Source organism: Natrix helvetica, assembly GCF_964273705.1.
Source record: "Natrix helvetica genome assembly, chromosome: 2".
NCBI lineage: Eukaryota > Metazoa > Chordata > Lepidosauria > Squamata > Natricidae > Natrix > Natrix helvetica.
In genome coordinates this window covers 66954964-67099142 of record NC_138552.1, presented here as the reverse complement: position 1 = coordinate 67099142, position 144179 = coordinate 66954964, and the positions used below count along the sequence as shown (strand labels likewise).

The window sequence follows — 144179 nt, the reverse complement described above, 5'->3', positions numbered from 1 at the left end:
GAAGGCTGGAGTTTAAAGGGACGTGGCAGGAGATCAACTGACCTCAAATGGGCAATATAAATACTTTATCATTTTATTTGGTTTCCTCTAGGGCCACCCATAGACAAAGCCCAACCATCTTGGGGAGATGGTCACCTTCGGGGAGAGGGGGCGGTCTATAAATCTAATAAATAAATAAATAAATCTTCTCAACTTTGTTGTTGTTGTTAGTTGCAAAGTCACCCATCGTGACCCCAGGATAATGTTCCTCCAGGCCTTTCTGTCCTCTGCCATCCTCTGGAGTCCATTTAAGCTCACACCTACTGCTTCACCTCATTCTCTGTCATCCCCTTCTTCTTTTGCTCTCAATCTTTCCTAGCATTAGGCTCTTCTCCGGTGTGTCCTTCCTTCTCATTAGATGGCCAAAGTATTAGAGTTTCATCTTCAGAATCTGGCCTTCTAAAGAGCAGTCAGGGTTGATCTCCTCTAGGACTGACCGGTTTGATCGCCTTGCAGTCCAAGGAACTCACGGCAGTCTTCTCCAGCACCATAGTTCAAAGGCCTCAATTCTCTGGCGCTCAGCCTTTCTTATGGTCCAACTTTCACAGCCATACATTGCAACTGGGAAAACCATAGTCTTGACTATACACACTTTTGTTGGCAGGGTGATGTCTCTGCTTTTTTGTATGCAGTCTAGATTTGCCATAGCTTTCCTCCCCAGAGCAATCATCTTTTAATTTCTTGGCTGCAGTCTCCATCTACAGTGATCTTGGAGCCCAGGAAAATAAAATCTGTCACTACCCCCATCTATTTGCCAGGAATTGACAGGGCCAGAGACCATGATCTTGATTTTCTTAATGTCTTCTCAACTAGCTTCCCTACAAAGTGAAGGTTGGAAACCGGATGAAAATGGTTAGGTCCAGTAAAGGCTTCTCGGGAGGAGATACACCATCATCCACTTTCCAACATGGAAGATAGCACATCAAGACCACAGATGGTCCTCACCATTTTCAGAGGGACATGGTTCTGATAAACATATAGGTGAGAAATCCCAAGGATCCTGTTACAGTTGTATACACCAGTCCTCTCCTCTAAAAAGAGAAGGAAAGAATTTCATGGGATTGTATCAGCTTTGCCCAACCTCATGTCTCCCCATTATGTTCCAAGTACCCATCTACCAGTGGAAAGTTTGGCCATGCTACTTATCAGTTCCAAAAGCCATGAGCACCTGCAAGACATCAGTTAGGAAAGGCTATCCTGTATTAACTAATAACTTTAGACAGACATTGTGCTTCTATAAATATTGTAGTATAACATACAATTAGTCCCTAGGATAATTAAAGAAGCTAAGAGCAGACCTTAGATCTGTCGCTCAGTTTTGAAACATATCCATAACCATATACTCATCCTTTCCATAAAAACAATTATGATTTATTACCATTTGTTTCTTGTCACATTAACCCAGATTTTTCATCTGTCCCTAATCATTCTTAGACAAGTGGATTTGATTTTTAAAGTCTTTTAATGTGATAATTTTGTAACCGTCTTTTTTTTTACATCTGTGTAAAGTTAAAATAGCCACAAAAGGAAGGAAGCAAGTTGTGAGGTAATGATATGGAAAATAAAACAAAAACAAAATGTACTGGCAAGGCCTGAATATAGTAATCAAATGCAAAAAAGGGAGAAGGAAAAGAGAAAAATTCAAGAAAAGTATGTAAAAGAAGCAAACCAACAAATTTAAAAAGGATAAGAAATAAAAAACATAATTATATTTTGATTATATTAAAATATGTTATGGTAACATAAGACGAAGGGCAGTATAAAATTGTTCCAATTAATGCTTTAATAATCCATTAACATGAAAGTTGTCTCCCCAAATTAAACCACACCCCAAACATTTTTTAAGTTTCAGAAAATTAATATTCCATATGAATGTGGAGTTCATCTTTGTATAGAGTATGACATATGCAGCAAAAAAAAATACATCTCATACATCTCTTGGGAGCCCAACACACACAGAAACTTTTAAATTAAAAATTCATAATTCAACTGGCTAGATTATCCAATCATATTTAGTATTTGTATAGGTATTTTTAGATGGGCTTAGATTTACTATGTATTTCTGGATTTGTGTGTGCGTGCTGATAAATCAAATTCACAAGAACCCTCCTGCATCTATATTAAGAAATCTGGTCTGATAACTTGTTTAAATATTATTCCAAGTAGGGAAGATTACCATATCAGTTATTTGCACCATGATGGGCTGTGACAGAGTTCTCATCTAATGAGGTTTTGTTTATGAAATCCTCTAATGAAGTTACATTGAGTATATTTTCATTCCCACTAAATTCCAGCTCTCTTTTAAAACAGTGCAAATTACCACGATTAGTATCACTCTATTTGGCATAATTCCTGCAGATTTCATCCCTTTGTTCTGTCATTTATCATCTGGAGTTTTTAGCATCGTACAGATTGATCTCAACACCCACCAATGTTCTTTAGTAAGGAGGATACTTTTTATGTAGATTGAAAATAGTAAATGAGTTCTGTGTTTTCACATTTCCTTCATTTTTTTTTGTAGCAAGATATGGGAATATTTTTTTCTGCTCCTAGCTTGATGTCATGCTTTAAAACAGGAATACTCATTCCCTCTTCCTGATTCATAATCCTCTTTTTCCAGCTTTGCAGGGTCATGTATTTTTGGTTCTGGGCTCATCCTTAAGCCACCAAAGTTTCTATCTGGGGCCCCACTTCTCTTCCCTTCTCTTTCCCTTGGAAAAGGCATCTGTACACACAAAGGGAGACATAGCCAAGGCTGTATTATGCATTAAAATGAAGAGAGTTACTCATCCAGAAACTCCATTTGGAGTTAATATCCCCATGCTTTCAGAAGAGTATTTATCAGACTTATCTTGTCCTGATGAGAACCACTGAAGATTTGCCCGTTTTGTCTTTCGTGTATTGGTGAGAATGCTTAATTTTTCATACTTGAGTGATTGGTGATTCTTGAACATCTACATGAAAGCATTGGAAAAGCTCACCTTCTGGCACATTATGCATATGTCATGAGTAGGAAAGCTACAATCCATGGGCTAGTTCCATATGGGACCAGACCAGAAATGCAGTAGAGATCTTGACCTGGTACCTGGAGTTGGCTAGATGGACATAATAGAATAATAACAGAATAACAGAGTTAGAAGGGACTTTGGAGATCTTCTAGTCCAACCTCCTGGTCAGGCAGGAAACCCTATACCATTTCAGACAAATAGTTGTCCAATCTCTTCTTTAAAACTTCCAGTCTTTGAACACCCACAACTTCTGGAGGCCAGCAATTCCAGTGCTTGATTGATCTAACTGTCAGGAAATTTCTCCTTAGTTCTATGTTGCTTCTCTCCTTGATTAGTTTCCACCCATTGCTTCCTCTCCTGCCTTCAGGTGCTTTGGAGAGTAGGTTAACCCCCTCTTCTTTGTGGCAGGCCCTTAGATATTGGACGACTGTTGTCATGTCCCTTCTAATCAGTGGTGGGATTCAAATAATTACTTAACAACCTGTTCTCCCGAAGTGGTGCGAACTGGCTGAATCTCATCACTGCTTCTAATCCTTCTTTTCGTTAAACTAGACATACCCAATTCCAGCAACAGTTTTTGTCTACTAATAATCTTTGTCTGCACTCTTTCTAGAGTCTCAACATCTTTTTTGCATTGTAGCAACCAAAACTGGATGCAGGATTCTACGTGTGGTCTTATAAAGGCATTATAAAGTGGTATTAATACTTAGATCTTGATTCTGTCCCTCTGTTAATGCAGTTTAGGACTGTGTTGGCTTTTTTGGCAGCTGCAGCACACTGCTGGCTCATATTTAAAAGGTAAAATGGAATCCCCCCAATGAAATGACTATGCAGAATCAAAATATGAGATGGTCCATTTGCAACTCTTAAAGGCATAGTGCTCCTTTAGATAGAGCTGGTTTACAACGTATTGCACCAGAATCGTTCATAGTCACTCAGCCCTTACCACCTTACACCTGGACCGTGGCAATGTGTTCTACATGGGGTTGTCCTTGAAAATCATCCAGAAACTTAAGCTGGTTCAGCATGCAATAGCCTAAACAGTTATAAATAAAGCCAAGGTTTATGGGCTGTATCAAGGCTCTGGATTGGGGGGAGGGGGTCTTAGGTGTCACAGGAGTGAACTGCCTAAATTCAATGTCTTTATCTCCTGCTGCTTAGCATTCCATATACATCTAATTAGCCATTGAGATAAGTAAATGGTTGTGTTAAGATGGCTCTTGATCTGCTCCAGCAGGGATATTTTTGTATTATTAAATAATGCAGTTCTGCCCATTTGTATGATACCAAGGCATGACATCAGCAATCTACCCAGCACCCTTTTATTGGATGCCCAAATTAACAGATGGGAAAAGTTTCCTACTTGTAGTCGCAGAAAATATTCACAGCCCCTGTTCGAGTCACAATATCTTCTGTTTTAAAAGAATCAAGCAGAAGTGATGGGAAAATGTCTAATTCAGTGTTTTATAAACTTGGCAATTTTAGCCTATATATGTGATGGTGAACCTATGGCACACATGCCAGAGGTGGCATGCAGAGCCCTCTCTGCTGAGACGTGTGCTGTCACCCCGGGTCAGATCTCCATGGCGTTTCTTTCGTGAGCTTCTGTTTCCCTGAAAACAACAAAACAGAAGCTCACAAAAGAAAAATATTTTCTCTCTTCCCGCGCTGCCGGTGTTGGGATGCCTTGCCTCCCGCCGGCCAGCTGGTCTTCAGGTCTTTGCTGCGCAAATGTGCAGCTCTGTGCACATGTCTCTGTGTTTGCACATGTCTGTGCATGTCCACGCATGCCTGCATTCATGTGCATTCATACACCTTTCAGTTTGGGAATGCACGCACACAGTTTGGGCACTTGGTGTCTAAAAGGCTCGCCCTCACTGTCTTATGAACTTCAACTCCCAGGATTCTTCAATTTTTCACATGTCTTCAACATTGGTTCTCACCCTTGGAAGGCTGTCACCAGTTAGAATTGGCCACATTGATGTGGATAAACAATCAGCTGCAGCAGCTTTTTATTAAATATTAAATATAGGTGTTCTTATTATTCTTTGCTCTTAAACATTGTATTATGTTGTGAAGCACCCTGAGTATGTGAAATGCTCATATAAATAAATAAGCATGTGACTGAGTGAAAATCTCACTTCCTCAGCCCCATCCTGCCCAAACAATAGTGGTTTTTTGTCAAAATGATGGCTGTTTCCACCCAAAACATGGCATTAGAAACACTAGAGGGCAGAAAAGAGGCAAATGTGAATTTTTTCTAAGCGCTCGGAGTTACCTAATTCCTTATCTTCAGTGTGTGCCAAAGGATAATCAACAACAAGAAAAAAAACCTTCTCCTTCCCTTTGAAGGAGGAAAAAAGTGCTTGAAGGAGTTTCCTGACCCTTAAAATATGCTGCATTCAATCTGTTTTTTCCCCCAACCAAATCCCCATGCAACTTTCTTAGAACATCTTGTTCAACATCAAAGAAGCCTCTGTAGTAAAACTCCACACACTGGCTGGGAACACAGAAACTAGAGACTTTTGGAATTCCATCATCTGCAATAGTTCCAGAGAAGAAATGCTATGACAACTAAGCAGTTATAAAACCTTGTTCCGAAAAGGCAGTGTGGGGTGGGGTGAAGAGGCATGGGCTGTTATGACGGGAATGCAAAACACAGTTCTATAAATTAGAAAGCTATGGGATAATGATCTTGTACTTTTGCTCAAGATAGGTTTGGTAAAAATTTAGGACTGCCTTTCTTTGCCATTTACAAATGAGAGGATCTGCAAAGCAAAGCCTGTTATTAACTCCCATCTGCTGGAGGAAAACTCCCACTGTTTGAGAGGCTTTCGTTACTACAAGCTATGCAAATCTGCTAACAATTCTAATGCTTATAGTATTTATCAACCACTTCATTAAAAAAGTTATTCAGGAAGTACCTCTGCAAATATGGTACAAACATTAATCCCCTCCTCTTTCTAGACTGAATGTCATGGATCCTCTGGAGACATTTTTATTTTCTTTCAAAGCACAGTATAACATTTTCTCATTTTATGTATTTCAGCAAATACATACTGGCTGCTACTCGCATTTCAGGTTAAGGATTTTAAATTCTTAGTCCATTAAACCCATATTTGATCCAATGTGCTAAAGAGTGAAAGAATGCAAATAAGAGAGAAAGTCTTGAGAAACAGTCAAATGTTGCTCTTAAATGAAATTTGCCATGAAAAGTAAAACTAAGTGGCTTGGCCCATCTTAAGAAACCAGAAGATCACGGGATGTAATAAATAATGTATTTTTGTCAGAGCATAACAAAGGAAAACTTAGAAACTAAATATTTACTTAATAATGTTTCATAAATTTTATTTGTTCCCCTCTTTTTTTCACCAGGTGATTTATCTTTAAATAATAAAATAGCAGGAAAATTGGCATTCATCTCAGAGATTTTAGACGATCTTTAAACTCCTTTGTATTTTTGTTAAAAATAACTCAGTGTAGTCTGCTTTTTATGGTGAATTCCTCACCAGCAATATACAATATTTTATCAATTATAAAACTTTTGCTAATTTCTCTATCCTCTGACTGATATTTACTTTGTATTAGTTCCTTTTTTTCTTTTCTTTTCTTTTTCTTATCTATTTTTGAAAATGATTAAAATCACTTTTTTAAAAACTTGGAATATTAGCTGACAGAATGGCCATTAAAACAAAAAGCCAGTGAAAACACAAAAACTGAACTCAGAACGAAGTACAAACACACTTTAAGTAGACTGATTTCAGTAGGCTTCCTTTGTGTTGGAATTCTGCCTGAAGTGTTAATCTTTTTTGTTGATACTGGAAATACTTAAACAATGTCCCATAACAAAAGGATGACCAACAATGGAAGAGTCAATTTCCCCATATTAATTTTTTAAAATTCAAATATTATTTCAGGATACTTATATTTTCCAGATCTATGTATGTACGTACGTACATACATACATACATACATACATACATACATACATACATACATACATACATATATATTGATGACTATGGAAGAGGTCAAAAATCATGGTTGCGCCCATGACTGTTTGATCACAGCCCTGCCTCTTTTGTGCATGTATTGTGCATACAATGCACATGAAAAGGAGGAAAAGATTTCAGCTCCACAGTTGCAATAGTCATCTTAAGGGTTTTTTTAACCTTCCCAATGCCCTTGTGGGAAACTGTTGTGTGTACACTCCCACAAGTTTCTGATGCATTCTTTTCAAATAATTTTTGACAGGCTCACAGCCCCCTCCTTTTAAAAAAAAATCAACATTCAAATCAGGTTCTGAAGTACCAGGAATAGAGAACATAATGCACTTCTCTATTGCTGTAGAGTACATGCTAAATATAGTGTGTAAATAAACATGAGAGAGAAGGGGAGAATGGAGCGTGCAACACATTTTGAAAAGCTATATCCAGTGAAAGTAGCAGAACTGTGAAAAGGTCCATGAGAATGAGCTAGTAAATCCAAAAAAGCAAGTGGTCAACGCTTTTATTGTTATGACCCAGGTCGTCTAGGCAGAGGCAAACTTCAACAGAGTCCTTTATTGCTCTGCTAATTCCACAACAAATGGCCCTGTAACAACCAATAAAGCTCCACCCCAAACTTCTCTGAAGGCAGCCACCCACAGTCCCAAAAGTAAAAGTCAGTAATTGCCAAGTCTGATTCGCAAAGGCAGAGAGGAAGTCCAAAAACCAGGTGCAAGTTCATAGGAAAAGGTCTGTTCAAGTCCTTGGGAGCTTCCTTCTTGTCTTTCAAATATCTTCATGAAAAATCTTTCCAAGTTCCCCCACCTATCTATAATCTGCCATAGACCTAAAATAATTTGACCTGCTCTGTTAATTTTATTAAAATTATTGGGCTGATGGCCAATAGCATAGTACTGAGCCTTTTTATATAATTATTTCCAACATTCCTTTGGGTTGCACAGAATCATAACTGAGGCTGCTGAGACTTGAAACCTCTGGGTTGAATTGTTCAACGATCCGTCCATTCATTTTCTTCTCTCTCCAAGTTGTTTTCCAAAGTCTTCTCCAACATAAAAGTTCCAAGGCATCAATGATCTTCCTATTCTGCTTCTTTGAAGTCCAACTTTCACTTCCTTACAGTGTCACAGAGAATACGATGGTTTACATGATTCTGATCTTTATAGACACATTATGGTCAGTGGTGGGTTCCGGATCCCGTCATAACTGGTACAATGCAATGGGGCTGGGCGTCCACCACAGGCTTGTGCACTGCACACACATACACACCCACCACCCTGCGACACTCCAGCTGCTTGGCGGAGGTTGAGCAGGCGCCATATGCTGCGCATTTGTGCGCAAATGGCCCAGTTAGCTCAAATAGAGGTAAGGAACGAGGGTGGGCAGGTGGGCCCTCCAAAGCACCATTCCGGTATGGTGGCCCCTGCTCCCAGCCGCCACCGGTACGCCCATACCGGTGCGTACTGCCCAGAACTCACCACTAATTATGGTATTTTAATATCTTTTCCAAGGCCTTCATAGCTATTCTCCCAGGATTAATCTGTGACATATTTCTTGACTGCTTGTTCCTTTACTCCTGATGGTTCATCCTAAAAGGCAGAAACTATCCAACAGTTCAGTGTGTTTATTATCAGTTCTGCGGCTGGTTTTTCCACCTGTTGTCATTAGTTTGGTCTTTATATTTCATTTTCACTTTGCTCTTTGACACTTAGTACTAAGACTTGAAGATCCATTCAGCTGTTGGGGTAGTATCAACAGTGTAGCTTAGGTTAGAAATATTTTATGAAAATGCAATGTAAATAAAAATGTAATGCCTACAATAACTGTACTATTGTCCATAGCCCCAATAACTTTAATAAAATTAACAGATCAGGTCAAATTATTTTAGATCTGTGGCAGATTATAGATAGGTAGAAAAAAGTTTTCATGAAGACATTTGGTAGACAAGAAGGAAACTCCCAAAGACTTGAACCTGCCTACATGCCAGAGTTGTCCATGTAGGTGGAACTGAGATTTGTTTTAATTAGGAATAATGCTAAAGGCAAACAAGCATTATTGACAGTCAGCCTTATAACATGGACTGGTGTAGCTAACATTTTATCCTGCACTTTAGAAAGTAGAGCAAGATGTGTAGTGCTTTCAGATGTCATATTAAGCCAGAAATCTGTATAAACTCTGGATAATGGTTTTCTATGTCCAGGTAAGCCATGATTTGTGATATTTAACAAATTTTAGATTAGGCTAGTTTTGATTTTGTTTGAAGCTGGCTTATTTGGACACACTTTAAAAATATTTCCAAGTATAGATTTAAACTAAAACTTCTCCATTACCTGCTTATATAAAGAGGGCCATGACATCACGAAGTAGTTGTTCATCTTGTGGTTTCCTGACTTAATATGAGATCTGAATAAAACCACACTCCTTCTGTTTTCCATCATAAGAAGTCTTGAGCTATTTAAAATTAGGCCTCATAAAGACTGGTTTCATTCAATAAGCTAAGCCATAATGTGGTTTGTTTAATTTTATCTTAGCACGTTATGAGAATCCAGATCCAATCAATCAGATTTAGACAAGCTACAGCTTACTAAGACGTGTGGAACAGATTTAAAGCTTTCCCCTGTTATTTCAGCCTTAACTCCATAAACCAATCTCCTATATGCTGGTCCTCCAAATGGTAGGTAATGTATCTTTTCCATGAGTGAAATGAAGAGGAGACAATCACTTGTCTGAAATGATATAGGGCAGGGGTGTCAAACTCAAGGCCCAGAGTGTGGATCCGGCCCACGGGGCAGTGTTGGGTTCCTACCGATTCAGACTGATTCGGCCGAACCAGTAGTAGCTTGGCAGAACACAGAATCCTGTGTTCATATATTAGCACGTTTCACCCTTTTCAGTGTTATATCAGCTTTATTATTGCCATACAAATATCAATAAATTAGCTATAAAGGTAGATATTTAAGAGAACACCATGTTTTAATTAGTTTCACGAATATTCTTTTGTTGGATCAGCTATCATTTCTACGTACTGCTCTTTTTCCAAGGAATCCTTCTTTGTTGTGGCCCACCAGTGGCCAGAAGAGCTGGCAGCAGATTCAGATAGTGAGGAGGTTGGGGAGGAACATGGGCCAGTCCTGGAGTTTGGGGAAGGCTCAGATGAGGACTCTGTGTCAGAATCAAAGAGGAGACCAGGGCCATCTGGTACTTATTTTCTGTCTCTGGAGCCTGACATCAGTGAGGCAGAAGAACAGTGGGAGCCTGTTCCCAGTGTGCGCATGCACAGAGCTGCCAGAAGGCAAGAACAATTAAGAAAACAGGGTCAACTTGGGAGTAAGGCTTGGAGATGATTGGCCCCTCCCATAAGACATAAAAGAGGAGCTTTTTCAGGAAGCAATTAGTTCATCTAATCGGTTCAAGCTTTGAAAAGTTCTGTTTGACTCTGTGCTAAGTTTGGCCTTACTCTGCATTTGGCAATTAGGTCTCTGGCAGCATTCCAAACAATATAAGGTGGGTATTTATCAAAATTTCCCTGAAAGACTATGGCAACTTGAGCAGACATTGTCGGAACCTTCACAGACTGTTTGTGAAGCCTTGTGGACTGTTAATGACCATAATTTACAGCCATATAAATAAAAGAGAGTTTTGGGGACTAAAATTGTGATTTATGCTTTCTCAGGAAGCCTAGGTCAGAACATTTGTGTAAGAATCTACTTCAAACCCCTGCCAGAAATACTCTTTTCTACACAGTAACCCTTTTACACATTGTTTTGATATAGTACAAAATTCTTATGGATATTCTATTCCTGGGAAGCATGTTCTTTTAAGCCGTTCATTATGTCCTTCTACCTGAAACACTTCAAAGAATCCTATTGTGTCATAAGAATTATTGGGAGTGCCCTTTTCTTACTGCATGTTAGTTTACTCCACAAGTTTCATACAATGTGATCCTCTTATCCCATCAATAACGGTATTTTGTAACGAACAACTAGACAGCTTTCAAAACATTAAGAAGATACGGAAAAAGCAGAAAATATTGTGCAATCCAAGAACTGAGAATCAAAAGTGACACAAAAGATTAGCTTAGGTAAGATGGTGAGTTTTGAGCTATGGTTCCACTACCCAGATACAGTTGCCAAGGGGGTCATAATCAGGAATAGCATTTGTCAGAAAACAGGTTTTTCAATAATATTGATAGTCCAAGTCCCTGTTGAATTTCAGTATACCATATTTTTCGGAGTATAAGACGCACTGGAATATAAGACGCAGCAAGGCTTTGAAGAGGAAAAATTTAAAATTAAGTTTTTGCACTCTGCAAATCTCCCAAAAATGGCCCGTTTTTTGTCAAACAAAAAGGGCATGAATAGCCCTTAGGAAGCTTATAGAGTGCTGCTGGGGGCTGAGGGGCAAAAAATGGCCCATTTTTCATTCATTTCTCCCCTCCCCAGCCCCCAGGAACTCTCTGAAAGCCTTCTAAAAGCTATGCATGGCCATTTTGGTGAAGGAGCGGAGTTTCTGGAGGCAAAAATGCGGCATTCAGTGTATAAGATGCACCCAGATTTTCAGCCTCTTTTTTTGAAGGAAAAAGGTGCGTCTTATACTCCCAAAAATACGGTAGTTTCCCATGATGGTTATTATTCAACTTACAACTTCTAGAAACATTCAACATCTCTTTCTTCCAGCTTCATTTTCACCTTATCCAGGAAGTCACAATGAAACAGATGGGAAAGCGACAGGTAAGTAGAAAGGAAACAGAAGTCAGAGAGCAAATATCTGAGAAGGGTACTGGGTCTTTCACTATTCAATCAATTTATTCGAGGTTAGACCTGCTCCACCTGCGAGAAGCCCCTCTCTCGCAGGTTTGGCCCCGGGCCCTTTCAAGGTCCAGCCTTGATGACGGGTTTGTGAACCCCGAGAGGTGGAAGAAAAGGAAGCTGAGGGGCTTTTTATCAAAATGTTTTATTGTGTTTTTAGGGGGTTCTAGGAAAGGGAGGGGGGATAACCAGGCCAGGAGGGAAGCCAACGCCAGACGAACAGGTGAGTCTACGAAGGAAGTGAGCGGGGTGAGGGGGGAGAGGGAACAAGTAATTCCAGTAGAGGGTTGTTTTATTACAACGGTCGCGGGGAGGGGGGGATGCGAGGACAAGAAAAGATCGCAAGGTCGGTTGGGAGACCGTGGCTGCTGGCTACGCCCGGTCGCTTGTACCAACCCCCGCAGCCTAGGTGGTCGGGAACTACAGAGCCAGGGCCTTAGGCTGATGCTCTGCAATGCAAGGTCTGTGACCAACAAGGCCCCCCTCATTAACGAGTTGATCTCGGAGGGGGAGCTAGACCTTGCAGGGATAACGGAAACCTGGTTGGGCCACGAGGGTGGTTTACCCCTCGTGGAAATGTGCCCACCGGGTTTCCGTGCATTCCATCAGCCTCGGGCCCTCGGTAAGGGTGGTGGGGTGGCGGTAGTTATACGGGACCGTCTAGAGCCGAGGGAGTTCACTGTTCCTCAGATACCCGGGTGTGAGTCGCTGGGTATGAAATGGGGCCCAGGGAGGCAGTGGGGTCTGCTGATTGTATACTTGGCTCCTCGCTATACGTCAGCGGCCCTGCCCGAGCTCCTCGAGCTGGTCTCGGAGACGGCGGTTGAGATTCCCAGACTCTTGGTTATGGGGGATTTCAACCTGCCGTCGACGGGAGCAGCGTCTGAGGTGGCTCGGGAGTTCATGGCTTCCATGACAGCCATGGGCCTGACCCAACTAATTCAGGGCCCCACACATGAAGGCGGCCACACACTGGACCTTATCTTTGTATCTGAACAGTGGACGAGTGATCTGGGAATAGGGGATTTAGAGATTATGCCCCTGTCATGGTCAGATCACTCATATCTCCGGCTCGACTTCCCTGGCGCTACCCTCCACCGCGAGGAGGCGGAACCAGTATGTTCAAGCTGGTACCGCCCCAAGCACTTGATGGAACCGGATAGGTTCCAGGCGGAGCTTGGGCCGTTACCTGTAGCCCTAACCCGCGCTCGGTCGGAGGACCTAGTCGACGCCTGGAATAGGGCGACGGCGGGGGCCTTAGACCGGGTCGCGCCTCTGCGACCTCTCCTGCGGCAGCGAGCCACCCGGGCCCCTTGGTATACCGAGGAGCTCAGGGTGATGAAGCGCCATAGGAGACGTCTAGAGAGCAGGTGGAGGTCCTCACGCTCCGAATCTGACCGGACACAGGTAAGAGCCTTTTTACGGACTTACCTTGTGGCATTGAAAGCGGCCAAACGTAGGCATTGTGCCGCTCTCATTGCGTCTGCGGATAACCGCCCTGCCGCCCTGTTTAGGGTGACCCGCTCTCTCCTGTTGCAGGAGACGCGGGAGGCGCCCTTGCAGGGAAGAGCAGAGGAGTTTGGAGAATATCTGCAAGACAAAGTCGCTCAGATCCGGAGCGGATGGGCCCCCCCCAGTGGTCCGGACGAGCCGACATCAGTGAGTCTTGTGAGTCCACTCTGGGAGGAGTTTGACTCTGTTGCCCCCGAGGATTTAGACGGGTTACGGGGACGGCTACGACCCACCACATGTTCAATGGACCCGTGCCCCTCCTGGTTGGTACTGGCATCCTGGGAGGTGACGCGAAGCTGGCTTCTGGGCCTGGTGAACGCCTCGTTGGGTGAGGGCTTCTTACCGGCTGCCTTGAAAGAGGCGGTGGTGAAGCCCCTGCTCAAGAGGCCTTCACTTGACCCAATGGAGCTAGCTAATTATCGTCCAGTCTCCAACCTTCCCTTTTTAGCGAAGGTTGTTGAGAATGCGGTGGCGCAGCAATTTCCACGGCACCTCGACGAATCCGTATATCTAGACCCACGCCAGTCCGGCTTCCGACCCGGGCACAGCACCGAGACAGCCTTGGTCGCGTTGGTGGATGATCTCTGGAGGGCCAGAGATAGAGGTTGTTCCTCTATCCTGGTCCTATTAGATCTCTCAGCGGCTTTTGATACCATCGACCATGGTATCCTATTGCGCCGGCTGGAGGGGATGGGAGTCGGAGGCACCGTTTTACGGTGGTTCGGCTCCTACCTCTCCGGCCGGATGCAATATGTGTTGACTGGGGGGCAGAGGTCGACCCCGAGGCCACTCTCTTGTGGGGTGCCGCAGGGGTCGGTCCTCTCGCCCCTTTTGTTCAACGCATATGTGAAGCCGCTGGGTGAGATCATCCGTGGCTTTGGGGTTGAGTACCATCTGTACGCTGATGATACGCAGCTGTACATTTCAACCCCAAGCCACCCCAACGAGGCTGTCGAAGTGATGTCCCGGTGTTTGGAAGCCGTCGGGGTCTGGATGGGGGACAACAGACTCAAACTCAACCCCTCCAAGACTGAGTGGCTGTGGCTACCAGCACCTCGGTTCAGCCAGTTAATTCCATCACTGGCCATAGGGGGCGAGCAATTGCCCCCTGTGGAACGGGCGCGCAATTTGGGCGTCCTCCTAGATGCCCGGCTGTCAATGGATGACCATGTGGCAGCCGTGGCAAGGGGGGCGTTCCACCAGGTTCGCCTGGTGCGCCAATTGCGCCCCCTTCTGGACCGCGATGCCCTACGCACAGTCACTCATGCGCTGGTGACGTCTCGCCTGGACTACTGTAACGCTCTCTACATGGGGCTTCCCTTGGGTCGCGCCCGAAGACTGCAGCTAGTCCAGAACGCAGCCGCGCGGGTAGTCATGGGGAGTACTAGGTACTCCCACGTAACACCTCTCCTGCGCGAGCTGCACTGGCTACCTGTGGTCTTTCGGGTGCGGTTCAAGGTTCTGATTACCATCTTTAAAGCGCTCCATGGCATAGGGCCTAGTTACCTGCGGGATCGCATCCTCCCGCACACATCCCTGCGGCCAATCCGCTCTCACAGGGAGGGCCTTCTCCTGGTGCCGTCCACGAGGCAATGCCAACGGGCGACACCGAGGAGTAGGGCCTTCTCTGTGATGGGCCCAACCCTCTGGAATGACCTCCCCCCCGACATTAGAACCACTACTGACCTCCGCTCCTTCCGACAGAAACTGAAGACACACCTGTTCCGACTGGCTGGTTTGGCATAATTTACAACGTCTGCCCCCCTGGCATATACTTTTTACGGGTTTTTAGAGGGATAGTGCATAAATTGTATGATATTTTAAATTCTTATATTGTTTATTTATTAGCTGTACAGTTTTGGCCTATTTTATCCTCCTCCTATGCATACATGTATTTTATTTGGTGTTTTTTAATATGGACTGTACACCGCCCCGAGTCCCTTTCGGGAGAGGGGGCGGTATATAAGTGCTAATAAATGAAATGAAATGAAATGAAATATTAGATGACTAGTTGTGTAATAATTAAAACCTCGGGCTAGAAGCCAAAAGACTGTGAATTCTAGCCTTGTCTTAGGCACAAGGCCAGCTGGTTGACCCTGTGCCAGTCTTTCTCTCTCAGCTCTAGAAAGAAGGCAATGGCAAATCTTGCCCCCCAAAAAGCTTGAAGGGATGTTGAGGCAGTTGCTAGGAATCAAGATGAACTCAATGGTGCATACACATACACAAGTGCATACACACACACATACACATGTAGACTGTTAGATGACAGAATAATTGGTGGTATGTATTTCCAGTCTTAACCAGTTCTAGAAAAAGCACTTTTCTCCCCAAGCAATGTTAGAATTAACTACAAAAGTTGTCACTTGTATGTGGTGTGCCATTTGGCCATTTTGAAAGAAGAGCACTGAACACTTGCCTTATAAATATCTTTTGTGGTTCCAACTATGCTCATTAAATTATATGGCCTATAAAGTACTTCTGCTTATTATAAGATATTATACATCCCCTCCCCCCTTACAGTCATGTAATCATGATCTGGGTATTTGACAACCTCTTCATACTTATAACCAATTGCCAAGCACCCTGCAATCATGTGATCACCATTTACTATCTTCTCTGCTGGTTTCCCCAGAGATTCAATAGGGAAGCTGGCAGGGAAGATTGCAAGGTGCTGCTGCCTGCCATGGGAACTCTCTCTCAACTCTAGGGGCTGGCTGAAAGTGTTACCTATTGACGGGAACTGATCACCTATAGCCAAGTGCAGAAATTGAGCTCTGTTCCTGCAGCCCACCGTGTTTATGAAAAATAAAACTGTTTTTGTCTACTTACTTTGTAAGAAGTAAGGACTTGCACTACTAAAGACTGGTTTTGCCCAGTTTTTAGAAGAAGAAGGAGAAGGAAGGAGGGGGGAGGGGGGAGGGAGGAAGCGAAAGAGAGAGAGAGAGAGAGAGAGAGAGAGAGAGAGAGAGACTTTTCTTGAATGGATTTTTCTTGAACATACTTTCAAGTTTAACAAATATGTATGCATGCATCCTAAGAGAGACTTAGGATGGATTAAGCCAAGTTCTTCACCATTGTGGTAAACTGATTATTCTCTACTACAATTATAGGTGGTAAAATCCACGTGAAGGTCTCCATAAACAAGCATTCTAAATGTCTCTGATTTTAGGAAAATACAGGCACTGAATTCCAGACATATTACACATTGTACTCTCACCCATCAGTAATGCCATTTTGCTGTAAAAAGTCAGATAGTCAAGATGACAATGAGAGCCTCTTAAAGATAAGGGCATGCTGGCTGGTGTTCTGTGCTGCTGCTTCAACATTTATCACCAGAACTACCTAAAGAAATGATATCCCCTGTGTCACGTACCTCATTCAGTGGTGGGCTCCTACCGGTTCAGCCCAGTTCAGCAGCCTGGGTCACCGGAACCAGCAGCAACCCAGGCCTGCCATGCCCCCAAACTGGATCCCAGGGGGGCTGCCCCATCTTGTTTTTTAGTTCTGTGCATGCACAGAACAATTTTAATTGCAATAAGCATGGGTGCAGAGCATGCATCAAGCACACGCCACATGGTTCACTCATATGTGCTGGTTTACACATATGAGTGAACCGGGCAGAAGTGCCTGCCAGAACCCATCCCTAACCTCATTCATGCCCTCAGCTTCTTATTTCTTGGTATTTCTGCATTAACCTTGGAATCTGGAGGATTTCAAAGAACGTTGAAAGCTTTGTTCCTTTGCAATGTTATTTTTTTCTGTCTTTTTTGTCCTTGGTTAGAAGCGGGACCAGGAAATATATGGCATTGCCAAACATTTATGTGGTGTCTGTCTCCATGAAGGAAACTTAAGGGTTGTTCTAAAAGTGGAATTGTGGCTTTTACTGGAAATTTTCTGACGCTATTAGTTAGAGTGTTAAAAAAATCTACTGTCATCATCATCTAGCAAATCCTATTGGAATTTCCAGAGCAGAAAAAAGTGTTTACTTCTGCAAAGCTCAACTTCTGCTAGACAGATGACAGCAGAAGTTTCAAAAATGCACCCAACAGAACACAAAATTGGGAAGGGCCACAAAATGTGTCTAAAGTCAGGAAGGGAACAGGGTAGGATTAAAAGGCTGCACGTTCTTTTCTTTTAGGGAAATCCAATCCAAGCATTAAAAACAGCACCCAATACTAGCAGCAGCACAGGAATACTTGCGGTAAGAATGGACAGCTTTTTAGTGGGCAATAGCTACCCTGAGTAATTTTAGGACGCTGAGGATGCAACACTGGTAGGCGGGGTGGGCTTCAAAATTTTCGGCAACAGGTTCTCTGCCCGGTTGCTGGGTGGGTGTGGCCATGGTGGGTGTGGCCTAAGCCTCCTGTACCATGGCGGGTGGGGGCATTTCCACCTTCTCCAGCCTCCAGAGGCTTTCTGAGCCTCTGGGAGAGTGAAAACTGCCTCCCTCAGGTGCCAGAGGCCCTCTGGAGGCTGTTTCCAGCCTTCTGGAACTTCCAGGGGGCCCATTTTCCCCTTTCCCGAGCCTCCACGCAGGCCCTGCACTTACCTTGCATCCAAAATGGGCCACGTGAAGACTCCTGGGAGGGCCAGGATGGGGTGGGCAGGGCCAGATATGGGTGGGATTTGGAGGTTCTCCAAATCAGCCATAACATTAGCTATGGTTTCTCCCGAATCCGGATGAACCTGTAGCAGCCCACCCCTGCTGGTAGGGTCACAAGCTAGGTTTGGGGAAAGAGTTTGGATATTGTTTTTTAACTGTAGGAGTTATGATATGGTTATGTATGGTTTTAATTTTATTCCCAACTCAACTAGTATGGTCTGTTTTCAGCTGTTTATGGTCAGGACTAAAAAGTGAATTGTTGGAGGTTGCAGTTCTAACTTAAGATGAGTATTGCTGTTCCAATCACATTATCATTCTCTGTAGGGAAGGTTCTGGTACTGGGAAAAGAGGAAAGAAAGAGAAGAGGATAACTGGCAGCCAGGTGGATGGACTCAGTTACAGGAGGATGGGTGCCTCGGTTGGAAGACCTGAAGCAGCAGGTTAGGAACAGACCATCATGAAAAGGTCTGTTTGTATACTTTCCAGAAGTTGACACTAATTTGATGGCAGACAATTAATTTAAAAAACCATATTATCCCAGTCTGTCTGTTTGTCATTTGCTAATTTGTGAATCCATGTTATATGTTGCTTCTGAAGAATGGGTCCTTACTATGGTACCAGTTTTAGCTGGTAATGTACTATGTTTGGTTGGTCCAAATATTCATTGGTTGTTCCTGTATTTGACTGCCAAATTCTCCAAGTGCCTCAATCTTACTTAGATTCTTAGAAACTGTGAGAATAGATTCCTGAGTAGAGCAAAGTTGCTCTGGTAAATCCCAACTTTTCCATTCTAGTGTTTATTGGGGGGGGGAAACTGCACTGGCCTTATCAATATTATCTCTGAAGCAAATCTCATCTCATTTGTCATGGGTTTCATCCCAGCCCCAATGTATATTGTGCATTTCACATTTATGCTGTGTTTTCAACATGGCTACAACTCAAAGCAACCTTCTCTTCATGGTTGTTTTATTGCATGAAGAACACAGGTTTCTACATGCATCAGACTTGCTGCATTCGTTCATATTCCTAAAAGGATAAGAAGTGGCAGCTGATTCATTTAAGGGGACTGTCAGTAAGATGCTGATGCTGAAACTACATATAGTTTCTAAAATGCACTATATAGCCTAAAAATGCAAAAAGATGGTAAATAAATTAATTAGTTCTGAAAATGATTTGGCTGTCTAGGGATGTGGTTGGAGAAACAGACTATGTGGGTGAATGTGGCAGAACGTGGGACTCTGAGTAACAGAAGTAGCGATCAGTGGTGGGATTTAATTTTTTTTTACTACTGGTTCAGTGGGCGTGGCTTGGTGGGTGTGGCAGGAGAAGGATACTGCAAAATCTCCATTCCTCATGATCAGCTGGGACTCGGGAGGCATAAAATAGATGGGGGGGCAGTCAGAGGTGGCATTTACTGGTTCTCCGAACTACTCAAATTTTCCGCTACTGGTTCTCCAGAACTGGTCAGAACCTGCTGAATACCATCTCTGGTAGTGATACAGGACTCATGACTTAGTTTACCTTTAAATATTAGATCTATAAAATCACTTCTTTTTAGACTATTTAACAATATATCATCTTCAAAACAAATCTCTATCAAGTCCAGTGCCTTCTTTCCTCTATTTCTTCTAAACTGTTGGAGATTTAAGATCTACTCAGGCTCCAGAGTATGCTTATTAAAATGTTTCTCCCAATTTCTCTGCCCACAAGTAAAGTGGAGAATGTTGAAACTAACCACTACTCAGTTTTCATAGGATTTTAATATTGATGAAAGAAATCATAAACTTGCCACTCTTTTCATTCATGACTTGTTTCCTCCTTCCCACAGTTAACAATATGATTTCATTAAGCTAAATAGATTCATTAACAACACTATCCAATGAGAGGTTTTTAACAAATTTTATTTTTCTCTCAATTATATACAATTACTGGTGTATAAGGCAAACATCTTTTTGAGGCCAAATTAAATTGTAGTATGGGGCTGGAAAAAGTCACTGCTAAAATATATGTCTCTATACAAATGATTCCAGGTTCAGTCTCTTAAGTTTTACATGAGTTCACTTCAACTTGGATTATGAGTTGAAATAAACTCACAACGTAAGAAACTACTTACACCTGGGGCATTACAAAGATGTTTTCCTACTAGAGTAGCATTCTGTTTTTCATTGAGCAAAAACGCAAATACTTAGAGAGGACTTACAGACATCACTTTAAGCTATAATATTATTTGCTTTTTGACACTGATTTGTTAGGCCACCATTGTTGTGAAAATTAGTATGTATGGCTTATATTATGTGTGAATCATACCATTCCATTTTTGATCATGGTTAAAGTTCACCATAGCTTAGTCTAAGATATGAATAAGCTGCAAAATATTATGTCTCATAATCAGGGAAGGTCAAGACTATTACAAGGCAATAAAACGTCAGGACCTTGGACAGCATTGAGCACAGAAAAAGCTATTAATTCCAGCAAATTCTAGCCGCCTATTAAATCTTTAAGTAGCAGCCTGGCCTTTTAGTGGCCCCACCACTTCTGGATTGTATAGTTCTTAAAGTGCTCATGACTAATACATTTCTGTAATCTAATGTTCTTGTATGTTTGAGGGAGGAAACTTGTGAATTTGACATGGAGAACTTCTTTTTAAAAATAAAAAGAGAAACGTTCCAACGATCGCATGTCACACAGCTGAGCTTCGGAACTTTATTTTTTTACTTTTTAAGCATTTTTTTTACTACAGGTTCTCCAGAAACATGGGGTGTGTGTCTGTTTTTGCTCCCAGCAGGTTTTCCTGAAACCTGCTAGGCCAAAAACAGTGGGGGGGGGGGAATGCTGAGAAACAAAACAAGGGGAAAAAGAAAGAAAGAAAGAAAGAAAGAAAGAAAGAAAGAAAGAAAGAAAGAAAGAAAGAAAGAAAGAAAGAAAGAAAGAAAGGGAAGGAGAGAAAAAGGAGAGGAAGGAAGGACTACAAACCTGGCACTAGAAGCAGATTCAGAGGATAACCCAGGACTGGTAGGGAACTGGAGGTCATCTAGTCCAACCCTGCTCCAGCAAGCCATTGTGAGTTTCTGTCTTCTGATACCCCAGTTACATGACTACATAGCCACATCAACCCATTCACATGACCCACCAAGCCACGCCCACAGAACCAGTAGTAAAAAAATAGATTTCACCACTGCTTTGATTCTGCTACAATATAAGCTCACAAGAATAGCAACTGGACCCATTTATGTTCCTAGAATGGTGGCTGCAAAAGTATGCATGAACCAAAATCTATGAAGTTCACGTGTCATACTAGGTCATCACCTAGTTCATTTTGTTTTCATGTAAGGTAGGTGCCATCCCAACCACTGTGGTTTGTAAACCTTGTTTAGAGAATATGAATATAACTCAACATGATGAATGAATCCAGACACTACATCCCAGGTGGCCTGATGCCTATAAATCTCTATCATTTTGTCTGGTACCCAGTTTACATCCATCATCTCAAACACACATGGACAAAGTAAAATTAATCTCTCCAAGGGCTGCTGATAATTTGCTGTGTAATTTGCTGCCAGTTGCTAATCAAGAATACAGAAACTTAAGTTAAAAAAATTCAGTGTAAATATCTCTTAATGAGCTCTTGACTGCTGTGATTAACAATCATGTAAAACCACAGTTGGGATTTTTGACTTTCTGGCCTTGAAAAAAAACAAATTTCAGCCAATCTCACCCTGTGTGTAAACCAATACATATTTATTTCAACCTCAAATAAACATCATCTCCTTTTTGCAGCATGTTCATTTAAAAAACAAAGTATTTCAGAAGCAGATCCAACCTACAATAGTTTGCTGCCTGAGCGAAGGACAAGATGCTCGCTCTCTCCCTCCCTCCCTCCCTCCTCCCCCCCCTCCATCCTCAACTTGAACAAAAATTCAGCTCAAAATTGGAAACCGAGTAGGTCATTATTATCCTCCCTTAATTAGCATGCAAAAAGCTGAGGGTAATAAGGTGTGAACTTAGGAGGAACTAAGCATGCTGTATAAATTATACCTTCCTACCACTCTTTTCATTACTCACTGTTCCTAAGTATCTGTTACCTGAAGTCTAATTGACCATAGGGCTGCCCAGTGCAGACAAACCCACCCAAAGAAAATGCAAGGATTTAGCAGCAGCTGCTCGGTGAAGTGAGGAGGGGGCTGCTCATTGCTCTTCAAAGGTTTGTTGTTTTGTTACATTTAGAGGGCTACCAAACCATAAGAGTTAAGGCATCGTGCAACACTAAAATACAGAACTCGAAACAATGAAAAAAGAGCAATGTACGTCTAAGAAGAACAAAATCAAATAACATGGTGTACTAAAATAGGTACACCATCCCCCCCCAAACTCAAAACCTGTGGGGAAAGTCAGGTTTGCAAAGATTTTTTTAATAACAGTTGCAGGGGCCAGGTACTCTGTATCTTTCTTGAGATGCTATTCCTGGGATATAGAAGATGCACTTTCTGAATCTCACCATTTAATCTGTGGGACTTGGAATATGCCCACTTTGTCCAATTATACAGAGCAGGCTAATATATTCAGAGATAAGCAGTCCCTTAAATAGTCAGCCTCTATGCCATTGAGTGCTTTATAGGTGATGATTGCATCCAGAAGTTAACTAGCCAGTGCAATTGCCCACCACTGTTTGCACCAGTGGCATATTAAGGCTCACTGGTGCCCTAAGCACTAATAAATCTTGGCGCCCTCATTTGTACATACTGTAGAAATCTTCATTGGGTTTTTTTCTTTCCTAACTTTGGGGTGCCTCCTTTGGGCCTGGTGCCCTAAGCACGTGCTTAGTCTGCTTAATGGTTAATACATCACTGGTTTGCACTACTGCATTCTGGGCATCTGCATTTTCCCAATGATCTTCAAGGGCAGCCCCATGTAGGATACATCGCAAGAGTCAACACACAAGGCCCCCAGAATTTAAGATCAACTGGAATCAATGGAACAGCTTGTCTCCCAGAATTGTGGGTGCTCCGTTACAGGAGGTTTTCAAGAATAAATTGGACAACCATTTTCTCAAGACGGTATCAGAACATCTACCAGGGTAAGGGGTTGGACTAAAAGACCTCCAAGGTCCCTTCCAGCCCTATGATTCTATGGAAAGCAAAAGTGGAGTTAATGTTACCTGCTTTGTGCTCCTTGATCTATTTCTTCACAAAGCATACCTCCTTGACCAAATGTTTGTCTTTTTGTTTCAAGTCTTAATATTCCTTAGTTCTTGAAGCAACCCAGTCCTCAGGAGTTAGTGTTTTTTATGTCTAGTGTTTATTTTGAATTTGTTCATTTTGCTTTGTTCTTCAACAAACATCTATTTTCTTCATATCATACTAATACTTACCTACCTCTCGTCCTCAGCAGTCTTGCTGGCTCTGATTTTGTTGGCACTCTGTCACTTAAATTTGCTAAAAGAAGCGATAATGAATAATGTAATAATTGAAATCATTAATACTTTCATTTTATTGTTTTTATAATAGATAGTAAAGTATTTGAAAAACATATGAGAGTTTCCAATTAATTGAACTATGACAATAACCAGTTAACATTAATACTATAGGAAAAATGAGGAAGCTAGGAACAAACCTAGCTAAATTCTGTTATACTGTTGATAAAATTAGGCAGATTTTGGCCGCCCATCAATGATCTCACCATTATTGATGAGCAAAGAGAGACAGGAGACAAGAGGAGGAAGAGAGGGGTTAGGAGAGAGGGAAGGGGGAGGGAAGAGGATGAGAGAAAGAAGGAGTGGAAAGAGGAGAATGAGAGAGGATGGGGAAGTAGAGAAGAGAAGGATGATAGAGGGAAGAAAAAAGGAAGAAGGAAAGAGGGAGAAGTGGCAAGAAAGTGATGGATAAATTAGAAATATGGAAAGCAGAAGAGCAAATTATAGTCTTTGGGAGTTGATGGTAAGAGGAATTGATCTAATATTGAATAATACAAAATTGTGTTGGTTATGATGTAATGGTATACATGTGGTTATTTATATGAAAATAAAAAAAATAAACTTATAAAAAATGATCTCACCACTAACTGTAATGTACTATTATGTTTTGTTCTTTTTCTGTTTTATTTTATTGTAATGTTTTAATTTTTAATTCTGTGACTATAATGAAAGATTGATTGGTTATTTCATGAGGGGTGTGATGGCAGGGACCAGAGACAGGACATTTCCGTTCTTTCTTCCATAGTGGAATATACTGTCCACAGAAGTGTATCTGTCCCTTTCTCTTTTGGCATTTTGAAGTCCATTAAAACCATCTTGACACAGTAAGTCTTGGCTACTTAATGAAAAACTTAGGAACTAGCATTTAGCTTTTTGTTGGCTTTTTACAAATGTTGTGGTGACCTAGTCCATAACCCAGACACTGTAAGATCAGGGCTGAATATAAATGTTAAATATCATACGACTGGTCAGACCATTTAAAAATGCTCAGAACATTTATAAAATAGGGAATTAGTTAACTGATCCATTGGAGAAGATAAAACTGAGGAAGCAGTTAAAAGCTAAAATTAAACCCTTAAGTAATAACTGGATTTAGATACATCAGGAACTCCCCTCTATGAGAAGTGGGACAAATAACTTTTCTTTGCTGCTTATGTCTTCATATCCTTCACTCCTTTAGGTCTTGTATTCTCATTTTGAAATTGTGCTGCTTTCAGTTTTTGCTACAAACAAATTAGAATTTCTGATTACACAATAGCCACCTATAACTATTTATCCCCAAAGGTGCAGGAAGGGGCTTATTAAATCTTATCATTTCCATTCAGCAGGGATAGTGATCACCCACATTTACTCTATAATTTCATTTGATGGAAGGATTGAGTTATTTCTCATTTGTTGTCATTTTAATAAACATTATAATAATCTGCTGGCATTCATATCATCACCGTTTGCAGACGTGGACTAGGGACAAGTGGGCAAGGAGATAAGATTATTTATTTTAGACAAGCATATTTCATTTTAATGCTTCAGCTAAAATAAACATACCGTATATAAAAAATCCAGAATGAAATTTTATTCTCACAAGTACACTTCATCCAAACCGGTAAAAAAAAAAAAGAAGTATGAGCGTTTTGTTTTTTAAACATTTTTTTCTAGCATCAGAAGCACAACATAGTGCCTTCATTTATTGATTTTGTTCTCTTTAAAACGTCAAAGAGTTATTTGATTGAGTTCAGTTTTATTAAAGGATTTGTAGGGGGGGAAATTGCCATTCACAAATTCTTACATAGCCTGGCAATGAGCTGAGCAGCTTCTGGGTTTTTTTTATTCCAGTCATACTGTTTTCCAGATCACCAAATTGTTTTCCAATCCATATCTTGTAATCGATGCACTTCCCTACTTCCAATTACCAAGAAGATTCTCTCCGTAATTCTCGCACAATGTAATCAATACTTTATTTTACATGCAATCTGCAACCTGCCAGTATATAGAACCTGGGAAGCAACTAAGCCTATGGGCTTCTAATATGAAACAAAGACTACCCCCATGCTGTTTTCTCAACCGAGAACCTGGTTTGTAGCCATTTAAACTTATCGATTTTGAAGCAGACTCTTAACCAGCAGTAGACATTCATCTGAAGTAACTATGGAAACCACAGCAAGTAGGACGCAGATGAAGGTTGCTATATTTTGTTCTATTGCTTCCTTCCCCCCCACAATTATATTCAATTGAGTCCGATTCTCAGAGACTGCTGGACAAGTTCTTCCAGTTTTCCTGGCAAGGTTTTTCAATGGTCACCATTGCCTCTTTCCTAGGGTTGAGAGAAAGTGATTGGCCCAAGGTCACCCAACTGCCTTTGTGCCCAAAGCCACTCTAAGAATTCACAATCCCCTGATTTCTAGCCTTAATGTCTTAAGCGGAACTGGCTTCTTAGCCATCTTAGATATAATCCATCTCTTATCTACCTTCAACAAACATTCTCTCCCTTTTTCTCACTTCCCTTGCAATTGAAAAGAAAAGAAAATAGACACAAAATACTTTATGATGTTACCACAGAAAAGGTGCTTGCTTTTATTGGTGCTACCTTATTGGAAGAAATGTCCTTCTGGGTTCAGTTTCAAGTGGGGAGAAAGACACTGGAATCACGGTGGCAGCTTGGAAAGATGGTTTTAATGGCGGACAGGACCATATGGTCCTGGGGGAAAAGGAGATCACATGCCTTGAAGATCTTGAAGAACAAGGGCAGAGATGCTGAGAGTCCCTGGGTTTTATGCCCTTTCTGGGCTTTTGAATTTGAGCTTGTATTCTGATTGGTTGTCAGATTCCCATGGGGCCATGCAGGGGGAACTCTGTAGGTTGTCTTTTGAGACCCAAGCTTAGTTGAACTGTTGCTGGGTGATGATATAATGAAAGGGCTTTGGGATTCCTATTACGGCTCTGCCTGAAGGAGGTAGATCTTTGTTGTGTAGAATAGACTGGCTCAGGCCTTAATGGCCCATGGACAAAGGTGGGGAGGCTCAGTTTCTGCCTCCCTTTTAACGGGAAATATTCTGCCCTTTTAATATTTCCTACAATATTTCATTTTCTAGGAGAGCCTAAACAGCAGAATTGTGGAGATGCTGATCACATGTACCTGCCCTTGTATGTACTCACGCATTTGCTTTAGTGAATTGTAAGTGTTCCTAACCACAGATGATGTCCTTCTTCCAGGTGACAGAGCACTATCAAATGTTTGAAGGAGAATTGCATACATCACAAAAAAGAGATCAAATAGTCCCAACAAAGAAGTTCAGGGGATACTGGTAAGTTACAAGTTACTTTACCAATAGATCACAAAATCACTGTTTTATCTATACCTGGGTTACTCAAACTTGGCAACTTTAAGATCAGTGGACTTTAGTTCCCAGAATTCCTCAGCCAGTAAAGTTGCCAAGTTTGAGAAAATTTGGAAAAAAATTGGCTGGCAGAGGAATTCTGGGAGTTGAAGTCCACAGGTCATAAAGTTGCCATAGTTGCAGCATGGAGTAAAAATTTAAAAAATGTGTGTGACAATTGAGGTATTTATTTGTTCATTACACATACAGCAGTATGTCTATGTGTGTTTGTGTGGGTGTATGAATTGGAGGGAGATTCAGTTTTCAAGTTCCCACTTGTTTACAGAGCTTTTTCTCTCCGCTTCCACTGATTTGGATACAAAATGGGTGAGATACACTTAGAAAGCTGAATTAATGAAATGCATGCATATAATTTTCACAAAATGTCATACGCAAAATAATAGAATATGTAAAAAAAATCCAGATTATCCTGACTTCAGAAAGCTCAAGTATGATCACTTTAACCACCCTCTCTATCCCTCCCTCTCCCTCTGTCTCTCCTTCCCTCCCTCCCTCCCTCTCTCCTTTTACATTGTAATAAACAGAACAATACATGCTCTGTCTTTGAACATCATAAAGTGCAGACATTTCTTTCCTTCAATCTCTCAAAGACCATTTTCTCATTCTTTTTAGGATCCTGTAATAGATAACCTATAACTCAAACTCATATGGCTTTACTTAAATCATCTTCTAAAATTCTCTAGACAGCAAAACCACAATAATTCTGGAAGCTAAAATTCACATAATTTAAGGACACCCAGACTGAGGAAGGTTGCCTTAAATGCTGTAGGACTTGTAGGCACTTATTATCCCATTGTCCTCAAAGAAAATTTGAAATTGCTGGTGAGAAGTCACAAAAAGGACAAGACTGCCACCTAGAGTAGATGATAAATTAGTGCATAATTCTGGAAAAGGAGCAAGATTATGTTTACAAAGTACCTCAGTGATGAAAAAATATAATTATATTCTAATGAGGATTATGCCTCTTCATGACTGGGAGTTGAAGTCCACAAGTCTTAAAGTTGCTTAGTTTGGATATCTCTAGTTAAGAGTGCTGTTACATTACACACACAAAATCAAAGCCAACTCGATAGGGTTTCATACTAATGGGAAAGAATGGCATTTCCAGGATTAGCCCCAGGATATAACAGCCTTATTCAGTGTAAGATCTTGCTGTCAAATGACTAAATTTGATTGTTTCCAGGTTCTATAATATAGTGGAACTTCAAAACTTTGATCTAAAACATGTTTGGTATCTCAAGAAGTGATTTTATCACTGGTAGCTCTTGAACAATTGTTTTTCTTGCAAAAAAAATCCTCTTTTTTAAAGATCTTAGATTTGAAACAGCTTTTCGTAGATCTTTTTACACTATCAAATAAGTGTAAGAATCTCTATTTTAATTATATGACAATTTCTGTAATTAAAAAAGAGAAAGAGCTATCTCTAATTGCCTCCATCCTAAACACCTTCCAAATTTGTTGAAATTGGAAAAAAGGGAGATTAATATTTTTTTTTAATTTATAATCTGCTAGATCAGCGATGGCGAACCTTTTTTGGCTCGCGTGCCACAAGTGGAGGGAGCGCAGGGGGGTCGTGTGCAGGCGTGCTGCACCCATAATGCAATGCGCGACCCCCCCAGTGCGCATGCGCACACAACGCGTGACACCCCCCCCATTTTTACATGCTTTTTTCGCCCTCCCCAGGCTCCAGAGGCTTTATAGGAAGTTACTTCCGGTTTGCTCGGAGGGTGGTTTTAAGCGCTCCGAAGACGTCAGGGAAGCCTCCGGACGGTCCCTGAAGCCTTCGGAACGCTTAAAACAACCCTCCGAGCAAACCGGAAGTCACTTCCGGTTTGCTCGGAGGGTCATTTAAAGCACTCCGAAAGCATCAGGGAAGCCTCCGGAAAGTCCCTGAAGCCTCCGGGGGGGCGGGGGGGCTCTTTTCACCCTCCCCAGGCTCCTATAAAGCCTCTGGAGCCTGGGGAAGGCGAAAAATAGCTTTTAAAAAGGTGAACTCAGCTGGCCAGCGCTGTGCTAGATTGTTAAATTTAATTTTTTAAAAAATATATTTTGTTCCTTTTAGACGTTTTGTGTGTTTTAAAGAGTTAATAGCTTTTGGTATTTATGTATCACCCAGGGACTTTGATGACAGTTGGTGAAGTCAATGTAGAGAAGTAAAATTCGTTTTTTTTTTAATTAGTCAAATTTAAGTTTCATTAAGCTTAAAATTAAATAGCCTTAAATCAAGGTTACTTTAGTCTGGCATTACCTGCTTTTCAGAGGGTGGCCTTCAGTTAAATCATTTAAATCCAATTATGGATTTAGCCCCAAGAAAATTGCATACTCATGCTACTTAGCCTATTAAAATAAATACAGGTTACATTTTTTCTCTCTCATCAAGGCACTTTCATGCCATGAACCTTGATTTATATGAAATATGATTTCCTATATATTTTTCTATCTACTGTATTTTTTGGACTATAAGACACACCGAAGTGTGAGACGCACCAAGATTTCGAAGAGAAAAACAAGGAAAAAAATAGCGTTTGGCCTCTGCGTGTCCAGTTTTTGTGCTCCCCAGTCTCCAGGAGCACTCTGCAGGCCTCCCATGCACGAAACCCGGAGTGGGGTTTTGGGAGGCCAAAAAAGTGTATAAGATGCACCAACATTTCCACCTTCTTTTATAGGGGGGGGGAGTGCATCTTATACTCTGAAAAGTATGGTATTTTTAAAAGAGCACTGAAGGTATTCTTGTCAGCACTGTGGAAGTAGATTTGAGTTTAGGTGAGGACAACAAATTACATATTACATATGGAGAGAAGAGAAGCTTTTATGATCGTCTGGGAAGCAAAGTCAAACTCATCTGGGTAAGCCAGATTCAAGTAACAATCATGTTATTAACAACTTAATTCACTAAACAACTGTGGCAAGAAAGGTTGTAAAATGGGGAAAAATTGAGCACTTAACAACTGTCTTAGCAAATTTCTGATCGCAAATCGAGGACTACCTGTAATCAATTATAAAATTGAGATTTTACTATTCAGTTTTGAGTCCAGAGTTTCAACAATGAAGATATTATTATTATTTAGCTCATGAAGAGAATCTGACAGAAGAGTGTACACACATATAGACAATCCACATAATTATAAGTAAAACTTCTATGGGAGTATGGGAATGGTCTCATAACGGGATACCTAAATCAGCTTTCCAAGTGATCGCCTGTGACATTGCTTCATGCAAATCCAAAGAATACATGTAATACAATACAATAGCAGAGTTGGAAGGGACCTTGGAGGTCTTCTAGTCCAAACCCCTGCCTAGGCAGGAAACCCTATACTGTTTCTGACAAATGGCTATCCAACATCTTCTTAAAGACTTCCAGTGTTGGGGCATTCACAACTTCTGGAGGCAAGCTGTTCCACTGATTGTCTGAACCATCTGAACTTTTTAAAGTCTAAAATACTTAAGATATTAAAATAAAATACTGTGCACTGGCCATTTTTGAAGTGTTTGGAAACTTGTCCAGTGTAAAAATTCCAAAAACTCTTTCCTGGTTTGTGTTTAAGTACAATCACTAAGAATGAACCATGTGTGTGTGTGTGTTCCAAGTTCAAGATATTATTTTTGTTCTATAAGCCTAAATTTAAATCTGATCATTTTGATGACTTGATGGTACGTAATCAATCAGCCAGAATGATGTATAAACAAGAAAGGGTCTTTTCCCTAATAACACTCATGGTAAACTCAATTTCTATGAGGAACCAGTGTCTTCATATGTGATGGCTTTCAATATTTTGGCTTGGTAGTCCTATTGTTGTGATTTTATTTATTTTTTTACTTTTGTAGCAGCATGGATCACTTTAAAAAATGAAAGGTGTCTTGTAGTTCTAAAGAACAAAACTTTTTTTTTATTCCAAAGACGTAGGTTGTTGGGGGTATATATTATTTCTAGACTAGCAAAGTCTTTCCCATTGAAGATGTGTATTCATACTCAGATGCTGGCAGTATGCACACTCATTAGTCTCAAAATCTATTATTGCGGTAGGAAGAGGTTTTTACAAAGAATATTTTCTGTAAAGGAAACTGAACTAGAGTGGGAACTTAAGATAGAACCATCTAAATGAAAAAGAAACAAAAAGGCTGATTCAAATGTATTGACAGGTGACAATAACCTAGAAATAGAACAACAGGATTGGAAGGAATTTTGGAGGTCTTTTAGTCTAACCTCCTGCTCGAAAGGAGACGCTGTACTGTTTCGTACAAATGGTTGTCCAACTTCTTCTTGAAAACTTCCAGTGATGAGCTCATACAACTTCTGGATGCTAAACTAAACTTTAGCTAAACTAAAGAAATAAAGAATGGAATTGCAAGCCAACCCTGATGTGCAAGCTAACAGACTATTAGCTTATAGCAAAGCAATACTCTGCTTTGATCCTTAGAAATAGGACATTGTTCACTTTGCAACACCACTTCAAAGAGGCACTTTAAGAAAGCTTCGATAGAAATAGAGCGCCCCTCCAAGAATTCCAATTTTAATGTTTGTTGGTACTAAACTTCCTAAGCCCTGTGCTGCTGTACTAGCCATTTGATATTCTGTTCACATGCAAGGAAACTTCCTTTACTATTGGCAGACAACGTATACTTTAATATGCTAGAGTAGTCTCTGATTTGTTGATTTTCCTCATTTCTTATGTTTGGAGTCTTCACTATATATGACCCAAAGTTCCTAACATCTGCTTTTCCCTTTTTCACGGCCATATAAACTTTTGTGTTGTACAAAATGAAGCCACCAGAATTCTAAAAAATAATGCTACAATTAATGTGTTCTAATTCTCCAATCCTTGATTTAAATCTCTAGTCCTCTCAGAATTTGTAAGAACTAATAATACATGTAACTGATCTTCCCATCTGGAAACAGAGGTGTTAAGGTGAGAAAGAGTCACGCTTCAGAATGTTAGTAGTATAGTATGATATACAGGTAGACCTCAACTTGCAACGGTTCATTTAGGGACCATTCAGTTATAATTGCACCGAAAAAAAGTGACTTATGACCGTTTTTCGCACTTAAGACCACTGCAGCATCCCCGTGATCACGAGTTCAAAATTTAGACATGCTTGGTAACATGTTTATGACAGTTGCAGAGTCCCAGGGTCATGTGACCACCATTTACAACCCTCTGACAAGCAAAGTCAATGGGGGAGCCAGATTCCCTTAACAACGGATTACTAATTTAACAGCTGCAGTGATTCACTTATTAACCATGGCAAGAAAGGTGATAAAATGGGGTAAAATGCACTTAACAACTGTCTCACTTAACAACAGAAATGTGGGGCTCAATTGTAGAAATAAGTTAAGGACTACCTGTATAAACTAAAGGAAGAAAACAGTCTGAAATGTAATTGAGATTACATTGCTTTTAAGTGTGCAGGAGTTTCAGCTTTTTCTTTGCTTTGCCTCTTATCTGCAGTTAGGCATAACAAAGGATAGCCATATAATAGGAAGTGAACTTGATGTTCCTGCTCTTTATCTGTTCATTTGGCAAGAATTCTATTTAATATTTAACTCTATGGTATAGAACCCACCAGACCCTTTCTTGGGATCTCCAGTTATACAGGTAATCCTTGATTTACAACCACAATTGAGCCCAAATGTTATGTTGCTGAGTGAGAAATTTGTTACGTGAATTTTGACCCATTTTGCGACTTTTCTTGTCAGTTAACAGAATCACTGCAGTTACTGACATGGTTGATAAGTGAATCTGATTCCCCCATTGATTTTGCTTGTCAGGTCGCAAAAGGGGATCACGTGACCCCCCGGGACACTGCAACTGTCATAAATGTGAGTCAGTTGTCAAGCATCCGAATGTAAATCATGTAACCATGTGGATGCTGCAATAGTCATAAAAAATGGTTTGTAAGTCACTTTTTTCGGTGCTGTTGTAACTTCAAAAGGTCACTAAATGAATTTTGTATGTCAAGAACTATCTGTAGGAATGGGCGGGACTTGACGTCACAACAACACAACATGCAATCTTGGGGCTCCGGGATTGCTGTCGATATCTGTTTCTGGACAGTCTTTTTGGACCTAAACTGTTCTGAAGGAACAGTGATAGAGAAGAGCGTGTCCTGCTGATCTCAGGGGCATCGCAAAGCCCCCGATTAATCCAGGAGAAAGCTCTTTTTGCCAGCTACAAGAGAAGCAACCAAAATGGCTGCAGAAGGTTGGGACAAGCCTCTGAAACAGAAGTAGTACAGGAGTGGTGTCGAATTGGTGAGAAAAATTTTTATTATTAGAGAAGGGAAAACCCCAAAGAATTGGAATTTAAAATAAAATTGAAGACAGAAGAAAATAAGCAGCAAATTAACTCTGGTTTAAGACAATCATGTTATTTTTTCTACCTTAACTTTGTTTGTTTTCTATGGATGGACTCTTTCCAAATGCCTCTTACTTTTAAACTGGACTGGTCCCTTTTTTTTCCTTCTTCCTCTATACTTTCTCCATTTTTTGTATTCGTGGATTAAAAGCTTCTTCTCTTGTAAGGTTTGGGTGGAGTGTAATTCTTACACTTTTTTTTTCTTTTCCTCTCGCAGAACTTGGTGCTTAGGGAGAGGCAGAAAAGAGATAACACTGCCATCTAGTGGCTAGAGGCTTGGCAATATCTGATAAAGCTATAAGTTTACTGAAAGGTTTAGTGGAAAATGTTTTGTTGATACAGGTGTTCCTTTGAAGGAAAGAGAAAGCTTTGATTTGAAAAACTCCACTGAATTTGTTTGACCTAAAACATCTCGGATGTTTTGGCAGTGTTTATAACCTGGAAAATGGCACAACGTGAAGAAGAAAATGCACTAACTTTGCAACGAATTTTCCTAGAAATTCAAAAAGTTTTAATAATTACAGACAGAATTGAAAAGAGACTTGAAATTATAGATCAAAATACAGAAAGTATGGGGACAGCAATGAAGTTCGAGGACAGAACTGAAAAAATAACAGAGACATATGAAAGTGATGAAAGGACTAGGGGAGACATGATAGCATTATTCCAATATCTCAGAGGTTGCCACAAAGAAGAGGGAGTCAAACTAATCTCCAAAGCACCTGAGGGTAGAACAAGAAGCAATGGGTGGAAACTAATCAAGGAGAGAAGCAACTTAGAACTGAGGAGAAATTTCCTGACAGTGAGAACAATTAATCAGTGGAACAGATTGCCTCCAGAAGTTGTGAATGCCCCAACACTGGAAGTCTTTAAGAAGATGTTGGATAGCTATTTGTCTGAAACGGTATAGGGTTTCCTGCCTAGGCAGGGGGTTGGACTAGAAGACCTCCAAGGTCCCTTCCAACTCTACTATTGTATTGTATTGTATTGATAAGAAAATTGCTGACACTGACAGAAAACTGAGAGTGGAGGAAAATGACAAGTGTGAAATATGGAAAGGAGAAATTGATGAACCGGAACTTCATTTCGGATGTCAGAAAATAGATGAAGAAAGGAGAGAAAATTTGGCAGAAATAATGAGAATAATCTCGGCAGAAGCACTAATGATAACAAAAGTTAAGCTGATAAAAAGAGCAGATAGAGGGTTTCGAATTCTTATAAGACATGCAATGAACAACAAGTTCTTAAGAGAAGTCCACATAAGACTTATCAAGAAAACACTTAGAATACAGACTTTACAAATGGCAAGAGATATTGGACTATATATCTCTGGAAGGATACAGGATGATGATATGAAATGTCACAATAAATTTTTGTTAAATGTAGTTAAATTTTGAGTGCTATGTACAACATAATAACAGCTATAGTCAAATAAATGATTAATAATGATAACAAACCATTTATATATACTAGATTGATAATACGAAATCTTATACAAACTGTAAGTGACGATCATGGAGATGATATCGAAAATCCTTTTTATAAAAGATAAACAATTCTATACAGAATAGAATATAAAGATGTAATATCATTGGATATTTCAGGATGATGTAATAAAATGTCGTAATATAAATTTACTTCAAATTTAATATGCCTTATGTTGAAAGGATGTAATAATAGCTAAGCTTAATGGATGTTTAATAATTATAACAATTTGTATACATGTATATTAGATTGATGATACTAATAATGGGGGGAAAACATGGAATTGGAAATTATTAGAGAATGTTATCAATGCTAAAATGATTGAATGACCTAGAATAGGAGGAAGCATAATAACAATGTATACAAAGATATCTTGATTGTCAATATGTGAATTTTGATAAAATTCAAGTGAGGACTACGGAAAGGACACAGAAAGACTTTGTAACCAATCAACACACTGTGTGTAGTTGAAGAGACTTTTATGTTATATGTGTGTTTGTGTTTGTCTGAAAATAAAAATTTTATTAAAAAAAAAAACTATCTGTAGTACCACTGATGAAAGATTCCAGTCTCTGGATCTCACACTTTTCTGCGACTTTGAGGCAAGATATCTCAAATTTAGTACAAGCCCTGAGATAGGATTAATATGATTTTTTTTGAAACAGAGAAATCCAAACTCCCTTAAATTTGCTATTCAATTTTTTTAAAACATCTAAATCCAAAAATAGCTTTTGTCGATAATTTATGAACACTTATTCTTAAACTGTGATACGACATTGCAAATTGAAGATTTCCAATTTTCCCTCCCCAGACCCAGTCCTCCAATATGTAGAGAAAGCAGATGATGATAATTATTTTATTATACATTTACTTGATAAATTATCTCTCTGGGAATAGGTCATACACAGTAATATTGCCACAATTTATGATTACAGGATTACAATGGATTCTTATAATAAAACTTGGGCTTTCTGGCTTTTATACAAACTACGTTATATTTGCCAGTCTAATTTAAGCCTTTGTTGTCATTATTCAGTTATGACTAAAATAATATTCCACATACAACTGACATCTGATAGTTGGCACATATTTTTGTCTGTGAGATACAGTACAATATTTAAAAAGGAAGGCTTCATTAAAAGAAATAAGCATTAAAGATACATAATTTTCTTTGTCCGTCTATGAAAGTCCCAGAAGTTGACAAAGTACAACTCAAATGTATATATTTTAATATATGTGGTGTTTCATATCATATTTGCATCAAAATCATTTTGTAAAAACAAAACTATATGAAAATACATTCAAAGATTTAAAAATATAGGAAAATATTCATAAAGTTCAAAAGATTAACTACAAGACTCTTAAATCTGCTTCAGTTAAGAGGCTGGAAAAATTAATACAACTTGTTATATCAATATGGTTTAATTAGCCACTCATTTCCTTACTGCACAATAAATTCTTTACAACCAAACAAAGAACAAATACACGTAGAATCAGCTCAGTACATCTGTACAACCCTCCTTGATTTGATAAAGGGCATCCCTTTATAATCTAATCCACAGTTTAAGTGCAGGTCTGGGTATCTGCTGTTTCTAAGATGCTACTATGGCTAGAAGGCATTTATTTATTTATTTTAATTCCAGAAAACAAGAACCATAAATCCTTTCATCTCACTTAAAGCATGACTGCATTTTCCTTGTAGACAGAACACTTAGTTATCCTATATGAGTAGCAAAGTTTTGGATTGGATTATTTTTTTAAAAAATCAATGAATATATTATGTTTTCCTGTACATTGGTATACTTTCTGTATTAATTTTATCTAACTGTGAAATATGTCTAGCTTGAGCGGGAGGTGGGAACTCAGAAGACCAAACATATATCTCTTAAAACTGATTTGATTCTGTTTTTAATTGCTTCCTTTGGCAATAAGGGGACAGTGATAAAATGATCTCCCTTTACATGAGGCAAGTTGTTTTAGTTAAGAAAAATCCAGACCATCCCCTCTAGCATAAGCAGCAACACAAGGAAACAAAAAAGGGAGTGTGGATTTATTCCGAGATTGTTAGGATTGGCTAATACTACAAAGATCTGGCTTCCAATCCTCTGATATTAGTTCTAATGTCATATTACCTTTCATTTTAAATATTTCAATAAAATATAGAACTCAAGAGGTAGGAAGATAAAGCAGACATCAGACATTTGAAAAATGTAATATTCACAGGCTCTATGTGCTTAGATATTTTAAAATTAGAATTCAGCATGCTTAATTTTTTTCTGGATTACATAGTTCAAGAGACTATAAAGCAACTTCCACCCAAATGGACACCATTATTCTTTCACAATCCACAATAATATATATAAAAGTATATGCTTTGTATCCAGAGCACTTTGAGCTCATATTGGCTATATTAAATATGGAAAAGGATCTAGAATTTGTATCACGAAATATACATACAATGAAATTGTTATGCTTACAAAGAACACCTATTTTCTTCAAGCTTTATGTGAACCTCAGAAAGAATTTGGTTATGAGTTTAGGTAACAAGTGTTAACATAAATATATACTTTATAGTCAGCATGGGTACACGAGACTTTTTTTTCCACAAAAAGCTGATGGATGATACCACCTTAAAACATAGGCTGAGAGATACGTAATTGATTTTCCTTCATACAGGAAAAAAATCCTGCAATTCAGGAAGGAAAGATCCATGCCTAATCCTCTCTCCTGTATTTTCTGTGGAGTGTTTTCACACAGAGAAATACTAGGAGACAAGGAGAAAAAGCTGCACGCACAGCTGAATGTGACACTTTCACTCTCAAAATGTTACTCCGTACATAAAACCTTTCTGCAGGTATAATTCTTTTCTCAACTATAAATGTGAATATTGCCAATTTTAAATTAAGGCTGTAGCAAAACCATGTCAATGCAATCTAAGGCTTAAAATATGTAGCAATGAGAACATCCATTTTTCATTTGTTCGCTACAAAATAATTTTTTAAAAAAATCCTTCTGTTACATCCAATAAACAAAAACAAAACAAAATCACCGAATTAAAACCCCGCAACCAAATGCAAAATCATCCCGATAAAACTGCATGTGAATTTTAGTAACTAGCCCAACTTCTTGTGCTACAGGAATAAGGTTAACTCCTACCTTCTGGTTTGCCAATTACATCTTAGAAATTACTTCTTATATTTTACTGATTATGTGGACGAAAGCAAAAAGCCATGCAGCGTTAAGTAGCGGGCATCCAGGGACAAATTAATGTCAATGCTAAGATAAAAATTAAATTGCTCAAATAAAACAAATGCCAATTGTTTTAAAAGCCAGAAGCATTTATTGTTTTCAAACTGGGTCGACTGCAGTTTATCTGCTTTAGCAAAACCCCAAGGTGAAATAACCCACCATGTTCCTTTTAAATAAGCCACAGTAGTTTGCTCCTTCATGTACCAAGAATATCTCAAGGCAAATGTGTCCTCATAATTTCAGAGTCAGAGAGTCCATCTTCTTGAAGACAGGGCTCATAGTCTCCAGCATTATTTGCCAAGTCAATATCTGGCTCATCATTGCTCTCAGCGCTATAGTCCACTTCTTCAAGGAAGCGAGGTTCATCTTCTTCTAGAACGTAAGTAGTGGGGCTACAGCAAACATATTAAAACACTCTGGTTAATTAAAATGGAATGTAATTCATGGAAATGCAACAATTTAATATAGATATCATTTGGTATTTACGAAGTATTCCTATCGTTAATTTCTTGCTCAGATAAGAATGTCGAGTTTGGGAAAACAACATTTATGTACTTGTATACTGAAGACCTGCACAACTATATGTTTTATGTTGAATTGCATGTTAATTAAAAAAAAAAAACAGAAACCAAATACTAGGGATGACTAAGCACAACTGAATTTTGGAAAGCTAATCAAAATATTTTTTCAATAGCATCAATTTTTTTTCACAGTATTAGGCTTTCTCTTCATGCTACAAGAGACAATTTTCTTTGAAAATAGATTTTATAGACAAGGAATGATTGTAAAAGCATATTTAGTTTATTACAAAGTCGATCCTGCCCACCTTACCCCACCTCCCAAAGTTTATTCATTGGGAGAAAATGAAAATAATGCACGGAGGCAGAGATCGGGTTTGGTGTAGTTGTTAAGGCACCAGGCTAGAGGTCAGGAGACCTAACATTATAACATGATCTTGGGCATAAAGACAGCAAGGTGACCTTGGGCCAGTCACTGTCTCTCAGTCCTAGGAAGAAAGCAATCACAAATCCTGAAAATCTTATCAAGAAATCTGGAGGGATTGGTTTAGACCAGCGATGGCGAACCTTTTTTGGCTCGCATGCCACAAGTGGGGGGAGCGCAGGGGGGGCTTGTGCGGGCGTGCCGCACCCATAATGCAACGTGCAACCCCCCAGTGTGCATGCGTGCACAACGCGCGACCCCCCCATTTTTACATGCTTTTTTCACCCTCCCCAGGCTCCAGAGGCTTTATAGGAGCCTGGGGAGGGCGAAAAGAGCCTCCCCGCCCCCCCCGGAGGCTTCAGGGACTGTCCGGAGGCTTCCCTGAAGCCTTCGAAACGCTTAAAACCATCCTCGGTTGCTTGGAGGGTCGTTTTAAGCGCTCCGAAGGCATCAGGGAAGCCTCCGGACGGTCCCTGAAGCCTCGGGGGGGCGGGGGAGGCTCTTTTCGCCCTCCCCAGGCTCCTATAAAGCCTCTGGAGCCTGGGAAAGGCGAAAAATAGCTTTTAAAAAGGTGAACTCAGCTGGCCAGCGCGCGCATGCGCATTGGCCAGCTGACAGGGCAGCGCCTCGCGTGCCCTGACAAATGGCTCCGCGTGCCGCTTGTGGCACGCGTGCCATAGGTTCGCCATCACTGGTTTAAACAATCACCAAGAGTCAACTCTGAGTTGAAGGCATACACCCACACCTACCCTCCTCTTAATTTCATATTGCTGTGCCTCCAAAACAAAAAGCATTAAAATATTTCAAATGAATAAATGAACCCACTATTCTCCAAAGCTTATAGTAAGATACTCCAAAATGAGGTTCCATTTCAAAGCATTTTTGGCACCATTGACCTAACATTATATTTCACCAAAATGTATCTCAGGATTTCATTGTAATGTAAAGCCTAACCCCCTTAGCTGCAACGTTAAGTATTAAAAAAGATTAAAGAATAGGAAACAAATATTATATCTTGCAAAATTTATATTTTAGAATTTAAGTAGTTGACCACACTCAACTATGTAGATCAAAACAGTGTGTGTTTACTGAAGTACAGCTGCTGGCCATTCTTCACATGTATGCATAAACACAGCAATGTAATCCCTTGGCTACAGTTTGCAAGCAATACTTTGATTTCTGGATCCAGATTCCTATTTCATTAATCTGTTTGGAGTTAATTTACAATAAAAGCTTCCTGCCACTATAGTCTTTTTTTTAAAATCCAAATAAGCCTCTGGCAAAAAATGTTAAAAGTGATTTTTTTCCTACCTTGTCACTTTACAACTAGATTCAATCAATTCATTTTCAATATCCAAAAGAGTAGATGGCAGATTATATTCCAATGGTGATGTCAGTTTTTTCAAACGCAATAAACCAATACAGAATTTGGCTCCCATCTCTTCCAGTTCACGTGTCCCGATTTGTAAGCCCTAATGAGAACACATACAGCGTTAAACAGTTCAGTGCAATTTCCTTTCTGCATGTATATAATTCACTATTTACTCAAGATGCATAACTGAAAGAAAAGAAGATGCTGCCAATATTTTTATATATTCAACTTCCTGCACAAAATGGGAGCATCTCTATTCTTTGTGAATAGAATTGGATGTGCTTAAGGAATGGCATATGAATCCACGATTCTCCGCCATGTACACTTCAAATGAGCAACATTGCATAATACTTTTCAGTTCCTTCCCCATCCCTCCCTTAGCCTCCAATGACTCATGTGCTGCTTGCACTGGTCCTCTCAGGTTTCCCATGACTCACAGATAGTCTGCACCAGAGCCTCCCCTAGCCTCCCATGAAGCCTGCACCGGCCTTCCCAATCTCTCCTCTAGCCTTCCGTGACTCATGTACAGCCTGGACTGGCTGTCTTGAGCTCTCGCCCCCTCCGCCTGCTCCTGCAACAATTCCTGGTGATGCCCCTGTGTTCTTTATCTAGGACCCCCACTTCTTCCTGCTTAACAGTGCATGCATTTTGAGATCGCCGCAACAACCAGGAGAATCCAAAATTGCCATCATTATGTGATACAGTCACATAATGTCAAACTTTACCACGGCATCACTTAGCGATGGCAATACCTGTTGTTACTGCCATCATAATCCGAGGACCACAAAGAATGCTTTTTAAGGAAAACAGAAACCATGGTTGAATAACTTTTATGACCAAATGAACACAAGGGCATCTTCCATATTCTAGATTATATATGAATTATATATGAATGCACATTCTAGATTATATGTGAATGGTTTCCTTCATTAGAAGAATGTTAACTATTTAGGAGTCTGTTCATTAAATTACATGATGTGCAAGAGCCAACATACGTAGTTCCGAGCTCCTTTGAAATGAATTCAAGTACTATCCAGTACCAATTGTAATTCTTCAGATGTATTAATAAAAAATGCTACTTTACCTTGTATTTCCCTTGATCACATCCACACAATGTGCTTTCCATGGTGTAACTTCTTTGAACACCTATCTCTCGCCACACTACAACACGTGCTGTAGATTCCTTTGATTTTTCCACAACAAAACTGCAGCTGCTCATACTGAATGCTGGAGCTGCCTGGCTCAGAATTTTAGGGAGAGTCTACCAAAAATAAGTAACAACAAATATTATAGAAAAATTCTGTGTGGCTTATATATCCTTAAAAGTATAAATTTGGGTACCACAGATCTTAAGACATCTCCCTCTGAATGGTAAGGGAATATACTGTATGTCAACAGGAAGTGGAAGTTACAAAGCAGTGCTGCATGGAGAGCATAGAACCAAAGATGAAATAGCTCTGATATCAGAAAGTGTGCAGTTTGTCTAGATACTGCAAAATCTATGGACTTTGTTATGGCATGGCATTTTTTGAAGATTTCTGAAAATGCTTTTTCTTCACACAGCACATTTGTTACCACAAGATGTGTTGGTGGCACTAACATAGATTGCTTTAAGAGGTTTAGATAGAGGACAGGCATATCAAGGATTATTAGCCTTGAAGACTTAAAGTTACTTCTGAGTAGAAGGATAGTCTTCCAAATGCCATATGTAGAGAAACAAATATGAATCCGTTTCCAGCTTATAAGCATATGACTACCCAAAGTGAGACCAAAATGCCAGACTAGAATGAGTCTTGGTTGGACTAGCTCTTAAGTTCCTTTTCTTTAAGCTCCATGCTAGATGAACACTATTCAATTAATGACTTACTTAATGTTGGTTTTTAAAAAATCTTTTAAAAATATTTTAGACTGATTATTATTCCTCTACACAGCATTCTTCTTTTGCTTCCATGTGAAATTGATGTATACTGAATCAGATATTAGTTCATCTATCCCAGTCATTACCTGACTATTCAAGCTCTCCCAGCAATTAGATGCTGATTTTATCATGCCCTTATACATTCACTAGCCTTTGGGGTGTCTTTGGTTATCATAATCTGATTGTTCATGGTACTGAATATACTGGCAGTTTTAAATGAAAACTCTGGAATATAAAATAAATACTCTGAGCTGAGTTTTAGTCATGTTCCCAAATTTATTTTGTTTAAACATTAGTTAGAATTTAACCTCTGTTTACAATACTGTTAGCAAACTATTATTCAATGAAAATAGTACTGATAAAAGAAACACAAACCATGAACCTTAGACATGTATCTACCTGCATATACACACAAACATCAACTTACCCTATAACCAAGGTCTTCAATCAGATCACAAGAGGCAGCACTAACATTAGTGTGCCATATTGTTTCCTTGATGCTACAGCCATACATAAATACATTTTTCTTGCGAGAATGGCCATGATAGTCACAAAAAACCTAGAAAAAAGTATTTTTCAAAAATTAAAGGTATATTCAACATAAAATTCAACCATTTATCTAGAAACAAACAATAAGATCCTTTAGAAAAGGAAAGCATTCAGTAATATGAAGCCTTGAGTAAAATCTTCCGATAGATGTATTAATTTATTTTTATTAACATTTTAAAAAGAATTTTTAATAAACAATTTAGATCAAGCTTGTCAGTTATAGTTCTTCACAAATTTCTTGGAAGAATATAATTTCAGGTGGTTAAATGTGAATTTACAACTCAATAAGTTATTCTACACCATTAATGAAGACATATTTTGTTTAATTTTAAAGAAAATTTAAAAATCAAGTCAGGAAATAGTACATAGTATTGATTGTTCATATGTCTACTTCTTTCACATTTTTAAAATGATAAATAAGTGAATATTTATATTCTTAGATGAATGGTCCTATAATAGGAGCTGAATTATTCCTGTAATATTTCACGGTTACTGTAACTAATTTCACTGTTATTAATTTTTCTCCAGCACAGTTCTAAAACCACCAGTAACATGGGCAAGAAGGCAATTCCTTAAGCAATGCTTTTACAAAGAATTAAAGTTGAGGGAATTTTAACTGCCATTACCTGCACATCTTTTAAATGTAAAGTTCACATTTTAAGTGTTTTTTTTTTCTTAACTAAGGAAATATATGCTTACCAATGGCAAACGTTTTATAGCTGCCAAATATTGAAGCAGACCTTTTGCATGATAAATTGTTGGGTGCAAATCCGGGTTTGGGTTTTGCCACTGCCTGTTCAAATCCTCCCCACTTAAGGAACAGCGATGGCTAAAAAACAAAAATTAAAAAATCTTCCATTATAACTAAGAAAATGAATGTAACAATTGTGTGGATGTTAACAATTTCACTGCAAGTGTATCAAGGTAAAGGAAATTCTTTTAAAGCAGGGATGTTCAACATTGGCAACTTTAAGACCTGTGGACTTCAACTGCCAGAATTCCCCAGTCAGCATGTCTACAGGTCTTAAGGGTGACAAGGTTGGACATTCTTGATCTGAAATGTTGTTTCAAGCATGAATCAAATTGGTGGAAAGAAAGACAAAGCTACCACGCTTGTATTCCGTATTCTTTTGCCAAACCACCCTTGACAAATGGTCCCAACAGCAGACATTGTTTTAAACTGTGAATAGTTTAAAACTATAGTTTTTCAGAAGTGTCATTGATTTACTTTCTAGGTTTCTACCAATTTTATGTTTTTTCTTTTGGTTTTTGTATTATAGCTGGAGTGGCATTTCAGAAAGTACTCATTTGCAGAAAAAGTTATTCTTTGATCTCATCAGCCTTCATTCAGACTTATTGAAATTTAAAACAGAAACAGTGAAATCGCAGGACTTTTATAATGTTTACTCAGGGGTGGGTTCCTGCCAGTTCTAACCTCTTCTATAGAAGAGGTTCCACAAATCTACAGTGCCGTTTAGAACCGGTTCCAGCTCCCTGCCCCTGCCCGTCCACACATTATCAAGATGAAGAGCGAGAGGAGGAATTCTGGGAGTTGAAGTCCACAAGTCTTAAAGCTGTCAGGTTTGAACACCCCTGAGGTTTTTTTCCTAAAGGGTTAGGGGTGCAAGGGTCTTGCAACTTGACAGCTTTAAGACTTGCATGCTTCAAATGCCAGAGTTTCTGAGCCAACATTTTGGTTGCTAAGCAAGAGCTTTGTTAAGTGAGTTTCACCACATTTTACAAGTTGGCCAAGCCCATCCAGTGACATGGCTGGCAAGCCACTCCCACCCAGTCACATGGCCAGCAAGCCACTCCCACTCGGTCACATGGCCAGCAAGCCACTCCCACAAAGCAGGCCACACCTACAGGAGAGGTTCTAAAAAAAATTGAAACCCACCACTGTGTTTACTTGATCTCATAGGGTATTCATTAAGCATTACTAAATCTAGATTTACCCAATCATTTTTAAATTACAAATTAAATCATTCTGAAGGTGCCTGATCTACTTTGAAAGGTCAACTGAAACTCTCAATTATGTAGTATTGAAAATAGGAGTCAACTCTTTAATTCTTAGAGTGATTCAGAATTTAAAGGCTTTAAAGCTTATTGATCCAAATGAATTGTGTCATTTAGCTTTCCATGAAGTTTAAATCAGAGAGATAAATGCTCTTTGATTGTGTGAACTTCAAAGCATGACACTAGATGCGGCAAAAGATTTTTACATCATGGAAATGAAAGAAACACTAGTCCTCTGAGTCTGTAAAAAACAAACAAGAAGGTGGTTTCCCTCAGCATTATAAATAAAGTCAGGCCATTTCAGGATAAGAGAAACTCTGCTGGACCTTGTCAAAGCTCAGCAGATGAGACTTCTGCCTTAGAACTGAACAGTTCATTATTACTTTTAAATAAAAGACAGCTGGGTTAAGTGTAGGCTGTCTGTAGGCTGTCTGTGCAGACTTGGCTGAAATCAGTCTAATAACATGAGGGATAGGATACTTGGCTTCGGTCAGCCCAGGGGAGAAATTATGGAGAATAAATCCCACTGAATTGAGCAAAATACACAAAGGATTATACTTAAATCTTGGAGATATTAATACAATGTAGGAGCAAGATCCATGGAAGGAAATTCTATAGTTTTTACTATAAAGTAAAAATGTGCTTCATATTAATAGCTATTTGCCTAGACGGATATTATCTCCTACTGAAATTCCTGGATTTAGCTGAAATACTTTTTAATGTTGTAATAAGCCTCACGCAGTAGCAGAAGAATTAACGTCTCTGGATTACCTCTCATTGATAAAGAAAGCAGATTGTACTAAGAGGAATTTCCCTAAGGAATAGTTAGTACATTTTGCCTCTTGAAGTTAGCCTTTACTGCAAATCACATCATATTCTATGGGTTTTGGGGATTTAATAGAAAACTCAGTACAAAACATTATTTCAACAATTTTTTAAATTAAACAAATAGGCAGCATCCTGTTTTGCTTTTCCAGACAAGATTTATAAGCATAGCGTAATTTATAATCAGAATGTTCATTCCACTGCTCCCTCTTCCCTTTGTCCATTCAAAGATAAGCAAGGTAGCTTGACATTTTTCTGCAATGGTACTGAACTTTTGTCTACTCAATTGTGTAGCCCAAACTTCTCTATGCATATTTATGCTTTATATTTAATACTCTTAATGTGAATAATCCCTCTGTAGTTCTAAAAACTATTGCTATCTAGAAATACATCTATCTAGAATTACAGAAAGGGTTTAAAGATGCTGCCAGTAATTTCTGTCTGTCATTTTAACAACTGACTAGTAAACCTCTTATTTTCTGTCATTTTCAGCCCTCATCAGAGATCATCTGCAAAAGGTGGACCAAGTCCTATGATGGGTTTTGATATACTTTTCTGGATCATATCAACATTTGTTTCAGATGTCTTCCACCATTCTGTAAGCAGTGTAATACTACCCTGTCCATTATAGGATTACCAGTTTTTATAAGCATTCTGTCTGGATAGCTATGCAGACAAATTAAGAAATAAACTCCATAGAAAAGATAAAATGTATTAATACTGTGAATTAGGGAAATTCTGTTTGAGCTTTTTGCTCAAACCTTTTGCTTGTTTGGGGCTTAAACCACATTTTCCCTCTTATCACTTTGGTAACAGAGCTGGTCTATCAATATTGGTATTATTTTTTTCATATCTAATTTTTCCAAGGCCAGGCCAATCTTCAACAGCCACCACTGTCTAGATCAGCATCTTGATAACTTTAAGATGTGTTGACTTCAACTCCCAGAATTCCATGAATGAATGAATGACTCCGCTTACATTTGTCTCTCTAGGATATACACTTTGCAGGGTCCTTTAGTAATTTTAAGACTCACTTCTGATGCCAACCTCATAGTACTAATTCCTCTTCTAATCTTAGCATTCCTTATTGGCTAAGTAGTAAAAAGCACTCTTTCATTTTCCAGGACTGGTACACAAAAAAACAGCAGGAAGCCATCCCTGAATGCAGGTTGTCAGAAGGAGGAACAGTAGCAGCACTGTGCTTAATAATAGGTATATCTTCATTTGGGATAAGTTAACATTATATTTGATTTAATTACACCACAAAGTGCCATACAGTGCGATTACTATTGGTTCAATAATTGAAAATGAGAAACTATTATGGAAAGTAGATTCTGAAAATATACTTAAAATACTATTTTTAAACAAAAATGTACTTACTAAAAAATATAAATGCACATATGTGATTGAAGAAAAGTAACTGTTCACTTAAAATAACATAGCTGTGTTAGTTAAGATTCTAGAAGATACAGTTTGCAGAAAAGTTCTGATGTAGAAAAATTGTATTTCAAGCATAGCTATCTCGGGATAACTACAGGAGAATGAACTCTGTTGCTAAATGTAACCAAAAACTTACTTTCCATTGATGACCCCATCAGGATTAAGCATTGGTACAATTTTAAAAATATAGGATTCTCGCAAACTCTGGGCACCAGGAGTATTACTCATAAGATACTCCAAAGTTCCCTTCATAACCCAACTTGAATTGGTCTCTCCAGGATGTACACGCGCAGATAAGAAAATATACGGACGATTTCCTAAAAACAGCACAAATAAAATATCATGATATAGCCATCACTGAATTGGAAAGACCTTAAAAATATACTAGAACATCCCTGACAAATTAATTACATTATATCTGTTTGTTATATATTCATAAAGATAAAAAAAGTTAGTCTTCCAGGCAGCATAATAGTTTATGAAAGCACAAGGTATAATCAGCATATTATATCACAATATTATAATCAGTGTAATGTTCCTTGAACCAATTCAGTGGAAGAATCTGTTTGCACTGACATTATTTTAAAATTCCAATGAATTTTAAATTTTGTGGCAAGGTTACATCAAATTTTTATACTACTTGCTAAAATATTATTTGAAATATTTTATTCCAGGTCTATAGTGTCTACAGTGGACCTCTCTCTCTCTATCCTGAAAGAGGCTTATCCACACAGAGTGAAGTGTGTAATTGGTTTTTGTATTCTTTCCCGAATATCACAAAAATTTCACCTAATCCCACTGTTGCTGAAGCATATCTCAAACTTTCATTCCTCAAATTAACTGAGAACGGTTGTGGCCAATGTTTTCTGTTGCATGCCTATGGATTATTATAACTGAACAGTACAAAATCAAAGGAAACACAGGTTTTATTTGATTTGAAACTTTCTGAATATAATCAAAAGGAAAAGGCTATACTTACTGAACTGACAAATATGTTCATAGTAATTTGATTCTGGCATGGCTGTAATAGTTACTACAGGACAGTTATTCCCAGAGAGAGTCTCACATAAAAGATGTTGCCGAAAATATATCTGCTGAGGATTGTTTGTGGATTCTAATTTTTGGAGATGCATCTTCATCATGAAAAATAAGTTCATAAATTCAGAGTCACTTTTATCCTTTAATAAAGCATTTTAAAACCCTAGCTAAAATATTTAACAGAATTTCTAAATTCATCATTTATAAAATTGCATCTAATGTTTTAAGTATCAAGTATTGTCCAAGTGTACAGATGCAATGAAGGAATAAAAATAATTATAGGAGCAAAATCTTACATAAAATAATGAAGCTTGAATTTATCAAACTGCATTGTTAGTAAGAAAGAGTTTATGAATTGTACAAGATGTAAACTTACATTATGTTAAGGTATAATCAATAGATAACTCATAATATTGGAACTTGTAGTATCATCATTAGCAATAGTGAATAAAAATACTAAACAATTGCAAGTAAATATTTTTTTCACAATGGAAAGCCATCAAAGAAATTCACTATGTATTTAACCTAAGTTAGTATAACTACTATTATTATACAGTATATGCAAACTTTAAAAAGTATGATCTGTCACCTGAAGGAACCTTTAAAAGATCTTATTTATTTTCAAAGCTTGCCAATTCATTGTTTCCCATTTCAATGCAAATGTTCTTTATCAGCATAAAAAGATTAAATGTTGGGAAATTCTCTCTTTCTGCAATTTAAATGTTCACTCTGTGCTGTAAAAGCCATTTTGTTGGATATTATGGGGAAGAGTTAAATGCAGGCTTTATATTTTATGAATGGAAAGAAATGTCTCATTTAAAGAAAGGGACGAAGATCAAGTAGATGTTCCCCTGTTCCAGAAGATTCCCTAAAAGTCAAGTTCTCTGACTAGTAGAAAATAATAATCCACAGGGTGCATATTTCTTAACAAAAATGAAGTTACACTGAAAATAGCCTACGTGATCAGTGTTTCAGTATTTCAATACTCATATAGAAGTCTACTTACTAGGTTATAAGCAATTTTATAAGCTCACTGGACAACCACCACCCCCTCGGCCAGGAAGACCGCCGCTCACTGACCTAGCGATATTCCGAAGGCGCCAAGCCATGGGAATGAGGTGGGGGGCAAAGGCTAGCGTTGCTTAGCGCCCTTGGGATACCGCTGGGGTGGTGAGCAGCGCTGTGCCCAGCTGGTGAGGGGGGTTGCCGGGCGGCTGCTCTCTTGTGAGAGGGCTCCCGAAGGGCCAGGCACAGCCTCAGGGTCGAACAGCTGTGTTGCGCTGTCGCAGCAGCACTTCAAAGCAGCCATGAGGTGACCAGGCTCACGAGCAGTCACCCGGCAACCCCCCCTTTCCAGCCGGGCACAGTGCCATTCACTGACCTAGGGGTATCACCAGCGGCTTTTCTGCTCCCCGCTTGCGCGCCTCCCAGGCTCACGATGCCCTTGCCTAACTCTCCCTGCAGAGCCAGGGCATCTCCGCTGCCGCCGCCACCGCTCTGGAAGTACGCTCTGGCGGCACCCAGCCCACAACCATAGAGCGTACTCCCAGAGCGGCAATTCCCAGAAGACTCAGCATCCTAACTCCATGCTTTGGAAGCCGCAGAAAAAGCCATGCAGTGGCGGCGGACAACGGCAGCAGCGGAGGTGCCCTGGCTCTGCAGGGAGAACTGGGCCAGGGCATCGTGAGCCTGGGTGGCATGCGAGCGGGGAGCGGAAAAGCCACTTGCGCAATCCCCTCTCCAGCCATGCAGAGCCCCATTCACTGACCTTGGGGCATTCCAAAGGCTCCAAGCCACGGGAGCTGGAGGGCAGCAAACAGGCACTCACATGGCTTGGCGATACTCCTAGGTCAGTGAATTGCGCTGTGCCCGGCTGGGAAGGGGGGTTGCCGGGCAGCTGCTTACGAGCGTGGTCACCTCATGGCTGCTGTGTAGTGTTGCTGAGGCTGTACCCGGCTCTTCAGGAGCCCGCTCGCAAGAGAGCAGCTGCCCGGCAACCCCAAAACAATAACCCCTCCCCTGATAATATGGCCCAAGCCATATTTTGTAGGTCAAAAGAAAATAAGACCCTGTCTTATTTTCGGGGAAACACGGTAGAACAAAATAAACATAAAGCAAACATCTTGCTCTGAAATTCTTAAGATGAGATCTCATTGCAAAATACTAAACTTTTTCCAGTGTTTGTAAAAATCTGTAAAAGACATTGTTTCCATAGGATTACTTAACCTCAACTTTTATTTATTTCACAATACAGAACTTTATTTTTTGAATTTTGTGATAAATACTGAGCAATATAATTATTTAAAGGTATCATCATCAAATGAAATTATAAGTCAAGTTATTATGAATGTATTCATATTAAAATAATTTACCATTAAAGCTGAATAAGTATAAGGATAATGGTAAGCAAAATAGCAAACGTCATCCTTATGATGGAAAGTGACTGTGAAAGTGATTGTATAATATGATTTTCCTTTTTGACCTCCTGCTGCAATTGAACTTCTTGAAAAATGATTCCTAGGAACAAAACATGTATATTATTATAAAGATATTTAAAGTGCATCATTTTATGTAGTAAATTTTTTTTTTGAGCCAAATAATGTTTAATATCTCAGTCTTAATTTCTTTATTTTGAAGTGTTTGTTACCAATGTACTTAATGTATTTAAGAGCTATTCTATTCTATTCTATTCATTATTTTATCAGCGTTATCAACTACAAAGTGCAAAGAAGACCTTCATGAGCCACAAGTGATGCGCTCTGTAATATATAACGTCACTATTCCCCACTGGGTAGGTAATAGGAAAATTTTTAACTCTTGTTTTCTTCTGGAAGAAAGCAAGCAAAAGTTTAAAGTACAAAACAGCCACAATGAAATCTCATGCTAGTTTATCACATCTATCTCCTACTTAGTGGGGTCAAAATAGGTCACACAATATTTCCATTAAAACTGGGTAGCTGCAAAATGGGTTCAGGAGTACATATAGCCAGAGTGCATTAGATTTACTGTTAGCCTTACTTGTAGTAACAGATATCTGTTCCGGTACGAATCCATGAAGGCCGACCACTCAGGGCTTCTTGAACAGAGTACATAAGGGGCTGCATACCTTTGAGAAAAAATGTACTCTATTAGAGAACATAACCACCCATATTCAGCAAACAAATATACCTCTCTATAGACATTATTCTCAGCATCACATGGGAAGATAACTTTTGATAAGATAACGCAAATTTATTATTAGAGTTTGATTATTGTAGGAGATGTAGAATTATTGTAGAATTCATTGTAAAATTCAATATTTGAAGGTTCTTATGGCCTGTATATATTACGAGCTGTTAGTGACAGTCAGATAATCTGGCTTCTGTCTCTTGTAAACTATGGGAACAACATACAATTACCAATCAGTACAGAAAGCCCTAGCATAACCTAGAACATAACAAAAATCCTTGGGTAATCCCCTTTACATTTTCTTCTAAACTGGACTACTAAAATCAGTTAGCAGCTATTATCTGGAGCAGCAGAGTATAATTTAAGTAAGATGCCATTCAGGTTGCAAGTCAAATCTAAGCCACAATTTGCAATCCTTGTTTGGAGTCTTGATACAAGGAGAACCTGGTTTGATCAAACTTCTGTTTGATTAATTAAAGCTTGGAGAAAAGAAAAGAGAGCATGAACAAAGAAAATTAAGTTTTTGTCCTTTAGGTTATCAATAGTGGTAACTGACATTTCAATGCTGCTTCAGTTTCCATGCTAGGTTCTCTATCTTACTATCTGCTCCTTAGAAATCTGTAAATAATTTGTCTATCTCAACTTGATAACCTTTTTTAAATTTTTTAAAAAATTGTTATACCACTTCTCTGTACTATTACTGATATTCTGCAATTATCTTTAGTAGTAAATTAACATATTATCTAAATTGTCTAAACTACTTCCCCATGCCTGTTTGTACTATGTGTGTCCTTTTTTTTCCCAAGAGAAAAGTAAATTAACTCTTACCATAATTAAACTGACTGTTTGTCTTTTCACAGTTGATTATATTAAATCGGTAGGCACTGCCTGTTCGCATTCCACTGACTTCAAAATAAAACCACTGGTGATAATGATTGCTGTTTATATCAGAATTCAGAATGAGATCATACTCATTTCTAAAAATGAGCAGAAATAAATAAGTCACAAAATTCAAGTAACTGATCTATAATGATTAAATAAAATAATAACAATATCTTACTTTCTGATCTGAATAACTTTCCGTAAATTTCCTGATTCAAATTTGGAGTTAAACTTCAAGACATCTCCTTCATCAGGCACTAGACAACTGGAAAATAAAATTACAATGATTTAAAAATGATTTATTTTGTTGTATTGAATGTGAAGTAGACTGATTGGGGAAGAATACAAATGAACCAGAACTCCAACTCTTGTATATTAAATTGGTTTAAATTATACTAAGAGTTCCCCAACATAGTTAGTGAGCTAATGAAAATATAACATGGACTGCAGGCATGTTTTCCATGTTACAGAACAGTGGGACTTCTTCACATTAAAAAATTCAGATTTCTAGCTGAAACATCAACGTAACTATCAGCAATTATATAGTACAGGCATTTTTAAATTTTTCTGTCAGTGAATTTTCTTGTTTTTTTTTCCCCTAGGCTGAAACCTTGTTCATATTTGCATTAGGAGGATACAATTTTCAGTATTTATAGTATTTTCAATTCAGTGAAATCTCACTATAAAGTTCCTTGATATACTGTCAGATAAGACCTCCCCATATAATAAGCCCAATCGGGCTTTTGAGAGCATGCGCTAAAATAATCCCTCCCGCAAAAATAAGCCCTTGCCGAAAATATTGCAACACAGCAGCAGCCATGAGGTGACCACACTCGCCGCCTCTTGCACCTCAAAAATAATAAGATCTCCCAAAAAATAAGGTCAAGTGCTTATTTCGGGGAGGGAGGGGCAAAAGAAAATAAGGTCTTATTTTCAGGGAAACATGGTAGTAGTTCAAGTTAGCATTGGTATTTACATCATTTTCATCAATTTATGCCATCTTTTGTGAACATGGTGCAAATGGCATGATGTGTTTATTGACTTCATTGGAAAAATGGCATAAACCCTTCCTTCCACCCATAGTCATTAGACATTCATTATTCCTCCTTTCCATCAATAAGTCGGTTAAAACAAGCATTACATCAACTGCTATAAAAAGAACAGAGTTTTGTTTCCAGCTGTGCTCTTCCAAACTGCTCTGTAGTATTAGATGTTCTTGTCTATGAATGTGAAAGAACATAGAGAAACAAAAGGAAGCACTGGCTATTATTTTATTTTATTTAATATATTTAGTTTAAAATTTGCAGTTTTACTCCAAGAACACTTGATTAAAAAAAACACCTGAATTTCTCATTCTCTGGTTAAAAGACAGCAGAAATGTTCTTCTCGGTAATGTTCAATAGTGCTTGTGAAGATTAGTACTACTTGTTGATGGATTGGAATAGGTTTTTTTTTCTTTTTCAAGACATTCATAATTCACTGGATACAAAACAGTTCCCTAAAACTAAAAGATCTTGAAAGCTATGTATTAAAATACAATGAATCCTGGCAGTTCCCTAAAATTAAAAAAATCCTGAAAGCTATGTTTTATAATACAGTGAGTCCTGTTTTTTTAATTAATAACATATTTAGTTTTAATTTTCACTATGTATTAAAATTAATTCATCTTAAAAATAAAGTACTCTACCTCTAGCAAGTTTTTGACTTTTGCAACTTCATACTGTAAATAGCCATGGTAACTATCATACTCCCATTAATGTATAGGTTTTCCTAAATTATTGAATCTAAAATGAGAAAGTAATCATTATGGAATAGGTGATTAATCATTATGAAATAAAGATCTTCATATAAAACTTACCTGAGATTATCGAGATCATATACAACTCTGTCTATAATATCATTAGGATGAATAAGTCTTTCAATATCCTGGGCAATTTTTGTCCTATTTAGAAAATGAAGTTAAGATGCCATATTTCAAAAATTTTACAGTACAGTGCCACATGTAAAGTCAGTGCATAAGGAAAGAAAGAGGAGTTTGAAAGTCAAATTTCTACTTTAATATACAGTATTATTTGTGGAACTTGCCACAATTGTTTTCTGAACGGAAAGAAAATGGCTTGTACATAACACATTGAGGCTTTCAGACCCAATGTTTGGTTTCCTTATTACAGGAAACATGCCCATTATGTATTAGCATTTAATGATTATTTCAATTAGTATTAGTAATTAAAGCTAGTTCAAGTTTGAAAATTGGTTATATTAAAAATTCATGTGATTATAGTTTGAATACATTGCAGTGATTGGGTTAGAGTGCAAGCCTCTCACCTCTGGAAATTTCTAATTAAATATGATGAGCCTCTCAATAGACAGAGAGATATGCTTTTTTCAGCTATGTAACCATACTGTAGGAACTGCTATACTAAATATCTGAACATAATACATATGAGAGAAACAGTTTGCTGATGAGTGGGTATCTATGTGTTTATGTATACGTCCATGGACCCAATATCCTACAAGACATGTTAACCATGTAGAAATTTTCCTGAAGATCACTAACCAGCTGAAATTCCTATACTGAAAAGTTGAATATAGCAAATTTTAGTCCTTTTAAGAGCTACCATGCATCTCACAAAGCAATAAAAGAGCACCGTACATTGAGATGTTTTTGATAGAAACTATTGGGAAAACTGTCTCTCATTTCAATGTATATTGACTAACAGATGGCTTCTGTTTTCATTTGAGATGTATTGCAGATATTTCTTGCATCTCAGTCGAAAAGTTAAGCTACATCTGGATAAGTAACAGACTATATTTAAAAGCATAGAGACAACTCTTAAAGTTGTCTCTTCATAAGGTATATTCATAATGTCTGAAGTTTTCTCAAGTATAAATTCAGAATGGCTGACTATGGATTATCTCAAGGAAAATCTTGTTAAAATAAATTATTTCTAAATATTTCATTTCATATATTTCATATCATATATTCAAATATTTCATTTAAAAGGTCTAGGAACCCTTGCTACCTCCAATATATATAATGCACAATATTTTTTTGTTTCTAAGACTTTGACTCCTAAAGATATTTCAAAAGATATACAAAATCTTTGTTTTATAATCTAAGAATATTAATGGTACAATTAATATGAAAATCTCTTAAGTTTCCATCAATAGCAATCCTTCATTGTTAGAATAACTTATTGTTGTTTACTTATTTTATATGGAAAATGTTTATAACGATACATAATTATCAAAAAGCAGAGAACTGCACTTCAGCAAAGAAAAATATTTTAATTAATATGTGTCCAAATTATTTTCACATTATTCATTTGAGCTTAGCCATGGGATAAAGAAGATATCCCAAAGATAATGCACATATAGAATGGAATGACAAACCGGCAATAAGAACACAATGCTATCCCAACTGTAAACTATTGTTAAAAGAATTAACAGAGACAGCAATCAAGATGAAAAAAAATGAATTTGTGCACACTAAGGGACTTGTCCATGATAAAAAAAAATTAGAAAGCATTTCACCTTACTTGTCCAAATTCATAGACTTTACAGCAAGTAAGGGTTTAGCATGCTCCACAGGAAAGTTAACTGTTTTAGTAATAAAATCAAGAGATATTTCACTTTTTCGAATGTCCTCATTTAAGCAGATTCATGCTAAAGGCACATTCAGAATTTAAAATACAACCACTGACATTTTCAGGACTTGATTATGAAAAAATGATCTATTTCTCCTTATTTTAAGACTAACTAAAATTCAACAGTTTTGAAAATGTTTTTTTAATGCAGTACTTGTGTAAAATGAACGTTAGAGTCCTCCTTCACCTGAATTATCATTAGTGACACATTCCCATGAATTCTATCTGCCTGTTCACTTAGCAAACCAAAACTATTTCAAGAAATATATAGCAGCTTTCCGTCTGACTTATTCTACAGCTAATTCTATTTTCTCCTCATTTTTCAAAACCAATACAGGCAGTACTCAATCTGCAAGCACAATTGGGACCAGAATTTCTGTTTTTAACCAAAGCAGTTGTTAAGTGAATTGTGCCCAATTTTATGACCTTTACTTTACCAGTTAAGTGAATTATTATAGTTAAGTGAATCATGTGGAAAGTGAATCATGTGGATTCATTGTTAAGGAAATCCAGCTTCCTCCATTGACTATGCCTGTCGGAAGCTGGCTCAAAAGGTTGCGAATGGCGATCATGTGATCCTGGGACGATGCAAATATCATAAATAAATGCCAATTGCCAAGCATCTGAATTTTTATGATGGGACCCTGGGGATGCTGTATCAGCTATATAAGTCTTTTTTTTTCAGTGCCACTGTGATTTCAAATGGTCATTTAATGAATGGTTATAGGTCAAGGACTACCTGTCTCATTAAACTTAAATAGGATCTGAAATATGAATCTCAATGCTAGTTTCTTGTAGCCATGCTGCAGTTACATTTCTTTATAATTATAGTTACAAATGTATCAATTCAGGCTATGACCTATGCACAAGCGCAACTCTGAAATGACTACTGGCTTTATGTATTACTATAGCACTAACCTTAGTGATAATTTACATATGTTAAATCAATTTTTATAAGTCATTTTGATTGAGAAAGGAAGAATAAATATGAATCTCTGGATGAGTTTCCCCTCCCCCTCCATCAATTTAAAAAGCAAGGTTCAAGGAAAATGCACACACCCATTCACTGCCAACTATTGTCAAAAAAGGAGTTTAAGAGACCCCGATGTTATGGAGAAATATCCAATATTTCTTTCACATACATCAGAGTTCGCATGTGACTGGCAGCCATTCTCTTCTTCCTTGTGGAAGAAAAGGAATAAAACATGAGATTATGCAATATCTGAGAATTCTAAACGTTCTATATTCTTTGATGCAAATGATAATATTTTTCAGTATAACATAAAGCATTTTACAGTTTGATAGAGATCTAGCATTTTATCCCAGTAAACTACACATCCATATAAAAAGGTTACAATCTAATATTTAGAATGTTCCAATGCAAATTCTCAAAATAATTAGTTATTTAAATATTAAGATACATAAAATGACCGGAAAAAGTTTCATGGATGTATTACTGAAACTCTCCTCTGTCTGTTAATAACCTTAAATTGAGCAAAATGGTACATGACACGGCAACAAATTTTGAGTCGATTTACTTCAAATGGGCTAACTTAAAGGGAGCATCCAAAATCTGTAAACCATGATTCTTGTGGGGTTGAAATTTGGCAAAGCTGTGGTAACTTCAGCACTGCTATAGTCAGTCACAGTCATATGATCATCATTTCCAATATTTCTTGCCAGCTTCCCACACGGAAAGTCAATGGGGAAGCTGGCAGGAAGTTGGAAGTTACTGTTGCTCCCTCTAATCTTTTGCCCCCCTGTGATCATTTCGTTTCTGTTTAGGTAAGGAACTACTATATTTTTCGGATATAAGACGCACCTTTTTCCCTCAAAAAAGAGGCTGAAAATCTTGGGTGAGTCTTGTACACTGAATATAGCATTTTTTGCCTCCCGAACCCCCGCCCCCTTCACCAAAATGGCCGTGCATAGCTTGTAGGAAGCTGTTAGAGAGCTCCTGGGGGCTGGGGAGGGCAGAAATGAGCAAAAAACTGCCCATTTTTTGCTCAATTTTAACCCCGAGTCCCCAGGAGCACTTTGCAAACCCCCTAAAGGCTATTCATGCCTTTTATGGGGAGAAAAACAGGGCCGTTTTTGCGAGGTTTGCAGAGTGCAAAACCTTTTTTTTATTTGCCTCTTCAAAACCTTGGTGCGTCTTATACTCCGAAAAATACGGTATCTCTGAAACAATGACCCAACAGGTCAGATTATCTAGCAATATACAGAATTCTGCATTCTCAAAATGTTCTCATATATTACCTAGCAATACAGTATTTTTCTTTATGGACAGGCAAATCAAAGAAGTTGAATCCAAAATTTCTGAAAGGAATTTCATAATTAAGTGGGACCTTTTACGTTCCCTTCCATTTTTCAGCATTCCAAAATTTTCTCTTGACAATTTGAAGTTCATTTGAAAGGATATGGTGAGAAGGATTGCAGGGCTGAATGGATGAAAACTGCCTGTCTTTCCTTCATTTATAGCATCAATCTTGGATCCAAATATATTCCATTAATAATTGTTATATTTGAATCTAGTAATATTAATTTTACTGTGAATGATACACAAACATTATATTAAATCATTCTCTAGACATGTTTGAGGAGAAAAAGATGAACTTACCTCTGTACACCATATGGTCTGTCAAGGATAGGTTCTTTAACTGGAGGTGGAATATGTCCAAAATAATCAGGATAAGCAACTTCTGAATATTCAGGAACAGATCTAGTATTTTTCACTGTTTCAATATAGAGTTCTGGATCATGCAGTTGTATTGTATCAGGCACTTCAATTGTTACTTGCTCTCCTATAGAAACTGAACAAGATACTTCTTCTTCTTCAGGATCAGGTCCAGAACAGCATAGTTTTCCCAGCTGGACAGACCGTCCCTCAAACAAAACACTTCCACATGTTGGAACATGTTGAAAAGGTTTATTACAGGTAATTTCGCTAATGCTAGTTTTACACTCGCTTTTTGTCACGGTCTTAGAAATTTTGGACTGTTCACTTCTGGATGTATGTTGAAGTGAAATTCGGTCAAAGTCTCTTACAATTTCATGATTCAGGCACTGGCATGATGGAAGCAATTTCATTTGATCACCTTGATGCTGCAAACTATTATCCATAATACCATCATTTTTTACCAAACCCAAAAAGCCTGGTCTTTTATTACAATCTTCACTTTGTAGATTACTCTCTTTCACAGGAAGTTGCATCATGTCATTTGTTAAGGATGGTTCCTCTCCAGCAGTGGGAACAACAATAGGTCCTCCTGGAGCTGAATTGTTTGAAAAAGACTTTGGTTCCTTTGAAATGAGATCACATTCCTTAATATTAAAGAAAGAAAAAAAATGCCGGATACTTGTTAGAGGATTATAATATTAAATGTTGAAGAAAGAGCAATGAATCAGAAAGAAGGATCTGATCCAGATAGAAGGATTAAACCATGGAGAAATGGAGACAAATAGTAAATAATTTCCTTTTGAAGAAGCTAAATGTGAAAAAAAAGAATGACAATGTCAGGAAGAATTTACATGCTAATATTGAAAGTGATATGGTTCACTTTACATGACTTATTGGATAAAATAAACATTCACCAAATCTGAATCCAAATTCCAATTCAGATTTATTAGATACTATGAAGTCAGAAGAGAGCCAATTTGGTATAGTGATTAGGGCATCGGGCTACAAATTGGGAGACCATGAGTTTCAGTCTCCCTTGCCAAGAGAGTGAGTTATCTAGGCAGTCTCCAAGAATTGGCGACAACTCAACAGAATACAATCAAGTCATATATGGAAATTTCAAAAGGGTAAAAATATATCTGCTCCTGATTACTAATAATTATGGATACAGACTTTGTACCTCATCAAAATTGAAGGATTACCCTTATGCAAATATATCAGACTCGTAGGATTGGAAGAGACCTTTGAGGTCTTTGTCCAATTTCAAGCTCAAGGCTGGAGGCCCCTTTTCAATTTTTTCATATTCTGAATTGAATAAAGCAGGAATGGCATACACAAACCTGCTCAGTTTTAATTCTGGTTTAATTCTCTATGAGGCTCATGCGAGTGCCTATACACATTTCAATTAATGTGAACTTGATGAAAATAGTGTGCACAACCATTAACAGACTTTCATGAATTTACTTAGCTATCCTAGTAGACAATATTTAACTTTTTTGTGTGTGTTTCAAGCTTAATTACCTTAATTTCATTCTCAGGTACAAATATTAATGATATTAACAAGTCTGTTAATATTTAACATTCTTAAGGTCTTATGATAGATGAGAAGGCATTTTCAGATATTTCAATTCTTTAGTCCACAGTTGATAAATCCCAATAGTATTCACTTTAAAACTGTTTGGGTTTGTTTTTTGTTTTTTTTTGGTACAGATATGCTATCAGCTTAAATTCAATCATGGATTCCATGAAATAAAAAAAAAAATTAGATACTTTAAAAGCAGCCATGACAATTGCCCACTTTTGGGCTATCAAAACAATGCTTAAGTTGAAGAAACTGCCACAATTGTAAACCAGGAAGACCAAATTCCATTTCAAAGTGAAAAAAATCCTTCATTCAATCATTACATAACAAGTGATTTGAAGCAAGTATTCCAATTTTCACAGTTTCCAATATAACATTTTATCACCTAATTTCTAAATAAAATTCTCCCAAAGTTAAAAATACATGTGTATCAAACTTCAGCGTGTATCCAATAAGGTACAAAGATTTCTCTCAGCATGCATCTCAAGCTATTAAATGCACAAGGAATAATATTAATGTTAATACAATTAATAAGATTAATTGTTCTGTAGACTAAGGACATTTTAATTGATTTATGACTGTTTAGATCAGTCTTTTCTAAAAATGTCAACATGTTAATTTCCATATATTTAGAAAGATTTTGAGGAATTATATTGAGGAATATAAAATATTTAATCTAATCAGCAGAGATCACAAAACCCAACTCTTTGCAAAACAGAGCTCATATTAATAGAATATTTGTAATTCAGGGTTGAACTCTTTGGTGCTCTCTGAGCTTGGTTATTTTCTTGCAGATGTTTCATTAGCCAAGTAGGTAACATCAGCATTGCTAGAAGGGAATGGAGTTGGTTTCTGTTCATATACAAGTGACTTGTCCTGGTAGTGGGACAAGTTGGGAATGTTCTTTCTTGAATAGGCTGTTGTTTACTGACTTGATAGTTCCTTGATTAGGGTATACTTTATTGCTTGATGTTTATTATGTTTAGTATTGATTGATGTGAGGAAATGTTTTGGTCTTTTTATTTTCCGTTTGGCTTTTTTATTGTATTTTTTTAGTGATATATAGATATTGTTAATTTCTATCTGCCTATTGATGGCAGATTTGGCTGAGTGCGAGGCTTCCCGGAATTCTGTAATATTTTTGGACTGCCTTGGTTCAGAATTTCTCAATTGAAACTATGGCTAAGTCTGTCCATGAATTTCCTCATTTTTTCTGATTTCAAGTTCATGAATGCGCTCTGCTAGTCTTCTGCCTGTTTGGTGTTATAAGGTGGCTGTTACAGTTCTTGCCTTGTAGGTGTTTCCTGCCTTTTTTTCCTGGGGCTGCTGAGTATTCTGGTTTTCCTAGGAAGTTCTGGAGAGCTTTAGTCAGTTTGTGTGCTACAGTGATGCCATGTGGTTGTAATAGACTGCAATAATCAATTGGTGGTCTCATTTGATGTCACAGCATTCTTTACATCCATAGATGCAGAATTAGCAAAAGAATCCATAACAGCACTACTACACAGCACACCTCACCTGACCAAATACACCAAGATGTTTTTGATGTATAGCAGTGTTATCCTTTTCAAAGCTTGTGTTTGTTGTGGCTTGTATAATTGGGTTCACTAGTCAGGCACTTTTTGATAAAGTAACATGGATACCCATTTTGATGGAAGATGTTATATAGATGATCTTTTTCCTTTTTCTAATGTTCAGGACTGCTGCAGTATATTTGTGCTTATCTAAATAGTGTATACAGCTTCTTTTGTGGGAAATTGTTTCTTTGATAGTGGAGCACTAAGTTGTATGATAGACTTGTGTTTCTAATTTGTCATCATTGCCTCTGCTGATGAAGAGATATCCAAGAAAGGTAGCATATTGCTGTTTTTTTCTTCCCTTGTGAATATTATTTCTTTGAAAATGTGATAGTTTTATGCATTTTCTCTAGCTGGTCCTTTTTTATTATGACAAAGATGTCATCTATATACCAGATCCATACTTTTGGGTTGTATATCTGGCAATGCTATAGATTCTAAGCATTGCATTATGACCTCTGCTATGAGTCCTAAAATGATGATCCCATTAGCATTCCTTTGATTTGTTGATATATTTGTCCATTGGATTGAAAGTATGTGGTTAGGCAAAGGTTCATGAGGTTCATGATTCTGGGTATTTCAAACTTGGTGTATTTGGTCAGGTCAGGTGTGGTGTGTAGTAGCAGTGCTGTTTTATGGATGTAATTCTGCATCTATGGATGTAAAGAGTGCTGTGACATCAAATGACACCATGATTTTAGCTATGGTCATGTCTTTGATTCTTTGGAGGCATTCTAGTGGGGAGTTGATGAAATATTTGCTTCCCTCTATTAGGTGTCTAAGTTTTTCTGTCAGTCCTTTAGCAGGTTAGGGTCTCTGGTAACAATACAATTGGATGGAGAGGTATGTCTGGCTTGTGTGAGAGGACAGGCCCGTTGCTTTTCATTTGTTCTTGTTCTTCTTTAATAGTTTAATCTTTAAGGTCGCTAAGAATTTTCTTGATATATAGCCCAGAGTGTTGGCAAGATTTATTCCAGTTAATCTAATACACAGAATGCTTTCCAAAATATTCTATTATCCATGTAAAATTAGGCAGAGAAGTGGCATGCTTATCTAAAATTACTAAAACATCACTGCCAAATTAAAACGACTAGATTTAAAAATAGCAGCATCCTTACCTGAAAATCCTCTGAGAGTTCTGGGAAAAATTGTTCATACATTCTCAAATCTTCCACTGGTCGCCCCAATTCCTGCCTTGGTTTCAGTTTATTGATATCTGTCTCAATGTCATCGTTCTAAAAAACAAAGTCCATAATCATAATTTAAAAGCTTGGGGAATCTATGTTTTTAGTTAAAATGACTAAAATACTGAATACTTCTTGAAAATAAGGTTCTTCTATGCTTACAGAGGAAAAATATCAAATCTTCTGATTGGCTGATGGAAACTGGTTACAACACACTGTGTGTTTTCCCTCTCTCTGAGTCAGCAGAAAAGCCTTACCAGCATAAAATTGGCTGTTCGCCATTACTGATCCCCATTACTGATCCCTATTCTGCCTCATCCCATCACTTGATTTTCTACCATGGGTGATAAATTCTTCTGATGTCATATATTGATCTTTGGCTATAATAAAATTTAAGGGAGTAGAATAAGAAGGAAATATATTGTAATACCAATGTAGTTAAGAATGATTACAGCAAGCTCACTCAAGCTGGTAAAAGATGAAGGCAGCTTCATAGATAGCCCCCCCCCCAAAAAGTGCACCACTCGTTAGGGTGATACATGTAGAATGGAGGGGCACACCTCCTAAAAATAGGCCCTCCCAGATTTCAGGTGTTGCGCCAATGTCATGAGCTGATGCAGCATAACCAGATGTGAGATCCTGTTTTATGAGGCTCAGTTGTAGGAATCAGTTGGGACTGCAGCTTGCTTACCTTCCTCTCTGCATGTCTATAGAGATTCTCAGTCATCCATATCATGGTTGTCCCAAAGGGGCTTTTTCAAGGACTTCGTTTTTCTTTGGAGACATTTTGCTTCTCATCAGTTGAAGAAGCTTCTTGGATGAGAAGTGAAATGTCTCCAAAAAAACCAAGTAAGTCCAGTTGCCTCTTGAAAAACACCTTTGGGATTTCCTCTCTGTAGTGTAGCAATATTCCTGCCCAAATGTCTCAACTCTATGGTCAGATGAGTAATGGAGTACACGAGGATTATGTTCTGTGTCCAAAGAATCTGTCTTGTTGGACACATAGTCAGATGTGGCACAAGAGTTCATAGTAACTATGGATCTGATAAGAGCAGTGAAGTGAGCTTACTTCTCTACTCTTACTGCATTAGATTACCAGTTGGCTGACCAGGTTCCATTTGGGTAACAAGGAACCAGGGGAGGCCTTGCAGGTCTGCTTTGAGAAATAGTCTTCACCATGGTTATGGCCACCCAAGAAGTTGGATCCAAGTGGTGATTATGCCTAATTGTGAGAAGGGATGGAAGCATCTGCTGAAGGAGGTGGTGGCATACCCCTTTCTCAAGAGGCTGTTCTTGAAAAAAATTGTTCATTCTTCATTCTTCCCTTTTTAGAGAAAATTGCTGAAAGAGCATTAGACACTCAGCTTAAAGGGGCCTTGGATGAAGTGGATTTTTGCCCCCCTTCCAACAGGGTTCAAACCAGATTATATACTGAGATGGCATGGGTTACACTTGTAAATGACCTCTGGAAGCTTCAGGATGCATCCAGACAGATAAAGTGACTATCTATCCTCTAATAAGGGAGGGAATTTCTAACATGGAGGGACACTGCTAACCAAACATGCTCAGCCTGGCCTTTGGTGAGGCAGTTGCTTGCCACAAGAAATCAGCTTTTCAAGGTTGCACACAACAGTTTCCTAGCAAGACCTTAGGAAGAAGGCCTCACTTGGCCAGTAGCTGTCTTGCAAAAGGCCAGGCTGGGCACACTTCATCAGTATGAGGAAAAAACAGGGGAGGGGGGGGTCAGCTGGGGTGGTGGAATACAGGGTGGCAGGGACTTCAATTTGCAGTACAGCGAAGATGACTGCAGCTGGGTCTTTGCACCACGCTGCTGGGCTAGGCTGGCTGGGTCTTCGTGCTGTTAGGCTGGGGCAGCTGCAGCTTTGTGCCACACTGCTGGGTTGGAGTGACTGTGGCTCTGCACCACTGAGCGGAAGGGGCTGCAGGCTGTGACTCTGGGGCTATGCAATCCACTTGTGTCATCCACTTGCTTTGAGAGATAAAGCACGGCTGGAAAAAAGTTTGGCTCTTCATGTGACTACACAGGCAGATTCTTTGTTTTGATAAAATTGAGTAGAAATCAACACGCTACAGAAGCAGAGAAATCTTGTATGACTGTATACTGTATTTTTCGGAATATAAGACGCACCTTTTTTCCTCTTAAAAAGAGGCTGAAAATCTGGGTGCGTCTTATACGCTGAATACAGCATTTTTTGCCTCATGAAGCCCTGCCCGCTTCACCAAAAAGGCTGTGCATAGCCTTATGGAGGCTTTCAGACAGCTCCTGGGGGCTGGGGAGGGCAGAAATAAGCAAAGAATGGGCCATTTTTGCCCCCCCCCCTCAGCCCCTAGCAGCACCCTATAAGCCTCCATATAAGGCTATGCATGCCTTTTATTTGAAAAAAACCGGGCCCATGTTCCCCCAAAAAAGGCCGTTTTGGGGAGGTTTGCAGAGTGCAAAACCTTTTTTTCCCTTTCGGAAAGCTGTTTAGTTAAAGTGGTTGATGAGTTTTAGGCACTACAGGTTTTCAGCAATTTCCTTCTCCAGCACATGGATAAATACACCTGGAAACATCTACCTACCTACCTATTCTCTCTCTCTCCCTACCTACCTACTGTATTTCTTTCTTTCTTTCTTTCTCCCTCCCTCCCTCCCTCCCACCTCTCTCGATAGATAGATAGATAGATAGATAGATAGATAGATAGATAGATAGATCCCTTTATCTACCTACCTAACTACTCTCTCTCTTCCTACCTACATACTATATTTCTCTCTCTCTATTTCTCTCTATCCCTCTACCTACCTACCTACCTACCTACCTACCTACCTACCTACCTACCTACCTACCTGCCTATCTACTCTCTCCCTCCCTACCTTCCTACTGTATTTCTCTCTTATTTCTCTCTCTCTATCTCTTTATCTACCTACCTACCTAAATATTCTCTCTCCCAACCTACCTACTGTATTTCTCTATTTCTCTCACTATCCCTTTATCTACCTACCAACCTACCTACTCTCTCTCCCTATCTATCTACTGTATTTCTCTCTATTTCTCTCTATCCCTCTACCTACCTACCTATCTACACTCTCTCTCCTTCCCTACCTACTGTATTTCTCTCTCTTTCTCTCCCTCTCTCTCCCTCTATCTACCTACCTACTTTTTTTAAAAAAATGCCTCTTCAAAACCTGGGTGCATCTTATACTCCGGTGCGTCTTATACTCTGAAAAATATGGTAGTTTTGTGAAACACTGCAATCCAAGTGTATTTATTGTTTTAAAAAGTATCAATGTATGCTTCAACACTATTACCTTCCTATTTTTTTACTGTAAGTCTACTAAAAGTACATTTAATGAATTCATTTGGAAAACACACAGTTTTCCAGTATCCAAATAAGCAACTTCTCTGAAGGGTAAAAATAATATTTTTAGAATTAAGAATGTATGTTATTTCTTCAAAAGTATTACTAACCTTAAAGTGTTGATCTATGTCATCTTCATTATCATTTTCAACCTCAGATTCTGTGTCGATGTCATCATTGTCATCACTTTCATCTACTACGTCATCCACTGTGATATAAAATGCTCTATAAGTAGGGCAGATGTACGTTTTCTACAATATGTATATCCCAGAAAAGAAATGATGCATGTGAAACTTCTCACTCATCAACTGGAACCTAATACTACATAAAAACTTAACTTTCCATGACACCATGTGCTGTATATTTAATTATACAGTAACAAACAGGTTTATTCAGTATTTTACCCAGGAGGTTCATTAGGACTACAGAATGACAGTGTTTATGTATATTAAACTCTTCATTAATAGTTCATTCTCTGAAAACTTATTTTGAAAACCTGGAAGGGGTCCTAAAGTGGAGGAGATAAAGATGGAACTCACTGAAAAATGGGACACAACAGCTTTTATATCCCACTCATTTAAAGAAACATCAATTTATGTTCACCAGTTCTATCTCCCTGCAATACAAATTGCCAGATATATTGCAGGGAGACAGAGGGTCCCATAGTCCCCAAAAATGTTTTATGGGTGGGAAAATAATATTTGGCTGACCTTACTCCCCCACCCCCACTCCATGCACACTGGTGTTTCTGTCAATCTAAGCCAGAATTAACAGACTATAGCTATTAAAATTCTTTGTTGACTTATTTTGGCAACTAACAGTATTTTAATACAGACTTTCCATTTTAAAAAATGCATGAAAGCATTTGATACCGGGATCAGCCCTATCACACACAATGGTATATGAGTTAAATGCTGAAAGCAAAATAGCCAAAAGCTGGCCGTATAATTTCAGTCCATTTTATTGTTATTTTATGAAAGGAATTGGAGCAATTTCCCTCTGCACTCTTTTGCCACATTCCCATATTTAACATCCCACCCACCAGGCCAAAAAAACAGGTCATTCAAAGATGGGAAGAAAGCAGAGGATGCGCAGGGGGAAAATGGGATCTACTACTGATCCAACAACTACCTTCAGTGTGACACACCTGTTCCGACTGGCTGGTTTGGCATAATTTACAACGTCTGCCCCCCTGGCATATACTTTTTATGGGTTTTTAGAGGGATAGTGCATAAATTGTATGATATTTTAAATTCTTATATTGTTTATTTATTAGCTGTACAGTTTTGGCCTATTTTATCCTCCTCCTATGCATACATGTATTTTATTTGGTGTTTTTTAATATGGACTGTACACCGCCCCGAGTCCCTTTCGGGAGAGGGGGCGGTATATAAGTGCTAATAAATGAAATAAATGAAATGAAATACTCCCAATTCCCTAGCCAAGTCTTATGGAAAGTAAGGAGATTTGCGGCTGATCTCACTCTGGGGGCAGGCAACATGTTCCAAAGGTGGGCGCCATAGCAGAGAAAGCTCTTCTCTTGGACCCCACCACCAGTATTTCCTGGCTAACAAAACTCACAACATGCCTCCTCTGCTAGTGTGGGTGGGGCGAGTCTGACCCATTGGGGCGGGAGACTTCGTCGAAGTCCTGAATCTTGAAGCTCAAGGCACCCAAAGCCATTTGGTCTTGCCAGAGTTTAGCTAAAGCCTGTTGTCCCCCATTCAGGCCCCCACAGCTTCCCGACACCATGATTTACCAATTGCCAAGCTCTTCCAGTGACAACATGATCCCACAAGCAGGAAAGACATGAATGCAGTCTTCACAATGCTGCTCCTAAGCTTTCTGCAATGAGGCTCACCTAAGGCCAATGTTCTTAATATTTCAGAACTAGGCAAAGATAGTCCACTTGAACAAGGCATATTAATAGTTTAATTTATTATTTTTAAGCCTATATCCTATACTTATTATTGTGTTTTATGGTCAAGAACGTACAGTTATTTTTGTCTAGCATCTAACCTATCCAGAATACACTTTTATGTTTATTTATTGCTGTCTCAGTATAATTTTATTCTACAGAAAAAGCATATTTTGTATGAATAGACACATAGTTCCCCTTTTCAGTTGAGAGTATGCACATTGCTTATTTACAAACCTATTCATTGTTAACTTGAAGCTTCAAGAGTTATAGAATGACTCCCAAAGCATGTAGTTCCTACATTTGAGAAGCAAGACAGCCTTCTCTTTACTGTATACCAGGGGTCCCCAACCTCTCGGGCCACAGGCCACTAATGGGCTGTGAACTATTTGCCACTAGGCTGCAGAAACAGAGAATGAGCGTGCACACATGCGCTTCTCCACTTGCTCAAGTAGAGGCGAGCGTTTGCATGTGTGATCCATTTGTATGAGTGGCAGGTACGCATGCACACTGCTCGCACAAATGGAGCTCCGCTTGCACACACTTGTGCCCACTCACGCACAACCATCCCCTCTTCCCCCTGTCCCCTCCTCCCCGCAAAACTAGACAGGTTGGGGAACTCTATTGTAGGCAGTTACCTTTCACATATGAGAGCAAAAATGATGGGACAATCTGTTTTTAAAACAACTACAGAGTATCAAAGATGATACTTTCCTTTTTAAATTTTAGATTTATAATATAACTATTTTTATTCTTTACATCAGATAAATATATATTCAAATAACGTTTTAGAATCTTGAAGGTAAAGAATACATTTAATGGGCGCATATGTGAGATATTGTTAACAAAACTATAACTACTTTTTAATTTTGTTCCTCCTTCTGACTGCAATGCCATCTAGCACAGCTCTTACTATTGAGGAACATGCCCATCCCAATATCCAGAAATATTTGGGGGAGGGGTGACAAGGAGGAAGTTGGTGCACTATTTCACTTGACAAAACCAATACTACCAATAAAACAAGTTGATGGAAGATAAAATCACCAAATACGATTTGAATTTAAGAATTTGATTTTGGTCACTAGAACAAAAATTAAAATTACAGTGCTGTAGATATACATTTTAATTTTGTAGCAATTATACAGTGCAGGAATGCATATTAATTTTTAAAAATATTATTTTACAAGAGATATTTTTAATTGTGATATTAGAATTTTAGGAACAGGCATCAAATACCCAAATTAGGGCAAATTAGACAAGACCACAATGTTGCCTTCAGACGTTGTAGGTGCTTCATCACTGGAGGTTTTTAAGAAGAGATTGGAGAGTCACTTTGAAATGGTATAGGATCTCCTGCTTGAGCAGGGGCCTGGACTAGCAGACTTCCAAGGTCCCTTCCAGCTCTATTCTGATTCTAAATTAAATAGTTTTAAAATTGCTCATACCTTCAGGAGGCAAACTATACAGCTGATACACTGGTCCATTAACAGGCATAACAGGTAGTTGGAAATGGAAAGCACTTTTAATGGTCGGTAATGGAAGACGATTTTTAGGATAGCATTTCCTCATTATCAGACTGGAAATGTTGACAAGTGGATCCAGAGTTCTTACTGCAAGGCATTCCTATTATAGAAGTAAACTCATATATTAAATTACAGAAGATAAAATATTTTATGAACTGTAACTATTGATGTTACAAAGAGAGTATATTTTAATTCATTTAGAATGGAATTCTTGCCTCATTTATGTTCTTACATAAACTTATATGAATGCACAAAACACAATTCTAACAAGTTGCTGCAACATTAAACAGGAAATGGCAATACAAATGTTGCAATTATTTCAAAGTGCAGCAATTCTTAGGCATAGTTTTTGTACTAGAAAATCTAAAATGTTGAATGATAATATGAATCTTGTCTATGTTGAACTCCTCCTATAGTATCAGTGTGATTATGCGTTATGCTCTAATGCCATTTCATTATTCAGAAGTAAACCGCAAACAAAACAATCGAAAATTTTCATGCAATTAATTGAAAATAATTGTGTTTATTTCAGAATAAACAGAGAATAATATTGGAATGGCACAGATGCAGCAAACACGAAAGCCAACTTCAAATAGTTTCTGTTCTTTTGCACTTTATAGCCTTCTTTTTTTTCTTTCATCAAGTAGCTCTTATTAACTCTCAAGGGTTCTACAGAGAACACTTATACCGGCAGAGAAACTGATATCCTCACCCTGGAACCATAGGATACAGGATATGAGCAAGACTTGCCCAGTCTTCATTGGCTGACTCTTTCCTAACCCTTTTGTTCTTTCAAGTCAGTATCTGCTTATCGCCAGGTCATTGATGCTGGTAAAAAAATAGCGACCTATTTGCTAACAGGCCTCTGTCGGTGAGTGCACATTACAATACACTGTAAGACATTTGGGCGCAATTTTAAAGTGGCGGTTTTGATCTCTGATCTAGGATCACATTCTCTAACTATAATTAACCTGTTGAGTTAGTTGTTCTGGAAAAGGCTGCTGGATTATTCCATTTTCATGAAAAGGGGGGTTGGGTGGGGTGTCAGCAGTTGTAGCTGTCTTTTGAAACAGACTGTAATGTAGTTTGACTGTAATCAGACTTAGCTCCACATTGAGAAAATGTTCAAAAGATAGATAATGCATATAGCATCTGTTATCATTATAAATGGTACCATTGAGCTTGTATGCATTTATAGGATGAAGATTTTGTTTGGATTATTTGCTATGTAATTGGATTTGTTTATACATTTCTTAGTCTGTTTTGCATTGTGTATCATGGCTGCTTTATGAATGGATACATTTTGATTAGGGATTTTATATTGTTTATTATGGATAATTTATATAAGCAGTATTGTTAAAATCTGGGGATCCTATAATACAGTGGCACCCAACCTTTTGGGCATTAGGGACAGGTTCTGTGGAGAGAGGTTTTTCCATGGACCAAAGGGGGTGTGGATTTGCATGGTCCCTGCATCCCGTGCATGGAGCTCCACTTGTTTGCAAGGCCCGGTTTCTGGCATGAACCAGATCGGTGCCAGTCCACGGACCAGGGATTGGGTACCCCTGCTATACCACATATCAGTATAGACATTCAGTAAATAAATCCATTCAGAGTGGTTTCTTAGAAATAAAAATTTCTTTGGTCAGAAAGAGCTATGACTAATAAAATATACTACCAATTAGCAATATAGCTAGTTCTTATTTAGCAACTGCAATTAGTTCCAATGACTTGTTCATTAAGCAAAACAGTTGGAGGGAGGGAGGGAGGGAGGGAGGGAGGGAGGGAGGGAGGGGGAGGGAGAGATTTCAAAGATCACTGGTAACTGTCACCCCATTCAGAAAATGTTCTTTATATAATGCACCTATAACTGACCATATTTTTCTCCTTTTTGGTCTCTTTACAGGTCAGAGAGAGTGCTTAAATAAGCTATCTCTTCCTGAGCTGCTTTTCTCTACAGTGCCACATTTCCCTAAGAAGAGCTAACCGCAAGTTAACAAGTTCAGCTTTGTAACCTTAATTAGTTGATTAGAACCCATGGCTGGATACAGCAGCTGCCTGAAAGTGACCAGACATTAATCAATTACACACTGAAGACTTGTTGACCAGAAAATCAATTTTTTATTACCATTTATTATCAACATATTTGTGAATGGTCAGTATCTGAGGCAGTTGCTAAATGAGGACTGGTTGTAAAACGTCCAAGTATCAAATATACTAGTGCACACTGAATATATTTTCTTGTGAATCATAATTTTTCAGCTGAAGAATTTAAAAATATATGGATTCTATATTTTTATCTACAAAATGTCTATATTACCATTTGTATATATACCCCTTATAATAGCAAAACATCTTTAAAATTTACCTGTGAAGTGTTGTACAGAATTTTCATCCCATCAACATCTAGAAATGCTTTTCTTCCCAGCTTGATATTGGTAATACTTTTAATAGATTGCAAGATTCCCTTGCGGATTAACATATGTCTATGCCGACTATCATGACGGTGCCAATCTACATAAATTGTTAACAACATTTGGACATAGCCTCTATCCACAGCTCTCCGTGCATTTGTTTCTTGGAGAAAAAAAAAAAGATTTAGAGCGGCATTATAATAAATAAACAACCTGATATTTCTTCTGGCAACTATGAGAGCAAATGAATAATTGAGTAATATAGAATCAGAATGAATATAGAATTTATTTCTTCCCTTACTACTACATTTATGATAAAACATTATGAGAGAATCATCTGAAATAGCTTTTAGGATCAGTTGACAAACAAGTACAAAATAACAGCTATGAATAACCACTGTTGTACTGTTGTATATACAAGTCAACATAGAGCAGAAATCAAGGACTGACTGGAAAGTGATCTACTCCCAAGTCCTATTCAAAATTATATATGTAGGGTACATTTGTAAGCAACTCATACACTACCTCATCTTAAAATGCTCATATATTTGTTGTGGAATAACTTAGAAATCTCACTGAGATTTCAGGAAAAGAATTTGTAGGGGTATATTTAATTAAAAGATACTAGAAGCAGTCCCAAGAAAAAAGGCAAAAAAGGTGGTTACTATTTCAAAATATAGATAACATTTACAGTATTTACTACCAATTCTTCTATAAATCAAATCACTTCTTGTTTCATGATTTTAGTATACAAGCTAAGACAATTTGTATTTTATGGAATATTAATTTTCAAAATCTGCAAAATGAAATATTAATCTGTTCACAGTCCATATGCTCTCTAACTGCATCGTACACTTACTTGATTTTAGAAGTGCAGTGAGGGTATCTAGAGCAACCCTATAAACAGAACAAACAAGAATGAAAGTGAAAAGTTTACAGGTTGTTATAGAAATGTTTTTCTTTTTTTCTCTTGTACCTCATATTTTCTTTCCCCCTCTCTTTTTCCTTCCCCCAATTTCCTGTTTTTATTTTCCTTTGTATACCAAAGAGGTATTAAAATAATCTCAGCTTTCCCATTTTAATTACTAGGTACAATAATATTTTAAAGATTATCTTTAACATTGCAAAAGTTATGCAAACATGTCCAGATGTTCTACTTACTTTATAAGGGCAGTATTTTTCTTACTGTAAGGCCCAATTATCTTAAATATCAATTCCACAACTCCATTCTTACCCAAGGAAACAGCATTTACAGCTAAAAATAAAAACAACAATCTACATCAGTATATAAACATAGCACTGCTGCCACTATTCACAAAAACCAAAAAATATTTTCTTTTTCAATTATTTTATTTAAATAGTATGATTTCAGATATCAAGTCTAATTATTTGATGTTCAGATTAATGGACGATATATATGTATGTGTATATATATATATATATATATATATATATATATATATATATATATATATATATATATATATATATATATATATATATATATATATGGTAAATTATCTTAAAAGTTTAGGGGAGGGGAATCTACATCTACATTACTGCATTCACTAAGTAACCTCAGTATTTCTCATACATTCATATAACATATTTGATTTTTAGAATTGAAAAACCAATCAAATGCCAAATAAGTTTTATTATACAATAAATATTTAATATTTATTTTGCAAATGTGATTCTAATATTCCCATAATCAAATTTTAAGAATCTTCATTTTAATCTCTGGTGAATGAATCCTAACTAATAAGCATTTTACTAACAGTGTGTTATTAATGATAGATGCTGGAGATTTTGGTAACCATCATCTATGGATTTAAGTTGGTAGTGCAATACTTAATAAAACTTTCCCCTCTATTCACAACACTCATTCATTTATGGTTTAATATATGCCGTATTTTTCGGAGTATAATATGTACCTTTTTCTGTCAAAAAAGAGGGTGAAAATCTGGGTGCGTCTTATACACTGAATACAGTATTTTTGGCCTATCGAAACACCATCCCCTTTACAAAAATGGATGTGCAGAAGGTTTGGGAGGCTTGCAAAGTGTTCCTGAGGGCTGGGGAAGGCAAAAATGAGCAAAAAACGGGCTATTTTTGTTCATTTTTGTCCCCGCCCCTCGCCCCAGGAGCCCTCTACAAGCCTCCCAAACTTCTGTGTGCCCCTTTTTGTTTGCAAAAAACAAGGCGTGCAGTGGGTTTGGGAGACCCGCAGGGTGCAAAAACTTTTTTTAAAAAATTTACCTCTTCAAAATCATGGCGCGTCTTATATTCCGGTGCATCTTACAGTCCAAAAAATATGGTAGTCGCATGTAAATACAATTGTAATTATATGATAACACTTCTAAAGCAAGCAAAAAAGCCTTGAAAAGTCCAAAATTTCCAAATCTTTTGTGGAATGAAGCATTTTTGACTGATGAAAAATTGTACCGTTTGATCTCAAGAAATATTCAGAGGAAAAAGAAAAAAAAAGATTGAAGCATTTGAAGAAAAGAATACCATGCCAACCATCAACTATGGGGGTGGATCTGTTATGCTTTGGGAATTATGTGGCCCAGATATAATACGCATTTGGAAAGAACAATGTATTCAACTAAATATCAACGTATCATAGAAGTTAATGTTCCTCCATCAGTGCACAAACTGAAGATGAAAAGTGGTTGGCTATTTCAGTAAGACAACAATCTGAAAGATAACTTATATTAATGGATATATATTGTTAAAAAATTGTAACAATACTCACAATTTGTTGAGTACACTCTTAACACTTGAATACAAGGCAGAATTAGCCTTTGATGCTGCAAGTTTTGTTTCACTATGTTCAGAGTTATATTTAAAGCACCACTAATTCGGGCTTTTACTCCAAATTTTCTATCTGAAAACCCAAAAGGGACAGAAATATGAGCATCTCTCCAATTCAAATTTACTGACATACTGTAACACAGTAACTACATTTAATTATATCTAGTCCTTGACTTATAGCTGGTCATTTACCCATTGTTAAAAAAAACTGTGCCAGGGCCCCACCAGTCACATTACTGCATTACTGCTTGCTTAGCAACCCGTTTATATTTACAACCATTTGCCAAATGCCTTCTTATCATGTGACTGCCATATGTAAGTGAAGGATATATTGGAAATCTTTTCTCCCAGTGTGTGGAGGGAAAATGTTCCCATGCACTGGAGTAATGGACCTTAAATCAGATGAAAACACTTGTGAACCCCAGCTTTCTAAATCATCGTTCTTGTAATGATTCTCCCCAGAGGGATGGGGAGAGAGAGGGTTTTGGCAACTCTGCTAACAACTGTGTTATTCAGTGACCAAGATTCTGGGCCCACTATGTTTTAATGACTGTTGTAATGAAACAGAAGTCATTAGATTGGGATCTTAATTAAATTCACCACTGACTGTACTTGTCATATACACAATTATTTCACAGCTACAAATCTCTCTAAATTTTCATGTGTTTTAAATGCCAAGCCACCCTCAAGCTATGTTTAATATTTCCTGAAAAATAAATATACCCTTCCTGCTTGCTTCAATAGTATGAATTGTAAGAAGCAATTCTTCTCTGGGTGACATTCATAAAGGTTATTTTTATTATTCCATTGAGGAAAGTTTTCTTAAGGTTTATCCTAAGTTTTTGATAGCTTCCACTGCTGCTCAAAATGTCAATGTTGTTATTGTTGGATACAAGCAGTTAGAGCTACATAAAATCCAAAACATAATAGACAAAGTGTGTCCAGGTTAATTTTAATGCTTCAGGAAATTTATTCCCATAATCCATTATTCTGCTCTTCCATTTTACTCTTCTCAAAGCATACTGTGTAGAATAGAAAGTTTGTAAGCAATGAAAGAATAAAATCTTTAGCAGGACAACACAAAGAGTCAAAGCTGAATAAAATATCAGTGGAATTAAATCAGAAAAATAAAGATTTGTCTAGGAGACCAATGTAAAAGGAAAAATTCAGCGTCAGGCAATACTTTCTAAGAATCCTAAAGCTTTGGTATTACAGCCAAATTAAATTATCTCCCATTTTCATATACATCCCCTTTAATAAGACAAAGAGCAGAATTTTTGAGTTTGCAGTTTGGGGAAAAACAATTTTAGGTGTCCTATCCAATCCACTTCACAGGACTATTGTTGTGAGTAAAACAGGTGGAGAAATTATCTTTCCTTGCCCTGTTGAGTTACTTATAAAGACATCAGGATGGGATAAAAATTTAATAACTAAATAAATGTAAGCATTTTAAGGGGAAAAACACCTCTTCCAAACATAAGGTTATGTAAGCAACAGTGGGGTGTGTAACTGCATATAGGTAGTCCTTGATTTACAACCACAATTAACAAGTATTCTAGATTACAACAGATTGTCAAAAAGTTATTTATAATCCATCCTCAAAGTTACAATTGCCCCCCACACCGCACACCCACACATACAGAGACATGCTATTGTGTTTTGAATGCCTGGCAACTGGCTTGTATTTTTAAACAGTTGCAGTGTCCCACAGTCACACACTTAATGACTAAGTGATTTGCTTAAAGACTGCAGTGACTTGCATTACAGTCATTGAAAAATACCCATATAAAATCAGGTCACTTGGTTCCTTGATTTAGGACCCCAATAACATGGCCAAAATTCCAGGCTCCATTATAGTTATAACTCAAGGACTATCTGAAATTCTAATAAAGGCTCACATTACTTTTACCATTCCAAATTTGTTCATTCTTAATCTTTTGTCTGTAGTACCATGTTTCCCCGAAAATAAGACAGGGTCTTATTTTCTTTTGACACACACCCCAATTTTGCTTGGGCCTTATTATTGGGAGGGGGGGCTTATTGGTTTGGGATTGCCGGGTGGCTGCTCTCTTGCGAGCTGGCGCCCCAAGAGCCGGGCACAGCCTCAGGGGCAAACGGCTGTGGTGCGCTGTCGCAGCAGCACAAGGCCGTCATGAGATGACCACACTCATGAGCAGCCGCCTGGTAACGCCCCTTTCCAGCCGGGCAGAGCACCACTCATCAACCCAGTAATATCCCAAAGGTGCTAAGCCGCATGGCGCTCTGCCTGGCTGGAAAGAGAGGTTGAGTGAGCATTTGTTCTGCCTCCAGCTCGCGTACCTCCCTGCCTCACCATGTCCAACTCTCCCTGCAGGGCTGGGCCAGGGCGCCGGCGCTGCCACAGCCCCGCTGCCGCCGCAACCCCACTGCCGCCGCCATTCTCCGAGCATAACCGGCTTCCAAACTCTGGAGATCTGCTGCCGAGTCTTCCGGCAGTGGCCGCTCTGGGACTACACTCTATGGTTGTGGGCTGGCTGCGGGAAGATTCTCTGTAGCAGAGTCTTCCAACAGCCAGCCTACAGCCATAGAGCTTAGTCCCAGAGAGGCCGCTGCCGGAAGACTCGGCAGCGGATCTCCGGAGTTTGGAAGCCGGTTATGCTCGAAGCATGGTGGCGGCGGCGGTGGCAAATGATCCTGCCCTGGCCCAGCACTGCAGGGAGAGTTGGGCATGGTGAGGCAGGGAAGCATGCGAGCTGGAGTCAGAACAAGTGCTCCCACAACCTCTCTTTCCAGCCGGGCAGAGTGCGACGTGGCTTAGCGCCTTTGGGATATTACTGGGTCGCTGAGTGGCACTCTGCCCGGCTGGAAAGGGACTGCTTGTGAGAGCAGCTGCCCGGCAACCCCCCGCTCCAGCTGGACACAGCGCCACCCACCAACCTAACAGTATCCCAAAGGCATCAAGCAATGTGAGCGCCTTTGCCCTCTCCCCCTGGCTCCTGGGGCTTTGCGGCTTCGGAATATCACTAGGTTGGTGAGTGGCGCTCTGCTTGGCTGGAGGGGGGGTTGTCCAGGGGGCTTATTATTAGGGGAGGGCGTATATTTTTGCCCACAGGAAAAATATGGCATGGTCTTATCAGGACATGTTGTAATTTCGGGGAAACACGGTATTGTGTGAAGATCCTATTCCTGCTCAGTTGGCACAATTCAAGGAAGGATTGCACTTGTGCAAAATTAGCATTTTATTCCAGCAGTACTCATCACACTACAAGCAAAAACTTGGACATTCACTTAGATTCAACTTACCTTTTGGGCCAATTTTAGCAAGAAGAGAATGTAGTAGCACCATTAATTCTTCATTTGGTGGGGGTTCTTTGCTTGCAGTCACAAGTAATTGCAACAAAATCTGTGTTCCTCCACGAGAAACAAGAAAACCTGTTCTTCGACTGCTGCCTAGAAATAAAATATGGGCTGTTGGCCGCAATCTTAAAATAAACTGATTTTATAAGGGCATGATTTTTTTACATGACCACTGCAAATTTATGTAGGAAATGATTTACTCTCTTGACATTAAAATACTAAACTTGGTATGTTACACTATAGGAATGTAACAATTCATATATATTAGACAAATTTTTTTAAAGTATATATAACCTACAAATGATCATTTTACATAAATACTTGCCTGCCGCCACCAATTCAATTAAGATATTTAAGATGTTTAATATAGTCTGAAAATCCCTTGTGTTCTGAAATAAAAAAAAACAGAAAGTCAAGAATATTTATGTCATAATATATATGAACACAAAAATGATCACTATACAGTCTTAAATAAAATTAACAGCCTGCAAAAGTTTCCTCTCATTATGATACTGAATCTTAATGCATTCAAGTTGTGTGGTTACATAAACCAACTTAAATAAATGCTTTATGTGCAATATTTTTCATATCTGTTGACCACTAATTTCAACAGTGCGATACAAAAACTTAATTTTTAGGATTTGGCAATCTACAAATGTGCTGTGGAGTATGTGGTGCTCATCATGTTGTATCTACCTACAAGTCTTTAAAGCACCAGGGTTTTTTCCAGCATGAGAGAGCTTCTTTAAACAATTACAGACAAGCGATATACCGCATGTTTCGGACTATAAGACGCACTGGAGTATAAGACGCACCATGATTTTGAAGAGGTATTTTTTTTTTAAAAAAAAAGGTTTTTGCACTTTGCATGCATCCCAAACCATCTGCACACCTCGTTTTTTGCACACACACACACAAAAAGGGCAAGCAGGGCTTTGGGAGGCTTGTAGAGTGCTCTTGGGGGATGAGGGGGGCAAAAACAGCCCATTTTTTGCTCATTTTTTCTCTCTCCAGCCCCCAGGACAGTGGTAGGATCTGGATCCCATTCTAACCGGTACAGTTGGAACGGGTCTGGCGGCGTCCACATGGATGTGCGCAGCACACGCAGCGCACATGCTCCTTAGCGCCTCTGCGACGCTCCAGCTGCTCAAGAGCCGAAGACTTAAAAGACCGGTAAGGAGCTCAGGCGAGTGGGTGGGCCCTCTGGAACACCGTGCCGGAACAATATCCAGTGCTCTGGGCAGGCTCTGGTACACCCGCACCAGGGCATACCACCTGCAAACCACCACTGCCCAGAAGCACTCCAGGGAGTGGAATTTTGGTAGGGCAAAAATGCCGTATTCACGGCATAAGACCACCCAGATTTTCACCCTCTTTTTTGGGGAAAAAGGTACATCTTATACTCCGAAAAATACAGTAAGTGTTTCCATCACACTCTAAAAATTCTTTTTCGCACTTGAATCGAAAGTGTGGCACACCTCTATTAATTCCAGCTGTATTGTGCCTTTGGCTTTCCCATGTTAAACAAATAGCACTGGGCAAACAACAAAAGCTACCATTGTTTTTAACTACATCCAATACACAATTAATGTTTACATCACTATAGCAAAACTCCAGTGTTTCACACTATAGTAGCCCTGAAAAAAATAAAACAAATTACCTCCCAAATGAGGAAGAAAACATGAATTTTTTATACTATTACCTCTAAAGTTGAGAGAATAACTTCTATCCCTGTTGAACCTTTGGCAGTCATTTCTTTTCTGATTTTTTCTGAAATAAAAGTTGTATATTTTTCTATTAACTGAATAAACTGATATTTAAATGTTAAATGCATGTGACTTTTAAAAAGTGTAGAAACGATAAGTACACAAAAGCAAAATAAACAAATTAATTTTAGAGATTGTGGATCATAACAAGGCATTATCTAAGAGCCAATCTTTTTATAACAAGGAAATTCTACCTACCACAAGAAAAATCCTTCAAAGAGAAAAACAGCCCAAAGTCAATGTGAATGCTTAAAGACCATACTGGCTGACCATTGAAAAGATTGGGGGGAAATGAAAAGGGGAAAAGGAAGACTCGGGAATAAAATAGAGCAGGGTTGTCAAACTGGCGGCCCGTGAGCTGGATGCGTCACACGCTGGCCACTCCCACCCCCAGTTTAGCAAAGGGGAGAAAAGTCATGATATGTCATGTCACACCACCATGACAATGCGAGTTTGATACCCCTGAAATAGAGAATGGAATAAGCGGAAAAAGGCAGTAGCAAGAATATTTTCAGATCATAACAGTTTGTTACAGATTCTTGCTTTTCATAAGAAAAATATTCAGGCAACAGAAAAGATTGTGGTGATTGCTAAGTACTAAGATACTAATGTCCAAGGGGATGTGGTTTGTTTAAAAAAAAGCTTAAATATGTAAAAAGTGGTAGTAACAATTAAGCATTAACTTTTACAACTAGTGATTGATCCCAAGTGACAGCAAAGGTTTCACTTAAAACGTGATTAACGTAACAAAAAAAATACATTTCTTTGATTATTGACTTAATATTTCTTCCTAATGCATGGATACAATATAGAATTAGTAATCTGTTCCAAGTGTATCATCAGAATAGTTATTTATTCATATTGAAAATTTATTTTAAAGGATTTCTATTCACCTTTTTGATAAGACACATGATCTTACAATGCATAAAACTGTTTAATTTAAACCTGATTCTTTTTCCCAATAGATCTTTACAGGGTGATGAAATCAAGGATAAAGAGTGGACTTTTTAGTAATTAATAAGATCATTAATAATTATGAGCTAATTAAAAGCCAGGGATTTGAAATTACGAAGAATAGATTTCAGGAGATAACTCAGGTTGATCAAGACAAAGATCATCTGTTACTTTTGCTCAGAATACAATACTGGTGCAATATATGGACAGGAATAGAACTGAAAAACACTGGAAACTGAAAATTGAACACCTAGGATCCATTCTTGATGTTGATTTAAGAACCACAGATTGCTGTTTTTAAATGACCCTTTAATTCCTTTACCAAGGTGGAGTCAGAGCAACTGAATGCAGCTGAGCATTTCCTGGCCAGATGCCCACCCTGAAGCCTACATGGAGTTTGCAGCAGATATTTTCTTTTTTCTTTTTTTAAAGAATTTTATTGGTTTTTTTTTTTAACATTTATAAGGGAAAGGGTAAATGGAAAGGTATACAAATTTTGGCAGTTGCAAAGTGTGGCAGGCGCCCCCTCCCTCCAAACTCATAGAGTACATCTGAGTATAAAACATTAATACATAATCATATATAATCAGCATGTTAATTCTATTGATATTTTCAATCAGTTTACACATTGTAGTATATGTTCCACATATAATTCCATTACTACTTTCGGTCAGTTTATAACAATGAGATTTTCTTATTCATTTTTGTGATCTGAGCTTTCTTGGTATTGCCCCTACTCCCCCCGCTGGCAGAGCTCCGGCCCCTCCCGTGTCCTGCATATCCGTTGTGGGATCTTCTGTTTTTTCTAGGTTTGTTTTGTTTTTTTGTTGTGTTAATTCAAATTCTTGTCTCCTCCCAGAATATCAGCATACCTTCAGGCATCAACCATCTAAACCACACCCCCTTCTGGTATAATTTATTCGCCAGTTGCGAATAATTTTTCCTTTTTTCCCTAATTTTCTTGGGGATCTGCTTCAAGATGGTTATTTCCCTGTCGTGGTATGTCAGTGCCTGCCCCCTTTGTACACCCAGAATTTCGTCTCTTGTGCTTTTTCTAAGAAATTTAATATGGACCTCCCTGGGTACATTGTGTGTTCTGGCATAAGCAGAGTTCACTCTATAAACCAGATCTATCTCCCATTCCATCTGTTGTTTTTCTTTGTGTATGTATTCAGCCAAAATGTTAGTAATAATGTCCCTTATATTTTCCCCATCTGCTTCTATGACATTTTGAAATCTAAGATAAAAGGACATTCTCTCAAATTCTGTTTTCATTTGCTGGATATCAAGTTCTTTGTTTCCCTTCTGCACCGCTTCTACCCCCCCCCTCACCTCCGCCACCCCACCCTCCACAAGGTCCAGTCTCTGTGAGTTCTTATAGATTTGGACTTGATTCTCTTTAATTTCTTCCTTCATTTCCTTTAATTGTTTCTTAATTTCTTCCTGGCCCTGTATAAGTTGCTGAAGCATTTGTTGCAAATCCATCTCTGTACTCTTAGGTTGCATCAGGTCTGTGATCTTTGATTGTGTGGCAGGACTGGATGTTGCAGATGTCGGGGCAGAAGTAGCAAAGCCAGGTTTTCCAGGGGGTGGTCTTTTAGGAGACATAGTTTATAAGGTAAAGAGATCAGTCAGTATGGAGAATGGACAGCTGGAGAAGCAGAGCAGCCAGATGAGTCCAGGAGGCAGAAGATCCAGGCAGAAGAGAATTTCTCTAGTCAGTCTGGCAATAGAGAAAAAATTTTCCCCCAGAGAGTTCAAAGAATAACAATCCACAAGAGATTCTTCTGGGTGGCACGGAGACAAAGACCGGAAGCCTGAATTTTAAAGGTGGAGTCAGGTTTCAAAGTTCATGAAGACAACGGAAGTGTGCCATCTTGCCCTGCCAGCTTTGGGCTCAGAGGCATAACAAAGTTTTAAAAGTTCCCAAAGTCCTCAGATCATCCATAAGTTATGGAGCTAAATTCAATGAAAAATCACTTTTGCAGGGGTGAGGCATCATTGGTTGGCTCTCCCCCCTCCTCCTTCCCCTGGGGCTGAGAGCAGAATTGTTCCAAGCCGCTTGTCCAAGGGGGGGGGAAAATCCCCCTCCCTCCAGCCGCGCCTCCAAAGAAATCCGAAAGTTAAAGTTTTAAAATGCTGAAAGGTCCTTCAAGCCAAGAAAGGGAATGGAGGGGGGAAGCGCCTCACCACACTGCCGCTGCTTCCTTCTATTGTTTCATTGTCCGATCAGCCTGTTGCGAAGACGCGAAGTGCCCTCCGAGACTGCTCCCCGATGCCTAGAGCGAAGCGGGGGGCCCCCCACCAGCCGCCGCCGATGCCAGGATCCCCCGCGAAGCCGCTCCTCCGGCAGGACGCCTCTCCGGGGCGTCCTGTGCCCCCCAAGAAGTGGGGAAGCCCACCGGGAAGCCGGAGCGGGCAAAGGACTTGCCCGTCACCGTCAGCCGCCGGAACCGGAAGTCTCGCAGCAGATATTTTCTCTGTGCCCTGATAGAGAAACTGTCACTGTCTAGGATTGAACTCTCAATCTTCGAGTGCAGGCGAGCATCTTCACCTCTAGGCCCCCACACTGCTCTTACAGGGGTAAAATAATAATTGAAGAGATGTACTAGCCAGCTCAGATAGGAGAACAAATAGGAGAAAAGCAAAGTAAATACCAAACAAGGCAGGTTAGACTAGCTCTCAACTGCTTAAATTGTTTGTGTGACTTAAGAATTTGTTTTTAATGGTGTTGTTGGTTTAAGTAAGGCTTAACAGCCATGCTGCAAAACTGCCAGATGCTTGTCCTAACTCATGAAAATGGATTCTCACCTATCTATATCAACTTTACAAAAATATAATTGTTTAAACATTATATAGAATGTATGTTAGAACGAATAATACAGATGCATGTATACGCCTTCATTAATGAATATCTGTAATATTTACCTTGACTTTGAGCCAGGTGAAGAATTTTTGATGTAACATATCTGGCAGTGTCCACTTCTACCAAACATTCTGTATTGATCTTCTCCAATTGTGCCAACAGAGTTAAAATCCGAGAGTTGTTAGTTACACTGGGGAAAACAAATGCATTTAGGCTGTGAATTTTTCAGAGTATGGAATGAAAGGTCAAGCAGCTTAAAATTAGGAAAATGACCCCAAATAGAGAAAAATAATAGAGTTGACAGTTCTTTGCCTTTCCATATCAATGAGAAAGGGAACAGAAAAAGAACACTAAATTGAATATATAAAATCAATCTTGGCAGTTTCTCAGCAAACAGACTTCATTTATTACTGCAAGATGAACACATAAAGGAAACTAGAGCGGAGAACTGGGGAATCTAAATGGCCTCTTTTCCCAGACCCTTTCTTTGTTTTCAAATTTTTCTACACCTGTGCAAAATACAGATGTACTTATTTTCATTTTACTTTTCAAGATGATTAAAAATTAACAAAGCACAGACAACTGATGGGTAAGAAAACATTAATTTGTACATATACATGCATGCTAACTCTGTAGGAACTTTACAGATTAAGATCACATTTCTCAAACTGGAGGTTGTGCATCAGTGGTGGGGGAAGGCACACAGCAGATACTAGGTTGCAAAACATTGCCTTTCTGTAAAATTCACTAGATGAGTTTGATTCAGAAGTATGTTGAATGCAAATACCGAAGCACTATATGAAGTCCAGTGTTCTTTTTATTGTTGCATTTGCTTTGGAAGGCATAGAGTTCCAGCAGAAACTCACCTAACCCTGTACAGAACGATTGGGACGAAGCTCTTGAGGCTGCGGTAAGAAGGGAATTCCAAGATTGGTGGATGGATTTACAAGCATCAAGCTGGAACGCAAAGAGTCTGGTCCTATTTGCTATCTTGGGAATTCATTACAGCCTGTTTTAGTTTGCAGAGACTTCAGAGATTAATAGGCTGTCACTTTTATGTCAACAGGGTTAATAGCTGGCTATTTTCTGCAAAGATTTATTTTTGTTTAGTTTCAGGGGACTAACTTTTTAACAGTTTAATCGCTATTCTTTAGTTCTGTTTTATGATCGTTAACTATGTAGAGCAGGGATAGGCAATTCATTTTTCCAAGGAGTCACATGAGAAATTGGGATGTTGTGGAGGGACAAATCAATGTAACCTTATTTGACGTACTCAAACTCCATCAACTCTACTCCTTAGGCTGCTCCAGGCAAGGGCAATGCTACGCAGGCACAGAAAAGTGCTTTCTTTTCTTGCCCTCCAGTGACTGAAGGAACTCATGGCAACTGCGCAGAGCTGGACCCAACTCACCTTCTTCTTCTGCCCCCTATGGTATGCTTACATACATTTGATTTCCGACTGACCTCACATGAGACGGACACGGACAGCCAAAGGGCTGGATATAGCCTGGGGGCTGTAAAATGTCAACTCTGGTGTAGAGTCTTATGGAATAGGCAGTACAGATACAATTAATTAATTAATTATGATATATTTGAAAAATGAGCCTATGAAATCTAGTGTCAACTACAGATAGTCCTATAATTGGGAACAGGATTTCCACCACTAAGAGATGCAATTGTAAAAAGCAATGTCACATGACCATGACACTTATCAAAGAAATTCCAACATTTCCATTGCTGCTGATAAATGGAGATATCATGTGGTCTCCATTTGTGACCTTCTGCCAGCTTCCCCATTGACTTTGCTTATAGGAAGCCAGCAAAGGCGGCCAGAACTCTGAGAACTAGCTGTAGTACACTAGTTCAGTACCACTGTTAAGTTCAAATGGTTGCTAAATGAGCTGTCATTAAGTGAGGACCACCTGTACTTTACATCCATTCAAAATGAAAGTAAAAATAACTAGGGTATTTGATTATGCTAAACAGCCTCTGGAATCATGACAGCAGAATTAATACAATAAACATATTTTTAATGAAAGGGATATGAGACTTCTATACTAACATTTCAAAATTAATTCAAATTGTTCTTTATACTTCATAAAAAATAAGCTACTTATCATTAGTGTTTACACAAAACCCAACCTGTCAAAATAACTGTGGCATTAAATATTTTTACTGTTAGCAGGTGCCTTAGTTTAAATTTAAATTTCGTAACAAATTCTAGAATATATAACTAATAAAAGGCCACCCATTATTTTTGTAAATAACTATCAAAACTGGATCTAAAATGATGCAATCAGTATAGAATATGCATTTTCAGGATATCAACCAGTCCTGCTCCAATTCAGGACATTTTACTAGAATTCTTTCTACCCAATAGGTCTCTCTTCACTGAATTTTCAATGGATATTTTATGCTAGAGCCCCCCCCCTCCGGGTCATGGACTGGTACCAGCCTGTAACCTGTTAAGAACTGGGCTGCGCAAGCAAAAGAAGCTTCATCTGCACATGCGTGGGATCTAGGTAGCATACAAAACCATTCCATTATTCCCTTCCCCTGTTGCCGCCGTCGGTCCATGGAAAAATTGTTTTCCTGGAAAACAATCCCTAGTTAAAAAAAAAGAAAAAAGTTGGGGGGGCATTGCTTTATGCCTAGTAAATATATTTATATCTCATCTACCCATTTTTAGCCATCCAAGGTTTTTCCTAATTTTTTTTACTTGTACAAATATAGATTTCCCCAAAGCTGATGATACTCCATTCCTTTATATTACTTTGTCAGCAACAGTCTAGAGAATCACAGAGAGAAAAATCACATCTAAATAAAATTTGGGAGTGAGTTGCATATTGTGTGGAAGTTCAGCGTAACAGGTACTGCATTATAAGAATTGGCAGTGCAAGACATTCCACTTACCATCTTGTAACGATAAACATGATAATTTATTGTATACATATACCAAAATATGGCCAGCCTGAATAAACTGTTTAATAATACTATCAGAGTTCATTTATCAAACCTATAACAGATTACCATTCTTTGGCCCGCTATTATAAACCAATTCTACTGCACATTAGAAAATGGTCTAAATTTTTAATTTGTTACACAATCATCTCCTTCAATTCAGGAGCACAGTGGGTTAAAATGAACATATTAAAATCTAGCTATATTTAAAATAATTTATTTTACAGTTATTATATCATATACAACTTTCTTGTTTAACACATTATTAATTCTTTAGCTAACTGTGCAAATCATTCTTATACATTTATAGAAAGAAACATAAATATTCATTAGTATCACAGAATCTCGCATTAAAACAAAATACACAGTATAAAAAGAATATGAATACAATGTAGATTCTAATGCCCACAGGTTTCTGAGCAGTCTCTACTTTCCCATTTTGGAGAAGATTGTTGAGAAAGTGGTTGGGCTACATTTTCAAAGAGTCCTGGAGAAAACAAATTATTCTTTTCTTTCACTCAGGTTTCAGACTAGACATAGTACAGAGAAGTCTTAGTCACTTTTCAATGAACTCTGCCAGAGTCAGGACGGAATGCCACCATTCTAGTTCTTTTTGATCTCTTAGCAGCCTTTGATATATCATCAACCATGGTATTCTTCTATAATACATTTGATTAGATTTAGGGAACATGATGTTTCTGTGATTTTCTGTGACATTCTTTTTTCCAAGGTAAGTTCTTGTCAATATTGATAATGAGGAAGAAGTTGGCCAGGTCCCTGTATTATGCAGGGTGCTACAAGGCTTGACACTTTCACTCCTGTTGTTTAACATCTATATGAAGTAGCTAAGTGAGGTACTGTATATTAAAGCTGTCAATGGCACAGGGCCTAGCTACTTTAAGAATTTTCTCTCTCTCACAGTGACGGTCTGTTTGTTTGGACATTGTTGGCAAGCTCTGGGCCCCATCAATTAAACAATATCACCTGATCAGGCAAGACGGGAAGTAGGCCTTCTTTGCTACTCTTTTTGCCTTCTGGTACAGCATTCCCCCTGAGATTTATATGGCTACCACCCCGGCCTAACATCCTTAAAACCTATTTTTTCCTCCTAGGACCTGAACCAATTTGCTTCATTCAATTCTGTACCCATTTTGAGTTGGGCAGCATTAAAAAAATCTAACTAATTTAATTTAATTTAAAAGTTTTGACAGTATATTTCAGAAATGATTTTCATTTTTCCTGTGAAACTACATTGCGAGACTGGCCATGTAATAAACAGAAATATCTCATTTAAAACAATTAGTTTGTTTAAAATATATGCATGTTTCTCTTCCATGGTTTAAAAAAACAGTATTAAGGAAATTCTGGCCATTATTAGTACCGATATGAATTCATTGAGCATCTGATAGTTTGCTCAAATATTTGAGTAATATTTCTTTGGTTCAATACTCTTACCCTTTCCCAGGCTTCCCAACTTACCTCGAATTATTTCCCTCTTGCCAAGACTGAGAAAAATTGTCCAGAGAGACCCACTTTCCAAGTGGTTTAAACATCCTGACTGTAACATGGAATCGATGACTACGCCTCATTTCTGCATTCTTTCTTCTAAAAATGTCTTCAACCAAACTGAAAACTAAGTGTAACCTATAGCTTAATCATTCCTTAAACAGTGATCTAATTCTAGAGCCGGATCAAGACACAACTGCTATATGGTATGTTACCAGGGCAACCACTTCATGTCATAAGGCCACAGTTCCTCTTCAAGACTAAACCCAGAAACCTTGAGATTGTTTTACAGAATTCAGAAGTCTGATTCTGGAATAAATGTAATAGTAAAACATTTTACTGTGGAAGTAAGAGTTCTTCAAAACAATAAAAGGCACAAATATGGCATTCCTTCATGTGAGCATACCTATTTTACATAACTAGAAAGCCATGATTAGACAAAATTTCCAGCTTATATTATTTTTACATACAGAAAATGCGATTACTTTGCATGCAAGTTACACAGTCAACTATAATTATTTTCACCCAATATTTCCTGGTACTTATATCTTTTGTAGTACATAAAACTGCTGGGAAAAAGAACAAATAAAAACTAATTTCTAACTATTGTATTTCTATTTTTTATATTTTTTAATTTAATCCGTAAAGTTAAAATACAACTCACTGTTCTATTTCAAACAATTTGAACAAATGTAGTTTGTTTTAATTCAAGCATTTTATTTTAAAATATTTCTTAAATGTACAGATATTGTATTAAGGGTTTGTGACAAAATATGCACAAATACTCTTACTGATACTCTGCTACCTATTATGTCCCACAGAATACCCTCAAAAAATGATGAAATAGCAAAAAAAAATGTTTGGTGTAAACATTTTGGTGTTACACAAAAATTGAAATCTGGCAAATATGCAGACATAAGTAAGTAATTGATATGAGGTGTGAAAATATAGGAAGAAAAATATTCTGAACAGAGTATCTTACAAATTAATAAAATGCAAGAAACAAATGGTACAATCTCATCTGGAACATAATATTCGATTCCTACAATGAGAAAATTTAAACTTCCTTATTTTGCAAACAATATTATTTAAGATTTATCAAATGTTTCCCTACTGTGGAACATTGTCAAGTGTAAGTATCCTATTCCATATTATTTCTCAAAAATATATCTGCTAGCAAAAATCAGGTCTTCTCCAAAAATAATCATTACAGATGTAGTACCCTTATCACTGGCTTAGCTGAAAGCAATTCTCAGGTGAGAAATGTAAAAAAATAATACTAAATACAAATACTATATATCTGTATTATTTTGAATACATATTGCATAGAACCCGAGCAAATTGTGTCTTAATGTCATGAGTTATATACAGTACTGCCAATATCTACACAGAAGATGAAAGAAACAGCCCTAACCAAGGACAGAAAATTCAAAGCTATGTAGCAACACAAAAATGCTCAACAAAAACAAACAGAACAAAAATCTAAAATAGAGAGACGTGTGATTGCTGCTTAGCTGATATTCTTTAAAGGCTCAGCACTTAAAATTTTGCTTCATGTCTTATATTTTTTAATATATTGCACATCTAACAAGTTCAAATACAACAGAGATTCCACATATATTACCAGATTTCTTTTACTTATTCTTGTAATTATATATAAATAGGTAGTAATAATTTTAATTTTACAAAAAAATCTACTGAGCATAGTCCCTTGTCAGAGAATTCTCTTCAATGTTCATTTTCCAATTAAACTTAAAAATGTTAATAATTTTGAATATGATTACATAAAAAGAATATTAAAATATATTAAAACTATCACTTGGGCATAAAAGGAAAATAGTTCAATTTTATGAATAAAATTTGGGGTTAGGAAAATATGTATCACTGTCATAAACAAAGGTAACTTCAAAAAGATTCTTATATTAGAAAATATTGTAAGTTATTAAAATTTCATGGCAAAATATTAGGCTTTTTTATTTTTGTAAGAAAGCCTTCTATGTTAAATATTTGGAGAAAGCCATGGTACATGAATACTAGTTTTTCAAATACACATATCTGTTTTCAATTAACTTTCCTATAATCAGGTTTGCTATCAGATAATCTGGAACATTATCATTTTGAGTACACTTCACACATAAACTTCCAAGATTAAAATCTTTGGATATCAAAAAAAAACATGAAAAGATGATTAAGAGAAAGGAAAAACACAATCTCATTCTTACAAACCAGAATTTTAAACAAATCAATGAAATCATTATCTTACTTATTACCTTTTTTCTGATGCCATTTTCAATTTATTCATTCTGGAGAGATTTTTGAGATTTTATCACAAAAAGATCAGTTGTTCATATCAACATAGTTTCTGAAAAAGAAGAAAGTGTCTACAAGTATGTACACAGACTATTTGGCAGATGAAATTGATGTAATAAGTATACTTCATAAATGGGGCTAAGAAAAAACACATAATTTGCAGACAAATCTCAAAAAATTGTTAACTGCATTAAAATGGCTGAAGAAATAGAGATAAGGGCTGTAATTTTATTTATATTTAATTAGTGGTTTGACTGCAATTATTGCAGCTGGTTAGGAAAAAAGAAGGAGGGATGCAAACATTCCCAAATTGGGAACTACATATGAGCACTCGTTTCTTCATTACTGTAACATGCACATCTACACCCATTCCTTGTTGGCAGGAAACCATCAATCTAACCTCACTAGTTGGCTGATTAGACTCCTTTCTATTTCATGGTTTATGTCCTTTAGGGGGGGGGGTCTCGACTTAAAACCACAAGGGAGCCCAACATTTCAGTTATCAAGTGAGACATTTGTTAAGCGAGTTTTCACAACCTTTATTGCTACAATTGTTAAGTGAATCACTGAAGTTGATAAGTTAGTAAATGGTTGTTAAATGAATCTGATTTCCCTATTGACTTTGCTTGTCATAAGATCACAGAAGGTGATCATGGAACCTTGGGACAAAGCAACAACAAATGAATTAGTCACCAAGCATCTAAATTTTGATCACATGATCATGGGGATGCTGCAATGGTCTTAAGTGTGAAAGCGGTCATAAGTCACTTTTTTCAGTGCTGTTGTAACTTTGAACGGTCACTAAATGAACTGTTGTAAGTCAAGGACTACCTATATAGCCAAGGACTGCAGAAATAGTCACCAAAGCATAAAGTAAGATAAATGAAAAATGAGCAAAAGGAGATTACCAATACACTTGCAAATGTAAGAGTTACAGTATATACAAAATCCCTAAGAAAAAAAAAGTGGTTTGGCTTCAAGATTTCACATTTATTTTTAAGTAGAATTTCGCAATGGACAAAAGCTTTTCTTTAGGAGAATCTCACATGAAACTAACCAGCCTTAAAGATGCCAAGCTAAACCCAATCAAAATAATTTTTCTCTTTTTCTTTGGTTTTCTAGCCTAATGTCTTATCCTTATATTTTGTATACAGAATTGCATATATTCTGTATATAAAGAGTTAAAATTCTAGAATGCCAGTTGGTGTTACCTGAACTGCATGTCTCGAGCGTGGCATGGGAGCAGTCACTTATGGGTATTAATACGGCCCATTTGCCTGGAGACTGAGGTAAATCTGAGGACATTCCCTCTGCTTCTCCTTCTGACTCTCCAGATTAACCGATGGTCCAGTCGAAGTAGAACTTGGGAAGGAAGGGACAGAGACCACCCAACTCCCTCCAAAGTCCCTGACTGACCTGTAACTAACCCAACTCAGGCCTTGGCACAGGTCGCGCTTGATGGGCGGGAAGTGACTGTTCCCATGCCACCCTCGAGACATGCAGTTCAGGTTAAGACCAACTGACAGTCTCGAGGTGGAGCATGGGAGGAGTCACTGATGGGACATACCAAAGCTACATGTCCATGGGAGGGATCATTGGGCCTGAGTCTCCCGAGAGTGTAGTACTCCCTGCAGGACCCTCCTCCCGAAGGATGCCTCAGCCGAGGCATACGCATCTAGCCGGTAGTGCCCGATGAAGGGTGTTGGCGAGGACCAGGCGGCAGCCCTGCAGATGTCCTCAATGGGTGCCTGGGTGGCCCAGGCCGCAGAGGGGGGCGCACTCCGGGTGGAGTGTGCGATGATGCCCACTGGCAGCCCTCGAGCCTCATAGGCCTTGGAAATGTCCAACATTATCCATATGCTGATAGTGGTCGGGGAGACCTTAGCTGCCCGGACCGAGGGATGGAAGGCACGTCCAGGCAGTGCCAGGACCTCTCTCTCTCCGAAGAGGAAGAAGGACAGAAATCCAGGAGGATTACCTCCTGGCCCCTATGAAATGGGGAATTGACCTTAGGCATGAAGGCTGGATTGAGTCTGAGCACGATCCTGTTGCTGTGAAAAATGCAGAGGTCCGCCCTGGTGGAAAGAGCATTAAGGTCGGACACCCTCCTGGCAGAGGTGATCGCCACGAGGAAGACCACCTTGAGGGTTAGGAATTGTAAGCTCACCTCCCTGAGGGGTTCGAAAGGTGCCTCCAGCAGCGCCTGGAGCACTGCAGGAAGGTCCCATGAGGGGAAACGGGGAACCACCGGGGGCCGGAGATTAGCTGCCCCTCTGAGGAATCGTTTGATGACTGGGTGCTGGGACAGGGGTTGGGCGCCCACCCCTCCTAGGATGGTGACCAGGGCGGAAACCTGCCTTCTGAGAGTACTGTGAGCTAGGCCTTTCTCCAGACCGCCCTGGAGGAATTCCAGCACCTGGGGAACTAAGGCCAATGTCGGGTCTACCTGCACAGACCGACACCAGGCCGCGAAGGAAGTCCAGGTCGCATCATAGATGTGGGTAGTGGACTTCCTTCTAGCGGCCTCAATGATCCCAATGACTCTAGCGGAGAATTGGGCCTCTCTTAGTTACTCCCACTCAAGCGCCAGGCAGTCAGATGGAGCCACTCTGGGTCTGGGTGCTCCAGGTTCCCTGGCGTAGGGCCACCTCTCCCCAAGGGATTCTCCAATGGGACAGAATCAATATCTCCACTAGGTCCGCGTACCAGGGACGCCGTGGCTAGAAATGGGCCACTAGGATTATCTCTGCCCTCACTAATTTTCTCAGAACCCCGGGAAGGAGGGGAAGAGGAGGGAAGGTGTAGAGAAGTCCCGACGGCCATCTGCAGTGCAGGGAGTCGATGTCTTGTGCCCCTTGGGTTGGGAACAGTGAGATGAACCTCGGAAGCTGGGTGTTCGACGGCGAGGCGAAGAGATCCACTGTCGGTCAGCCAAACCTCTGGCAGATCTGCTCGAAGATGCGGGGGTGAAGCTGCCACTCTCCATGGTCTACTGTCTCCCTGCTGGGCCAGTCCGCCTACTGATTTTCCACTCCGGAGATGTGTTCTGCTCAAATCGACAGGAGGTTCCGTTCCACTCAGCTTCCCAGATGCACTGCCTCGTCGCATAGCGCTAGGTGCCTCTCTGCTTGTTCACGTGGGCCTTGGCTGCCACGTTGTCCGTCAGCACCAGGATGTGTCTTCCGGCGACCGTCGTCTTGAACCGTTAACTGGGAGTCCAGGTGAGCCCCCCCCCCAACCGAACAGGCTTGCATCTGTTGTTAGGACCAGTCTGTTTGGTTCCCTGAACCCTTGGCCAGAGCCAGGGACATCCACCAGCGGAGTGAGAGAAGTGCCTGGGGTGTCACAAGGACCCTGAAGCTTGCATCGCTTGTCCCGTTCCTCTGGTGTGGGAGTAAGAACCACTGCAGCTCTATGGAGTGGAGGTGAACCCAGGGCTCTATCCCGATGCAGGAGATGAACTTGCCGAGTAACCTGGGAAGGAGAGCTACGGGAATAGATCAAGTCCTGCAAATCTCTCGACTCAATTCTACAATACTGTCCCTACGCTCATGTGACAGGAAGACTTCACATTCCACCAAGTCAATAATAGTCTCCAAATGTTGGAGTCTAGTGGTGGGGACTAGATGGCCTTGGCCTTGCATAGCAGGAAACTGAACAAGGCTGGAGGAAATAGGCCCGTGATGGTTGGGGCCTCAGGGGCCTGGGATTCTTTGTCCTCAGAGAACCCATGATCCTTCTGTACCTCCTCCTCTGAATCTGACCTCTCACTAGCAGTGGAAGGGGAGGAAGCTCTGAGCTCCCTGGCCCGTTGGTTCAGGTCTGGATGACCTCGAGGGGACCCATGTGAAGACTTTTGCTTAGCTTGTTGAAATTGGTGCTACATGCCCGAGGAAATCCCTTGGGCAATGACTCTGGCAATAACATTTTGAAAACTCTCTGAGAGCTCTGGGTAGGCAAGGGAGAGGCTGGGTGGCTCCAATGTCGAATTAGGGTCAGGGAAATCAGGAGCCAAGCGTTGCCTAGGGAAGCTAGTAGTCCTGCGGCCAAAAGGATCTCCCCTTGCCCCTGCGGGGTGAGAGGGCAATGGGGGGGGCAAGGGACTACCCTCCCCTAGAAGAGCCACGTGGGGAGACCGGAGGACTATGTGGCGAGCATGATCTGGCCTGGGAAGGACTGATGCTGTCCCTGATCCGCCTTCCAGCCACCCTGGTGATATGAACCTCCTGCTTGGAACCCTCCTTCCTAGAGGACTTGGAGGTGCACTTCCTATGGGTGGGTCTCCCCCTTGTGCCTGGGTTGGCTCCCCAGGAGGGTCCCTCACCCGGGTCTGAACCCCTAGGAGAACCGAGGGGCGCCGCTCCCCCACTCCTCGTGGAATCCGCCATCACACCCTTACTCATGGTTTGTAGCCTCTCTCTACCTCTCCTTCTGTTCCTATCTGTCTGTAACTGCTGCGTGGATTCAGTGCTCCTTCGAATCCTCGCACTCCTCAGCTGTGCTGCCGATCTGCGGCCTGCAAGAAGACTGCCAAATAGCTGGGGCCCTCCCCGGATTACCGGCAAAGTACAGGCCCAACGTTACCCTCCTGGGTACTGGCGGTGGCTGCGAGCGCCTGCGGCCTCTGGTATCAGAGTGCCAATACCTGCGCTCTGCGCGTGCGCCCACACTTCCAAAATGGTGACCACTGACCACACAGTTTCTGCATGTAGCAATGCCCGGGGCTTGGAGATTTGCCCCCGCCCAGTGGTTTAAGCCCTCAGCCACGCAGCAAGTAAGCTTGTGCTAATGCCGGTAAGACGGGTGCCGTTAAGGAAGGTGAGAGGAGTTCAAGAAAAATCAAATGCTGAGAAAAGTCTCGTACCAATGGAGAGCCAGGAAAATTATCTCCTTCTGGGCCAAAGACTGAGGTTAATCTGGGGAGTCAGAAGGAGGAGCAGAGGGAGTGTCCTCAGATTTACCTCAGTCTCCGGGCAAATGGGCCGTGTTAATACCCATCAGTGACTCCTCCCACGTCCCACCTCAGAGACCTGCCAAATTCTGTCTTCGGAATATTTCTGAAGGAAATGAAATCTTTGTAAACAGGAGTAATTTCTTCTATATGCTAGTAAGCACCGGTATAACCTTAGAATTTTATTTTTATAAGGTATTACGCTTTCCTTTCACAAACACTATTGTATTTTTACTCAACAAAAAATTTGCTTATATATCTGATTTGAAAACTTTTTAAAACTATTTCAAATCAAAGCTTGAACTGTACTTTTGTGGTATACATGCCATTTATGAAATTTCCCTAACCCATAGTAAACTAGAACAACAACGAAAATGTCTTCCTTGGCTAATATGTAATCTTCTGATTCGAAAAATGGCTGACTAAAAAGAACTCCTTAGTACAGAATAATTGATACATTTTTTTTCAATTAGCTACTATTTATTGTTTATTGCAATTCTTTTGTAATCAGCCACCGAATGAGAGTTGGACAGTATACAAGTTTAATATTATTTAATAATATTATTTACTATTACTGCCTCTATTACTCTTTTTAGCTATTCTAGGCAGCTTCCTTTTGTCAATAAAATAAGTGTAGAAACTAAGAGTAAAATATCCATAAAGATTCTCAGTCATCCAAGTAAACTTATCTGAAAGCGGAACCATGGTTAACTGGATTTTTTTCTTTTTTGGTTTGAAACATTTTGTTGCTTATCCAAGAAACATCTTCAGTCTGACTTCAGTTCTTCAGACTGAAGAAACTACTTTGGTAAACAGCAAAATGTTTCAAACAAAAAAAAGTCTAGCTGCCATGATTCAAGTTCCAGATAAGAGTAAAATGGTTCTAGACAATTAAACTGCCAAACATATCTGCGGAAGAGGGTATTGAGATCTTGGCATCTCTACTTAAAGTAAATTAACTTGGAGGAGTTGAATAAACTTTCAAGATTTATTGCCAGGAATATATAACACTACACTAGTTGTATGGATGATCTGAGTGGTCCAGGTCAGGCTTTTCTGCTGATAAGGCATTCAAAAGCAGTAAAAGGCAGCAATCTTTAAATATTTCATTTCATTAAAATAAAATTACTCTAATGTGGGCATTATTTTCAATAAGCTAGAATTTCCCTAGGCACAAAGGTTACTGTTTCCAGGTAATTCTTACTTATCTATCACAATGGACAGCAACAACTCTATCACTAAATGGTAGCCTTATTAAGCATGACATCATGTGACAGTGACTTGTGACTTTCTTTTGGTTTTCCCACTGACTTTGCTTCTCAAGAGCCTGCTATGAAGGTTGCAGTTGGTGATCATGTGATCACAGGAAGCTGAAATAGCCTCAACTTTGAGGACCAGTCCTAAGTCTCACTTTTCAGTGTGTCTAACTTTGAAGGGCCGCTAAACAAGTGAGCAATAGCAAGGACTTACCTGAAGAGTCTTCACAAATACAGAATCAAACATCCCCACCCATGCCATGTCCCCTCATAGTCCCCAACTTATGTCTGCTGATTTAATGACTGTTCAAAGTTATGATGATCTCAAAAAGTGTGTTTTATAGTCTGTAAAATTCTTCTGGTTGTCATAAACATTGTGCTGCCTCCACTATCCCATGGACACGTGACTGCATTTTGGACATTTGGAAAATGGCTAACTACTGTAGTTGCAGTGTCCCGTGGTCCTGTGGTCATGTGACTACGATTTGTGACTCTTTTGATGGGTTCTGACCCAAAACAGCTATCAGGATAGGTTCACTTACAACCACTATTCATTTAACAATCACCATAAAAACAGTTATAAAATCAGTCTTGTCACATGGGTGCTTCAACTTACAATAGTCATGACTTACAACTGAAATTTCCATCCCAATTTTAGTTATGTGAGAACTACCTATTCAGCACTAGGGATCAACTTTAACATTATAAATGAATTAAGCCATAGAAAATAAGTCTCCACACAGAAAAATGATTTTATATTTCTAGTAAGGGAAAAAATGAAGGCTATAATTATTTCCTAGAAAACATTCTTAATATCAAGCGTCATTATCTCAGCCAAACATTACTATATTAGGATAAAGCAAGCCACAAGTAGTCAGTGCTATGATCAAATTCACACACCACAATTGTATGCTCCTTTATATGTGTGTCTTCAAAGGTGAGATACAGTAAGGAGAGTGAAATCCATCTGGCTACTCCATTACAGCCTAACATATTCATTTTCTCTATTCTTTTAAAGAATCTGAAACTATTTAAAGAATAAGGTATAAGATATTTTTCAACAATTACTCCAGACAAGCTTCACTGTTAAAATAGTTTAACTCTATTGCATAAGATTATCCCTTTGTCCAAAAGAGGGAAGTGAGGCTCTTTAACTTGTAAGAGGCATTCGCTTGTTATCATGAACTTATTTTTCTCAAAGTAATAAAATAGGATGTGGAAAGAATTCTAAATATTGCAATATGTATATTAATTTCAAAAGTCATTTTAGTATAGTAATTAAAGAAACCAGGCTACAAACTAGGAGACTGAGTTCTAGTCCCACCTTAGCCATGAAGTTAGGTATCTTTGATCAGTCACCTCCTCTCAGCTGTAGGAAGATGGCCCTGGCTAATCACTTCTAAAACTACTGCTAAGAAAGTTGCAGGGACTTGTGCAGGCAATCATCCAATGTCAACACTGATTCAAACACAAAGACCCAAACTTCTACTTCCAGTAGCTTATGTTGATTATCCCATTTGTTGAGTGTTTATAAATGTACATTTTGTAATGTAATTTTATTTTATTTTTAAATATTATGCAAAGAATTGCAGGAGCCCATGAGATCCAAAACATGGACTTCACCAATTACTGGTTATATCAATTTGGCCTCTCACTCATGGAAAGCTCCCCGATTCAACTAAAAATTCCATAAATGGAAGGAACAATGATTTTGCTTGATTACTACTTCCCTGAGCAGTTCCCCAGAGTTTCTCCTCTCCCAAGTATAACTAAGAACACTGATGACTACTGAATTTTACCATATAAGTTTATATATACATTTACATTCATGAGAAAAACTATTTGAAATAAAATATCTTCTACTTATGTTGAAGTCAGTATATGATTTATTTACAAGGAGTACTTGCCTCTCATAGTCACCAAAGCATGCTTAAAGACCCTATGCAAACTAGTGATTCACCAGAGCCTTTCTCTGACCTCTTATTGTGATTATCAAGCAATATGAATCTTAAATAAAACACGGTATTCGTAAATAAAGGCTTCAGTGTTTGGCAGATGAGATTCAAAAACCTCCCTCAGAAATGCTTTCTGTCATAAGTATGCAAAGATTTTGAAGCCGTGCTACAGTTGCTATTTCAACTGGACCAACATCTGCTTAACATAAATGTTTTGTAGCAACATGGGGTGTAGAAGGCTAAGGCTTCATTCACTCTATGTAAACTAACTGTAGGGCTACAATAATTCTGGATGCAAATTAAGACCATCTTGTGTTGTGCACCTTCAAATGATAACAACAAACAGATGTTTGGCTTTTCCTCATGCCTTCTTTTACCTAGAAATATCTTATATAGTTCACTCCAGCCATGTGCAGTTAAAGGAACACTTCAAATGAAACCATGATTTGAATCAGGGTTTCTTGAACAAGCTATATAAAATGGAGACATAAACTAGACCTTGTACATTATAATGGCTGAGTGTACATTTGCTGAGTCAAAGCCAAGCACATCAACAGCGGGAGTCTTTCACTATACCTAAGCAATTGCAGCTAGACATTAGGAGAAACTGAAAAACTGCATTATTTACACACTTTTCTCCAGATCCCCCTCACCACAAATACATGTGTGTGTCATGCTCCATAATACTTATAGCAGGCATTAGGCAGAAAAGAACAGTTGGGTATGCATGGGAAACACCTGCACAAACATCTATGGGAGCAAACTGGGTTTTACAGAGCTGTATTGGAATCCTAACCATATACAATTTCATGCTGCTTATCATCCATAAACACTGAACGCTGCTGTGTGTCAATGATAAGATTTGTTTTTAAAATATCCTTGGCTTCTATATGGACTGCTTTAACCATTGCTGTTTCTATATAAATCACCTTTTTTGTGGCAAAGAAAAGTAAGTTAAAAAAACAACACAAATGAGCTATTTTTAGAACACCCCGTTCCCCCCAACTGAGTGTGAAAAACTAACAAGTCATTGCCTGTTTAATAAACAGAAATGCCACCCGACATTATTTCACAGCGAATCCTAATCAGGCGCAATGCTGTAAGGTTTCAAATCTAGTCTAGTTTATCCCAGAAAATAAACCGGTCCCCCCTCCCCCCCCAAAAAAAGACCTTGTGACATAAGTGATCTAATGAAGGTGAACTCTTCCAAATAAACGTTGATAAATATCATACTCCTTGGAGAGAAAATGTTGTGTGGTGCGTGTGTGTATTGGGGGGGGGGGGGATAGCCATTCCAGAATTACAGCTTTTATTCTAGCGAGTTCACCACGATGACGAACCTGCTCTTCAGTGTCCATTTCCAGAGACCATCAATTCCCTCGGCTAAACTGCCCCCTTTCCATATTTATCCCCTTTGCTTCTGTTGCCGCCGCCGCCGCCGCCGCCGCCGCCAGAGGTCAGAAACCATGGGAAAGCTCCGCCGACAGGCAAAGCTTGTCAAAGGGACAAGTCAAGCCGAGCGTCCTTCCACCACCCCGGACTATGTCAGTCACCTTTTTCAGGTAGAGGGCGGCGATCTTCTTTATAAGGTCCGAGCGTGGTACCTCAGCACTGCATCACCTTGGGCGAGAAGATGGAGGGAGAGCGGGCAGGCCGGACTCCAGAGGGAGACAGGTGAAAAGAAGCGGGGCCAGACCCAGCGCCAAAGGCGTCGATCGCCACTCCCGCCGAGAGGCAACGACAGCGGCCGCCGCGGCTCCGGTGTTGCCGAGCCCGGACTCTCCGCACACGCCCGACGGGAGAACGAGGACGCGGCAGAAACCTGCCCGCATCCTGGCGACGTCACCGCGCTCTCCCGGCCTCCTCCCCCGCCGCGCGCGTGCCCAGCCGCAGCGCGCGCGTGATCCCCGCCCAGGGCGGGCCGAGCGGCTAAACGCCCTTCCCCTTGAACTGCGGTGTTTAGTCTCTCCCGCCAAGGGATGGCGGGGAGGGGGAGGGCGGATTGAGCCGTTTTTCTCTCAGCAAGTGCTGCTGCTGCCCGCCCGTTTTCTTATTTTTATTTATTTATTTATATACTGGATTTTATATACATAATCCAGTAAAACGCTGGATAATCCAGTAAAGTTATCCTTCAGTTGAAGCAGGGGTATATAGAGAGATCATGGTTCCCAGTCGTCTAGTTAAAATGGGTGTCTTAAACTGCCTAAACTGTAATCTAAATTTAGTTTTCAGAATACATTCTGTGGGGAAACCCTTTGTGAGTGTTCCGAATTTTTAAGTATGCTTTCCACGTTACGCGCCTGTGAGTGCTTATTTCATGTTGCTTCAAACAAGAATTCTAAAGTCATGGCACGTCTCATGTGCCAGTATGAAAATTAAATTCAATAACTGCACCACTATTAGTTAACAATAATTGCTACTAAATGCTGTCCATTTACTCACTATTTCAGTGTCTTGTATCCTTATTGCTTTTATTTCTGCTTAATTTCATTAGCTAATAAGCCATTTTAATAGTCATTATAATTGACTTAATTTTGAAATAATTTGTTTATGTATCATTCTCCCTTACACATGACCTCACTAAATCTATACAGCAACAATATTAATTACAACTTCCCATTGCTTTCAGTATTATAAACCAGTTGGTCCAGAGATAAGGCTCAAGGCTAAAAGCAGGAGACCAAGAGTCAAGTCCTGCCTTAAACATTAAAGCCAACTGGGTGACTTTGGGCCAGTAACTCTCAGCCCAATCCATTTTACATGGTGGTTGTGGGGGGAAATAGGAGGAAAGTGCTGGCTTTCATGGCTAAGGCAGGACCTAAACTCATGGTCTTCTACTTTCTAGCCTACTGCCTAAAATACTAGACTAAACAAACCAATATACCCCTGGAATATGCATAACATGGCCTTCACTGGCATGAGGGTGGACAAAGTTTTAATTTTACATGGTTGGCTCAAATCAGGCTTGCCTAATGAACATAGCTGATGCCACAAACCAGTAGTTTCTTGGGCTCTGAGTTCACTAAGCATTGTAATATATTTATATAATTATGACATATATCTTTATATTAACATTGTTTACTTTCATTACCTTCTAAGTCTTTACTTCCACTTCTCAAAATGGTATCATCTACATGTATCCCATTGTTAGGTGTTTTGACCTCCATTTTAAATTCCATTTCTTATTTGAATGTTGTCTCTTAGCTTTACTGAATAAGTTCAAAGATATTACGGCAGCATGCATCTTTGTCTCTCTCTATGCTACACATACGAAACCATAATATACATACTGGAATATACTATGATACGGTCCCAAATCATTCATCCGTGTCTACTTTGTATAATGTCTTTCTCTCATTAAAAAGATACTTGGGAAGACCACTGTAATCAGGTGTTCGGGCACCTTTATTAGCTTTAATATAGTCTATTTTCTAGCATTATCTCTACAATCAGAAGTCATGCTGTAGTTGGTAAAGCAAAGATAAACCTGCTTAAATTTTCTTGCTGTCCAGTTTATCCATCATATCTTAGCTATCTGATGTTACATTCCTTTGCTTTTCTGAAATCTATTCATTTGCCATTTCCTTAGAGGACTCCATTTTTTCTTAAGTAAAACATTGCTTGAATGAAGAACTAGAGCAGTGGCTTGATAATTTGCACATTCTCTTGCATATCTCTTCTTTTGTATCCGTAAGTATACACTACTGATCTTTTCCAGGCACCCAATATTGTTCCCTATTTTTGCATTGACTTATTATCATTTTAATTGCCTTTGCCCCTGTAGATTTAAGTTAATTCAGCATTTCATCCATTCCTGTTGCTTTCCTGTCTGACTACTTTTCTACTGCCTGACCTCAAATAAACTAGTGAACAATCTAGAGAAAGGTACTCCAGACATCCAGTGTAACCAAGGCATTTAATGCCAAAATTGTTAATCAAAGTCTGCATATTTGTTCTTTTCTTCCAAGCGTTAATGCCAAAATAGGTCCAAAACGAAGGCTGTGTCTGCATAATACACTGAACAACAAACTAGCTACCTTTTAGCTTACACTGTCATGCAAGTTCAGCCTATGTGATATGGTTCATTGTAACATGTGAATTCAAAATACTAACAGTAAACCGTCATTAAATGATCCATGTATAAATGTGTCTTGTAAACACAGCACACTTGTGGATAAGAGCAATTCATTTACCCATATACTTTTATCATGGTCCTCATCAAGCAGCTAGCACACTACCACAACCACAATATCACTGGCTCAGCACATTCACAAATCCCTCTGATATGGGAAAATAGAGTAAGCATCTGCTGACACCCTTTTTCCAAATCCCTAGATTCCCAGCAGTTCACAAACCTATTTAAAAGGTATGAGATGGAACTGTACAGAATCCCATAATAAAAAGTGTTGGAAGAAATATCCATCTGGTTCAGTTCCAAGCTGGGAGAAAGACACTGGAAACATGGAGGCTGATGGAAAGATGGTTTAATGATGAACAGAAGTATCAAACACGTGTGATTCTGGGTAGCTGACCACATGGAGTTGAGAGTGAGGGCTTTTTATACCTTCTCTTGGGCTTTGAATTTGAGCTTCCTGCTCCTGTGCAAGAACATGTATTCTATTGGTTGTTGTAGAGGTCATAGCTGGCTCTTTAGGTTGTCTGAACTAAGTTTGGTTGAAGCAATGTCCTCAGGAGATTATGCAGTGTGAACTCTGCTGCTAGATGGTAGAGGGTTAATCCTATTAAAGTGTTGAGGGGTCATGTCTTAATCCCTTTTTGTTTTGTAGGTAGGCTGGCCCAATCTTTCTCAATGGACACAAAATATCTGCTGGGGGCTTTTAAGAAAGACTTGGGGGCTGCTTTCCAAGAGCATGATATTCTGCCTTTTTAATATTTCTTAAAATATTTAACGGTTCTAGGAGAGGGGTGGGTGCTAACTTTCTACAAAGGGTATGGTAAGAGTATAGTAGATCTTTCCTATTCCAATTTGCTTTGTGAGACTGACTCATCATATAGGAGGCATGTAGATATATAGTGGTTCTGTCTTAATGTATGAGAACAGCAGTGAGAACAAAGTAACAAAGGGCATTATTCCCTTGTGGGACCAGTACTTTAAAATGTGTTGCTACATTTTAGATCACCAACTGCGTAACTAATAGCTGGTGTTCTCTTTGTGCTTTAAATCATTCTTACTTATAATAGCTTTAACTGCATTATTGTTACCTTCATTCTATAGATAGATGATAGATGATAGATAGATAGATAGATAGATAGATAGATAGATAGATAGATGATAGATAGATAGATAGATGATAGATATATATAGATATATATAGATATAGATGATATAGATATATATAGATATATAGATATACCTGGGAGGAGGAGCTTCCAACGATGGTGGTTGCCTCCTGAGCTCCTAAGAGAACTATGGAGCACCCGACCGGGTAAGGGATTGCAGCCGGCCCTATGGCAACAGTGGGGCTGAGAGTTGATAGCCCGACCACCCTGGCCTGTTTTGGGCTAGTTTTGGCCTGCCAGGGTGGTCGGTGAAGATCGGAGGGCAAGAAGGAATGGAGGACTGTAAGCGGCAAACGGCTGGGAGAAGCTTGCGATAAATGGCGACGGCGCAGTGCGGCTGTGCGGGCGGCGCTGGCGACGGCAGATTGAAAAAAGCCGGAAAACCCGAAAAAACAAAAAAGGAAGGGGCGAGAACCACCGGAGAGCCACCGGAGACACCGGAGGGTCACTATTAGCACCGGGGGCACAGGGAGGAACAACAAAGGAACAATGGAGCACCGGAGAGGCATTAAAGACATCGGAGAGGCACTGGAGAGGTGAGCAGGGATGGGAGGCAACCAGTGGCAGCCAGAAGAAGCAAAGGGAGACGGCTGCGGCGACGGAGGAGTAGAAAGAGCCGCAACCAGGGACTCCTTCATGATATCTCGCCGTTCCTGGCGGCTCCGCTTTGGCCGGGAAGTGAATGAAGACCTGAAACAATGGCTGGGGGCAACTTGGAGCCTTTGAGGCCACTGGAGATCCTGACTTGGGGCTATGGATAGGCCTGAGCAGCTGCCTAGGCTAAAACAATCAGGCCAAGAATGCTAAAACAATCGGGCCCCACCCATTAAGGAACATATATCCATCTGGGACCATTTGAACCATCTCCCTCTCATTTACCATCTTTGCCTCTCTCCACCATTTGCGACACTTGAATACCTCCCACCTTCCCCCCCCTTCCTCCAAATTTACCATCTAGACATTAAGACTCTTGGTCCTCCATTGAGACTCTAGTCCTGCCGGCTACTACCTATTATTTGTTTCATCAGCACCCTTACCCTACTGGGACTTTTAGCATTCAACAATTTACTCAAGGTTAGACCTGCTCCACCTGCGAGAAGCCCCTCTCTCGCAGGTATGGCCCCTGGCTCTTTCAAGGGCCAGCCTTGATGACGGGTTTGTGAACCCCGAGAGGTGGAAGAAAAGGAAGCTGAGGGGCTTTTTATCAAAATGTTTTATACTGTTTTTAGGGGGTTCTGGGAAGGGGGGGAGGGGCAACCACGCCGGGAGGGAAGCCAGCACCAGACGAACAGGTGAGTCCAGGAAGGAAGTGAGCGGGGTGAGGGGGGAGAGGGAACAAGTTATTCCAGCAGAGGGTTGTTTTATTACAACGGTCGCGGGGAGGGGGGGATGCGAGGACAAGAAAAGATCGCAAGGTTGGTTGGGAGATCGTGGCTGCTGGCTACGTCTGGTCGTTTGTACCAACCCCCGCAGCCTAGGTGGTCAGGAACTACAGAGCCAGGGCCTGAGGCTGATGCTCTGCAATGCAAGGTCCGTGACCAACAAGGCCCCCCTCATTAATGAGTTGATCTCAGAGGGGGAGCTGGACCTTGCAGGGATAACGGAGACCTGGTTGGGTCACGAGGGTGGCTTACCACTCGTGGAAATGTGCCCACCGGGTTTCCGTGCATTCCATCAGCCTCGGGCCCTGGGTAAGGGTGGTGGGGTGGCGGTAGTTATACGGGATTGTCTAGAGCCGAGGGAGTTCACTGTTCCTCAGATACCCGGGTGTGAGTCGCTGGGTATGAAATGGGGCCCAGGGAGGCAGTGGGGTCTGCTGATTGTATACTTGGCTCCTCGCTATACGTCAGCGGCCCTACCCGAGCTCCTCGAGCTGGTCTCGGAGACGGCGGTTGAGATACCCAAACTTTTGGTTATGGGGGATTTCAACCTGCCGTCGACGGGAGCAGCGTCTGAGGTGGCTCGGGAGTTCATGGCTTCCATGACAGCCATGGGCCTGACCCAATTAATTCAGGGCCCCACACACGAAGGCGGCCACACACTGGACCTTGTCTTTGTATCTGAGCAGTGGACGAGTGATCTGGGAATAGGGGATTTAGATATTACGCCCCTGTCATGGTCAGATCACTCATGTCTCCGGCTGGACTTCCCTGGCGCTACCCTCCACCGTGAGGAGGCGGACCCAGTTTGCTCAAGCTGGTACCGCCCCAAGCACTTGATGGAACCGGATAGGTTTCAGACGGAGCTTGGGCCACTACCTGTAGCCCTGACCCGCGCTCGGTCGGAGGACCTAGTCGACGCCTGGAATAGGGCGACGGCGGGGGCCTTGGACCGGGTTGCGCCTTTGCGACCTCTTCTATGGCAGCGACCCACCCGGGCTCCCTGGTACACCGAGGAGCTTAGGGTGATGAAGCGCCATAGGAGACGTCTAGAGAGCAGGTGGAGGTCCTCACGCTCCGAGTCTGACCGAACACAGGTAAGAGCCTATTTACGGACCTACCTTGTGGCATTGAGAGCGGCCAAACGTAGACATTGTGCCGCTCTCATTGCGTCTGCGGATAACCGCCCTGCCGCCCTGTTTAGGGTGACCCGCTCTCTCCTGTCACAGGAGACGCGGGGGGCACCCTTGCAGGGAAGAGCAGAGGAGTTTGGGGAATATCTGCAGGACAAAGTCGCTCAGATCCGGAGCGGATGGGGCCCCTCCAGTGGACCAGACGGGCCGTCAACAGTGAGTCTTGTGAGTCCACTCTGGGAGGAGTTTGACTCTGTTGCCCCCGAGGATTTAGACGGGTTGCGTGGATGGCTGCGTCCCACCACATGTTCAATGGACCCGTGTCCCTCCTGGTTGGTACTGGCATCCTGGGAGGTGACGCGAGGCTGGCTTCTGGGCCTGGTGAACGCCTCATTGAGTGAGGGTTCCTTACCGACTGCCTTGAAAGAGGCGGTGGTGAGGCCCCTACTCAAGAGGCCTTCACTTGACCCAACGGAGCTAGCTAATTACCGTCCAGTCTCCAACCTCCCCTTTTTAGCGAAGGTTGTTGAGAATGTGGTGGCGCAGCAATTTCCACGTCGCCTTGATGAATCCGTATATCTAGACCCACGCCAGTCCGGCTTCCGACCCGGGCACAGCACAGAGACAGCCTTGGTCGCGTTGGTTGATGATCTCTGGAGGGCCAGAGATAGAGGTTGCTCCTCTCTCCTGGTCCTATTAAACCTCTCAGCGGCTTTTGATACCATCGACCATGGTATCCTATTGCGCCGGCTGGAGGGGATGGGAGTCGGAGGTTCGGCTCCTACCTCTCCGGCCGGATGCAATGTGTGTTGACTGGGGGGCAGAGGTCGACCCCAAGGCCACTCTCTTGTGGGGTGCCGCAGGGGTCGGTCCTCTCGCCCCTTTTGTTCAACGCATGTGAAGCCGCTGGGTGAGATCATCCGTGGTTTTGGGGTTGAGTACCATCTGTATGCTGACGATACTCAGTTGTACATCTCAACCCCAAGCCACCCCAACGAGACTGTCGAAGTGATGTCCCGGTGTTTGGAAGCCGTCGGGGTCTGGATGGGGGACAACAGACTCAAACTCAACCCCTCCAAGACCGAGTGGCTGTGGCTACCGGCAGCTCGGTTCAGCCAGCTGATTCCATCACTGGCCATAGGGGGCGAACAATTGCCCCCTGTGGAACGGGCGCGCAATTTGGGCGTCCTCCTAGATGCCCGGCTGTCAATGGATGATCATGTGGCAGCCGTGGCAAGGGGGGCGTTCCACCAGGTTCGCCTGGTGCGCCAATTGCGCCCCCTTCTGGACCGGGATGCCCTACACACAAGTCACTCATGCACTGGTGACATCTCGCCTGGACTACTGTAACGCTCTCTACATGGGGCTTCCCTTGGGACGCGCCCGAAGACTGCAGCTAGTCCAGAACGCAGCCGCACGGGTAGTCATGGGGAGTACTAGGTACTCCCACGTAACACCTCTCCTGCGCGAGCTGCACTGGCTGCCTGTAGTCTTTCGGGTGCGTTTCAAGGTTCTGATTACCATCTTTAAAGCGCTCCATGGCATAGGGCCTAGCTACCTGCGGGATCGCATCCTCCCACACACATCCCTGCGGCCAATTCGCTCTCACAGGGAGGGGCTTCTCCTGGTGCCGTCCACTAGGCAATGCCAACGGGCGACACCGAGGAGTAGGGCCTTCTCTGTGATGGGCCCAACCCTCTGGAATGACCTCCCCCCCGACATTAGAACCACTACTGACCTCCGCTCCTTCCGACAGAAGTTGAAGACACACCTGTTCCGACTGGCTGGTGTGGCATAATTTATGTCTACCTCCTGGCATACACATTTTTTACTGGTTTTTAGAGGGATTGTCTCTTTTAAATTTAATCTTACATGATATTGGGATTTTAAATTTTGTATATTCTGATTTATTTACTTAGCTGTACAGTTTTGCATATTTTTATCCTCCTCTCATATACGTATTTATGTATCTATTTATTATGTTTTAATTTGTTGTATTTTGATACGGACTGTACACCGCCCCGAGTCCCTTTCGGGAGAGGGGGCGGTCTATAAGCGCTAAGAAATAAATAAATAAAATAAATAAATTATTTCTGGAAAACTTTATTTTGCTTAGAAGTTTCCAATGTTGTTTTTGGTTGAATTGTAGCCACCTTAGAACCTTTCAATGTTAGAAAAACAGAACATATCTTTCAGAAATTTCAAAAGAATTGCAAGGCCTTACTTGGTTTCTGAATGTTTCCTATTCCAGGATAAGAAAAAATGGTAAAGAATAGCGCAGCCTTTGGGAAGAAAATGATTGTGCTAATAATAGATTGTAGTAGGTTGTCTTATTTCCCACGATTGTACATTTTTCTTGGATCTTTTATACATTCTTCTAAGCAACATATTTTATTTTTCTACAACTATTCTTAATGTGGCAATAATCTTACTATATGATTCAGCTTTATTTCTTTTTCTTTTTTTGATAAAATTCCACAAGCCAATTGGTGTGATGTCTGGTTGCAGTAGTAATATTAGTAAGAATGAAGCTCTATCAAATGTAATATTTTGCTTACATGACTGCATTGTACAACTCATCAATACATTTGTTTTACTGAATTAGCTTACATATGTACATACTGAATTTTGAAAAATAGTCTATTTCTGTAACTCAGAATCATGTTTTAGGACTTCCTGGCACACAGGAAGATTGCATGATTAAGTCTCTTTATAAGTCATTGACCAATTAATATCAGCATAAGTTTCTTAAGTATTAAAAGTTTATGACATATTTAAGAAGACGTTACTTTAAAAATTATACTGCTTTGACCCCCTCCAAATCACTTCCTCTCCCAAACAAAACAAAACTCATGATTTCATTATGATTAGAGTTGGGCAAGAAATATAATATTCATTTTTAGTAATCACAATTTAAGAAATAAAACAATAAAACCTTACAAATTCATAATATAAAAACGTTTCACTAGAAATAAATTTAAAATCATTTTTCTTGGGAAGTAGATTAATATTATATAATTCCTGTAATCTGTTGTCCGGAATTTTCAGGCTCATTTTATTCATTTACAGTACTTTGAACTGCTCTTTATAGAACCAAGTGTAAAAACTTCTGACTTCGCTACTTGATTTTTTTAGGCACAGCAGGAACAAACGGTGATAACAATCCATATTTGTGTGAGCTGCAATTCTATTAGAACTCGGATGAGATGAAAAATTTATGGATGCGGAAGGTTTTTTTTTTATATATTAACCTTTTGGTTTGTCTGCACTCTATCGCACAACAGCTCTATGAGCTCTTGACTTTGAAAAGGTTGTACATTTATGGCATATGCTCAGAAGTGAATGCCAAGCTAATCTTATTTTCCAGGCTTCTAGTTCTTTCGAAATCACATTAAAAATACTTGTAGTATTATTCCTTTCATCTATTTAAACTTCCAGTCATTTGCATTTTACTGTATTACACTGAATATGTTTACATTTAATTGCAGGTTATATGGCAGTTTCTTATTGCAAGTACCGTTATAAATCTTCTAAAAATAACTCATTATTTATAGCTAGATATATCATATCCAATTGGCTTCACAAAGTTGGTTATGTTTATATTATATAATAGGGCACAAATCAGCCAATTGCATTTAAGTTAAGTATGTGGATGTATGGTTAGAAGCAAAGAAAAATCAGAACTAACCATCCTGTATCTTAAACTACCTTTTTCAGTTTCATCCTCTATGATTTAATGATTACTAGATTTAATTACTGGATTGCCATATTATTTTTTCTGCTACTAAGACCCCCACACCTTCAAAATAAATATAATAGCACTGGATTGCATTAGAAGCTTGATTGCTTCACTTTCACCCTGTTCAAGGATGAGAGGAAAACACTAATGAGCACTGATGTTAACTAATCAGATGAAACATCTGCAGGCAAACAAAGTTTAGAAAATACCAAAATTCTCTACAGTTTACCAAATGTGGATAATATATGAGACCATTAATTAAACCCGGGCTGAGTTTTTACAGCACAAGAATAAATGTAGACAACTGTGTAAAACCAGCCAAAGTGCCTTTTTTATAATACAAGGAATTTTGAGAACCGAGGTAAGTAAATCAGGGATCAATTAGCCATAGGGTAGAACACATCATGCAAAAAAAAAAAAAAAGCCAAATTTCCACAGGCTGCAACTTACAATATGGAAAAAAACCACCTGTTTAATTATTAGCAGGGCTCTTGTTATTAAATCAGACAATGCAGTGGTGCATAAAGACTGCGGAGCTGAAAAATGACTTGTGTTGGCATAAAGATTCAATTGCGGAAAAAATCCGAGAATTCCTCTATTTTCTGAGTTGGTTTGTTGAAAAGAACGGCAAAACTTGGTATTTCGAAACTATTACACTTAAAAGTCCGATTTTCCTCTAAGCAATTCAAATAGTTGCCGGCGGGATTTTCTAAAAAATGACACAAGATTTCGCATTCAAATAAACCCAACTCAAATAAACCCAGATTCTACACGCATAAAAAAAAGCAAATAAAATCTACAAAAGAACAGTTTTAAATTTCACTATTTTACCTACTTAAATACACAGAATATAATGCGCAGAAAAATTTACAGTACATTACATTTTAAAATGAAAAAAAAATCTAGACACTCGGACAGGTATAGATAAAAAGAAGAAAAGAAACTCAGATCTGAGTTTGAAAACCCAGCACTGCCAACCGTGGTTACCATTCAGAGGAGCGGAGAGTTCCAACAAAGAACCGCGGCAGGAAATCCGGTCTGCATTCTGCGGCTCCTTCTCGTCTTTTTATCTCTATGGAAAAACAGGGTTCCACAGACCCTTGGAGTCCTCTCATCCGGGGTTCGTCAAGTAAATAGAATTCTGCGCAAGCGCGGTAGCGGGAGGTTCTGCCTGCGCTGTTGCGGCTGTATGATTTACGCTGGAGAGGGGAAAGGGAAGTAGCTGTGTATGTCTATGTGTGTGTTTTCTCCTGCCGGCTGCGCGAGACCGGAGGGCAGAGGCTCGGAGGAGACCGAGTAAGAGACGCCCACCTCTCTTCTCCTCCCCACCTCACGTCACGCGCTGCCGGCTAGAGAAATAGCAGTTGCGGGGCTGAGAAGCGGCATTCCAGCGTGGCCACCATCCCTAGGGGACAGGCAGGTGAGAGGCCGAGTCCCCTAGACTCGGTTTGCTGAGGAATCCTTCCTTGCTCTGTCTGGGATCAAGGGATACCATGCCTGCCTGCCTCTGCTTGGGGTTTTGATGGGGCACCTCGCCGATTTGGGCATTGGTGGGGCACAAAGAGGCTTGTCCCAACTAGCCTCGCCCCCTCTCAGCACAGCGATAGGCTTTAAGAACTTACTAGATCGGAGGAGTGTTTTAAAGTCTCTGGCTCTGCTTATGGATACGCTGAATCAGAAGCGAGATGTGGTGACCCAGCTGGTGGGGGGTCAGTCCATTGTACTGGCAGTCTTCGAATTACAGCCGTTCATTTAGTGACCGTTCAAAGTTGCAATGGCTCTGAGAAAAGCGACTTATGACCGTTTTTTTCACAGTTACCACCTTTGCAGCATTCCCTTGCTCATGTGATCAAAATTCAGATGATTGGCAACTGGTTCATACTACCATTTCAGTGGGGGGGGGTGTCACGTGATCCCCTTTTGTGACCCTCTGATAAGCAGAGTCAATGGGGAAGCCAGATTCACTTAACAGCTGGGTTACTAACTTATCAACTGCAGTGATTCATTTAACAAGTGTGGCAAGAAAGGTCGTAAAATGGCACAAAACTTACTTAAAAATATCTCAACAGAAATTTTGGGCTCACTTGTGGTCATAAGAGGAGGACTACCTGTATAAATCCAGAAAATTGAGTTAAAATACCGCCAATGTCCTTTGGCTAGCACTGCCAGAATTTCCAGGATTAATTTTTTAAATGTCCTAACATCTGTGCAGGTTTAAGGCCATGGTTATGAAAGCTGCTGTAGATGATGATGATTCAGGATGGGAGATGAATATAGCTGAGAAGATGGAAAAGGGTAACACAAGCTGGATAGACATCACCCAAGATTTTGAAGATTGCTGTAAAGGTAAGTCACGCTGAATATGGAATTTAGATGATGCTTCTAAACATAAACAGGAATTGTGAAAGAGTATTATGAGAAAATTTGCAATATATATAACCAAATATTTTTCTGGAGAGGATTGAGCGGTATTACTTGAAAGCATCAAATAGTTTTGATTGCCCCGAATTGTCAAAACTCAGTTCACTCAGTTCATTAATGGCATCAGATGACACAACCCTTTTGTGTCTTGTTTCCTGATATCTATATGTTTGAAAAATGCAGAACTAGACTCCTGATAGGCCTATGATGACGATTCGGTAAAGGTAGCCCATGACTTACAACCATAATTAAGCCTGGAAGTTATAGTCATTATTTGTGATTATTATAAAGGGGGAGTCACATGACTAATCCGATTTTACATCCTTTTTTGCGGCAGTCGTAAAGCGAACGCTGTGGTCATAAAGCAAACCCATTCGCAATGGGCCAGTTTTTGCTGGAAACTGGAAGTAAACTGCCGTTTCCTGCAAGCCTGTTGTAAATTGATGTCTTGTGACTGCAGGGCACTGTAAATGGCCATAAATGCAGGCCGATAGCCAAGTGCCCCAAATTTGGTCATCAGAGCACTGGTGGGGAAGCAGTTGTTGAAACTTCGAAATTAGTCATAAGTAGCTTTTGAGGGTAGGTTGTAACTTCACGTGATTGATAAGCAACTGGTTATAAGTCAAGGATTACCTGTAGAAATATATATTTTCACTGTGTGAATTTATTTTTGATTATATGATGTATATGAAAAAAAAACATCTGGAGTGTTTTCTAATTAACTCTTTTGTAATTCTTTTTTAGAATTGAAGTTAGGAGAGTTGCTTCATGACAAACTGTGAGTTCATCATAAGAACAGAAGTTTATGCTTGTTATATATATATATATATATATATATATATATATATATATATATATATATATATATATATATATATATATATATTCAAATGTGAAACAAATATTTGGTAGATCCTTCCCTCATTTCCGTGGTACATTCTGACATTTTGGGTATAAAAGTGTATGTCAGTATATAAATAGTATGGACAATTAAAATTTTTATTACTGTAAAATATACATCTTAAATCAAACGAATTCTATATAAAAGTTTGAAATTAGGCAATATTCTCTATTAATTTGTTTTGATAATGTTTGTAGAAAAAAATCTGTTAAAGCTTGAAATATATTTTTAGATAAAATCAATTTCTTTCATCTGTCATAAAAATACACTTGGGTTCAGTGGTTTTTGATAGTGTATTATAGAAACAACTCTTATTACATCATTTTATTTTTTAAATACATTGTTAATTTAAATATTGGACTTTGTAGTGAATTTCATTGAACTAGTTGGTTTTAGATTTTCATATGAATTCTAGCTAAGGTAAAAATGGCATTTTTAATTTATGTTAATGTCTTGGGGTTATTGGGATTATTCATTGAAATGTGATTCTTGGTTTAGGATTTCTGTATTAGAAGTTACAGAAAAAGTTATTAACATATCTGGTTATGACTAATTTATCCCATTAACTTCAATGAATCTTACGAATTTGAATGCAAACCAGTATAAATAGGGTGATAATGCTACTAAAAGTAATTTTTAATGGAAGTGGATAGCTTTGCTTAATGTTAGATTTAGAGAGAGATTATTTGTCCTAAGTACAATAATCAGTAAACTTTTCTCTATGCATTCCTGTTCTCACAATTTCAAAATGCTACAGGGTCATCTAAAAGATTGTATAATGTATTTATGTTAGCAGAAATATATTTGGGGTCTGATTATCTACTTTCTTACTATAAAAATGGTAAAAGTAGATGAAGATAAAAATTATGGAAAATAAAAATTATATTCACATATTATAGATTTATAGATTTTATGTTATAGAATTATAGATTTTTTTTACTGAAAATAGCTAATATTTTTCACATTCTCTATTTCTACTTGCTTAAGAGTATATTCTGGATGTACTTTTTAAGATGGATATTTAAGTTTGCACGATACATTTAAACTGCATAAGCATTAATTTTTGTTTAAGTTGCTAATACAAACTTAATTATTCTCTTTTCTGAACATCCTTAGTTTTGGTCTGTTTGAAGCCATGTCTGCTATTGAAATGATGGATCCTAAGATGGATGCTGGTATGATTGGAAACCAAGTTAATCGTAAAGTTCTTAACTTCGAACAAGCTATCAAGGTTAGTTTTAGTGTCAACTGTTTAATAAATCATAAAAATAACGCATTGTTATATGACTACAAATATTGTGACAAGTGTGAATTTCTTGCATTAAGAAAGAGAAGGCTTTAAGTTCTGCTTCTTTTTCTCTCTTATACTACATTGAAGATCCTTTAACTGATGAAAAGGAAAAAACAACCAATAATATTTAAAAACACATGACTTCTGAGAACACATCACATTTACGAACATTGTGGCAGTTAATGCTGAACAATGATGCGTTGATTTTCTGGTTTAGAGCAAATCATGCACACTGAAACTTGATCCTAATTAAAGAATGTCTCTTGTATCATAAACATCTTAAGAGCACCCAATGAAATAATTCTGTTGAGGGTTGATGATATTTATGTTTAATTTATAAATAGTCTGCAAAATAAATAGATTTAAGGTAGTTTAAAGTATTCTCAAAAAAACAACAATGAAAATTTTTATTAAAATTTGAGTTTTAAGAAAGAGCCTTATGAGTTATAAATGAAGTAAAAACCAGAAAAGCCTGCTAAAATATTAGATTTCAAAAGCTAGGCAAAGAAGTATGATGTCATCTTCCTAAATATGTGAGTGAATGAACCATCTAATCCTTGGATGACAAATTAGTCCAAAATTGGAGGACAGCCAGAGGAAACTCCTGTTTCTTTCCTCCTACTCTTCTAATTTCTCAAAAGAGTGGGACTTTTAAACTCTCTTCTTAAGTCAAGTGTATAAAACAGGTTCTGCTTTAACGTGATCCTGAAGGTAGCTGTAGTTTCTGAATCTTTGAAGACAGGCTCATGTAAAATGTGTGGGGGCAACCAAATCTGGAGGAATTAAGGCATGAATTATTGTGACCAGAGCCCTTGGTTCCTAAGCTGGGTATAGACAAAGCTGTTGAAAATCTCCCCTATGAGTGCTGTCAGCTACATAAGCAGAATCTTGAGTTTGACACTCCTGATCTAGGGCCACTGGAGTCAATGGTTTTTGAGAAAGTACACCTACCGTTCTGATTTTCAGTTTGAGCAGGCTTTGTCCCATTGAGTCCTTCAGTATCCCAGGCTTTGAATAAAGATAATTTACAGCATCTCTAATACTGGAACTGGACAGCATATACATTTAAATTAAAAAATGAGTGTAGAAAATGGACTAGGTTGTGTAGCAACCCGCTAGGAGGAGCCACCAGCTCTTTTTTCTTGATTGCATATTACATTATCTAGATCCACTCACTCAGGACTGTGATAATGATTAATGATACTGAGTGCTGCTGAGAGGTTTAACAGGATATGTGATTGCCCCTGTGCTCATTCAGGTGCTGATAGTCATCCAGTGGAGCAGCAGCAGTGCCGTTTCCATTTCATCTGTGGGCCTGATTGAAAGGCATTGAGATAATCCATTTCATCCAGAATTCTCTTATGTTATTTTCTTACTACTCACTATTTAGGAATGTAAAACATCTTGAGATTCTCAGAAGGATTTACAGAGTAATCAGGAGTTGGTCAATCCTAATCAAAGTTGTACAACACAGGAAATTTAAAAAGGAGCAAGCAAAATGAAAACAGGATAACTCAAATACCTATTGTAAATAATGTCCGCATTCATTTTCTGGAGAAATAGGCAACCTTCTGCAGGAGGGGATTGTAGCTACGTTTGTTGGGAATAAAGACCATAATGGGCAGGATGATTCAAAGTGTGAATGACCATATCACATTAGGGGGATGTGGGCAAAGGCAGGATATTCTGGCCTTAGGAAGAGAGGGTTGTTTTTTTTTACCTATTACACCCGTTTTAGGGCTTAGGTTTTTGTACATTTCCCACATTAAAACAATAAGAAACAAACATAATTTTTTCAGAGAGATAGTTGGAGAGAAGTCCAGGGATCACAAAAATATGTTAGGGAGCACACTGAGGCTTTAGATTACAATACTGACTGATAAGAAAAACTGCTACAGTAATAGATTGTCCTTTTTTTCTCCTTTATAGGTCAGTTAGTTTTGCCTGTCAGGAGAGAACCAATCCCTTGCCTCAGCTAGTAATTGCAACAGTAAATGGAAATATTTCCTCACAATTTTATTTTCACTTATTACTAATAGAAACCTCACGTTTTCCCCCTTGTTCTTTTAAAGGATGGGACCATTAAAGTTAAAGACTTATCCTTGCCTGAACTGATAGGAATAATGGACACTTGCTTTTGCTGCTTGGTAAGACTGTAATGTTTTTAGTGTTGCTTGAGTGGAAATAACTTCTTTCTTTAAGCCTTTAAAGTAGGTTTTGGATTAATAAAAGCAGAACTGAAGCAGTTTATGCCCTTGGTTCTAAGCAGAATATTTTAATTCTGAATAAGTCCAATTTATTAACTCATTTTCAAGGTTGTAGCTTCAAAAACCTGATGTAGAAAGTAGATCTTATTAAAGATAATAAGATTACTTGTGATAAAATAGTATTCATTGTGCCTGAAAATTAAGTTGGTGCATTTTCTGAAAGAAATAATTTCTAAAGCCATTGTGTTTGGACACAACTTTAATAAAGCGGGATTCCTATTTTGAACTTACAAAAGCTTTTCCTCTCCATACATGATAATAGTATAGGGTGGGTGCAACCAGTTTCTTTTATAATAGGGGACCAAGATGCATAACCATATGTCAGTGCAGCCCATGAATAGAATTGAAAGGCACAGTAGACTACAATATTCTGGATAGAAATAGGAAGGGATTTATCTGGCTCCCCCTAACCCCCAAAATGGTCCATATTACAAAGGCTCTGGCTAGAGTAGGATTATTATGGCTGTACTAGAACATTGCACCATAACATCATCAACCACTTGGCCCTAATGAAAGTAAATGTAGTCTAGTCAAAACTAGAGTAGACTGGGGGCTACTCTGCGATGTAACTACAATGATGGTTTTCCCTTTATTATAAGGGATAGCAAGGTGCCCTTTAGATTTTTTTTTCATTTCATTATTTTCTTGGTTTCATTCTTGTTTTCTTTTGTAAAGCAATGTTATAAGTATGCATAATTAAGTTTTGTTATCCTTATGAACCTCTTTTAGGCTTGTCCCTTTTTCAGGTTTATCTTTTAGTTTTTTTCCAAGAAAATATGGTCACCATAGGTATAACCGTTATCATAGTTTTAGGTAGGATATTTAAGTAGATACTCAATGAGAGGGGTTTGTGTGTCTGCATGTTATTATATCCATGTATTATTTATACCACGACTGAAAAATATTCCAGGCTCAAAGTAACATTTTCAAGAGTTCTGCCTGAATAGCAAAGCAAGAAATTTTTTAAAAGTTTCTTCCATGCTCAGGACAAAACAAGATTTTTGTTGTTGTTGTTGTCTTAAATATTCTGATGCCCCACAAATGGCTTCATGTTCCTTATTACCTTCTCAATATTTTCAGATAACATGGCTAGAAGGCCATTCCTTGGCACAGACAGTATTCACCTGCCTCTACATTCATAATCCTGACTTTATTGAGGATCCTGCTATGAAGGCATTTGCACTGGGCATCCTGAAAATTTGCGATATTGCTAGAGAAAAAGTAAACAAAGCATTAGTATTTGAAGAGGTGAGTTTCTTCTTGGTTTAATGTTTTCTCTTTTTCAATAAACTTGCATTCCTTCAAGATGCAGTTGGCTATTCTTATCGTTTTTATCCATTATTTCTTATTTCCTATCTCTTAGTATCTTTGTCTTTTTAATTATAGTGAGCTCTTTCTCAAGATACTAATTTTGCTTTTACATTTTATTTGCTGTAGTTTATAAGCTTTTCCTCTTGCTTTCAGTTAAAGATACACTTTCTGGAACATCTCCTTCCATAGTTGTGTAGGGTAGCTTACATGTATAGATGCAAAACTCTTCATTCCTTTGTGCTTGATGTATCCCTCATTTTGTACTGAATGCTGTTATAACAGGTTTGGCCCTAAGTCATACAGAAGTGGGAATAATATTAATTCCTAAAATATGGAATATTAAAATTTTGTTATATTCCACATGTCTTGTGAGTGTATTCTGAAAATATCTAGTGATACAAATGCAGGCTAACATGCTTCTTGCAGAAATTCTGTGAAGCAAATTGCTACTTGTGGCAAATATGTTTTGACTGCAAAACTCTGTTCACTCCACCCCCTGCCCACTTTTGTATTTAGGAAGATTTTCAGGCTATGACGTACGGATTTAAGATGGCAAACAGTGTGACAGATCTTCGAGTTACAGGTAAAATTCAAATTCATTGTCTCTTTGTTAGTTTGAATAAATAAAGTCTTAAGTTTTATTATTATTTTCTATAGTGTGTTTCTTCATTGGTTGTAAGCCACCTAGAGTCACTGTGAACAAGTGGGCAGCTATATAAGTTTTCTGAATAAAATAAACAAATAAATAGGTTTCAAAGTTGTATTACAAATAGTAAGATTCTAACAAGAAAATATTTTTATGCATGCATTTTGAAGTAGGAATAAAAACTGAACATCCAAGTTCTTAATTAGTACAAAAAATTAAAGACAAGGTGATCTTGGACCACACTGAAAACCAAAGTCAGTAATTGGGTGCAAATTCCTGACCAGATATATTAGGGGTTTGTTTTCTGAAGCAAGTTATTTTTATCTGTATCATTGACTGTCTTCAGTACTGTTCTTGGTAGAAGTACATTATATATGATTAAATTCCTCATCTTTGATCGGTGGCTAAAAGTAATCTTGCCTCCTGTCCTTTCTGAAAAATTTTCTAGATTGCTTTGGCCCCAGAGACATGCTAGAAAAAATAGGAGTAGACTTTAACACAGTTGGAAACCAAGTAGATGATGCTTTACCAAAACATATGGTGTCTTTCTTTTTTAAAAAAGTCAAAAATCAGCTTTCCAAGATTCTTGGAAAACACCTGGATCTATTTGTCCTGTTCTCAGACTTTTGTATCTAAGTGATTTTTTCCCCCCAGTAGCATTCATATTGCTGAACTGAGTAATATTTTTCCATGCTAAAGGTATGCTAAAAGATGTTGAAGATGACCTGCAACGGCGAGTTAAGGTATTTCTGTTGGCTATTTCAGAAGTTAGATATATAAAGCTATTTCTAGTATAATGAAATATGGACAAATTGTTCAAATATACAACACTAATATTTTGACTATAACATACAGGATCAATAAAACTGGTGGGGTGTACTTAAAAATGTAAAAGTCGTTCCCTGCTGTATGATATATTTGGCACAGAGATAGTATGAATGGCAAGAATTGGGAGATTGGTAGGCATTTGGCTTGTTACATTGTTAATTTCTATGATCTTGTCCCAAAAGGTAAGGCTCTCGTTTAATTGAAATTTATTTTTGAACTACTTTAGGAATGAATATAAGATTATTCTAATAAGATATCAAACTAAGAGAGATGGCGCAGCTGTTTTTATTCACTGTTCTGTTCAAGGAGTGGGGGGAGTCTTAATCTTCTAGAAAAGAACTTTGACCACCATCACTTCAACTGCAGTTCATTGTAGAGACTTAATCTACAAATACAGCATTCCAATGAAAGTGTAAATCAAGCCAGAATATTAGGGCTATGAAAGGATGTTTAGATGTTATGCTTTAGCTGTTAATGGGATGGATTCACATTTCATAAGTACTTCGTTTCTGATTCCATGGGTGAATTAGAAGTTTTAACGAACTGTTTGTAATATAGAATGTATTACCTATTTTTGCACAAAGATCACATGTACGTGACATTGGACTATGAAGTTATATAATACTTCATTAAATTGTTGTAATGCCTTTTATTTTAGAGCACTCGAAGCCGACAAGGAGAAGAGAGAGATCCAGAAGTAGAACTTGAAGTAAGGATGTTAGTATTCTATACAAGATCAGATAAAAAGCATCCTAAGCTGAAAAGGGGATACACCCAGACAGACACAGACAGACAGACACACACACACACACACACACACAATGATAAATAATTAATTAAAAGAATCATAAGATTCCTGGGTGGGGAGATCGTTTAGGTCTTGATTTTGGCAGAACTTGAATTGGGCATTGCTTTTTTTGGTAATCATGCACATTGATCATATTTAAAGTACAATATTGAAAACGGCATTCTTATACTATTATTATTTAACTAATCCAGAAGGGAATTTGTTTTTTAAAAATTGTTTTGGTGTTCAGAGTAGCAATACAACTCTTATATGTATAGATAATAAACATAGTTTAAGCTTCAAACCTTCTCTTATATAACATTTGAAAATTATTAATTTTGAAATTGATTTTACCATAGCATCAACAGTGCTTTGCAGTTTTTAGCAGAGTGAAGTTTACTCGGATATTACTGACTGTGTTAATAGCCTTTACCAAGAAAGAGGTATGATTAATTGAATATTTTAAAACACATTTTAGTTGCCTCAAATTGTTTCTGTATATTTTCATGCAAGATATTATGAAGAGCTTCTACATTTAGAAACTACAGTAGCATATATGCTCACAAATACACTGAGAATATTAGGTGTCAAAATACACTCAAAAAAATTCAAAATTTCAGGCACCAGAGACATACGCTTACATGTTAATATGAATGGTCTTGTCGTGGCTGAAATATCATGGGATCTTAGGCTGACATTATTTGACATTTCAGTTTTTGCATAATGTTCATTGTAGCATTTCAACATTTTGAGCAGGTAGAGTTCTTAGCGGGCCATGTTGCCACTACCCATTTTAAAAGCTGTCATTTTACTTTCCAATAATCAAAACTATAAGATTGATTTTGAATTTTTAAAACTGAGATGCATCTTTAGATCTAACATACATAAGCAAGAATATGATATAATATAGTATGGTACACTAATATATTATGCTTTCTGTTTTTGTACAAATTCTTAATACAGGTGTTGCTTTATTATACATAAGTTTTAAAATTTGTTTCTGAACAGACTAGTGCAGTTGCAGAAGCTCAGAAGTTGCTGACTCAAGCTGCTGATTTGCTTTCTGCGATTCACAACTTAATACATCATGGTATTCAGGCTCAGAATGATACCACCAAAGGAGGTAAGCATTTATTTTTAGAAATGTTCTCTAGCTCTTGCTGGGAAAGGGTTATTTTAAACTTTTCCGTCTCAGTTGGGAATTCTTCTTGAGACACAAACATATTGAAAACTTTATATTAGTACAAGGAGGTACTTCAGATTTGTTGTTCTAGAAATATAAATATTTAGTAGCCTGTTGGAAGAAGATTGTCATTTTTGTGTGTCAGTGAGATCACCCATAGAATTTTTAAATGGTTTAGCAAAATCCAGACTGTCTAGGAGTCATTCTTTCATCCTCTCTCACTGGGGATCTTCACTGAGAGTCTCTCCAATATATTCTCTTTTCTCCTTTATAGGATAAGTTCAGATTTCTAGCTTTCTGTCATTGTAAATTCAGACTTTACAAGTCCTTAGTATTGCTGTGTAATTTTCAGAACTTACTTGTCTTGAGACTGATTCTTATGCACAATATTCTATTTTGCTTCCTTATTACCTATGTAGTACTTGAATGCTATTCAATACATTTTGATAAGGTTAATCTTAAATTGCTTAGCTGACAAAAGTAATACTTTGAAAGTTGTTCTTTAATTGATAAACTGTTCATTGATTAGCTATTATATAACAGAGAACTTAAATGGAGAATCATAACTGAATTCTTTATTACTTTTTTAGATCACCCTATAATGATGGGCTTTGAGCCACTAGTTAATCAGAGATTGCTCCCTCCAACTTTTCCTCGATATGCAAAAATTATTAAAAGAGAAGAAATGGTTAACTATTTTTCAAAACTTATAGAACGGATCAAAACTGTGTGTGAAGTCATCAATTTAACCAATTTACATTGCATACTAGTAAGTATGAATACTTTTAGCATATTATTAATTGAGAAACAAAGGCATCCTCTTTGAATAATTCCAAGGGCTTTTTCATGAATGCTTTTTAGACTTAAAACGAATTCTCATTTCATGTTTCATATGTCAATTTGAAAAACAGAAAACAATTAATGAAGACATTTTAAAAAGACTATTGAAATAGAATGCTGCAATTACTTTTTATAATTGCTCCCAAAGAAGGGTCTCAAATGTCCCATTGAGGAAGGGTGGGGAGCTCTCTTCTGCTGATGCTAGATGTTTTATATCCAAAGAGGAGTTTGACTTTATCTTTATTCAAAATATTAACCATGGTTTTTTTACTCTGTTTATAATTAGGATTTTTTCTGTGAGTTTAGTGAACAATCACCCTGTATTCTTTCAAGATCACTGTTACAGGCAAGTTGGAAATAGTACAATAAAAGATTGGAAATTATTTTCATAACATATAAACTAACAAAGATACATTTTGTTTCAGACCACTTTCCTTGTGGACAATAAAAAAGTGTTTGGTACTCACCTTATGCAAGACATGGTAAAAGATGCCCTAAGATCTTTTGTCAGTCCACCAGTACTTTCACCAAAGTAAGTAGCAAGATCTATTTGGGTATGAACTTACATATTTATAGTTTCTTTCAAAATATCTTAGATACTTTAAAAACTATACTATATAAAGTATATCTTTATACTAAGATACCAAGGTGTTGGTAAAATCACTTCTACTCAGAAGTAGACTTCTCTGGTAATTAAAAAATATCTAAGTATTGTTAAGGGAGAAAAAGTATCTGGGAGTTCTATGGCATAACCATTGTTAGGAATGCAAGTCATGTGTTTCACCTAAGGATAGAAGGAAGTAGTTGATTTGTTCATGAGTTATACTTTTTAAAAAAGCCTCCAAAGACCAGAGGGTAGTGATGTGATAACATCAAACACACCCAAAGTTTTTGGGGGGTTTGTATATATTTGGAGTGGAGTGTCCCTGAGGATACGAAGGTGTGAAAAATCACTTAAGGTTTGTACTCTTATCGATATGCTCTGGGGGTGTGTGGCATAAAAATAATTGGAGGGACGGGATGCTCACCTCAGCTTTAGGACACTGTATATCTTTAATTTTTACTCAAAATAATTTCACTCGTTTTCTCTTAGGTGTTGTCTTTATAACAATCACCAGGCTAAGGACTATATTGACTCCTTTGTCACACACTGTGTTCGAGTGAGTATTGATAGCATTATGAAATATTAGTGCTATTTATTTTAATGCTTACATACAGTAAGGATAAACATACATTTTCTCAATGTATGACCTGTTCAAAGTTGGATTGTTACATCCTTTTAGCAAAAAGTCAACCAGCTATTTGAATTGAAGAAATAATATATTAATTTGAAGAAAATATTTTTTAAAGTGCCTTGTAAAATAGCAAAGGAAGTAGTATAGAAGGTCCTGTTAGGATTATGGACAAAATGTTTTGTCTTGAAACTTATTTGGTCTGAAATTTCACAAAGTTTCCCATTCCAAGTACACAACGGCCCATTTCTACAGGTAAAATGCATTTCAGTAAATTTTGTGCTTGAAACATTTCAAAATGAAACAGTTTCCAGATGCCTGGTCCTGTGATTCTCCTTTTATCTTTCTAAATTTTTCAGTTGTGATGCTGTAAGATACTTTCACAGACTAATAGGAAATTATAAGAAATTCTTGAAGGAATATTCTGCACTTCAAAAGAAGGACTATATTGTTTTTATAGTGATAGGAAAACATTGCAGTAAGATGCATATTACAATCACCTTTTAGATTCACCTAAACAGATGTGTCAGAAGTGAGCTAAGGACTGATTGATTTTCTTTTTATAAATCACCTCAAGGTACACTGTTGCCACCACAAAAGCCAACGTGGGTTTGTCAAAAACAGATCATGCCAGACTAATCTTATTGCATTCTTCGACAAAGTGATAAAATTAGTGGACCAGAGGAATGCTGTCAATATAATTTACTTGGACTTCAGTAAGGCATTTGATAAAGTAGACCATAATCTACTACTAGATAAAGTAGAAAAATGTGGGTTAGACAGCATCACCACCAGATGGATTCGTAACTGGCTGACCAACTGCACTCAACATGTAGTCCTCAATGGAACTGCATCTACATGGAGGGAAGTATGCAGTAGAGTACCCCAAGGCTCTGTTTTAGACCCAGTACTCTTCAACATCTTCATCAATGATTTGGATGAGGGGATAAATGGGGAACTCATCAAATTTTCAGATGACACCAAGCTGGCAGGAATAGCCAACACTCCAGAAGATAGGCTTAAGATACAGAAGGATCTTGACAAACTTGAACATTAGGCACTATCTAACAAAATGAAATTCAATGGTGAAAAAAGTAAGATTCTACATTTAGGCAAGAAAAATGAAATGCACAGGTACAGTATAGGTGATACCTTGCTCAATAGTAGTAACTGTGAGAGGGATCTTGGAATCCTAGTGAACAACCATTTAAATATGAACCAGCAGTGTGCTGCAGCTGCCAAAAAAGCCAACACAGTTCTAGACTGCATAAACAGGGATATAATCAAGATCATGTGAAGTGTTAATACCACTTTATAATGCCTTGGTAAGGCCACACTTGGAATACTGCATTCAGTTTTGGTCGCCAGGGGTAAAAAAGATGTGGAGACTCTGGAGAGAGTGCAGAGAAGAGCAACAAAGATTATTTGGGGACTGGAGGCTAAAACATATGAAGAACGGTTGCAAGAACTCGGTATGTCTATTTTAATGAAAAGAAGGACTAGGGGAGACATGATAGCAGTGTTCCAATATCTCAGGGGTTACCACAAAGAAGAGGGAGTCAAACTATTCTCCAAAGCACTTGTGTTTAGAACAAGCAATGGATGGAAACTAAGCAAAGAGAGAAGCAACTTAGAATTGAGGAGAAATTAGGGAGGCAGGGCTGACATCGCAACGATACGACATGCAATCTTGAAGCTCCAAGATTGCTGTTGATATCTCTGCTGCTGGACAGACCTTTTGGATCTAAACCGTCCTGTAGAGACGGTGATAGAGAACGGCACATCCTGCTGATCTCAGGGACATCGCAAAGTCCTTGATTGATCCAGGAGAAGTTCTTTTTCCAGCAACAGAGAAGCAGCCATTAAGCTGCAAAAGGTTGGGACAGCCCCTGAAAGGAAGAAAAGCAGGAGAGAGAGTGTGTCGAAATGGTGAGATACATTTTTACTATTAGAGAAGAGAACACACAAAAAGAGTAAAATTAAAATAGAAGACAGGAGAGAGTAAGTGGCAAATTAAGCCTGAATTAAACTTAGTGTGTTTCCTTTTTTAATTTTGGTTTTTTTATGGATGGAATTTTTACAAATGCCTCTTACTTTTTAAATTGGACTGGTTTCTTTTTTCCTTCTTTTATTTTTCCTCTTTTTTCATATTGGTGGATTATGAATTTCTTTCTTTTCTGTTTTCAACGCTTGGCTGGATTATTTCTTTTTAAGAATTTTTTTCTTAAGTTTGGAATTTAAAGAGGGGGGTAAAAGCAGAGGGAAAAAAGTAACACTGCCACCTAGAGGCTGGAGGCTTGGAAACATTGTTTTTTTTTTCTTATTCCCTTTGAACATCTGACTAACATCTTATACTCCAAGGCTCCTGATTTTGTTTATTGAAAGGGATAGTGGGAAGAGTACGATTGTTTATGCAGGTGGTCTTCTGGAGTACTATCAATAGCTGGACTGGAATGAAGAGAAAGCCTTGACTTGAAAGATTATTGTGAACTTGTTTGAAACTTAACAAAAAAGCCTTGGATGTTTTAGTGGCAGGGTTTATAACCTAGAAGAATGGCACAACATGAAGAAGAAAAAGAACTAACATTACAAATGATTATGCTAGAAATTCAAAAGGTACAAATAAGTACAGAGAACATTGAAAAGAGAATGTAGAACAAAAAACAGAAAAAATAGAGAGAAGAATTGAGAATATTTACAAAACGATGATGAAATTTGAGGATAGAGTTCAAAAAATTGAAGAAAAATATGAACAAAGCACTAAGAAAATTGTTGATATTGACAGCAAATTGAGCGTGGTTGGAAATAATAATAATAATAAATAATAATAAAATGTATTTCTTAGCCGCACCCTCTCCCGAAGGACTCGGGGCGGCGTACAAGAAAACACATAAAATATAAAATAGACAATACACACACACTAAACAGATACATGTACATGGAGGAGGGAGGAGATGAATAAAACAATTAAAAAACACAGTAAAATCTAAAAACCCCAAAATTAAAATTAAAAAACCCGTCAGGAGCAGAGTGAACAAACTATGGTTGAGCCAGGCCAGCTATTTGGAATAGGTGAGTCTTGAGCTTTATCCGAAAGGCGCGGAGGTCAGAGGTAGTCCTAATATCCGGGGGAAGGTCATTCCACAGGGCTGGGCCCGCTACAGAGAAGGCTCTGCTCCTAGACACCGCCCCCCGACATTGTCTGGTGGACGGCACCTGGAGGAGTCCCTCTCTGTGCGAGCGGATTGGTCGCAGGGATGTATGAGGCAGGATACGATCCCGCAGGTATCTAGGTCCTGAGCCATGGAGCGCTTTAAAGATCGTTATCAAGACCTTGAAACGCACCCGGTAGACCACAGGAAGCCAGTGCAGCTCGCGCAGGAAAGGTGTTACATGGGAGTACCTTGTACTCCCCATAATTACCCGCGCGGCCGCGTTCTAGACCAACTGTAGTCTCCGAGTGCATTTCAAGGGAAGCCCCATGTAGAGAGCGTTACAGTAGTCCAGGCGAGACGTCACCAGCGTATGAGTGACTGTGCGCAAGGCATCCCGGTCCAATAGGGGGCGCAATTGGCGCACCAGGCGGACCTGGTGGAACGCCCCCCTTGCCACGGCTGTCACATGGTCATCCATGGACAGCCGGGCATCCAGGAGGACGCCCAAATTGCGCGCCCGGTCCACCGGGGCAAGTTGTACCCCCCCGATGGCCAGAGATGGAGTTACCTGGTTGAACCGGGGGGCCGGAAGCCACAGCCACTCCGTCTTGGAGGGGTTGAGCTTGAGTCGGTTGTCATCCATCCAGACCCGTACGGCTTCCACACACCGGGACATCACTTCGACGGCCTCGTTGGGGTGCTTCGGGGTGGAAATGTACAGCTGAGTATCATCAGCATACAGATGGTATCCCACCCCAAAACCACGGATGATCTCACCAAGCGGCTTCATATATGTGTTGAACAGGAGCGGCGAGAGGACCGACCCCTGCGGCACCCCACAAATAAGGGGGCTTAGAGTCGACCTCTGCTCCCCTGTCAACACACGTTGCGTTCGGCCGGAAAGGTAGGAGCCGAACCACCGTAAAACGGTGCCCCCGACCCCCAACCCCTCCAGTCGGTGCAACAGGATACCATGGTCGATGGTATCAAAAGCCGCCGAGAGATCTAATAGGACCAGGATAGAGGAACAGCCCCTATCTCTGGCCCTCCAGAGATCATCCACCAACGCGACCAAGGCCGTCTCCGTGCTGTGCCCGGGGCGAAAGCCGGACTGGCGCGGGTCTAGATAATCATTTTCCTCCAGGTGTCGTGGAAACTGATAAGCCACCACACTCTCTACAACCTTCGCCAAAAAGGGAAGGTTGGAGACAGGACGATAATTAGCCAGCTCCGTAGGGTCCAGGGAAGGCTTCTTGAGCAAGGGTCTCACCACCGCCTCTTTCAAGGCGGCTGGAAGAGATCCCTCGCCCAGCGAAGCGTTCACTAGGCCCTGGAGCCAGTCGCTTGTAACCTCCCAGGATGCCAGTACAAGCCAGGAGGGACACGGGTCCAGCAAACATGTGGTGGGTCGCAGTCGTCCGCGCACTCTGTCCAAATCCTCGATGGCAAACAAGTTAAACTCCTCCCAGGTTGGTTTCTCAAGACTCGCCACAGACTTCTCCACTGGGCCACTGAAAGGGACCCAATCCTTCCGGATTTGAGCGATTTTATCCTGCAGGTATTTCCCAAATTCCTCTGCCCGACCCTGTAGAGGGGCCTCCCGCGGCCTCTGAAACAGAAGGGAGCGGGACACCCGAAACAGGGCGGCAGGGCGGTTCTCCGTGGTTCTCCGCGGATGCAATGAGAGCGGCGCAATATTGCCGTTTGGCCGCTCTCAATGCCACAAGGTACGTCCGTAAATGGGCTCGTACCTGTGTTCGGTCAAATTCGGAACAGGAGGATCTCCAACGACTCTCTAGGCATCTCTTGCGGCGCTTCATCACCCTTAGCTCCTCGGTAAACCAAGGGGCCAGGGTGGATCGGTGCCGCCGGAGAGGCCGCAAAGGCGCCACCCGGTTCAAGGCCCCAGTCGTCGTATTGTTCCACACGACCACCAGGTCCTCTACCCGAGGGCGGGTAAGGGCTACAGGAGGTGGCCCAAGCTCCATCTGGAACCTGTCTGGTTCCATCAAGCGCCTGGGGCGGAACCATCTAGTATTTTCCGGTTCCGCCTCCCCGCAGCGGGGGGTAGCTCTAGGGAAGTCAAGTCGGAGGAGTGAGTGGTCTGACCATGACAACGGAGTGATGGTTAAGTCTCCTCCTCCCAGATCACTCAGCCACTGGCCAGAGACAAAAACAAGGTCCAAGGTGTGACCTCCCTTGTGTGTCGGGTCCTGAATCAATTGAGTCAGGTCCATGGCTGTCATGGAGGCCATGAACTCCCGAACCCCCTCGGATGCTCCTCCCACCGATGGCAGGTTAAAGTCCCCTATCACTAAAAGTTTGGGGGTCTCAACCGCCACCGATGCGACCAGCTCGAGGAGTTCGGGCAGGGCCGCTGATGTATAGCGAGGAGCCAGGTATACTATCAGCAGGCCCGACTGTCTCCCAGGGCCCCATTTCACAACAAGGGATTCACAACCGGACGTCTGTGGCACAGTGGACTCCCTCGGCTCTAAGTCCTCCCGAATAATCACTGCTACCCCACCGCCCCTTCCCTGGGCCCGGGGCTGGTGAAATGCACGATAACCTGGCGGGCACATTTCCACGAGGGGCAAACCTCCCTCGTGGCCCAGCCAGGTCTCCGTTATTCCCGCGAGGTCCGGCTCCCCCTCCAAAATTAGATCGTGAATGAGGGGGGCCTTATTAACGACGGACCTCGCATTGCATAACAACAGCCTCAGGCCCTGGGCCTGGAGCTCCTGACCACCTAGAACGCGGGGGTTGGTACAAGCGACCGGGTGTAACCAGCACCCACGGTCTCCCAACCGACTGCGAGTTTTTGCTCTGTCCTCGTATCTGCCCCTCCCTACGACCGTTGGAATCAAGAGGCCCTGCACCGGAACGACATCCTCCCCCTCCTCCTCCCTTCCGCTCCCTCTGCTCGTGACCACACCTGGTGACCTGGCTCTGTCCTCGCTCCTGACCTGACCCTCCAACCCCCCCCACCCCAGAACCCCTACAAAATTTTTAAAAACAATCAACTAAAAACCCCCTAAGTCTCCGTTTCCTCTACCTCTCGAGATTAATAAATCCGTCATCAAGGTGGGCCCTCGAAAGGGCGGAGGGCCACACCTGCGAGAGGGGGGACTCCCGCAGTAGGATGAGGTCTGCTCTTAAGTACATATGATGTTGAAGAGAGATTCGCCAGGGCCTAGGAACTGTGTTGTGGATGTTCCAGCCGAGTACCATGATCCAGTATAGTTTGAAGAAGATGAAAAGGCCGGGCTCCAGTGCAAGAAAATTGTCCAGTCCTGGGTGGGGGGGGGGTGATGGTAGTAGGCTGGTCACATGACAGGCAATGGGAGGGGGTAGTATGGTCAATGATGGTCAATGGTGGTGGTTGGTAGATGGTCGATGATGGTCAATAATAAACAATGATGGACAATGATGGGTGGCGAGGGGTAGTTAAACTGTTGTTGTTGTTGTTAATGATGGGTAGGGGAAGATGGTCAGTCAGGTAATAGGGTCAGAGAGGAAAGGGGGGCATCCTCCAGGGCACACACAAGTGGAAACGGGGGCAAGTTGTAATAAATAGTCAGTAGGGGGGTAGATGGTTCCAGCCCCCCCCCCCCAGTCTCTGAATAGCCTCCTGAGTCCTAGCCCTCATCCTACCAGGCCATCGGTATCTTATCATGGCCTGCATCTTTGTTCTTTGTTCTTAACACTCAAACCACCATTCCAAAACCCCAGCGCCACTCCTACCAGCCTCGGGCCTTCCTTTTCAGCCTCCATAGTTTCTGTACCAACCACAGTTGGCGCGGTCCGCAGCAGGCCAAGGGAATTCGGCGTTGGCATTCGGTGTTCCCAGCGCGTTCCCACACGCTTCAGCAGCCATTCCCAGCCTTCTCGAGCCTTGCGTTCAGCGTTTCCAGCGCATTCCCAGCGCGTCCCCACACGCTTCAGCCGCCATTCCCAGCCTTCCCGAGCCTTGCGCAGCCGTTCAAGCACTCCAGCACTCCTCAGCTCTCCTCCGATTTCGCACAGCGCTCTCCGGCGCGCTCCGCTGCTTTCAACAGGCGCCGATTCAAACGACGCCGATTTCAAACGGCGTCTCGAATGGCTTCTCCCCTCAGCTGTTCACCGGCTCACTTCCCAGGCTTTTCTGTCGCCACGCTACCCTGGGGGACCCCCACTTGGGTCGTAGCAAAATCCAGGGTAGCTGGTCTCTGGATACCTGGCCCCCCCATGGTGGAAAGAGGGGCAGCAGCACCCTGCTCCCTCAAAGAGCCCCCGTAAGTCTACGGAGCTCTGTAGCAGACCGCCATTTCTCCAGGAAGCTCCTCCTGAAATGACAGGGTGGAATGTTGAAAGGAGAGATTAACGAACTGGAACTCTATCTCAAACCTCAAAACATGGAAGAAGAAAAGGGAGAAAATCTGGCAGAAACAAAGAGAGAAATTCTGGCAGAAGCATCGGTGATAACTAAAGGCAAGCTGATGGAAGGAACAGATGGAGGGTTTCGAGTCTTTACAAGATATGCAATGAACAACAAGGTGCCAAGAGAAGTCCAAATAAGATTTATCAAGAAAACAATTAGAATACAATTAGAAGGACACAGGATAATGAAATGAAATGTTATAATAAAAATTAAGAACTTAGTTACATTTAGAGTATAATGTATAAAATAAAGTAATATTATTATAGTCAAATAAATGATTAATAATGATAATAATGCGCATATTTGTGTATATATATATATATATATATATATATATATATATATATATATATATATATATATATATATATATATATATATATATATATACACATACATACATACATACATACATACATACATACCGTGTTTCCCCGAAAATACAACCTGTCCCGAAACTAAACCCATGCCACATTTTTCGCGTGGGCAAAAATATAAGCCCACCCCCGAAAATAAACCCCCCCTCCGGCCAGGCAGAGCACCGCTCACTGACCTAGCGTTATTCCGAAAGCGCCAAGTCGCAGGAGGGGGGGAGCGCTCACGTTGCTTGCTGCCTTCGGGATACCGCTAGGTTGGGGAGTGGCATTCTGCCTGGCCGAAGGGGAGAGTTGCCGGGCGGCTGCTCCCTTGTGAACTGGCTCCCGAAGAGCCGGGCACAGCCTCAGGGGCAAAGCAGCCATGAGGTAATCATGCCCACGAGCAGCCGCCCGGCAAATCCCCTCTCCAGCCGGGAAGAGCGCCATTCACTGACCTAGGGGGTAATCCCCAAAGTGCCAAGCCATGTGGCGCTCTGCCCGCTCCCCAGCTCCTGCGGCTTGGCACATTCGGGATACCCCCTAGGTCAGTGCATGGAGCTCTGCCCGGCTGGAGAAGGGGGTTGCGCGAGCGCCTGTTCCGCTCGCAGCTTCACCAAGCCCTTGCCAGGCTCTCCCAGGCCACCGCCGCTGGCTGCTGCTGCTGCCCCCCGCCGCCGCCGCCGCCCCGCTCCGCTCCGCGCAGCTTCAAAACTCGGGCCGAGTCTTTCAGCATCGGCCGCTCCAGGAGTGCTCTCTATGGTGGGCTGGCTGCCGGACAGGGAGTTTTCCAGCAGCCGGCCCACCATAGAGAGCACTCCTAGAGCGGCCGGTGCTGAAAGACTCGGCCCGAGTTTTGAAGTTGCGCGGAGCGGAGCGGGGCGGCGGCGGCGGCGGGGGGCAGCAGCCAGCGGCGGTGGCCTGGGAGAGCCTGGCAAGGGCTTGGTGAAGCTGCGAGCGGAACAGGCGCTCGCGCAACCCCCTTCTCCAGCCGGGCAGAGCTCCATGCACTGACCTAGGGGGTATCCCGAATGTGCCAAGCCGCAGGAGCTGGGGAGCGGGCAGAGCGCCACATGGCTTGGCACTTTGGGGATTACCCCCTAGGTCAGTGAATGGCGCTCTTCCCGGCTGGAGAGGGGATTTGCCGGGCGGCAGCTCGTGAGCATGGTTACCTCATGGCTGCTTTGCCCCTGAGGCTGTGCCCGGCACTTCGGGAGCCACTTCACAAGGGAGCAGCCGCCCGGCAGCCCCAAAACAATAAGCCCTCCCTGATAATAAACCCAAGGGCATATTTCGTGGGGCAAAAGAAAATAAGCCCCTGGCGTATTTTCGGGGAAACACGGTACATACATACATACATACATACATACATACATACATACATACATACATATGCTGGTTTTGTTGTATTCGGGTCTTTTCCCGTGTAAAGTTGAGATTGTCTTTGCAACGTTTCGGCAGGATCGCACCTGCCATCTTCAAGCGTAGGCTCAAAAATCCTACCATTTTTGAGCCTACGCTTGAAGATGGCAGGTGCGATCCTGCCGAAACGTTGCAAAGACAATCTCAACTTTACACAGGAAAAGACCCGAATACAACAAAACCAGCATACCTACACCCGTGAAAATCTACGAAAACATATGTGTGTGTGTGTGTGTGTGTGTGTGTTTGTGTTACAACCCCTGGTATGCCTAAATAATGTAACACAAACACATACTTATTTCCCTGGCTCAGCTGATAAAGGAGGAGAAGCCTGTGGCATAGTGGCTAAGGCTCTTGCCTAGTGTATAACACAGCCCAGGTTCGAATCCCAGTAAGGGTATGGCTAGCTGATGAGAGCTAAATAGCTCGAAATGGATCTATACTAGTCTCCCTTTATTTTATCAGCACAAATACAATATATATATATATATATATATATATATATATATATATATATATATATATATATATATATATATATATATATATATATATATATACATATATACATATATACATATATACATATATATATATATACATACATATACACATACACATACACATACACATACACACACTAGATTGATAATATGAAATTTTACACAAGGTGCTATAGGTGTAGGGTTTCCTGCATAGGCAGGGGGTTGGACTAGAAGACCTCCAAGGTCCCTTCCAACTCTACTATTATAATTGTAATTGTAATTCTTAAGATTTGCTCTGTAAATTCTCAAATATAACATACTGGTTCCTTTTTTTCCAGCCATTTTGCAGTTTGATTCAGATTCATGGGCATAATAGAGCTCGGCAGAGAGATAAACTTGGCCATATTCTTGAAGAATTTGCTACTTTGCAAGATGAGGTAATATAAGCAGGTATCAAATCTTATCACCTTATCAAATCTGTCATGAAGATGGCTTGCATTTTCTCTCTAGTTCATTTGGCTATATAAGAATTATTTAAAAGTACATTTAGATCTGTTGAAGTGAGAACTTTAGGAATAGTTTGCAGTGTTCAAGCAGCATGCTTTTGTTCTCTATGCTTCCTAGAGCTACATCCAATACATGTTTTTCTGTTTCCATTGCCCTTTTAAAAAAGAGTTAATATCTAGGAATATAAGATTTAAGGAAAACCGTACATTTGGGTAAACTAACTTTCTTCATAACTAATGTTGCTACATTTATTAATAACTTTAGACAACATATTATCAATTTGTTTTAAGATATATCATACCATATACCAAAGCATTAAATATTAGAATATCCAATAGGTTTCAAAGGTGAAAAAATCATATATGATACAAAATTCTAAGGTGTGATATTGTATGGAAGACAAAATGCTCAATTTATTAGTATCATTGATATATATACTACACCTAAATTAAATAAAACTGTTTTGATCCTTACATGTTATTGCATATGTTTGGGTTATTTGTTTTGATGTGAAAGAACAGCAGTTTTGGGATCGTAGGTGTAAATGCAGATACAAGCGACGGGGATGGGGGTTAGATTTTTTTAAAAAACATTTTTTTTAATCTCACCTTTATTATTTTTATAAATAACTCAAGGTGGTGAACATACATAAAGATCCTTCTTCCTCCTGTTTTCCCCACAACAACAACCCTGTGAGGTGTGTTGGACTGAGATTGGGTGGCTGGCCCAAAGTCACCCAGTTGGCTTTCATGTCTAAAGTGGGACTAGAACCCACCGTTTCTAGATTGAGGCCTTAACCCAGGGGTGTCCAAACTTGGGAATTTTAAGACTTGTGGACTTGTGGACTTCAACTCCCAGAATTCCCCAGCCTTAACCACTAGGCCTAACTGACTCTTTTAGTTAGAAATATTTGTCAGAATTTTTGTTAGTATAATCTCAGCACTCGTCGTTGCATTAAGCTGAATATTTCTTTTTCATTAGGCAGAGAAAGTGGATGCAGCTCTTCACAGTATGCTCTTGAAACAAGAACCTCAAAGGCAGCATTTGGCCTGCTTGGGAACGTGGGTCCTATACCATAATCTTCGCATTATGATACAGTATCTTCTCAGTGGGTTTGAATTGGAGCTATACAGTATGCATGAATATTATTACATATATTGGTAAGAGAAGTTAATTACTTGCAAATTAGGAAGGTGTGCTATCCAGACCTAACTCTAAATATAGTGAAGCATATATGTGTCTAACAGGTTCCTTGGGTACAATTGCTTTAGTATTCCCCCATTGATCATGATTTGGCAGAGATTCCATAAGTGCGTATTACTCATATTTAAAGATATCTTCAATATTTTTGATACTTCAATGAATTTGTTTTTTTTTTCTAAGCATCATGCAAAATTAATGAGTTTTACCCTGCTTAGCTATTTTTGCTTATAGAGATACTTGCATTAGATATTCCTTTACCTAAAATACTACTTATCTCCTCGTTTTGTAATGCCTCTATTTGCCTGAAGTTTTCTTTGAAGAGCAGTTAGTCTTAAAGCTTCGATAGCTGGAACTGGAATATAGTCTTCATTGGGTGTGGATGTAAGAGAGTCATCAGACATACAGTCATATGAAATAGTAAGCACATGCCATATATTTTTTCCCTTTTTTAACATATGCGGACATACCAATGTTTTATCTTCATTCAAACAGTATAAGACAATAAATATAACGTAATTGAACAGAAAAATCCAATGGAAAACTGACTTTGAAAATATTTATTCAATAAAGATTTAACAGATATAGCATTTTCTTCTGTGGAAAAAGTAAGCAAAACCTGAGATTTTTTTCCCCTTTTGACCGAAACAAACTTTAAGTAAAACTCTCCATTTCCTCTTTTTCAGCCAGTTTGGTAGATTTACTAGAATGTTTATGGTTGCTGCCACTTTCTTTAAAGCTTCCATCTTCTGGCTGGTAATTTCCCATTAGCCTCAAGCACCTTCGATACAAAAGTAGATTCTGTGTTGGTGAATTGCTCAGGACCTGATACAGCAAACCATAACATTTCTATCACTATGCTTTATACTTGGTATCAGGTTCTTCTGGTAAATGCTGTATTTTCACCAAATGTGTCTCTTGGTACTTATTTGTATCATTATCTTTGCCTCTTCTGTCCTTTCTGGACAGCAGAGGTTTCCTCTTGATATACCTCCTATGTAAATCTAATTTGAGCAGCTTCTTTCTAATGGTAGACACATGCAGTTTGACTTCAATAGTGGCGAGAGCTGGCTCGAGGTGATGAAATTCTGGGATTCTTAGAGGCCTTGTTCAGTGTCTTGTGTTCTGCTCTAGGGTTGAGCTTGTTGGGATAGCTAGACTTAGGTGAGTTGGCAGTTGTTGAAATCTTCTCTTATAAATGATATTCCAGATAGTAAAATGGTTGATGTCTAGTTGTTTGGCAATCTTTGAACTCCTTTCCCAGATTCACAGGCATCAGTGCCTATTTTTTCTGAAAGCTTCAGAGAGCTCTTTTGACCTAGGCATGGTGATACCATCACAATGAATCAAACTAAACATCAGAGATTTCATTAAGGTTTTGCCTAGATTTGCCTATATATGGTACACATGATACTAATTTTTTAAAATTCTAATTTTAGGTATATGAGGTAGTGACAAATGCAGAGATGTATTCCCCCCCCCCCCACAGGTGAAATTTGTGTTTATGTTCATTTATATTACACAATGGACTACAAGATGCGTTTGTTACATCCCTTTTGTCAATATTGTTGAAATGAAGATCAAATACCTGTAAGCCCAAATATGTTGAAAAAGTCAAACGTTTCAGTTACTTTTTCACATGACTATACCTGAAAGACTTCTAGTTCCCCGTAATTTGTCCATTGCTTCATGCAATAGAGCCCTTACACTGATCAGTGCTTGCAAAGTTCTGATAGTACACCTACAGCTGTCCCTCTGCTAATATATTTTCTTAGATTGTTAATATATTGACATTGGTCATAAACTTTGATGTTCCTAATTATTTTTTAATATTTTGAAAATTACATGTCGTTAATTTCAATTAGCAACCTATTCAGGGTTAATGTAACAAGCTTGTGACTCTTACAGTATGTTTGCTTGAGGATCTTCATGCAAGAAAGTATTCTCTCCCTTAGCAACTACTGCTATGAGGGTGATCTGGCATGAGGGGAAAAATTAGGCTAGTTTCATAATAAACTAAAGTTGTCAGAGAGAATCTTATTGTGTGACTGTATTAATTTTAATAAGATAATGCTCGAGTCTGGGCTGATCAGTTTTCTTCTATGCTTTGAGAAAAACGAGAGGACAGTTTTAATGAAGAAAACAGAAATTCATTTAATGATAGCTGGTGTATAATATGATTCAATGAAGGATCTATACATTTAAATTATAAAGTTGTCTGGAAATACTAAGTATGATTTTTATTTTAGTTATCAACTTATTTGAAAATAAACAATTTTCTCAAATGGTTACATTTTTTCCTACTTAAAGTCTTATCTAAATTAAAACTGGTTATAAAATTAAAACAAACTGATTTAAGGTGCTTCTTTTAACCCTTAAAGCCCTTTGTGGTACAAAATGGGGTTATCTGAGAAACTGCCTTTCCCCAGTTGTATCACCTCAGCCCATTAGATCTCACAGAGGAGGCATGTTATGGATACCATCTGCTAGGGAACCTTATCTGGCGGGTCCCAGATAGCAGACCTTGTCTACTGTGGCACCCACCTTATGAATATTCTCCCCACTCCTCCCCCTCAACATTAGGTTAGCTCTATCCCTTTTGATATTTTAGAAGTCCCTCAAGACCTTGTTATATCATCAGGGCAGGGGGTCCCAGGAAACTGCAGACTTGTTTAAATGGCTCCAGTATTGAGGTACATATTTTCTTTCTCTTTCTTTCTTTCTTTCTTTCTTTCTTTCTTTCTTTCTTTCTTTCTCTATTTGGGGTTTGTATATATTTTTAGTTTTAATTATCTCCATTTGTAATGCTGATTTTGCTATTTTTAAATGTTTATGTTAATGTGTATGTTGTTTTTTATTGACAATTGCACGTTGCCAAGAGTCACTTCTCTTGAGATGGACATCTATATAAATTTGATTAATAAATGAACAAATAAGTAATCAAAAATTAGTAAATGTCCTAAAATTAAGTACTCTTTCTATATTAGGTACCTGTCTGAATTTCTATATGCATGGCTAATGTCAACACTCAGTCGTGCTGATAGTTCTCAAATGGCTGAAGAAAGAATAATGGAAGAACAACAGAAAGGCCGGAGTAATAAAAAAACGAAGAAAAAGAAAAAAGGTATATTTTTGAGACAGGTCTTGCAAACGCTTCATTGTTTTGTTTCAGGCTTCTTTTATGACATCTGAACTTATGGTTTGCCTTTTGAAAGTTCAGCTATATGGAGCCATCGAAATCTAAATTATATACATTCTTCCAAATAAGCAGTTTCATTATCTCCAACCTCATTCTTCAATAAAATCTAAATAAAATGACATATACCCATAGCATAGACATTGTAAAATAAATTATTAAGTAACAATAATAATCATGGAATATGATCTTTATTTCTTATTTTGTTTTTGAATACGTTTAAAAATGTGAACTTCTCTTTTCACTAATTACATTTTCCCATTGAATAATCTTGCCAGTTTTCATAATTCATTTGTCAAGCAATGTAGCTTGCTCTTATCATTAGAAGAAAAAAGTAGGTCCCCCCATTTGTATAGTTTTAATTGTTTACAACTCAAATGGTTTATAAATAAACAAAAATATTTTCTATTATTACTATTTTTCAGTCAGCAGTATATTAGAAAGTGGCCTTTTTGAGAGAATGTTTAGCATGGGTGCCTCACAGTTTAGTTTCTGTAGTAGGATCATTGCAAATTCTATAAAATAATAAATATACTTATGAGATCTGCCTCATTTTTCAGATTATATAGGTTTTTAAAAATATTTTAGAAGTTAGCACAATTTTATGATCGTGTTTTTTCTATGCATAAAATTTACAGCTCGTCCTCTGAGCAGAGAGATTACAATGAGCCAAGCCTATCAAAATATGTGTGCTGGAATGTACAAGGTGATGTATTACACATTATGTAATTCAATAAGTTTTTAAAAAATACAGATCTATAAAGGGCACATTTGTATACCCAAATTGGCTGGGGAATTTTAGGATTCGAAGTCCACAAGTCTTAAAGTTGCCAACGTTGGACACCTCTGATCTAGGGCTTTAGCATCAGCACTTTGAGTTGGACCTGGCAATTTTTGGTAACTAATTCAACAAGCAATCTAACAAACAAGGTTTAAATTGCTAAACATCCTTGTAACCAAAAGCAGTTGGGCTACCACATATTGGATCATCTAAAGTTTATTTGTACATTTCACTAGCATAGTCACCTGTTAGTAGTATGAAAGAGCTAATTCCATTTAATTCCAGTGATACAGTTACGAATCATATTTCATGAGATAATTACTAGGGTGGAATGTCAAGAATCATATGCAGTTATAATCAGAAATACAAACCATTTTTCCTATTATTTCTAACTAGTATGTACTTATATTAACATTTCCATTACTGCTTGTTGTAACAAGCTGCTTTTACTTTGCATTTTCCTGAAGACTATGATTGCTTTTGACATGGATGGTAAAGTGAGGAAGCCAAAATTTGAACTTGATAGTGAACAAGTTCGATATGAACATCGATTTGCCCCATTCAACAGTGTCATCACACCACCTCCTGTGCACTATTTGCAATTCAAGGTGACTCATTAAATCCATGTTATTTACATGTTTTACTTTAATATTTTTTTAAAAAACTAATTTGTCACAATTCTTGTTAATCATTTCATCGTCACAAGCAATTGTTCCTGGTGGTATGTATTTATTTTCCTTGGAATGAAGGCAAGTAACAGTGGTTTACAACAAGTCACATCCCAAGCCTGCCTTTAAAATAGGAAAAAGCATTTTGCATGCCGTGTTAGTGGTCTTGAAAAGTATAATTTATTAGTCTTTACAATACCAGAAGTGAAGAAACCATAACCTGTTTAATTCTAAAATTATATATGAACTAATAATTAAAAGAGTTCTGTATGCTGTTTCTTTTCATCAAACCACAATTTATATTTTTAACTCTATAAGGATATTTTATTGCTTCAATTTTAAATGATATTTATTATTTAATGTTTAGGAAATGTCTGATCTAAACAAATACACTCCTCCACCTCAGTCTTCTGATCTCTACATGGCTGCTAGCAAACACTTCCAGCAAGCTAAAATGATACTGGAGAATATCTCTAACCCAGATCATGAGGTAAACATCTGACTGTAGAACAGAGAGAATAAATTGAAACTTGCTTATGATATTCAAAATCCACTGAAGGGAGACAAATGCAGATTGTCTACATATCTCTGCAACTCTTTTGTGTTAAATGTGCTACTGTCCTTAACTATCTGAAGTTTTTGGAGACTTAATTGCTTGATATTTTATGATGGAACCTCTTAAGTCACAAATAAGGGTCTTAGAAGAATTAAGTTTATAAACACTATTTAATATTAACTCTAGCAGTTTATAGAATGATGTTACTGATGTTACAGGTCAGCTCTTTTCCATAGTGGCAGTTTCTGCATAATCTTCAATATTTTTTTAAAAATAATTAAAATAATTTAAAAAATTATTATAAATTAATTAACAAGAAAAATCAGTTCAACTGTGTTAACAATGTAATATAATTTCAGATCAATCAAAATAAAGAAAAATGGCCGGGGAAATCATTATAAATAGAACTGCTCCCCAGATTTAAAATTCTAGTTATTACAGTGTTTAGCTTTAGCTACTAGTTCTTTTCTGTTAATTAGTCAGAAATCTGCTCTGCATCCTCTTGTTTTGTAACTTTGCTAGTAGTTTACTTAAAAAGAACCAGAGAATTTGATCATTTCTGAATATGGAAAGAAGTCCATCTTTTAAAAGATATTGACAACAACCTAGCATTTTTTATGTTTCCCCAGAATGCTGCAATATATCCTGGAATATTGTCAATATTTGGAAATCATGTCACTGTGCTTATTACTTATACATTAGAACAATATATTTGTAAAGCACATTTGTTAGTATACAATTGGGTTAATAAATAAGCCATTATGGAGAAATAAATATAAAAACTGCAAGGAGGATTATTAAGTCTTCAGTGCAACTGGTCTCTTAACTACGCACACATAATATGAAACTTGACTATTTCTGTCTAGGTCAATCGAATTCTTAAAGTTGCCAAGCCAAATATTGTTGTTATGAAGCTGCTGGCAGGAGGTCACAAAAAGGATTCTAAAGTAAGCAAATTGCAGTTAAATTAAAGTGGTTGCCATGGGAAACAAACTGAAATCTGTCAAATGGGGCCAGTCATATTGAACTGTATCCAGCAGAAATCTGAAATATCTATAATGGAGATTCTCAGTCATCCAGGTCATGGTTGTCCCAAAGGTGCTTTTTCAAGAAGTAACTGCATTTTCTGGTTTTTCTTTGAAGATGTTTCGCTTCTCATTGACAGCTAAAGAAGCTTCTTGGTATGAGAAGTGAAACGTCTTCAAAGAAAAAACCAGAAAGTCCAGTTGCCTATTGAAAAAACCCCTTTGGGACATCTGTAATGGAGGTTTGGGGCCTGGCCAGGAACAAATTTGTGGTGTATAGTGTGGATGATGGGTATCAAACTACGGTGTCACATTGTCATCACATGACGTTTCGTGACATTTTTCCCATTCGTGGAGCTGGGGTGGGTATGGCCTGCGTGTGACACATCTGGCCCATCGGCTGCCAGTTTGACACATCTGGTGTGGATGAAAAGCCCTCTTCCATGACTTTTACTATATAATACTAAAGTACCCATTGCAAAGGTACCAGTGTTGCAAGTTCATGTCTGATTGAGGTACTCAAGTTACATGTGATGATCTAAAGTTATGTTAATGGGACATATTTCTAGTTACAAAGAATAAGTGAAGAGTATGATTATTCAGAAGCAGCTTCACTGAATATTCTTTAAAGTTCATAATATGTCAATCTTTTCCTCTCACCTACCCTTTTGGAATTTTTCTGGTATACTTGATATTTTAAAAATTAACTTGGAATGACAAAATTCTTGAAAAGCTATTTTAAATTAACACTAATATGTATATATTTATTTTTCCAGGTTCCTCCAGAATTTGATTTTTCTCCTCATAGATATTTCCCAGTAGTGAAACTTGTTTAGGAGAACAGATAAATTATAATTTGCTTGGAGAATCTCCTTTATGTTGTGCTGAAAAAGGACAGGAAACTTTTGGTCAAAAGTACTCATGTCAGAAGCAATTTCATTCAGTCCTCCTGAACAGCTGGAATAACTGCTCTTTTAAAATGGTTTGTGTAATGTTCTGCTGAAGCTGATTTGATTCGTACATTGTTGAAACAGTTTTTTGTTTTTTATTTTATTGTATATTATCTGTAAGTCATTTTTATGAATGGTGTTGGAACATTTCATAACATGCTTGACCACTCTGAAAATACAATGCAATAAAAGAAACTGTTTTGTTTTGATATGCATAAGAATTCATTGGTCCTTCTGTCTGTTTGCCTCTGATCAAATATTAAAGTTCCACTCATAAAGCTTGGCTCTAAGTTACTGCTGTTACTTATCATGATACTCTTGGACAAAAAAAAAAATTTCAAAAGTAAGTATCCGTTTTTGTTTTATGTTCTGATCCTGGATAGAATATATATCCTCGAGAAACTTTAGACAGATTCTACATCTCTTTACTCTTTGTATTTTGACTGCTCCTTGCTCTTGCTAGTGCGAATAGTTTACCTATGTGTAGGCAGGAGGAGGAAGTTGTGTTGATGCACTTGGCGAAGGCGAGGCAGGATGAGCATCCGTACGAGCTGGTTTGGGGGCGTGGCCAGCCAGCCGTCACTACCGGTTCGGCAACCCATGCCCAATTACCACTACCGATTCTCCTGAACTGGGAGCACCCACCTCTGGTACATAGTTGCCCTCAATTAAGGCCATATAAAGCTGTTCCAGTACGATTTTTCTGACATTTACAGCAAAAGCTCTGATCAGCAAAGAGCTTATAAAGCACCAAAGTTATTTCATTGCTGGAAGGTGTCAGTCAACAGAAGGGTAGAAAATATGACACAACAGTGACCTTACCAAGAATTGGATGTCCCTCCAAAATCTATGAAAAACCGATAACTGAGCAGAGACCCTGCCAAGAGGCAACATTAAAGGGCTGTAGGAAATTCTCACAAGTACTGGTTATGTACAACATGAGACAACAGTCTCCTTCATGTGTCTGGGCTGTGTGGGAAGATGGAAGCCTTTTCCTTAAAAAAAAAAAAAAAAAACCGACATACATTCAAGCCTGGCTAGATTTTGCAAAAAACTACATCAGGTCTACCAAAGCATCTGATGAGACCAAGGTTGAACTTTTGGGCTTTAATTCCAAAAAGTATGTTTGGCGCTAAAACAACACTGCATCATCAAAAGTACCCCATATTCAAAGTGAAGCATGGTGGGAGCAGCATGTTTTGGGGTTGCTTGAACTAGGCGTTCTAGTCAAGATGGGGGGAATTATGAACAGTTCCAAATATGAGTCAATTTTGGCACAAAATCTTCAGGCTACTAAAATACTGAAAATGAAGAATTTCATCTTTCAGTAGGACACAAGCATACCTCCAAAAGAATGGCTTCACTAGAAGAACACCTACGTTTTGGAATGTCCCAGCCAAAGCCTAAACTTAAATCCAATTAAAACACTAGGACAGCGATGGCGAACCTTTTTTGGCTCTTGTGCCACAAGTGGGGAGAGCGCAGGGGGGTCGTGTGCAGGCGTGCCGCACCCATAATGCAATGCGTGACCCCAGTGACTTCCGGTTTGCTCGGAGGGTCATT

The 144179-nt window shown here is 39.3% G+C and overlaps 2 protein-coding genes across 7 annotated transcripts; one reads left to right on the top strand and one right to left on the bottom strand.

The window, feature by feature from the left end:
• Nucleotides 1-35878: 35878 nt before the first annotated feature.
• AGTPBP1 (ATP/GTP binding carboxypeptidase 1) lies at nucleotides 35879-111312 on the bottom strand. 5 transcript variants are annotated; one of them, XM_081943539.1, is made up of 27 exons: nucleotides 111179-111312; nucleotides 90438-90529; nucleotides 83763-83890; nucleotides 79817-79884; nucleotides 78436-78503; nucleotides 78061-78203; nucleotides 74720-74851; nucleotides 73123-73216; nucleotides 72821-72858; nucleotides 71916-72124; nucleotides 69470-69647; nucleotides 66217-66314; nucleotides 62681-62797; nucleotides 58344-59047; nucleotides 56866-56904; nucleotides 53935-54018; nucleotides 52255-52341; nucleotides 52023-52171; nucleotides 51045-51132; nucleotides 50399-50543; nucleotides 47968-48121; nucleotides 47125-47305; nucleotides 43407-43536; nucleotides 42586-42717; nucleotides 41325-41501; nucleotides 40180-40340; nucleotides 35879-38318 (listed from the first exon to the last, which is right to left on the bottom strand). In XM_081943539.1, the coding sequence occupies exons 2-27, from the start codon at nucleotides 90467-90469 to the stop codon at nucleotides 38141-38143; spliced, it is 3714 nt and encodes a 1237-aa protein (XP_081799665.1). In that variant the 5' UTR covers nucleotides 90470-90529; nucleotides 111179-111312; the 3' UTR covers nucleotides 35879-38140. The 5 variants fall into 5 exon arrangements, with proteins under 5 accessions (XP_081799665.1, XP_081799664.1, XP_081799666.1 ...); XM_081943538.1 differs by lacking the exon at nucleotides 111179-111312 and adding an exon at nucleotides 100193-100514; XM_081943540.1 differs by lacking the exon at nucleotides 111179-111312 and adding an exon at nucleotides 99980-100186.
• On the top strand, nucleotides 111205-142825 carry NAA35 (N-alpha-acetyltransferase 35, NatC auxiliary subunit). Of its 2 annotated transcripts, none has more exons than XM_081943544.1 (23): nucleotides 111205-111311; nucleotides 112404-112537; nucleotides 113357-113390; nucleotides 114630-114744; nucleotides 116877-116951; nucleotides 118152-118319; nucleotides 118899-118965; nucleotides 119728-119771; nucleotides 120515-120565; nucleotides 121003-121086; nucleotides 121652-121766; nucleotides 122417-122595; nucleotides 122953-123012; nucleotides 123092-123198; nucleotides 123760-123826; nucleotides 134072-134170; nucleotides 135222-135400; nucleotides 138428-138564; nucleotides 139275-139342; nucleotides 139885-140025; nucleotides 140453-140575; nucleotides 141508-141588; nucleotides 142443-142825. In XM_081943544.1, exons 2-23 carry the CDS (start codon nucleotides 112414-112416, stop codon nucleotides 142500-142502), a joined length of 2178 nt encoding a protein of 725 aa, XP_081799670.1. In that variant the 5' UTR covers nucleotides 111205-111311; nucleotides 112404-112413; the 3' UTR covers nucleotides 142503-142825. The 2 variants fall into 2 exon arrangements, with proteins under 2 accessions (XP_081799670.1, XP_081799669.1); XM_081943543.1 differs by lacking the exon at nucleotides 111205-111311 and adding an exon at nucleotides 111332-111611.
• Nucleotides 142826-144179: the final 1354 nt, after the last annotated feature.

Excerpts from the sequence above, each read along its gene's own strand:
- NAA35 (XM_081943544.1), top strand. The coding sequence starts at position 112,414 with ATGGTTATGAAAGCTGCTGTAGATGATGATGATTCAGGATGGGAGATG. Across the intron at positions 121,087-121,651 it reads TAGCCTTTACCAAGAAAGAG|ACTAGTGCAGTTGCAGAAGC; the intron begins GTATGATTAATT and ends GTTTCTGAACAG. Across the intron at positions 140,576-141,507 it reads TCTCTAACCCAGATCATGAG|GTCAATCGAATTCTTAAAGT; the intron begins GTAAACATCTGA and ends ATTTCTGTCTAG.
- AGTPBP1 (XM_081943539.1), bottom strand. The coding sequence starts at position 90,469 with ATGAATAAATTGAAAATGGCATCAGAAAAAAG. Across the intron at positions 72,125-72,820 it reads CACTGCACTTCTAAAATCAA|AAACAAATGCACGGAGAGCT; the intron begins GTAAGTGTACGA and ends TTTTTCTCCAAG. Across the intron at positions 51,133-52,022 it reads AAACAGTCAGTTTAATTATG|GTATGCAGCCCCTTATGTAC; the intron begins GTAAGAGTTAAT and ends TTTTTCTCAAAG.